The 121,896-nt window shown below is 45.6% G+C and overlaps 3 protein-coding genes across 3 annotated transcripts; all 3 read right to left on the reverse strand.

Annotated features, from left to right (window-relative positions):
• Nucleotides 1–4,923: 4,923 nt before the first annotated feature.
• Nucleotides 4,924–18,562, reverse strand: ADPRS (ADP-ribosylserine hydrolase). Its single transcript, XM_038757825.1, has 6 exons — nt 18,337–18,562; nt 13,578–13,674; nt 10,659–10,866; nt 10,340–10,524; nt 8,571–8,671; nt 4,924–6,028 (listed from the first exon to the last, which is right to left on the reverse strand). Exons 1-6 carry the CDS (start codon nt 18,560–18,562, stop codon nt 5,736–5,738), a joined length of 1,110 nt encoding a protein of 369 aa, XP_038613753.1. The 3' UTR covers nt 4,924–5,735.
• Nucleotides 18,563–24,479: 5,917 nt separating this feature from the next.
• On the reverse strand, nt 24,480–33,876 carry TEKT2 (tektin 2). The gene is made up of 9 exons (XM_038758334.1): nt 33,623–33,876; nt 31,827–31,952; nt 29,875–30,080; nt 29,624–29,767; nt 29,373–29,487; nt 27,852–27,959; nt 27,344–27,487; nt 25,871–25,950; nt 24,480–24,815 (listed from the first exon to the last, which is right to left on the reverse strand). Exons 1-9 carry the CDS (start codon nt 33,770–33,772, stop codon nt 24,602–24,604), a joined length of 1,287 nt encoding a protein of 428 aa, XP_038614262.1. The 5' UTR covers nt 33,773–33,876; the 3' UTR covers nt 24,480–24,601.
• Nucleotides 33,877–47,253: 13,377 nt separating this feature from the next.
• AGO3 (argonaute RISC catalytic component 3) lies at nt 47,254–111,169 on the reverse strand. Its single transcript, XM_038757973.1, has 19 exons — nt 111,003–111,169; nt 89,806–89,977; nt 83,471–83,591; nt 82,791–82,999; nt 81,861–81,997; nt 71,854–71,988; nt 67,495–67,582; nt 67,183–67,330; nt 66,715–66,834; nt 64,346–64,468; nt 61,628–61,761; nt 60,904–61,088; nt 60,225–60,384; nt 58,557–58,647; nt 57,348–57,542; nt 55,347–55,481; nt 54,539–54,640; nt 53,291–53,490; nt 47,254–52,430 (listed from the first exon to the last, which is right to left on the reverse strand). Exons 1-19 carry the CDS (start codon nt 111,019–111,021, stop codon nt 52,322–52,324), a joined length of 2,583 nt encoding a protein of 860 aa, XP_038613901.1. The 5' UTR covers nt 111,022–111,169; the 3' UTR covers nt 47,254–52,321.
• Nucleotides 111,170–121,896: the final 10,727 nt, after the last annotated feature.

The raw sequence follows: 121,896 nt of genomic DNA on the forward strand, positions 1-121,896 counted from the left end.
TGGGGAGGGGAGTTCATTCATTCAATCGCATTTGTTGAGCGCTTACTGTGTGCAGAGCACTGGACTAAGCGCTTGGGAAGTCCAAGTCGGCCACATATAGAGACGGTTCCTACCCAACAGCGGGCTCACAGTCTGGAAGGGGGAGACAGAGAACAAAACAAAACATATTAACACAATTAAATAAATAGAATAAATATGTACAAATAAAATAGAGTAATAAATACGTACAAACATATATACATATAGACAGGTGCTGTGGGGAGGGGAAGGAGGTAAGGGGGGGGATGGGGTGAGGAAGAGGAGGTGCATTCCCTACCTTCCTCCTTTCTAACATCCAAATCCTTCCCGGACGTGCAATCGTCAGGTTGTCCCACATGGGGCTCACAATCTTAATCCCCATTTTAATAATAATAATAATGGCATTTATTAAGCGCTTACTATGTGCAAAGCACCGTTCTAAGCACTGGGGGGGATACAAGGTGATCAGGTTGTCCCACGGGGGGTTCACAGTCTTCACCCCCATTTTACAGATGAGGGAACTGAGGCACAGAGAAGTTAAGTGGCTTGCCCAAGGTCACACAGCAGATAAGTGGCGGAGCCGGGATTCGAACCCTTGACCTTTGACTCCCAAGCCCGGGCTCTTTCCACTGAGCCACGCTGCTGAGGTCACTGAGGCTCAGAGAAGTTAAGTGACTTGTAATAATTAATAATGGTATGTTAAGCACTTACTATGTGCAAAGCACTGTTCTAAGCGCTGGGAGGTTACAAGGTGATCAGGTTGTCCCATGGGGGGCTCACAGTTTTAATCCCCATTTTACAGATGAGGGAACTGAGGCCCAGAGAAGTTAAGTGACTTGGCCAAAGTCACACAGCTGACAGTTGGTGGAGCCAGGATTTGAACCCATGACCTCCGCCTCCAAAGCCCGGGCTCTTTCCACTGGGCCACGCTGCTTCTCCATGTGGCAGAGCTGGGATGTCACCACCCCTCTGAGGGCTGGTGGCTCTGGGTTTGCTCGTCCACTGACCGCTCCGGGGTTTGCGGCCTTGGAGCCGGGTGAAGCTGCCCCTCGGGGTTTACCCCCACACACATGTGCTGTCCTCCTCCTCCTCCTCATTCATTCTTACCTCCTTCCCTTCCCCACAGCACCTGTATATATGTATATATGTTTGTACATATTTATTACTCTATTTATTTATTTATTTATTTATTTTACCTGTACATATCTATTCTATTTATTTTATTTTGTTAGTATGTTTGGTTTTGTTCTCTGTCTCCCCCTTTTAGACTGTGAGCCCACTGTTGGGTAGGGACTGTCTCTAGATGTTGCCAATTTGTACTTCCCGAGCGCTTAGTACAGTGCTCTGCACAGAGTAAGCGCTCAATAAATACGATTGATGATGATGATTCATTCATCCCAGACTGAGCCCTGAGCCTTCCCAGACTGAGCCCCTTCTTTCCTCTCCCCCTCGTCCCCCTCTCCATCCCCCCGTCTTACCTCCTTCCCTTCCCCACAGCACCTGTATATATGTATATATGTTTGTACATATTTCTTACTCTATTTATTTATTTATTTATTTATTTTACTTGTACATTTCTATCCTACTTATTTTATTTTGTTGGTATGTTTGGTTCTGTTCTCTGTCTCCCCCTTTTAGACTGTGAGCCCACTGTTGGGTAGGGACTGTCTCTATGTGATGCCAATTTGTACTTCCCAAGCGCTTAGTACAGTGCTCTGCACATAGTAAGCGCTCAATAAATACGATTGATTGATTGATTGACCAAACAAAACATGTAGACAGGTGTCAAAATCGTCAGAACAAATAGAATTAAAGATATATCATCATCATTATCATCCGCTCTCACCGACTGATACCCCGAGCCTGTCCGTGCTTTGGCCCGGACGACGCCGGGGTGATTGAATTTGGCCTGGGCGGGAAAGCGCTTAGTACAGTGCTCTGCACACTGTAAGTGCTCAATAAATACGATTGATGAAAGAAGGATCCAAACCACACCAGGACGTTTCCTTCCATAAAGAAACAATCCACCTTTTGAGATGCTGGAATGAATTTCACCTCTTGAGTCACATCTGGCCAAGAAGGAACCTCGGGGAGAGAGGAGTCAGTCTCTTTACTTTTCGTGGGGCAGGGGCAGGGCATTTCTTAGGTGGATTCCCCCTCCAAGGGGTCCCCCACCCCCAAATTACCAGGAAAAGTGGCGTGAAAGAGGGACACATGGCAGCCCCCCGCTCCCACAGCCCTCTGGTGGGACGACAGCTTGGTGTGGAGAAATTCTGGAACAAAGACAAAGCGGCAAAGGCTCGCGCCAATCCCACGTCTGGTATTTACTGGATCTCAACTCCGTTTCCTGTTTCCAAAGAGCGGAGCCTGAAGTGAGAATAAGTAGGTCATTTTCAGTTTGCTGTTCTTCGTCGGGGGGGGGCGGTCAGAAGAATGAGGATCAAGAGATGGGAAAGAAACACATATTGATCTGCGTGCCCACATTTCGGATGGAAAAAAGGTCCCGGGGGCTACTGAAAAGCAGAAGGGGCGGACTCCTTGGGGTCTGAACACACGGGACTTTGGGTCAGGGGCACATCAAGGACGAAGGGGAATGGGAGAAGATGTTGGGCTTTTTTTTCATCTCACAACAGGAAATACTCTGCAGCGGGGAAGTCCAAGGCTGTTCTTCCAATCTCGTGTCCCGTCAGCCACACCGAGTAACTGAATTTAGACCATCTAACCTCATCCTGGCTTTCTTGAAAGGCTTCTGATCCTCGTCCCCGATGGGTCCCAGATAAAGCGTGGTCAACTTCTATTCAGGGCTGACTGTCTGGGCCTCTTGCTTGCTCCTCCTTCTCCAGCTTCAGGCTCCCTAGTGCTTCCACCAGCTGGGAGTGAAAGGAGATGAAATTCCCGTCAGACCACCTTGCTATGACGGCGGGTAGCAGCTCCGGCCCAAAGGCCGCAGCGGGATGTTTGGATTGTCAGGGGATTTTGCCTGTCTGGGCCGCTCCGGCTCCATAATCTTCCCTGTGTCCAAACACACGGTGGACATTGTGTTGCGCGTTTCAACTTGTGCTTCAAGCGCCAGCCCAGTGGCACCGAGCTCTCATTCCATGGTTTCCCACAGTCTTGGATTCCCCTCCCAACCCCTGCCCGTGGAATGTTTGGTGACGGAGTTCACACACGCTCCCGGTGACGAGCCGTGCAGGAAGGGAGTCGGTAAACTGATTTATCAGCCGGAGGTTTGTTGGCCTTGGAAGTTTCATTTCCAAAGGCTCTAGTAAGTGACATTTGCCCGCACGGTGGTTCTCGTGCGAACGCCCGTGTGAGGTTTTTGGTTTCGGTTGTCCCTAGCAGGCTGGATCGGATACAGCATGTCGATTTTTAAACTATGAAGGCTGCATGACCGTTTGCATTTTTTTATATTCAAAATCTTACTTATGTTTTCCTTTTAAAATTGTTAGTTTGCCTCTAGTATCTTCATTTCTAACCTATATCGAGCGTTTTAGTTTGGCAAGCGCCTATTACGTGCACTGTGTCAGAGGGAGTTGGATAAAAACGCCCTTGTTTGTGATCAGAAATTGAGCTTCTCGGAATTAAAACCACAGTACTTGATTGTATTGACACATCAATAAAACCTATTTTATACAACAGAACCTGGCTGTCGGAGCTGAACTGAAGCATGAAAACCTAGGGAGGCGGTTTGTGCTAGCGGGAAGAGCCGACGACTGGGTGTCGAGGGGCCTGGGTCCGCCACTGGCTGACGGTGAGACCAGGGGTTAGTCGCATAACCACTCTGGGCCTCAGTTTCCTCACCTTTAAATTCGGGATGTTTTTGGGATCCCTGAGGTGGGGCAGGGAGGAATCCGATCCGATCACCTTGTATCTCCCCTAGCACTCAGCACGTAGTACGTGTTTAATAATGCTGTTATTACATGGCCTCTCTGGGCACTGGAGGGATGGAGAAGAAGCGGCAGCTGCAAGGTCCTTTCCCAACCCCAAAAAGGACCGAGCAAGAAGACGGCTCAATATCTCTTTCCCACCTCACATCTGGGATTTCAACAAAATAGCTCCCTTCCACTGGTAGACCCAATGACACGAAGGAAGAGGGTTCTCAAAGACACTGCCTCTAAGGATACCCATTTGGTGGGTCTTTCTTGAGCCCAAACATCGAGCAAGACAGAAGGCGACCAGGTGGATGAGCGCGTTGAGATCCGATCCCTTTTCAACGGCCTGCTTGACTTTGGTGTCTGGTTTGGGAATAATAATTGTGGTATCTGTTAAGCGCTTACTATGTGCCAAGCACCGCACTGAGTGCTGGGGCAGATTCACGATCCGGTCCCACATGGGGTTCACAGTCTAGTTAGGAGGGAGCAGATATTGAATCCCCACTTTGCAAATATGGGAACTGAGGCAGTGAGAAGTGTAGTGACTTACCCGAGGTCACACAGCAGGTAAGTGGAGGTCCTCTGACCCCCAGGCACATGCTCTTTCCTCTAGGCCACGCTGCTTCTGCCCCACGTCTGGCCCGGGCCCCGGCCGGCCCGGTTTCTGCATTTTCAGGAGTTTTGGAGCGAAAAAGCCCAATGCCCCCTCCTTCCCTCCCCTCCCCTTCAGTTCTGCTCCGGCTCGCCTGCTGCTTACGGTTAAATGGCCCTCTGATCCTCCAGCAAAACCAACAGCTTGTGGGGGGGACTCAGCCCAGCCACCTCAGCCGTGCGTGAGCGGCACGGGCCGGATTCGCCCGAAGCAGGGAAGCCGTCAGAGCCGCGGAGAACGGCCGGCCGGGGAAATCCCCCCACACCGCGTCCGGACCAGAAAGAGACGTACCGGACCCTTCCCCCGCCGGGCCGGGTCTGAACGGCCAAGGTGTCCACGGGAGGAGAAAGAACAAGACAACGGCGCAAGGACAGAGGGGCTCGCAGTCGGCTGTTTATTTCAGGGCTTTGCCACCTGGGTATTATAAGCCGGGTTAAGACGGCCTCCCCCCGGTGCGGGTGTTGATACCCCCCACCATGGTGATGCCACCAGTCCCCCCCGGAGCCCACAGCGGGAGCGGGGCTGGGCGGGGACTTCCTCTGAGCACTGGGGCTGGGGGAATTTCAGAGGGATGGGAAGCGGAGTTCCACTTCATGGGGAGAGTAGATCTCCCGAGACCAAGGGAAGGCCAAATTTCCCACTGTTCTTTTAAGAACCACCCACCCTTCTCCCACCCAACTGTAAAAATAAAGAAAAAAGGAAAAGAGCGGGAGGGCTTTGCTTCTTTAACAGCTCCTTGTGGGCAGAGAATGAATCAGTTGCTTGCGCTGAACTTCCCCAGGGCCACGTACCCAGCGAGTGCTTGATAAATGCTATTACTACTACCGAATCCAACTCTTTGCCCCAATGCAAATGCGTCCCAGCTCCGCTCACCCCCGTTTTCTGGCCGGGGTTTGCTAGGAGTGAGTTCCGGGGTCCCCGCGTTAGCTGAAGGACGCCCCGGCTAGTCCGGGGCGCGGGGGTCGGGGGGGAGGTTAGGTCCGCCACGATCTTCCTCCGGCCTCTCGCACGGGCCGACGGAAAGAGCCGTCCCCCTCTCCCTCCGGCTCGTCTTCCGGTGCGGCCACCCACAGGGAGGGCGGATGGTGGGGCGGGAGAGGAGGGCCGAGAGTTCCCGGCCCGGCTCGGGCCTGCCCCCCTCGAGAGGCGCCGCCGACGGAAGCAGCGGCGCCGGCTGGCGAGCGGGGCCGGCCTCAGGGCGGCCGGCAGAAGAGGCCGTGCAGGCTGCAGGCCAGCACGTCCGTCTCCTGGAAGCCCTCGCAGCTGTGCTGCCAGCTCTCCGTCACCTGCTCCATCCCGTAGTAGGCGCCGGCGATGGCCCCGGCCATGGTGGCGATGGTGTCCGTGTCCCCGCCCAGCGAGATGGAGTAAATGAGCGTCCTCTGCAGGGCGTTGTAGGCGGCGGGGATCTCGGGGTCGGGCTCCATGCAGCGCAGGAAGGAGTAGATGGCCGTGGGGACCGACTCCAGGGCCGCGATGCCGTTCCCTGCCAGAAAACCCCGCCTCAGAGATCCCCGGGGAGCCCCTTCGGGCTGCCCCTTCTCTCCTTCTACAGCCCAGTCCGCACCCTCCGCTCCTCCACCCCTGATCTCCTCACCGTACCTCGCTCTCGCCTGTCCCGCCATCGACCCCCGGGCCTGGAATGCCCTCCCTCTGCCCATCCGCCAAGCTAGCTCTCTTCCTCCCTTCAAGGCCCCGCTGAGAGCTCACCTCCTCCAGGAGGCCTTCCCAGACTGAGCCCCTTCCTTCCTCTCCCCCTCGTCCCCCTCTCCATCCCCCCATCTTACCTCCTTCCCTTCCCCACAGCACCTGTATATATGTATATATGTTTGTACATATTTATTACTCTATTTATTTATTTATTTATTTATTTTACTTGTACATTTCTATCCTACTTATTTTATTTTGTTGGTATGTTTGGTTCTGTTCTCTGTCTCCCCCCTTTTAGACTGTGAGCCCACTGTTGGGTAGGGACTGTCTCTATGTGATGCCAATTTGTACTTCCCAAGCGCTTAGTACAGTGCTCTGCACATAGTAAGCGCTCAATAAATACGATTGATTGATTGATTGATTGATTTTATTTTGTTAATATGTTTGGTTTTGTTCTCTGTCTCCCCCTTTTAGACTGTGAGCCCACTGTTGGGTAGGGACCGTCTCTATATGTTGCCAATTTGTACTTCCCAAGCGCTTAGTACAGTGCTCTGCACATAGTAAGCGCTCAATAAATACGATTGATGATGATGATGATGCCCCCTCCCCCAGGAGCCTCCAGTCGCTCAAACGGAGCGTGCCTACGAACTCTACTGGGTAGTCCTCTCCCAAGCGCTTAGTACGGTGCTCTGCACATGGCAAGCGCTCGGTAAATACCATCGACTGAGGATGACAACATTGAATACGCAGGGGAGCCGACCGACAGGGCCCAACCCACTGCCCTGGAGCCGCCAGGACTGGCTGGCCCGCGTCAAGAGCCAAAGTCTTTTAGACTATGAGCCCACTGTTGGGTAGGGACTGTCTCTATATGTTGCCAACTTGTACTTCCCAAGCGCTTAGTACAGTGCTCTGCACACAGTAAGCACTCAATACGATTGACCCTGGGCTTCAAGGCTGTCCATCCCCTCGCCCCCTCCTACCTCACCTCCCTTCTCTCCTTCTCCAGCCCAGCCCGCACCCTCCGCTCCTCCGCCACTAATCTCCTCCCCGTACCTCGTTCTCGCCTGTCCCGCCATCGACCCCCGGCCCACGTCCTCCCCCAGGCCTGGAATGCCCTCCCTCTGCCCATCCGCCAAGCTCGCTCTCTTCCTCCCTTCAAGGCCCTGCCGAGAGCTCACCTCCTCCAGGAGGCCTTCCCAGACTGAGCCCCTTCCTTCCTCTCCCCCTTGTCCCCCCTCCATTCCCATCTTACCTCCTTCCCTTCCCCACAGCACCTGTATATATGTATATATGTTTGTACATATTTCTTACTCTATTTATTTATTTTACTTGCACATATCTATTCTATTTATTTTATTTTGTTAGTATGTTCGGTTTTGTTCTCTGTCTCCCCCCTTCAGACTGTGAGCTCACTGTTGGGTAGGGACTGTCTTTATATGTTGCCAATTTGTACTTCCCAAGTGCTTAGTACAGTGCTCTGCATATAGTAAGCGCTCAATAAATACGACTGATTGATTGATTGATTGATGATGATGAAAGGCAACTAATTTGTCGTTCATCTGGTCAACTGCTGAAGTCTCAGTCCTTACTTGCCAGGCTGAAATCCCTTAGGAAAGGCGCAGAGCAATAGTGGCTCTGGGGATGCAGCCAGAGGGTAGGGGATCCGCTCCTTTCCTCCATTCTCACACCCAGTGCCCATTCGGCTCCGCTCCAAGCCTCCTGCCCGCCCCGTTCTTCACTGGATCAATCAATCAATCAATCGTATTTATTGAGTGCTTACTATGTGCAGAGCACTGTACTAAGCGCTTGGGAAGTACAAATTGGCAACACATAGAGACAGTCCCTACCCAACAGTGGGCTCACAGTCTAAAAGGGGGAGACAGAGAACAGAACCAAACATACCAACAAAATAAAATAAATAGGATAGAAATGTACAAGATAAATAAATAAATAAATAGAGTAATAAATATGTACAACCATATATACATATATACAGGTGCTGTGGGGAAGGGAAGGAGGTAAGATGGGGGGATGGAGAGGGGGACGAGGGGGAGAGGAAGGAAGGGGCTCAGTCTGGGAAGGCCTCCTGGAGGAGGTGAGCTCTCAGCAGGGCCTTGAAGGGAGGAAGAGAGCTCTAGTCGCTGGGCTTTCTCCTCATCTCCCTCCCTTACTCTTCCTGGACCCACCTTTCCTCCCTCCCTTTCCTCTCTCCACGCCGAGGATGTCAAGGCAAAGATTCGGAGAGGTTTGAGCGAGCCCCCTCCGCGGCTCAAGCCCACCCCGGGGGGCAACGAGGCAGGGACGCAGCCCAAGGAAGGGCATTTCCTCCTCTCCCCGGCCCCCGCCGCCCCGGGGAGCCCGAGAAGAAAGTAGCCTACCCAGCTCGGACACCACGTCCTCCTTGGTCACTGTGTTCTGCTCCAGGAACTCGCTGATTTTCTTCAGCCGGCTCAAATACGGGAACTCCTCCATGCCCAGCCTGCAGTTGGCAAAGGGGAGAGGAGATCAGTGCTAGTTTGGACACCTACCAGAGAAGCAGTGTGACTCAAGAGGAAAGAGTCCGTGCTTGGGAGTCCGAGGACCTGGGTTCTAATCCCAACTATGCCACAAGCCTGCTGTGTGACCCTGGGCATGTCGCTTCACTTCTCTGTGCCTCGGTTACCTCATCTGTCAAGGGGGGATTAAATCCTATTCCCTCCTACTTAGACTGTGAGCCCCTTGTGGGATAGAGACCGTCTCTGTCCGACCCGATTAGCTTGCATCTATCCCAGTTCTTTGATCATCATCAATCGTATTTATTGAGCGCTTACTGCGTGCAGAGCACTGTACTAAGTGCTTGGGAAGTACAAGTTGGCAACATAGAGAGACAGTCCCTACCCAACAGTGGGCTCACAGTCTAAAAGGGGGAGACAGAGAACAAAGCCAAACATACAAACAAAATAAAATAAATAGAATAGATGTGTACAAGTAGATAGTAAGCACTTAACAAGTACCATAATTATTATTATTACCTCCTCAGAGGTTAGAGGTCATGGGGGGAAGGATGGGTGGGATAAGAGGAGAAGGCTGCAGAGCTCACAGAGCTCTCACTTTCAGTCTAAGCCAATCATTCATTCATTCAATCGTATTTATTAAGCGCTTACTGCGTGCAGAGCACTGTACTAAGCGCTTGGGAAGTACAAGCCGGCAACATCATCATCAATCGTATTTATTGAGCGCTTACTGCATGCAGAGCACGTACTAAGCGCTTGGGAAGTACAAGTCGGCAACATCTAGAGACAGTCCCTACCCAACAGCGGGCTCACCGTCTAGACGGGGGAGAAAATCAGAATCTTTCAGTGCCACGGTCAAGTCTGCCAGCTTTTTCTAGATTCATTTTACTTTGATTCTCTTTGATATGTTCTAATTCCCTTCAAGGCCCTGCTGAGAGCTCACCTCCTCCAGGAGGCCTTCCCAGACTGAGCCGCTTCCTTCCTCTCCCCCTCGTCCCTCTCTCCAACCCCCCCATCTTACCTCCTTCCCTTCCCCACAGCACCTGTATATATGTATATATGGTTGTCCATATTGGCCCTGCTGAGAGCTCACCTCCTCCAGGAGGCCTTCCCAGACTGAGCCCCTTCCTTCCTCTCCCCCTCGTCCCTCTCTCCATCCCCCCCATCTTACCTCCTTCCCTTCCCCACAGCACCTGTATATATGGATATATGTTTGTCCATATTTATTACTCTATTTACTTATTTTATTTGTACATATCTATTCTATTTTATTTTGTTAGTATGTTTGGTTTTGTTCTCTGTCTCCCCTTTTTAGACTGTGAGCCCACTGTTGGGTAGGGACTGTCTCTAGATGTTGCCAGTTTGTACTTCCCAAGTGCTTAGTCCAGTGCTCTGCACATAGTAAGCGCTCAATAAATACGATTGATGATGACGATTTCATTCCAGTATATCCATAACACAACAGGGCCCTGAAGGGTGAGGGGAGGAAATGGACTGGGTGGATTTGGGGGATGCAGATCCTCAGGGTGGGGGGGACTCTTCCAGCCCATCGCTATGGGTGCCCAGCTCAGGTGCTGACACTGACGCTGCCAGGCAGCGGGCATCGCATCCTCCCCGCCCCGTCCCTCCTCTTCCCCACCATGGGGGTGACTCACGCCCTGGCGTCTGCCACGGACCGCTCATCGCTCTCCACCTCTTCCATGTGACGGATGAGCTGGCGCAGGAACAGCTCCCGGGGCTGGTCCCCCTGCAGGGCCAGGCTCACGGCCAGGGCCTGCAGGATGGCCCCGTTGTAGCCCAGCGAGGAGGAATGCGTCAGCTGGGCCGACAGCCGGGCAAACTGGGAGGAGACACAAAGGGACCGCGGAGAGGGGGCCAGTCGCCGGGCCACCAGGCCACGGGAAAAGGGAGAAGCGGGCAGGCTAACCGCGCCGGCTCCCCCAGCGCCGGCTACATACGCACACCCTCACCCACCTTCTGGATGTCCTCCGTGTCGGTGTAGGCCAAGGAGATGCCCGCCACCCGCATGGCCCCCCCGTTGCCATAGGAACCCTTCCCGTTGAACTGGGCCCGGGCCGGCTCAAAGACGTCTCTGCATTTGGAGCTCAGAAGCTTCTTGAACACGGTGACCACGGCGGCCCCGTAACCCCGATCCGGATCCTTCTGATATTCCTCGGCAAACCTGGACGGGGCAGGGGGACGGGGGTGTGATACTCTCCCAAGCCCAGCAGTCTCGGGGAGAGAACTTGGGCAAGTCGCTTCGCTTCTCCGCCCCATACCTTCCTCAACTGTAAAATGGGAATTCAACACCCGTTCCCCCTCCTTCTTAGACTGTGAGCCCCATGTGGGCAGGGGCTGGGGCCAACCCAATAATAACAATAATTATGGTACTTGTTAAGCACTTACTATGTGCCAAGCACCGTTCTAAGCGCTGGGGTAGATACAAGTTAATCAATCAATCAATCGTATTTATTGAGCGCTTACTATGTGCAGAGCACTGGACTAAGCGCTTGGGAAGTACAAATTGGCAACACATAGAGACAGTCCCTACCCAACAGTGAGCTCACAGTCTAAAAGGGGGAGACAGAGAACAGAACCAAACATACCAACAAAATAAAATAAATAGGATAGAAATGTACAAGTAAAATAAATAAATAAATAGAGTAATAAATATGTACAACCATATATACAGGTGCTGTGGGGAAGGGAAGGAGGTAATCGGGTTGGACACAGTCCCCGTCCCACATGGGCTCCCGCTCTGATTCCCCATTTTACAGATGAGGTAACTGAGGCCCAGGGAAGTTAAGTGACTTGCCTAAGGTCACAGAGCAGACACGTAGTAGAGCCGGGATTAGAACCCAGGTGATTTGGTTTAACTTGAATCTACCCCGGTGCTTAGAACAGTTCTAGGCACATGGTGAGTGCTTAAAAGTTCCAAAAAAATAAAAATGGAAACAAGGTACACAAGAATGGTCCTGCTAGTCAGGAGGCTACACTCAAGGACCCATGGGGGAAGACAAATGGACTGTGGAAGAGAGTGGAAAAGTCAGGGGGAGGAAGGGGAGGAACGAAGAGGGCTGACTGCTCATTCATTCATTCATTCATTCATTCATTCAATCAATCGTTGAGCGCTTACTATGTGCAGAGCACTGTACTAAGCACTTGGAAAGTACAATGCATCAATAAAGAAACAATCCCTGCCCACAACGAGCTCACAGTGTGTGAGGGGGGGAGACAGACATCAATACAAAAAAACAGGCATCAATGTAAATAAATAAAATGACAGATATACAAATAAGTGCTGTGGGGTGGGGGGGGGGGAGAGCAAAGGGATGATGATGATGATGATGATGGTATTTGTTAAGCGCTTACTATTTGCAAAGCACTGCTCTAAGCGCTGGGGAGGTTACAAGGTGATCAGGTTGTCCCCGGGGGGGCTCACAGTTTTAATCCCCATTTTTACAGGTGAGGTAACTGAGGCACAGAGAAGTTAAGTGACTTGCCCAAAGTCACACAGCTGACAACTGGCGGAGCCGGGATTTGAACCCATGACCTCTGACTCCAAAGCCCGGGCTCTTTCCACTGAGCCACGCTGAGCGAGCCAGGGTGTCACAGAAGGGAGTGGGAGATGAGGGGGAGATGAGGAAAAGTGAAGGACTCCTTGGTGGGCACAGCTGTCGGGGACACTGCCGTCGGGGACACTGCCCTGGCCACAGTGCCACCACTCAGCCTCTAACTCACCGAATAATAATAAAAGCTCTGGGATTTGCTAAGCACTTACTATGTACTAAGAGATACATGGGGTTCACAAAGTAGGAGGGAGAACAAATACTGAATCCCCACTTGAAGTTGAGGAAACAGGCTCAGAGAAGCTAAGTGATTTTCCCAGGGTCACTCAGGATTATATTTATTTATAAATAAATATTTAGATACTATATATGGCATAATACATCATAATGTCTTACTTATGTAATTGCGTGACTTGGTGGAAAGAGCCTGGGCTTTGGAGTCAGAGGTCGTGGGTTCTGATCCCGGCTCCGCCACTTGTCAGCTGGGTGGCCTTGGGCAAGTCATTTAACTTCTCTGTGCCTCAGTTACCTCACCTGTAAAATGGGGTTGAAGACTGTGAGCCCTACATGGGACAACCTGATTACCTCGTATCTACCCCAGCGCTTAGAACAGTGCATGGCACGTAGTAAACGCTTAGCAAATACCAACATTATTATTATATTGTACTCTCCCAAGCGCTTAGTCCAGTGTTTTGCACACAGCACGCGCCCAATAAATACGATGGAATGAAAGTGGAGGAGGCAGGATTAGAACCCAGGTCCTCTGGCTCCCAGGCCTGTGTTTGATAATAATACCAGTACTAATGATGGTATTCATTAAGCGCTTACTACGTGCCAAACACTGTTCTAAGAGCTGGGGTAGATATAATAATAATGATGGCATTTGTTAAGCGCTTACTGTGTGAAGCACTGTTCTAAGCGCTGGGGAGGATACAAGGTGATCAGGTTGTCCCACGGGGGGCTCACAGACTTAATCCCCATTTTACAGATGAAGTAACTGAGGCTCAGAGGAGTGAAGTGACTCACCCAAGGTCTCCCAGCCGACACGTGGGGGAGCTGGGATTAGAACCCACGACCTCTGACCCCCAAGCCCGGGCTCTTTCCACTGAGCCACGCTGCTTCTCTATCATCGGGTTGTCCCCTGTGGGGCTCACAGGCTTCATCCCCATTTTCCATATGAGGGAACTGAGGCCCAGAGAAAGGAAGTGACTCACCCAAAGTCACCCAGCGGGCAAGTGGCAGAGCCAGAATTAGAACCCATGACCTCTGACTCCCAAGCCCGGGCTCTTTCCACTGAGCCCCGCTGGCTCTGTCCCTCTCTCACCTCTTGGCCATGTCCACCTCGTCGAAGGCTTCCTTGGCCAGCAGAGACTGCACCAGCGCCTTGGCCATGGCCGTGTCGTCCGTGTAGTACAGCGCCTCTGGGGTTGGGGCCAGAAAATAATAATAATAATAATAATAATCACAGTGGCATTTATTAAGCGCTTACTATGTGCTTCTTCTCAACACGCTATCTGACCTTGGCTTCACAGACTCCGTCCTCTCCTGGTTCTCCTCTTATCTCTCCGGTCGTTCTTTCTCAGTCTCTTTTGCAGGCTCCTCCTCCCTCTCCCATCCTCTTACTGTGGGGGTTCCCCAAGGTTCAGTGCTTGGTCCCCTTCTGTTCTCGATCTACACGCACTCCCTTGGTGACCTCATTCGCTCCCACGGCTTCAACTATCATCTCTACGCTGATGACACCCAGATCTCCATCTCTGCCCCTGCTCTCTCCCCCTCTCTCCAGGCTCGCATCTCCTCCTGCCTTCAGGACATCTCCATTTGGATGTCTGCCCGCCACCTAAAGCTCAACATGTCGAAGCCTGAACTCCTTGTCTTCCCTCCCAAACCCTGCCCTCTCCCTGACTTTCCCATCACTGTCGACGGCACTACCATCCGTCCCGTCTCACAAGCCCGCAACCTTGGTGTCATCCTCGACTCCGCTCTCTCATTCACCCCTCACATCCAAGCCGTGACCAAAACCTGCCGGTCTCAGCTCCACAACATTGCCAAGATCCGCCCTTTCCTCTCCATCCAAACCGCTACCCTGCTCATTCAAGCTCTCATCCTATCCCGTCTGGACTACTGCATCAGCCTTCTCTCTGATCTCCCATCCTCATGTCTCTCTCCACTTCAATCCATACTTCATGTTGCTGCCCGGATTATCTTTGTCCAGAAATGCTCTGGGCACGTTACTCCCCTCCTCAAAAATCTCCAGTGGCTCCCAATCAATCTGCACATCAGGCAGAAACTCCTCCCCCTGGGCTTCAAGGCTGTCCATCCCCTGGCCCCCTCCTACCTCACCTCCCTTCTCTCCTTCTCCATCCCAGCCCGCACCCTCCGCTCCTCCACCGCTGATCTCCTCACCGTACCTCGCTCTCGCCCGTCCCGCCATCGACCCCCGGCCCACGTCATCCCCCTGGCCTGGAATGCCCTCCCTCTGCCCAACCGCCAAGCTAGCTCTCTTCCTCCCTTCAAGGCCCTGCTGAGAGCTCACCTCCTCCAGGAGGCCTTCCCAGACTGAGCCCCTTCCTTCCTCTCCCCCTCGTCCCCCTCTCCATCTCCCCCATCTTACCTCCTTCCCTTCCCCACAGCACCTGTATATATGTATATGGTTGTACATATTTTTATTTATTTATTTTATTTGTACATATCTATTCTATTTATTTTATTTTGTTAGTATGTTTGGTTTTGTTCTCTGTCTCCCCCTTTTAGACTGTGAGCCCACTGTTGGGTAGGGACTGTCTCTATATGTTGCCAATTTGTACTTCCCAAGCACTTAGTACAGTGCTCTGCACATAGTAAGCGCTCAATAAATACGATTGATGATGATGATGATGATGATGCAAAGCCCTGTTCTAAGCACTGGGGAGGTTACAAGGTGATCAGGTTGTCCCACGGGGGGCTCGCAGTCTTCATCCGGGGTGGATATAACGTAGCGTGGCTCAGTGGAAAGAGCACGGGCTTTGGAGTCAGAGGTCAAGTGTTCAAATCCTGGCTCCACCAAGTATCATCTGTGTGACTTTGGACAACTCACTTAACTTCTCTGGGCCTGTTCCCTCATCTGAAAAATGGGGATGAAGACTGTGAGCCCCCCGTGGGGCAACCTGATCACCTTGTAACCTCCCCAGCGCTTAGAACAGTGCTTTGCACATAGTAAGCGCATAATAGGAGGCCTTCCCAGACTGAGCCCCCTCCTTCCTCTCCCCCGCCTTACCTCCTTCCCCTCCCCACAGCACCTGTCTATATGTATATATGTTTGTACGGATTTATTACTCTATTTATTTATTATATCTGTACATATTTATTCTATTTATTTTATATTGTTAATACGTTTTGTTTTGTCGTCTGTCTCCCCCTTCTAGACTGTGAGCCTGCGGTTGGGTAGGGACTGCCTCTATATGTTGCCAACTTGTACTTCCCAAGCACTCAGTACGGCGCTCTGCACACAGTAAGTGCTCAATACATACGATTGAATGAATAATAAATGCCGTCATTATGTTACAGATGAGGTAACTGAGGTGCAGAGAAGTGACTTGCCCAAAGTCACCCAGCTGACAGTTGGGGGGGGGGGGAATTCGAACCCACGACCTCTGAATCCAAAGCCCGGGCTCTTTCCTGTATATATGTATATATGCTTGTACATATTTATTACTCTATTTATTTATCTTACTTGTACATATCTATTCTATTTACTTTTATTTTGTTAGTATGTTTGGTTTTGTTCTCTGTCTCCCCCTTCTAGACTGTGAGCCCGCTGTTGGGTAGGGACCGTCTCTAGATGTTGCCGACTTGTACTTCCCAAGCGCTTAGTACAGTGCTCTGCACACAGTAAGCGCTCAATAAATACGATTGATTGATTGATTTCCACTGAGCCACGCTGCTTCCCAAAGGCGGGCGGCAGCGTGGGCGGCGCGGAGGAGGCGGCGGCCACGCCCCTCTCGTCTGCGCACGCGCGCTCGGCCCCGATCCCCCTCGTCTGCGCACGCGCGCTCGACCCCTACCCCCCCCCTCGTCTGCGCACGCGCGCTCGGCCCCCCCCCCCCACACACATACCCCCCACCTGCCCCACCTCCCCCACCTCGTCTACGCACGCACGCTCGCCGGAGCGCTCGCCGGCTGCGGCCCGGCCCTCTCGTCTGCGCACGCGCGCTCGCCCCCTAGCCCCTCTCGTCTGCGCACGCTCCCCTCTTCTCCATCTCCAAAATCTCCAGTGGCTCCCAATCAATCTGCGCATCAGGCAGAAACTCCTCCCCCTGGGCTTCCAGGCTGTCCATCCATCCCCTCGCCCCCTCCTCCCTCACCTCCCTTCTCTCCTTCTCCAGCCCACCCTGTACCCTCCGCTCCTCTGCCGCTAATCTCCTCACCGTTAGGCCTCGTTCTCGCCTGTCCCACCGTCGACCCCCGGCCCACGTCATCCCCCGGGCCTGGAATGGCCTCCCTCTGCCCATCCTCCAAGCTAGCTCTCTTCCTCCCTTCAAAGCCCTACTGAGAGCTCACCTCCTCCAGGAGGCCTTCCCAGACTGAGCCCCTTCCTTCCTCTCCCCCTCGTCCCCCTCTCCATCCCCCCCGTCTTACCTCCTTCCCTTCCCCACAGCACCTGTATATATGGTTGTACATATTTATTACTCTATTTTACTTGTATATAACTATTCTATCTATTTTATTTTGGTAGTACGTTTGGTTTTCTTCTCTGCCTCCCCCTTCTAGACTGTGAGCCCGCTGTTGTTGGGTAGGGACCGTCTCTAGATGTTGCCAACTTGTACTTCCCAAGCGCTTAGTACACTGCTCTGCACACAGTAAGCGCTCAATAAATACGATTGATTGATTGATTGAAGCAGCATGGTGTAGCGGGAAAAGCACGGGCCTGGGAGTCAGAAGGTCATGAGTTCTAATCCTAGCTTTGCCACTTGTCTGCTGTGTGACCTTGGGCAAGTCACTTCTCTTCCCCCCCACCTTACCTCCTTCCCCTCCCCACAGCACCTGTATATATGCTTGTACATATTTATTACTCTATTTTACTTGTACATATTCTATTTATTTGGTGTAGATGTTTTGTTGTCTGTCTCCCCCTTCTAGACTGTGAGCCCGCTGTTGGGTAGGGACCGTCTCTATATGTTGCCGACTTGGACTTCCCAAGCGCTTAGTACAGTGCTCTGCACACAGTAGGTGCTCAATAAATACGATTGAATGAATGAATGAATACTTCCTCTCTTCCTCCCTTCAAGGCCCTGCTGAGAGCTCACCTCCTCCAGGCCTTCCCAGACTGAGCCCCCTCCTTCCTCTCCCCCCCGTCCCCCTCTCCATCCCCCCATCTTACCTCCTTCCCTTCCCCACAGCACCTGTATATATGTATATATGTTTGTCCATATTTATTACTCTATTTATTTATTTATTTTACTTGTACATATCTATCCTATTTATTTTATTTTGTTAGTATGTTTGGTTTTGTTCTCTGTCTCCCCCTTTTAGACTGTGAGCCCACTGTTGGGTAGGGACTGTCTCTAGATGTTGCCAATTTGTATAGGCGCTCAATAAATACGACTGAATGAGTGAATGAATGAATAAATACGACTGATTGATTCTCGTCTGCGCACGCGCGCTCCCCCCTCCCTCCCGTCTGCGCACGCGCGCTCGCCCCCCTCCCTCTCGTCCGCGTCCGCGCGCTCGCCGGAGCGCTCGCCGGCGGCAGCCCCGCCCCTCTTGTCTGCGCTCGCCCCCTCTTCTCGCCTGCGCACACGCGCTCCCCCCCCCCCCCCCAGCTCCCTCTCGTCTGCGCACGCGCGCTCGCCGGAGCGCTCGCCGGCGGCAGCCCCGCCCCTCTCGTCTGCGCTCGCCCCCTCTTCTCGTCTGCGCACGCGCGCTCGTCCCCCTCCCTCTCGTCCGCGTACGCGCGCTCGCCGGCGGCAGCCCCGCCCCTCTCGTCTGCGCTCGCCCCCTCTTCTCGTCTGCGCACGCGCGCTCGCCCCCCCCCGCTCCCTCTCGTCTGCGCACGCGCGCTCCCCTTCCACCCCCCCCCCGGTCTGCGCACGCGCGGTCGGCCCTACCTGTCCGCGCGCTCCCGCGCGCGCCGGCCTCGGGCTCCAGGCTGCCCACCTTCCGCAGCAGTGACGTCAGGCTGACGTTGTCCTGCGCCTCGTAGATGGCGCCTATACAGTCCCCGAGCAGGGCCCCGGCCAGGCAGCCCCGGAACCGGGACAGAGAGCGGGCCGGCCCCGCCCCCCCGGCGGCCCCCACCGCGGCGCCCAGCACCGCCGCCGCCGCCGCCGCCATCCTCCGCTCCACAACCGTCCTCAGCGGCCGCTTCCGGGCGAGCCCCGGCCGGCCCCACAGCGCCTCCCGCCGGCTCGGAGGGGAACGGCAGGCCCCGCCCCCTGGCGGCCGGAGCCCCGCCCTGCGCGCGGCCCCCACCTGGCCGGAGAGAAACCCCTGCTTTCAGTCAATCATCAATCAATCAATCAATCGTATTTATTGAGCGCTCACTGCGTGCAGAGCACTGTCCTAAGCGCTTGGGAAGTCCAAGTCGGCAACATCTAGACACAGTCCCTACCCAACAGTGGGCTCACAGTCCAAAAGAGGGAGAGAACAAAACCAAACATACTGACAAAATAAAATGGATATGTACAAGTAAGATAAATAAATACATTAATAAATATGTACAAACATCTATACATATATTCAGGTGCTGTGGGGAATCAATCGTATTTATTGAGCACTTACTATGTGCAGAGCACTGGACTAAGCGCTTGGGAAGTCCAAGTCGGCAACATCTAGAGACGGTCCCTACCCAGCAGCGGGCTCACAGTCTAGAAGGGGGAGACAGAGAACAAAACCAAACAGACTAACAAAATAATATAAATAGAATAGATAGGTACAAGTAAAATAAATAAATAAGTAGAGTAATAAATATGTACAGACATATATACATATATTCAGGTGCCGTGGGGAATCAATCGTATTTATTGAGCGCTTACTGTGTGCAGAGCACTGTACTAAGCGCTTGGGAAGTACAAGTCGGCAACATATAGAGACAGTCTCTACCCAACAGTGGGCTCACAGTCTATAAGAGGGAGACAGAGAACAAAACCAAACATACTAGCTAAATAAAATAAATAGAATACATATGTACAAGTAAAATAAATAAATAAATGGAGTAATAAATATGTACAAGCATATATGCATATATTCAGGTGCCGTGGGGAATCAATCGTATTTATTGAGCGCTTACTGTGTGCAGAGCACTGGACTAAGCGCTTGGGAAGTCCAAGTCGGCAACATCTAGAGACAGTCCCTACCCAACAGTGGGCTCACAGTCTAAAAGGGGGAGACAGGGAACAAAACAAAACGTACTAACAAAATAAAATGAATAGAATAGATATGTACAAGTAAGATAAATAAATAGAGTAATAAATATGTACAAACATCTATACATATATTCAGGTGCTGTGGGGAATCAATCGTATTTATTGAGTGCTTACTGTGTGCAGAGCACTGTACTAAGCGCTTGGGAAGTACAAGTCGGCAACATATAGAGACAATCAATCAATCAATCAATCGTATTTATTGAGCGCTTACTGTGTGCAGAGCACTGTACTAAGCGCTTGGGAAGTACAAGTCGGCAACAGATAGAGACAGTCCCTACCCAACAGTGGGCTCACAGTCTATAAGAGGGAGACAGAGAACAAAACCAAACATACTAGCTAAATAAAATAGAATAGATATTTACAAGTAAAATAAATAAATAAATAAATGGAGTAATAAATATGTACAAACATATATGCATATATTCAGGTGCAGTGGGGAATCAATCGTATTTATTGAGCACTTACTGTGTGCAGAGCACTGTACTAAGCGCTTGGGAAGTCCAAGCTGGCAACATCTAGAGACGGTCCCTACCCAACAGCGGGCTCACAGTCTAGAAGGGGGAGACAGGGAACAAAACCAAACATACTGACAAAATAAAATAAATAGAATAGATATGTACAAGTAAAATAAATAGAGTAATCAATATGCACAAACGTCTATACATATATACAGGTGCTGTGGGGAAGGGAAGGAGGTAAGATGGGGGGGATGGAGAGGGGGACGAGGGGGTGAGGAAGGAAGGGGCTCAGTCTGGGAAGGCCTCCTGGAGGAGGGAGGTGAGCATCCAGCGCGCGGCCCCCACCTGGCGGGAGAGAAACCCGTGCTTTCAATCAATCAATCAATCAATCGTATTTATTGAGCGCTTACTGTGTGCAGAGCACTGGACTAAGCGCTTGGGAAGTCCAAGTCGGCAACATCTAGAGACGGTCCCTACCCAACAGCGGGCTCACAGTCTAGAAGGGGGAGACAGACAACAAAACCAAACATATCACACACAAAGCCCATAAATAAATAATAAATAATGATGGCATTTGTTAAGCGCTTACTATGTGCAGAGCGCTGGGGAGGGGGATACAAGGTGATCAAGTTGTCCCACATGGGGCTCACAGTCTTAATCCCCGTTTTACAGATGAGGGAACTGAGGCTCAGAGAAGTGAAGTGACTTGCCCAAGGTCACACAGCAGACGTGTGGAGGAGCCGGGATTCGAACCCATGACTTCTGACTCCAAAGCCCGTGCTCTTTCCAATGAGCCACACTGCTTCTCAATTTAATATAGTATTAAATATACTTAATATACTTTATCAATCAATGGTATTTATTGAGCGCTTACTGTGTGCAGAGCACACAGTACTATAATATAATAATATAATATATAAAGTATATATAATATACTATACTATACTTATACTATACTACACTTTACTATAATATACTTTAATATAAATATTAAATATAGTATTATAGTACATTTATGTACTATACCTCCTTCCCTTCCCCACAACACCTGTATATATGTATATATGTTTGTACATACTTATTACTCTATTTATTTTACTTGTACATATCTATTCTATTTATTTTATTTTGTTAATATGTTTGGTTTTGTTCTCTGTCTCCCCCTTTTAGACTGTGAGCCCACTGTTGGGTAGGGACTGTCTCTATGTGTTGCCAACTTGTACTTCCCAAGAGCTTAGTCCAGTGCTCTGCACACAGTAAGCGCTCAATAAATACGATTGATTGATTGATTGATTGACTGTCTCTATATGTTGCCAACTTGAACTTCCCAAGCGCTTAGTACAGTGCTCTGCACACAGTATGCGCTCAATAAATACGATTGATTGATATATTACCATCTCATGGTGGGCAGAGAAAGCAACTACCAATTCAGTCATACCGCACTATCCCACACGCTTAGTACATTGCCCTGCACACAGTAAGCATTTAATAAATACCACTGATTTACTGATTTTGAAATTCTCACGGTAGAGGTGTCCCGAGTAGTACTTCTCGGTGAGCATTAAAATTAGGAGAAAAACTGTATATTTCAAGCTTCAACTACCGGATTTCAAAACCGCTCTTGGCAACAACTCTGCCCCCGACCCTCGCCCATTTTCAGCCCACGTCCCACGACCTCACGGTATATTATGGCCAAAACCTAGATGGGCACTAAGGATGACGGAGATTTGAATTCAGACCCCATCTTAAGGATCTAAACGTGAAGTGAGCCCACTGTTGGGTAGGGACCGTCTCTATATGTTGCCAACTTGTACTTCCCAAGCGCTTAGTACAGTGCTCTGCACACAGTAAGCGCTCAATAAATACGATTGATGATGATGATGATAATGTTTTTTAGGTTAGATTGACCCCTTATTCGAGAATTGACCACTCTCATTTCCCATCCAAACGAGCTTGTCCCAGAAGTTCTCCCGTTAGAGCGGCGGAAAAGAGAGCAGATTAAGCCTCGCGTTTTCATCCATTCAGTCATATTTATTGAGCGCTCATTGTCCTAAGCACTTGGGAGAGTGCAGCACAACCATAACCGCACAACTTGACACCCTGTCCACACGTTTTGTTTTGTTGTCTGTCTCCCCCTTCTAGACTGTGAGCCTGCTGTTGGGTAGGGACTGTCTCTAGATGTTGCCAACTTGGACTTCCCAAGCGCCTAGTACAGTGCTCTGCACACAGTAAGCGCTCAGTAAATACGATTGAATGAATGAATGAATGAATGAGAGTACAGTACAACCATAACTGTACAACTTGACACCCGTCCACACATTTTGTTTTGTTGTCTGTCTCCCCCTTCTAAGACTGTGAGCTCGCTGTTGGGTAGCGACCGTCTCTAGATGTTGCCAACTTGTACTTCCCAAGCGCTTAGTACAGTGCTCTGCACACAGTAAGCGCTCAATAAATACGATTGAATGAATGAATGAGAGTACAATACGACCATAACTGTACAACTTGACACCCGTCCACACATTTTGTTTTGTTCTGTCTCCCCCTTCTAGACTGTGAGCCCACTGTTGGGTAGGGACCGTCTCTATCTGTTGCCAACTTGTACTTCCCAAGCGCTTAGTACAGTGCTCTGCGCACAGTAAGCGCTCAATAAATACGATTGAATGAATGAATGAACCACGGCAACGTACATACATAATAATCATGATGACGTTTATTAAGCGCTTATTATGTGCAAAGCACTGTTCTAAGCGCTGGAGAGGTCACAACGTGATCAGGTGTAATTGAGGCAGCATATTGAAGCAGCGTGGCTCAGTGGAAAGAGCACTTCCACTTTTGTATTTATTGAGCGCTTACTGTATGCAGAGCAGTGTACTAAGCGCTTGGGAAAGTACAAATCGGCAACATCTAGAGACGGTCCCTACCCAACAACGGGCTCACAGTCTAGAGGGGGGAGACAGACAAAAAAACAAAACATGTGGACAGGTGTCAAGTCATCAGAATAAATAGAAGTAAAGCTGGATGCACATCCTTAAAATAAATAGAATAGTAAATATGTACAAGGGGATGGGGAGGAGGAGAGGGAAAAAGGGGTATTATTAGAATAATAATAATAGGTCATGGGTTCAAATCCCCCTCCACCAGTCGTCAGCTATGTGACTTTGGGCAAGTCACTTCACTTCTCTGTGCCTCAGTGACCTCATCTGTAAAATGGGGATGAAGACTGTGAGCCCCCCCCGAGACAACCTGATCACCTGGTAACCTCACCAACGCTTAATGGTGCTTTGCACATAGCAAGCGCTCAGGAAATGCCATCATTATTATCAATATTAGGATAATAATGATAAGGATATTAGGAGGCCTTCCCAGACTGAGCCCCCTCTCCATCCCCCCAAGTTTACCTCCTTCCCCTCCCCACAGCACCTGTATATATGTATATATGTTTGTATGTATTTATTACTCTATCTTATTTGTACATATTTATTCTATTTATTTTATTTTGTTAATATGTTTTGTTTTGTTCTCTGTCTCCCCCTTCTAGACTGTGAGCCCGCTGTTGGGTAGGGACTGTATATGTTGCCAACTTGTACTTCCCAAATGCTGAGTCCAGTGCTCTGCACACAGTAAGCGCTGAATAAATACGATTGATTGATTGATTTTGTTTTGTTAGTATGTTTGGTTTTTTTCTCTGTCTCCCCCTTTTAGACTGTGAGCCCACTGTTGGGTAGGGACTGTATATGTTGCCAACTTGTACTTCCCAAGCGCTTAGTCCAGTGCTCTGCACACAGTAAGCGCTCAATAAATACGATTGATTGATTGATTTTATTTTGTTAGTATGTTTGGTTTTGTTCTCTGTCTCCCCCTTTTAGACTGTGAGCCCACTGTTGGGTAGGGACTGTCTCTATATGTTGCCAACTTGTACTTCCCAAGCGCTTAGTCCAGTGCTCTGCACACAGTAAGCGCTCAGTAAATACGATTGATTGATCTGTAAAATGGAGAGTAAGACTAGGAGCCCCACGTGGGACAACCTGATGACCTTGTATCTACCTCAGTGCTTAGTCCAGTGCTCTGCACACAGTAAGCACTTGAGAAATACAATGGCATGTATGCATGCATGTATGCATGTACGTTGCTCTATGTAGCGCTTAGAACAGTGCTTCAGCACTTAGAACATCAATCGTATTTATTGAGCGCTTACTATGTGCAGAGCACTGTACTAAGCGTGCTTTGCACATAGTAAGCCCTTAATAAATGCCATTATTATTATTATTATTACAAGTGGCTTAGTGAAGAGCTCGCTCTCTCCCTCCACCCCCCAACTCTGACTCTGCCCCAACCTTAGGTTTCAGCAAGAGCCGCCAATGCCAAACCTAAGGCAATAGCACCATTTTATTTGATCTGGGGGCCGGACAAATGTGGACTCAGGCCCCCACCACCACCCCCAATTTCTCTGTCTCGGGGACAAGTCCTCCACAGTCCCTCTTTCTTCTAGGTTAAGCCAGCTCCAGCTGGTAGCTCCTAACGGTGGGTAGAGTGCGGTTGGTGGTTCGGTTGAAAGCGTCCATCTCGGGCACGTACTTCTCGGCCGGCACGGTCAGCTTGCGGCGGGTGTCCATGCACTTGTTGTCCAGCTGCAGCGAGTTGGCCTTGCACGTAACGTCGGCCTGCACTCGGGCCAGGTGTTTGTGCAGGGCATCCAGGGCATCCCTGTCGGGCGAGGGCACAGTGGGGGTCGGGGAAACCGGGTTGACCCCCCGTAACTCCAGCACCTCCCCTGACCCTCTCCCATGTGGTCCCCACCCTGATGCACCCTTCTCCCATCATCAATCGTATTTATTGAGCGCTGACTATGTGCAGAGCACTGTACTAAGCGCTTGGGAAGTACAAATTGGCAACATATAGAGACGGTCCCTACCCAACGGTGGGCTCGCAGTCTGAAAGGGAGAGACAGAGAACAAGACCAAACATACTAACAAAATAAATAGGATATGTACAAGGTAAATAGAGTAATAAATATGTATTGGGAAGTACAAATTGGCTACATCTAGAGACAGTCCCTACCCAACAGTGGGCTCACAGTCTGAAAGGGGGAGACAGAGAACAAGACCAAACATACTAACAAAATAAATAGGATATGTACAAGGTAAATAGAGTAATAAATATGTACAAGCATATATAGACTTTTAGACTGTGAGCCCACTGTTGGGTAGGGACTGTCTCTATGTGTTGCCAATGTGTACTTCCCAAGCGCTTAGTACGGTGCTCTGCACAGAGTAAGCGCTCAATAAATACGATTGATTGATATATACAGGTGCTGTGGGGAAGGGAAGGAGGTAAGATGGGGGGGATGGAGAGGGGGACGAGGGGGAGAGGAAGGAAGGGGCTCCCAGTTCTGCCTCTAACTCTACCAGGATACTGAGGGGAGAGAGGGTCAGCTGGTGATGGGGACCAACCAGGGGGAGCCCGTCCAGTTGGGAATCCCAGGAGAGCCTGTCCAGTTGGGAATCCCAGGAGAGCCCGTCCAGTTGGGAATCCCAGGAGAGCCCGTCCAGTTGGGAATCCCAGGAGAGCCCGTCCAGTTGGGAATCCCAGGAGAGCCCGTCCAGTTGGGAATCCCAGGAGAGCCCGTCCAGTTGGGAATCCCAGGAGAGCCCGTCCAGTTGGGAATCCCAGGAGAGCCCCAGGGGACGGGTTGGAGCCGAGGGTCAAAGGCTGGGGTTGTGGCCCAGGGAATCCCTGCCCAGCCCTAGAGTGAAACCCACTTTGACTGTGCCAGCTTCTGCTTCAGCCCAGCGATGGTGCCCTCCAGCTGGTGAACCTCATCAGTCAGGCCGTACTGCACCTAGAGACCGCGGAGACGGGGCAGAGGGAGGGAGGGAGAGAGAGGTGCCAGTTTGGGTAGGAGACGGGGGAAAGGCAGACCCCAAGGCAGAGGGAATCAGAGATAGGCAGACCCCCCTTTGCTCCAGCTTCCTTCATTCAGTTCATTCAATCGTATTTAGTGAGCACTTACGGTGTGCAGAGCACTGGACTAATAATATCAATCAATCAATCATATTTATTGAGCGCTTACTGTGTGCAGAGCACTGTACTAAGCGCTTGGGAAGTCCAAGTTGGCAACATACAGAGGCGGTCCCTACCCAACAGTGGGCTCACAGGCTAGAAGGGGGAGACAGATAATGATGGTATTTGTTAAGTGCTTACTATGTGCAAAGCACCGTTCTAAGCGTTGGGGGGATACAAGGTGATCAGGTTGTCCCACATTCACAGTCTTAATCCCCATTTTGCAGATGAGGGAACTGAGGCGCAGAGAAGTGAAGTGACTTGCCCAAAGTCACCCAGCTGACAGTTGGCGGAGCCAGGATTTGAACGCTTGACCTCTGACTCCAAAGCCCGGGCTCTTTCCACCGAGCCACGCTGCTTCTCTAAGCGCTTGGGAGAGTACACTATCATCATCATCATCATCAATCGTATTTATTGAGCGCTTACTATGTGCAGAGCACTGTACTAAGCGCTTGGGAAGTACAAATTGGCAACATATAGAGACAGTCCCTACCCAACAGTGGGCTCACAGTCTAAAAGGGGGAGACAGAGAACAAAACCAAACATACTAACAAAATTAAATAAATAGATCAATCAATCAAATTTATTGAGCGCTTAGTGTGTGCCGAGCACTGTACTAAGCGCTTGGGAAGTACAAGTTGGCAACATATAGAGACAGTCCCTACCCAACAGTGGGCTCACAGTCTAAAAGGGGGAGACAGAGAACAAAACCAAACATACTAACAAAATAAACTAAATAGAAGAATTTCCCTATCTATTCCCTCCGAGGAACTTCCTCCCGCACCTGCAATTTATTCTAATGTCCGTCCCTCCAGCTAGAGGGCAAGGATGGTGGCTGCCAACTGCACCGTAATAATAATGATGGCATTTATTTATTAAGCGCTTACTATGGGCAAAGCGCTGTTCTAAGCGCTGGGGAGGTTATAAGGTGATAAGGTTGTTCCGGGCAGGGGGGGGCTCACAGACTTAATCCCCATTTTACAGATGAGGTAACTGAGGCGCAGAGAAGTTAAGGGACTTGTCCAAAGTCACACAGCTGACATGAACCCATGACCTCTGACTCCAAAGCGCGTGCTCTTTCCATTGAGCCAAGCTGCGTAGTGTTTAGTTCAGTGCTCTGCACATGGTAAGCGCTCCCTAGATCCCATCGACCGATTCCCAGAGCACGGAACCTGATCCCGGCAGAGATCCACGTTGGGCCGGTAGGTACGCGTCTCCAGCCTTGTGTGTGCCAGCTTCAGGTTGTCCACCTTCCTGCGCAGATCCTCCTCCAGTCTGCGGATGTCTTCCTCCATGCTCGCGATCTCTTCCAGGATCTGGGGGCCGGACACGGTCAGGGCTGGTTGTTGGGGGGAAAGGTGGTCTCCCTAGAGACCCTCCCCGTACCCCAGTTCCACCCTGTCTCCTGCGAAGAATTAGATCAGGGGGCATTTCCCTCAGTCTGAGGACGAGCCGCTTATCGTGCACAACTCTGCATACATTCGCTCTCAAGATGTCCGGCAAAAACCTGACAACCCCTGTCGCATCTCTTCCTTCCCCCAGCTTTCTTTTTCCACCCAGAGAGGCGGCGTCCCTGGGGGGCTGGAGCAGCGACCCAACCTGGAGCATCCCAGAGGATCCTCATGGGGAACCCAGGTGGATGGGGAGGAGGAGCGCGGCGGGTTTCGGGGAACGGCTCACGTTCTTCTCCTGCCATTTGAGTTCGTCGTAGGCTTTCTCCATCTCCCGCATTCTCTTCCGGAAGGCAAATTCAGCCATCACACGCTGGGCCTCCAACTCGTTATTGGTCTGGGTTGGGGAGGGGAGATGGGGGATTGATTCAGGGAGGGGCTGGTTAGGGGACCATGCTTCTAGTCAGTAATGCTTGGGGGACCGGGGGGCGTGAGTTGGGACACATATTCACACATAACATACCCAAACTCACCCAGCTGACAAGTGGCGGAGCCGGGATTTGAACCCATGACCTCTGACTCCAAAGCCCGGGCTCTTTCCACTGAGCCACGCTGCTTCGCTTCTAGATTGTAAGCTCATTGTGGACAGGGAGTGTGTCTGTTTATTGTTGTATTGTCCTCTCCCAAGCGCTTAGTATAGTGCTTTGCACACAGGAAGTGCTCAATAAATATGATTGTCTGACTGACATCCTCCATCTGGCTTGGAATGCCCTTTGCACACAGTAAGTGCTCAATAAATACGATTGTCTGACTGACATCCTCCATCTGGCTTGGAATGCTCTTTGCACACAGTAAGCGCTCAATAAATACAATTGTCTGACTGACATTCTCCATCTGGCTTGGAATGCTCTTTGCACACAGTAAGTGCTCAATAAATACGATTGTCTGACTGACATCCTCCATCTGGCTTGGAATGCCCTTTGCACGCAGTAAGTGCTCAATAAATACGATTGTCTGACTGACATCCTCCATCTGGCTTGGAATGCTCTTTGCACCCAGTAAGTGCTCAATAAATACGATTGTCTGACTGACATCCTCCATCTGGCTTGGAATGCTCTTTGCACCCAGTAAGTGCTCAATAAATACGATTGTCTGACTGACATCCTCCATCTGGCTTGGAATGCTCTTTGCACACAGTAAGTGCCCAATAAATACGACTGTCTGACTGACATCCTCCATCTGGCTTGGAATGCTCTTTGCACACAGTAAGTGCTCAATAAATACGATTGACATCCTCCATCTGGCTTGGAATGCTCTTTGCACACAGTAAGTGCTCAAGAAATACGATTGTCTGACTGACATCCTCCATCTGGCTTGGAATGCTCTTTATTTTAGTAATAATAATAATAATAATGGTATTTATTAAGCGCTTACTATGTGCAAAGCACTTGATGATGTGCGTCTAGCTTTATTTCTACTTGTTCTGACAACTTGACACGTCTCCACACAGTTTGTCGTCTGTCTCCCCTTTCTAGACCGTGAGCCCGTGGTTGGGTAGGGACCGTCTCTAGATGTTGCCGACCTGTACTGCCCAAGTGCTTAGTGCAGTGCTGTGCACACAGTAAGTGCTCAACAAATACGAATGAATGAATGAATGAATGTACCCATTGAATGTGCCAAGGCATAGCCATGTCAGCATGTATGTGCCCAGCTTGGCAGGAGTCTCCAAGGGGCTGCCTCCCTCCCTCTGTCTCTCCTCCCCCAACCCCCCATGACAGGGTCCAGCTTGAGTGGAGCAGGGGACGGTCACCCCAGCGATGGTCAGGGCGATGGCCTCTCGCAGTTCCGCCGACGCTTTTATCTCGGCTTCCGCCCGGTCCTTGTTGTACTGACTGAATTCGTCCCACTGCTGTGGCGTTGTCGATCTGGATCGCGGCAAGAAGGGGAGGGGAGCGTGTGGGTGTACACGCACACATACACAGTCATACGTGTGGCTGCATCCTAGCCACCTCTGGGGAGAACAACTGAGAAGGTCTTTGCCGTCGGAGGGCCGTCCCTTACCCCGTGGGCACCCGGGTGGGGTTGACCTTCAGCGAGATATTGGGGGAGTTGACGTTAAGTGAATGGCAAACACGATCGATCTCTAGGGCCTCCATCTTATTTCGGTGGTCCAAGTTGAGTTGCTGCCGGGCCTCCTGCAGACGGCTGGTTGCGGAGGGAAGACAGGGGACCCCAAGGAGAGATCCAGAGACCGTGAGCAAACTCACGGTCCCCCCAACAACACATACACACCCACACGAGCACGTGCTCACCACAGCTGCTCGAAAGCCTCGTCAATCCTGCCTTGCAAGGTCTGCTTAACCCTGCCGATCAATTCCACCTCCTTGCGCAGCTCGTCCTCCACAGAGTCCTTGACTACATCAATGTCCCTCCGGCTCTCCCGCAGCGTCAGGCACTCGATGGCCACGTCCAGGGGCAGGCCTTTGGCCTGCAGGGCCCCTTCTGCCGCCTCCTTCATCTGTGGGAGAGAAGAGGAGACCGAGAGTGATCAATAGGGATGCCCAAAGTCACTTTCTGAGAAGCAGCACGGCTCTATTTATTCTACTATTCTATTCTATTATTCTATACTATGCTACTATTCCGCTTATTTTATTTTGTTAATATGTTTTGTTTCGTTGTCTGTCTCCCCCTTCTAGACCGTGAGCCTGCTGTTGGGTGGGGACCGTCTCTATATGTTGCCAACTTGGACTTCCCAAGCGCTTAGTACAGTGCTCTGCACACAGTAAGCACTCAATAAATACGACTGAATGAATGGATGAATGAATAGTGGATAGCGCACGGGCCCGAGAGTCAGAAGGACCTGGATTCTAATCCCGGCTCCGCCTCTTGGCTGCTGTGGGCCAGTCACTTCGTTTCTCTGTGCCTCAGTTGCCTCATCTGTAAAATGGGGATTAAGATTGTGAGCCCCATGTGGGGACACGGACTACGTCCAACCTGATTAGCTTGTATCTACCCCAACACTTAATACAGTTCCTAGCACAAAGTAAGCACTTAAATACCAAAAAGACCAAAAATACGAAAGCTTTCTTCCATTGCCCTGTCCTCATTCCCAGCTCCAGAGCTTTCTAAGAAGAGGAAGTTGGAGAAAAGTCAGTTCATCACTGGCCCTCTGCATCCAGGTCCACTCAATCAATTAATCGTATTTATTGAGCGCTTACTGTGTGCAGAGCACTGTACTAAGCGCTTGGGAAGCAAAGTTGGCAACACACAGAGACGGTCCCTACCCAACAGTGGGCTCACAGTCTAGAAGGGGGAGACAGAGAATAAAACAAAACATATTAACAGAATAAAATAAATAGAATAGATATGTACAAGTAAAATAAATAAATAAAATAAATATAGGGCCTTGGGTAGCAAGAGAAGCTTCATAGCCTCCCTCCCCCGTCAACTTTGAGTGCAGTGCACTGTTCTGAGCGCCCAGGAAATAGAACAGATGCACAAGACAGTATTCTGCTCACAAGGAACTCACCCTCTATGGAGGACATAAACCCAGATGTATTCATAAACGGTGGAAACATAATAAAATTGAGTGTTGGATAGAATATGCAAATACACACAAGTACTGAGGATGGGCTGAGACGGCTGAAGGACTGGGAAGATTCATTCACTCATTCAATCGTATTTACTGAGCACTTACTGTGTGCAGAGCACTGTACTAAGCACTTGGGAAGTACAAGCGCTTGAGAAGCAGCGTGGCTCAGTGGCAAGAGCACGGGCTTGGGAGTGAGAGGTCATGGGTTTTAATCCCGGCTCCACCACTTGTCTGCTGTTTGACCTTGGGCAAGTCACTTAACTTCTCTGTGCCTCAGTTCCCTCAGCTGTAAAATGGGAATTAAGACTGTGAGCCCCACGTGGGACAACCTGATTACCTAGTATCTACCCCAGTGCTTGGCACGTAGTAAGCACTTAACAAATACCACTATTATTATTATTATTACAAGTCGGCAACATATAGAGACGGTCCCTACCCAACAACGGGCTCACAGTCTAGAAGGGGGAGACAGACAACAGAACAAAACATTTAGACAGGGGTCAAGACCATCAGAATAAGTAGAATTACAGCTATGTGCACATCATTAACAAAATGGAATTGTAAATATGTACAAGTAAAATAAATAGAGTAATAAATCTGTACGGAGTACTGAGTATTTGTCAGGGTAGACACATACACACACACTCCCCACACATCCCCCAAGGCTTATACCTTGCTCAGAGCATCAATCTCAGCATCAATCTCCGCCAAGCACTTGTCCAGAGCCTCTTTCCACCGTTTGACGCCGTCGATCCGCTCCTCCAGGCGGGTCCGGTTGTCATGTTCATCCCATTTGGTCTGGACCAGGCAGAGCCACCCAATTGAGAGCATTAATCATCATCATCATCAATGGCATTTCCCGAGCCCTTATTGTGTGCGGCGTACTATATTAAGCGCTTGGGAGAGGATGACATAGGAGAGTTGGGAGATGCATTCCCGGCCCCCAGCGAGTTTACAGTCTAGCGGGGGGAGACAGACATTACTGTAAGGAAATAACTTCTAATATCTATAATTTATAGGTAAATGCTGTGGGGTTGGAAGTGGGGTGACTCTCCCCCGCCGGGTTGGGGCTGGAGAGGGTTCCAAGCCCGTTCTGCCACCCACTTATGCGGCTTGCCAGGCAAGCTCTGTCTGGGGGTGTCACTCTCTCTGCTGGGGGCTGAGGAAGGGAGCTGGTTTGTCTGGGTTACGACTTTACTGAGAAATGCGGCTGCAGACCCACCTTTTTCTAGAATGGAAACATGGCACAAAACCATCCATACAGATCCCACAACTACGCCACCCTCCCTCCCCCCACCCCCCACCAAATTCAGACCTCCATTCACTTTCTTCCCTCCCACAGATTCATCCCCTCGCGCATCCTTCCCGTTTTGCCCCCGGCCCCATCACCCCCGTACGGCCTAGTGGTTATTTGGACATATTTATTCTATTTATTTTATTTTGTTAATATGTTCTGTTTTGTTGTCTTCTAGACTGTGAGCCTGCTGTTGGGTAGGGACCGTCTCTATACGTTGCCAACTTGTACTTCCCAAGCGCTTAGTCCAGTGCTCTGCACACAGTAAGCGCTCAATAAATACGAATGAATGAATGAATGAATGAAAGAGCCTGGGCCTGGAGTCAGAAGGACCTGGGTTCTAGGCCTTCAAGGCCCTTCAAGGTCCTAGATGAAGGGAAGGTTCTTCCCTTCAAGGCCCTACTGAGAGCTCACCTCCTCCAGGAGGCCTTCCCAGACTGAGCCCCCTCCTTCCTCTCCCCCTCAACCCCCTCTCCGTCCCCTCATCTTACCTCCTTCCCTTCCCCACAGCACCTGCATATATGTATATATGTTTGTACATATTTATTACTCTATTTATTTATTTTACTTGTACATATCTATTCTATTTATTTTATTTTGTCAGTATGTTTGGTTTTGTTCTCTATATCCCCCTTTTAGACTGTGAGCCCACCGTTGGGTAGGGACTGCCTCTATATGTTGCCAACTTGTACTTCCCAAGCGCTTAGTCCAGTGCTCTGCACACAGTAAGCGCTCAATAAATACGATTGACTGATTGACTGATTCTAATCCCGGCTCCGTCACTTGTCTGCTATGTGACCGTGGGCAAGTCCCTTCACTTTTCTGTGCCTCAGCTACCTCATCTATAAAATGGGGATTAAGGCTGTGAGCCCCATGTGGACTGTGTGTCGCTTGATTAGCTTGTATGCTGCCCAGTGCTTTGTACAGCTCCTGGCACACAGCAAGCACTTAAATACCATTAAAAAATAGATGTGAAGAAGTACACATTCACATCATCAATCGTATTTATTGAGCGCTTACTGTGTGCAGAGCACTGGACTAAGCGCTTGGGAAGTACAAGTTGGCAACATATAGAGACGGTCCCTACCCAACGGTGGGTTCACATGCACACCTACTTTTCTGGCCAGCTTTCAGCCAGCACCTTCTGCCTTCTCCCCACCTTCTCCTTCCTCACCTGGTTGTTGGCCTCATTTCGGAGAGTCCGGGCTTCCTGGCGGATCTGATAGGCGGCATCCCGCTGGCGCTCCGCGTTGCTGGACAGCAGGATGTTGCTCGTCTGCCAGTCGGGGACGGTGAAGCGCGGCCCCGGCTTGACACTCAACATGGTCACGGCAGCAGCGGATGGAGGGTCGCACGGCTCCCCTTTCAGCAGCTCGAGTCCCACCGTCGGCTCCACCGGTGGAGGCCGGGCTCGTCGAACCGAGGCGAGGCCCTGGGGGAGAAGAACAGAGGCCAAGGGCATCGAGTCGGGAGGGGAGAACGCCCAGGGATCGGGCAGGGGAGGGATCTCTGTGCACTTGGATATTGAACATGCTGGCAATATGATGCGCGATATGAAAATCTACACCAATCACCCTTGATTGGCCCTACTGAGAGCTCACCTCCTCCAGGAGGCCTTCCCAGACTGAGCCCCTTCCTTCCTCTTCCCCTCGTCCTCCTCTCCATCCCCCCCATCTTACCTCCTTCCCTTCCCCACAGCACCTGTATATCATCATCATCATCAATCGTATTTATTGAGCGCTTACTATGTGCAGAGCACTGTACTAAGCGCTTGGGAAGTACAAATTGGCATATGCATAGTACAGTGTTCTGCACATAGTAAGCGCTCAATAAATACGATTGATGATGATGATGATGTATATATGTTTGTACATATTTATTACTCTATTTTACTTGTACGTATCTATTCTATTTATTTTGTTAGTATGTTTGGTTTTGTTCTCTGTCTCCCCTTTTTAGACTGTGAGCCCACTGTTGGGTAGGGACTGTCTCTATATGTTGCCAATTTGTACTTCCCAAGCGCTTAGTACAGTGCTCTGCACACGGTAAGCGCTCAATAAATACGATTGATTGATTGATTGAAGGCCACTCAGACGCTTGGAATATCAGGGCTGCAGCTGACGGCCGAGATGAGCCCCTTCCTTCCTCTCCCCCTCGTCCCCCTCTCCATCCCCCCCATTTTACTTCCTTCCCTTCCCCACAGCACCTGTATATGTATATATGTTTGTACGTATTTATTACTCTATTTATTTATTTATTTTACTTGCACATATCTATCCTATTTATTTTATTTTGTTAGTATGTTTGGTTTTGTTCTCTGTCTCCCCCTTTTAGACTGTGAGCCCACTGTTGGGTAGGGACTGTCTCTAGATGTTGCCAATTTGTACTTCCCAAGTGCTTAGTACAGTGCTCTGCACATAGTAAGCGCTCAATAAATACGATTGATGATGATGATGCAGGACCAAAAGACGGATCCTTTAGAGAAGCAGCATGGATAGCAGATGGAGCACGGGCCTGGGGAGGTCAGGTCTAATCCCACTCTGCCACTTGTCTGCTGCTGCGTGACCTTGGACAAGTCACTTCATTTCTCTGGCCTCAGTTACCTCATCTGTAAAATGGGGATTGAGACTGTAAGCCCCACGTGGAACAAGGACTGTGCCCAACTCGATTTGCTTTTTTTTAAAATGGTATTTAAGTGTTTACTATGTGCAAAGCACTGTTCTAAGAGCTTGTACCCATGCCAGTGCTTTAGCACAGTACCTGGCACATAGTGCTTAACAAGTACTATTATAACTATTAATAATAATAATAATAATAATGATGGCATTTATTAAGCACTTACTATGTGCAAAGCACTGTTCTAAGCACTGGGGAGGTTACAAGGTGATCAGGTTGTCCCACGGGGGGCTCACAGTCTTAATCCCCATTTTACAGATGAGGTAGCTGAGGCACAGAGAAGTTAAGTGACTTGCCCAAAGTCACACAACTGACAATTGGCAGAGCGGGGATTTGATCCCATGACCTCTGACTCCAAAGCCCGGGCTCTTTCCACTGAGCCATGATTAGCACCTCAGCAAATAGCAGTCAGCGCTTAACAAATACTATTATAACCATTAGCACCTCAGCAAGGAGCTTGCTGCCGACTCCTCAAAGGAACCCTAACCCAGGATCAAAAGGACATTGCCCAGAGTCAGAGGTCATGGGTTCGAATCCCAGCTCTGCCACTTGTCAGCTGTGTGATTTTGGGCAAGTCGCAACTTCTCTGTGCGTCAGTTACCCCATCTGTAAAATGGGGATGAGGACTGTGAGCCCCACGTGGGACAACCTGTTAACCTTGGCGCATAGTAAGCGCTTAACAAATACCATCATGATGAGAAAGATGTAGGGAACAGGAGGAAAGGGTAGGTGAGGAGGTGTTAAGACTTTTAGACTGTGAGCCCACTGTTGGGTAGGGACTGTCTCTATATGTTGCCAGCTTGTACTTCCCAAGCGCTTAGTACAGTGCTCTGCACACAGTAAGCGCTCAATAAATATGATTGATTGAAAATGGGGGTACGGGGTTACCCAAACAGAAATCCCTTGAAAACTTGAGCTGCCCTCTCCCTTCCCCGGCCTTTTTACCCCAAGACCCGTTTTCTCTGTCCCCCTTACCTCCTCCCCCTGGTTCTCACCTGGGCCTTCACTTTCAGCTTCAAGGCGGTTGCTAAGCACGCCCCGACGGTTGCTAAGCACGCCCCGGCGGTTGCTAGGCAACCGGTCTTTCGCAAAAAGCCGATGGGAAGCCGACCCGCTTGTTTGGATTCGGGGAGGCCTGCTCGGTAACGGGGGTAACCCGAGAAAGGCCACGATCGCGGGAGGAGGGGGGTCTGCAGCTGGAGGATCAGGCCCGCGCCTGCAAAGCGGATAAAACACAATCATGTCTGTTTTGGAAGACGGCAAAGGACGCCCAGCATCATGGCACTTATGTACATATCTGTAATTTTACACATATTAATGTCTGTCTCGTTGTGGGCAGGGAGTCTTCCCAGCGCTTAGTACGGTGCTGTGCATACAGTAAGCACTCACTAAATGCTACTGACTCAAGAGCTAGCACCGAGAGTCCAGAAAGTGTCGAGGCGGAGAAAAGGAGGGGAAGTATCATCATCATCATCATCATCATCAATCATATTTATTGAGCGCTTACTGTGTGCAGAGCACTGGACTAAGCGCTTGGGAAATACAAGTTGGTAACATATAGAGACAGTCCCTACCCAGCAGTGGGCTGGTCACCACCGATGGTATTGACCGGGCACTTGGTTGTGTGCAGAGAACTGTACTAAGCGCTGGGGAGAGAACGATAACGAGAGTCGGTAGACACGTTCCCTGCCTTCAACGAGCTTTAAGCACATAGAAAAAAGGACCAAGTGGGAATGGGCTGAGTTCCTTAAGGACATACAAAAGGAAATGAGTGGAACCACCGCAGGAGGCTTTTACATCAGGTAGAAGGAAAACCTTCCCATGAGTTTTTCACTTTCACTTCCCATGAGTTTTTCAGGTTTTCCACTCTGTTAACAGTTGCAAATTCTGATGACTTGACACCTGTCCGCATGTTTTGTTTTGTTGTCTGTCTCCCCCTTCTAGACCGTGAGCCCGTTGTCGGGTAGGGACCGTCTCTATATGTTGCCGACTTGGACTTCCCAAGCGCTTAGTACAGTGCTCTGCACACAGTGAGTGCTCAATAAATATGATTGAATGAATGAATGAATGAGTCTGGACTTGTCACAGGTGTGGGACTCTCCTTCTACAGCTGCCCTGTGAAATATTAAGAGCCGTTTTTCTTGGGCAGCTCCATCTGATCCTCGGGAGGTTTCTATTTTTTTCTTCCTTTTGAGGTTTCTGGGCCTATTTTCGAGTCCTGCACAATCCAAATCCATCTCCATGTTTTCAGAATTTTTTTCAAATTCCTCTATCTCTAGAATTTTTTTTATCACAGCCCCATTAGGCCACAGGCTCTCACTTCTCTTGCTCACCCTCCCACCCCTCCGCCCCCGGAAACAAACGCACCCAGGACGCACACCTAAGGGTGAAACGATTTAGTTACAACAACCCATTGAAGATTGGAGCAAAGCTTTTTTTTTTTTTTATTGCAGTTATTAGTGAAAGTTACACTTCAAACTGAAGCAAAGCGACACTAAAACCAACAAAATTTTTAAAAAGGGTAAAAACAAATACAACATAGAATCCTTCCAGTATCCAGAATGGCAGAAAAGAGGAGTGGATCTGCCCCAGGAAACATTGGTGACAGTTTTGGCTCAGAAAGAGTTACATGACAAATTCTCAACAGAAAGTATTTTAAGTGACTAGTCTGAACAACAAAATCAACCTCCCCAGACACTCTACTTTTAATCTCAACCACAGGTCCTTTGTGACATTTACATACACCACCATCATCCACCTGAAAGACACAACCTTTACCAGATTCTAATGACCCTGAACACATATGCATTTCCGAATCGACTTTTTTTTGCTCATCTTCCAGAGATTAAACCGGCACTCACGCATGACCCGAAATCCACACCTGAAGGGTCAAGACTCACGCATCCAGGGATCATTTCCATTGACTGCCAAGCGGTCGGCCTGTGCTGTGAACCCAGCGACGATTTAGGTACAACTTCATTTTGGATCCAATTACCTGGCAACATACTATCTTTCCCTTGACATCTTGGAAATATTTCTGGAGAGTTCCCATTTCCTCCAGCAGAGATTTGGCAGTCCTCTTGGAGATCGCCTCCTATCCTGCGGCACAACGTCGGCTGCGATCCCTCTTCAACCCGTCACCTTTATTTTGGAGCCATTCAACCAGGCAAACGTGAAAAAAAGAGGCTTCAAAAAAAATCACAAAAGTATCTAAACAGTGATGCTGATAACATCCCCAACTGGAGGCTCTTCATTCAAAGCAAACAGAAATCCGGCGACTAGACAAAAGAAGATGAGGACAAACGAGGAAGAAAGCTTCCAACCCATCATTTGCCTGAGCTGAAAGCTTAAAACTTGGTTACTGGTAGAAAATTTTGGCAAGAACAGTTTGCTGAAAAGGACGATGGAGAAAGAGACTACTCTGCTTCTGTTTAGTATTTCAGTTTTAAAACATACTGGTATCAACCCCCAAAAATAGTAGTTCACATCCGCAATACAAATAGGCACACACGGTCAAGATGGTTAAAAAGTAAAAGTTAAAAGGCTTCTGTTTTTATTGATTCACTTGCCATCTACCTGCAATACATTTGTGCGGTGACCCCCTCTCACAGCTGCAGATATGCTCTGCTCTGGAGAAGGTGCCATTTCCACCTTCGTGGTCAGGACACATTGTTACTCTCGAAAAGCAGCAGTTACGAAAAGAGGGGAGACCAGGTAGCAATGCTATTGGGGGGGAAGAGGGAGAAGGGGAGAGAGACAGACAGACGACAGAAGGGAGAGAAATATAAATGTTCTCCGGAGAAAGCTTTTGTCCACTGGAGTGGCCGGTTTAAAATTTTATTCCAAAAGGAATTCCAAAAAGCACTGAGGAAAGGAACAGCACGTTATCTTTATATAGATTTGTTTTATACACATAGTGTTATACATGTAGTATATTTCTATATACACACATCCACACATCACTGCTTCCAGAAGCCCATGAGCCAATTCAGTGTCCTCTAGTAGTAGCAACCAATGCACTAGAGTCCATGGGAACAACCTTCGGTCTCGACACATTAATACTCTGATTGGCCCATAACTGAAGAGAGACATTAAAGCTACATATGATAATGAAAGTCTTGAAAAGAATACCTGATTTACTGTAAATAGACAGTGCTCTTATCTATACAAATCGTGCAGGTTTTGTTTACAATGAAGCGCAGCCTCCTTCCCTCTTCCCCGTTGGCTGTTGATCTCCCACACTGTGAGCACCAATGCCAGCCACATTGGCACTCCGCATTGGGAAGCCCCTAAAGCTCGCACCAATGGGGGGTGGGTGGTGTGTGTGTGTGTGTGTGTATCTATTTAAATTAAAAAAGTACCCAAATAACTCTATACCCTGTGTACCCTAAATTCCACTTTTTTAAAACCTCTTCTGTGGTTAGAAATTTACCACCCGCCACATTGCTGTAGGCCACTGTGGTCACTTCTAGAGACGAGACCCTCCCAGATGTAAGGACTCCACATATGGAATCTAGCCAGACCCGGGGAGTCCTCAGGATTTCACGTACGACTACGGGAGAATGAAATGGCACGACTACAGCAGCAAACACCTCTACAAGTAAATGAACGATCCTTTGAATCTTCCCAGCAAAGCCAGGCTCGGCTCAGCTTCGCTTGACGAAATAAGTACACTTTCCTCTTTAAAGCAAAGGGAAAACTTGGGTTCCCCCCCCCTCCCCCGGAAGGAAGTAAAATCTTTACTGAAAAGGGAGGTTAAGCATTTCTGGGGATCCAGAACAGCCTCAGGGTGGCAACTTGCAGCCAAAAAAATATAAAATAAAATCAAGTTACCTGAAGTCTCTAAAAGGCTGTTGATTTCTGAGTATCAAATGGCTTCCATAGCATTATTCAAACTCAAATGTACAACTTCATTTGCCCATAGCACCACTAAAATGAGGTTGTTTCAACTGCGGCTGTTTTGCTGTGGATGATTAAAAAAGAAGAGTTCAGCCTCGGGCACAGGACCTCTGGAAGGGTGGGGAAAAGGACGTGTTTCCAAGCGAATGCTACCTCGCTATGGTCTAAGCTGCCTCTCCAACTGGCGCAGGGAACTCATCTAGTTCTAGATCTGACTCCTTCACCCAGAAGCCAAATGGACCACATATCACTTACTCTCATTTATTCATTCATTCAATCAATCATATTTATTGAGCGCTTACTGTGTGCAGAGCACTGTACCAAGTGCTTGGGATGTACGAGTCGGCAACATATAGAGACGGTCCCTACCCAACAACGGGCTCAAATCAGAATATTAACTTGGATTTCTAGAGCACCTCACACACGGTATTTTATTTTCTCTAACAACATCCCCGTGAGGTAGGTACAGGCAGGTATCATTGTCTCCATTTTACACAGGGGGGGAAACAGGCACAGCGAGGTCGCGCAAGGAGTTAGGGACAGAGCGGGAACTAACAGCCAATCACTGAGCGCTTACTGGGTGCAAAGCGCTGTACTAAACACTTGGGAAGGGTACAACAGAATTGGTAGACACATTCCCTGCCCGCAAGGAGCCTACAGTCTGGCTTCTTACAACTCAAACCCAGATCCTTGACTCCTAGTCTGCGGCACTTTACACTCGATTACCCTGTCTCTCCAGAGGCACAAAGCGATCACATTTTCTTTAGTCAGTCAATCAATGGCATTTATTGAGGGCTTACTGTGTGCAGAGCACTGTACTAAGTGCTTGGGAGAATTCAACAGTTGTATTCTCTGTTATCCTGCATTTGACCCAGACCCCTAGCCCTTAACAGCCTCTTGCCCTGGGGGCACCATCTGTCGCAAAATATAAAGATACACCGCGCTTTGAAAAAAATCCTAGAAAAAACAGATGTTGAACAGAAGGCTGTATAAGAGAAAGCAGAGAACACATTTTCACATGATCTACGAGGAAAGACCATTATGAGTGATAATTGGCTGTTGGGAATTCAGTGAGTAGGAAACTGTTGTAGAATCAAAGTCCACGGCCTTTCTTAAAGCTTGAACTGGCGTCAGAAGTGGCAAAAGAGGTGGTGATTTTAATTCACGCTAAAGAACTGGGATCTGCTTCATAGGAGGTGAACCTTCACCTTCAAGAAAAAACACCTAGGAGTAATTTTCCCTATAACTGCTTTACCACAACTCACCAGACATTAGACATCAGTAAAATCTTCCTTCCACCACCATCATGATTACCCTGAAGCTAGCAAAAATGTCTTGCAGAGAACTCTTTCAAGCCAAAATTCTCACTTCACCAGATCATGCATTCATTGCTCCCCCCATCCTCATTCTAATGGTTCCCATCATGGCCTAGTCCTCATCCTATCCACCCATCATTGTTTTAGAAAAGAGGGAGAGGGAAAAAGGGAATGGGGGAATGCTGGATCTAGCTTCTGAGTAGTAACTGCACAAACCATAGAGTGGCGTGGAAGTATTAGTGCCCTGGCAAGCAATCAGAATACAGTGAACTGAAAGAAGAGCTGAAAGTGCTTACCATTCAATCATCAGTTTAAGAAAATAACACTCGGTTAGTTTAAAATCCTCCATAACCACCTACCCACCCCCAAAGCAAAATTCTACATAAACGCCTGACCTGCTATTCAGCTAATTCTGGTTTGGAAAGGAAGAGAGAAGTCAGTGGCATGGGGGGGCAAGGGAGAGCAGGGGAAGGCGAAATGGACCAACTGCAAAAATAGCTCAATTCTTATTCCTCATAAACAGCTAAAGAAATCCTGGGCTAAGAAGTTGGCTTTTATTATTATTACTACTACATTTTTCCACGGAAATATCCCCTGTGATTTGTGGGAATTCATTGAGTGGATCATGAGGGCAGAGGCTCTCTTAGGGTTTTCGGGTCCTGATTAGAGGATCAGAAAAAAGGCACATGCAAGTTAGAGGATTTTTCCTACACATTAGGGGATTTCCCCCCATAACAACGGCTCCCGGAATGCTTGTGAAACTTAGAAACGGTTGCCGTTATAACCACCTTTGGAATTCCCTGAGCTTTCGAGCCAGTTGGTCTGCAAACTGAACTTTTTGCAACTAACTCCCTCTAACACAATAATCTTCTTGACCGGATCAACGTCTATTGCCAGCTCATTTTTTTTCAGCTTCATAAAGATCGCCAGACAAAACTTGAGGGGTTTTCTACACCACTGTCCAACAACCACAACAGTTCTGTTCAAAGGTTACCACCCTATCGGACGGGAATAGCTTGGATTAGTGTTTTCTGTTGGAGGGAAGGTGGAGGGAAAGAACAGGGGTAGAGAAGAATGTGATCGCACGGAAGAACTGACTCTATACTCTCCGACTCAACCTGTCAGCAGCTGCCACGATTTCCCCTCCACGTTCAGCAAAGGGAGACCACAGAGGCGCATGTAAACTGGGGAATTGAGGGCAGCGACATTGAAGAGGTAAAATTTAAGTTTCACAGGGGCTAGGCACCCAACTTTAAAATCACCTCTAGATCAGTTCCCCGGAATGAAACAGTTCCACTGGATCACCTCTGCTATCGCATTACAAAAGCACCGTCAGCAAAGACTGGCAGGTAGAGCCTGCTTTGATCATAGCCGTCAATATTAAACAATAAATGCAAGCACGCAAATCTGAGGCCACCCTTCTCCCATTTCATTACCTTCCCACACCCCTTACGACCGCAACCCCCTCCACTCTGGTGCTTGGCAAGGCACAACTTTAAAAAAAAACAAAAACAAAAAACATTTCAAAATATTGTCAGAATATCTGAAGGGATTAGAGCCCTGGGGTGCAACAGGGGCTCTGTCTGTCTGAACTGAGTAGCATGGCCTAGTGGAAAGAGCACAGGCCCAGGAGTCAGAGGACTCGGGTTCTAATCCTGGCTCCGCCACGTACCTGCTGTGTGACCTTGGGCAAGTCATTTTGCCTCTCTGTGCCTCAGTTCTCTCATCTGCTAAATGGGGATTCAATATCTGTTCTTCCTCCTATTTAGCCTGTGAGCCACACGTGGGACTTGATTACCTTGTATCTACCCCAGCACTTAGGAGAGTGCTTGGCACATAGTAAGTGCTTTAACAAATACCGTAATTACCTTATATTCATCCTAGAGCTGAGCACCGTGCCTAAAACATATTAGTAATCACTTTACAAATTCCACTACTAGCAAGGACATTTGTCTTTCTAATGACCATGAGGTGGTAAATGCACTTTTCAGACAGACAATGACAGCAAGAAGATTCAACCGCATTCGTCTATGGCACAAAAACCTAAAATTTCAACCAACTTATGGATGAGTAGAAACCCTCTTTTCATTTCTTGCAACAAAATAACACACCACCAAATTTCCATTTCTTCCTTCTTTTAACATGTCTTCTGACAGCTCCTTACTCTGACGAACTGTCGTTTCAGCCATCTGTTCCCTACTTTAATGACAGACTCCTGATCTCCATCGGCCATTTAATCACTGCATTCTTGTACAAACTCCTGCTGGAAGAGAGATTAAGTGCTAGAGAAGGTGCGCTAAGAGCAGGGTAACGAATTAGGACGGTAAAATCAACTCAGCCAAAGTGCCAATTTCTTCCTTTTGGCTAAGACAGACCATGGGACGGTTTTCACCTGCAGCAGTGAATCCCAAACTAGAAGCTCAGGAATTGCCCTGTGCATTCAATTCAAAATAATGGAGAGAGGCCCTTGTACAGTTCTGTACTAAAATGCAAACACCCTCCTGGCAAAATGCCCTGGAGGAGGCCTCACAGAAGTGGTGATGGCCACATGGACAGAAGGAAGGATATTGGAGTAGACCGGTATTTTAAGCACAATTCAATCTAAGCAATAACAAAATATGAAAAGACAGAACACCAACATTGTATCTGTTATCTGTTACTAGGCTTTGTGTGTGTTTATGAGGAACAAAAACTGGTGAAACAGTACAAGAATACGAATCCCTACAATTTCTGAATTCAACCCCATAGCTGGGCAAGCTGTGGAGTTGGGGGAAGAAGGGGTGGTGAGAAACGAGACTCCACTCCTAAGTCAATAACCAATATGGAAACTGGAATTTGGTCATAATCTGGATCTATCATTTGTTCTCTCTCCAACCTATGTTCCAAGGAGAGGTAGAAATTAGGTGCCTAAAGAAGTGACAAAATCTTATCAACGAACTAAATGCCCAATTTGATGATTCTACGTTAACTGAATTTGAATGAAAAAAGTGCTGATGATTTTTACCCACTACACTATCAGAAGCCTGTAGACCCCACTGTGGGGCACACAACTTACTTTTTGAAGGGAAAGTCTGAAAAGTTCTAGCGGAGGAGCCAGGAAACACCTTCATAAATGTGTCACATCTTTTATGCCTAGTACTGTAACTACACTATTAAAATCAATTCTAAAGACAGAATAAGGTGTTGGCAGATGTCAACATTAAATCTAAATTCTAGGTTCTGGGGTTACCATTGAGTTGCCGTTTTTCTCCTGCCACCTTATTCTTTGTTTTCTGGATTCTTCTACCACAGTTAGACTAATGTAATAGAGAAGAGAAAGTAAGGGGAAAAAAACCTGCAAAATAATAAAATATACAAAAAGCTACAGCCAAGCTAAATACAAAACCTGCACACAGATTACTAATAAATATATTAACAAAATTAAAAAAAATTTGTTAAAAAACAACTGGCATTAACACCATCATAAAAATGAAAAAGTTTAAAGTGTGGTGTGTATTTTTGTAGATATAGGAAGCATATCCACGATGCAATCAAAGCCAAACTTTTGCAATTATTATTATTGTTATGCAGCATAAGAGGTTATTGAGGTGCACGGTTTACTAGTCAAATCTACCCTGGAGGAATGCTCACCAAAGCCAAGGAGGGCAAACATGGCTTCTTCCCACAATCAAAAAATAAAATAAAATAAACACCACCAAAAAAACCATACCGTAAGCATTGCTTTCCTGCTTTAGGTTTTCTGGATAAAGGTCAAGTTAAATTCATGGTATTCCATCTCTCCCCCATCAGATCCCTCCTCCGAATCAGACTTTGCAAGCTCTTTTCCGTGAAGGGTCAACTGGCTCATTACACACCTTTAAATATACAGACACCACTTATCATCAATCGTATTTATTGAGCGCTTACTATGTGCAGAGCACTTATCTGTCATTGTTTCCCCCAACTGCGGAAAGGAAACAGAAAGGTGGCTCTTCACCTACTTCTAGGTTTCTGCCAGGGCCTGGGAGGTGTCTGGCCCATGTCCCAAATTATTTGGAGCTAGAGATGTCAAAGTCTGTTTCACCTGTTCCCTATACCTGAATCAACATTTGGGGGAGTTTGCCGTCAGAAGGACAAACTTGCCTCCCTGCCTAAGCAGCCTTCCTTGAAAAGAGTTTTCCTTAACAGCTAAGGCTAGACAACTGTGTCCGAACCAGAAAGGGCCCAGCTGTGCTCGAAAGGACAAGAGGTAGAGACTGTGACGCACAATTCCTGGCTGGTCATTTTTCCCTTCAGTTCTTGCCCCTGCTCTCCAATAAGTCACAATCCTGCCCAAACATTCAGCTGTTTAACCGCTGTAAGCCTTAACTACGGGTACTCGCTGGCCCAGACACAACATAAAACTGCAAGGAGTTACTTCTGCCAAACCCCTGAGCTGGATGACCGCAAGCCTACAAACTGAACTGTGTGATCGTTCCCCAAAATATCCCCTAACTAGAAAATAAACAACCCCTCCCACCCCGCCTCCCACTACCAAACTTTTCTCGGTCCTGATTCGGGGAAACTCCTGTTTAACAGGACCTAAGTGACACTGTCAGACTCTTAGTATGGTCATACAATTTCTCCTTCGAATTTTCAGCTGCGTACTCTGAAAATAAAATTCTACAGCACCATCTTCTGAAAAGGCACTTTCTGAGGGCAGTCTTGCTTTAAGGGGGGGGCGGTGGGAAGATCTAGCTTTTACAATCCCTACAAATTCTAACGTTGGAACTACACGGACTAGCAGAATTAGGATTTGGTTATTACACACAGTACTTTCGCAAAGGATGGGGCACATAGCTAGAAAAGAAATGTGTCTGTGAGCCAAGGTTTACAACTGATGCATCCAAAAACCATTCCTCTGGGAATTTCTCTTGCTCTCCTCACTCCACAAGCTTTGCCCTCCTGCCACAATACCATTTTTTGACCCGAACATTTCCAGGGTAAGAATTCTTGAGACTTTCCTAACTAGTGCCCCCCGTGCCACCCACTCCCCCACCCCCCCAAAATCATCTTAAGGTCCTACCCAGCCCAGGTAAAGTTACTAAGATTCCCTTGCAGAAATCACTTAAAAACAAGCCTTAACTATGTCAGTTATATAAAAAGATATTTAAGCAAGTGAATTTGCTGATGAGTGAAGGTTTGAACTACAGATCCGCTCCATGTCTGAGAATAGCAGAAGCAACTTCAATTCCGAGTACCATTTTTTGAGGTGGAAGGCAAGGGAGGAGAAATGTCTTCCTTTGCCTCTGTCAACTCTGTCAGTCGGGGGAGGCTGCAAACACTCCACAGTGGCAGTGACGGACGAAATCTGCCACTGGCCCCAAGAGACAACCAGACAATAATTTACAAGTTTAAAGAAGGAATCACTTCTTCTTGAATTCTGTGGTTTGTTTCTTGACATCTGCAGGGTTATCCATAGTGCTCTGCTTATGTCCCAACGTCAAAAGACGTACGCACTTTATGGCACGTCCTAGCCATAGAACTCAAAAAGGATTTCTATCCAAGGGAAGACTTCTATCTATTGCCGACGTTCAGAAATTCTACGAATCTCGGAACTCCAAGGAAACAACAGAACAGTTTAGAGAGGGGCATCGTTCACAACGGATAGTTGACGTCTACATATTCCTATTTCACAAAAGCATGCTGCGCTAAAGGAACAAAAAGCAGCATGGCCTGCTGGAAAGAGCACAGGCCTGGGAATCAGAAGGACCTGGGGTTCTAATCCTGGCTCTGCTACCTGTCTGCTGTGTGACCTTGAACAGGTCACGTCACTTCTCTGGGCCTCAGTTACCTCATCTGTAAAATGGAGATTAAGACTGTGAGTCCCATGTGGGACATGGACTGTATCCAACCTGATAACCTTGTATTTACCCCAGCGCTTAGAACAGTGCTTGGCACATAGTAAACGCTTAACAAATACCATAAATGTTATTATTTTAAAAAACACAACAACAAAAATGAAAGAAACATAGGGTCAGTGACATCCTGAAGCAGCTTGACTGACAACTCACAGGGACCCATTTTAAAATGGAATGGTTCGGCAGGAACTCGCTGCTCTCCCGCCAAAGTAGCCCAGAGCAAAGAAGTAGAAAAAGGAGTTGCTGAAGCAAATGTTTAAGACCGGTCTAGAATCCTGAGTAACAACGCAACCGTGCAGAGCTGTCAGTTTAGCTGGTGGGCAAAATGTTATTCCCAGGTTTAACACAAAACTCCTACCAACACTCTCATTCCCCGTCTCTCTCAGATTGGACCGGCTAGCCTTGCCTCAAGTGAGAACACCAACATAAAAATCCATCGCCTTTGGATCCCATTTGCTCTTAAAGGGAATCCCTGCCTTCTCTGTTTCTAGGAATAATGTTCTCCACACCGGCTCCTTTGGATTTTTATGACTAGGCCCGCCATCCCTTCTCCTTTCCTCTTTCAAGAAAAGCCGCACTCTTCCGAACCCCTCTGATTAACTTTAACTAGCCAGCGCTTAGGACAGTGCTTGACACACAATAAGCACTTAAATACCACAATAATAATAATAATGATAATGATAATAAGAATAAGAATAACCACCTCTGATTCCCGTCGGGACATTCAGATCCATAGCGTGGACCAGACAGTTCTGTGTGTCAGCAGACCAGGGACTCGTACAGAATAGTCACAAAAATGGGAGACAACAGATAGAAAAGAGGTTTTTAGTTTAGAAAAATGGGAGAGCTTCTCTGAAGGTAGGGGGACGACCCCGTTCTAGAAAGTGACGATGAGCCGATCAGGTAAAACTCTCCACACTGGCTGGCATGCCTCCCTGACTACATCCAAGATAACTCCCAGAAAGGGAAAGAGATGCCCTGTATTGCCTTAAAGAAAATTCTCACAAAGGTACATTTAAAAATCTCAAGCGACTTCTCTTTAAAGGAGAGCCAGTATAAAAATAAAAAGAACCCATGTAGTCTTGTGAAAACATACTGCAAACTCCCACTGCTGATGAGGTACCTTTTTTCCCAATTGGCCAACAGCAAAAATGCATGTCTTCACGGGTCTTTAAATCAAAGGAAGAATCTCTGAATAGTTAATATCAGCTAAAACGGCAGCACCCTTTGTTACGTTTGCTATTTCATCCCACTAGTTTTCATTTAAAAAAAAAAATAAAGAAAAAAGAAGAGATACCATTTCCAACACTAAGCCATGATTCCTGCTCATCTCCTCATTCCCTAGTGCATCAACTGTCCATCTCTGTTTAAATAAATATAGCAGCTACAGTATTATAAATGTGTTGCCTTTAATGCCAGTAACTTGATACTGTAATACAAATGTGTGTATCGGCACTTTTGACGTATTTGCTAAACCAAGTATATATATTCACTCCCGACTCCCCTTCCCCTGAAAACCAATTACACTTTGGAGCTGACATTTTAAAAATTGCTTTTCCAGTGGAAAAGTGCATTAAAAAATATTTTTGATGAAAGCAGCAAATTTAGAAGCATTTTAAAAAAATAGTAATCAAGTGTGGGCCAGGGAAGTGTGGAGGGTCTAAGGGATAACATTGAAAAGCACTTTTTTTTTTTTTTTTAACTCAATGATGAGGAACGCCTCCCGCAAGGGGCTGCAGTAAATGAACAAGGTTTCCAAACAAGACTTGCTACCTGGCCTAGCAATTTAAAACACTAAGCTTCATCTTCACCAAGTTTCCAACAGTCGTTACCTGTTTGGAAAGCGGAATGACAACTACTATGCTAGACAGCATGGTCCCGACTCTCCCCACCTCTTGACCCTGGGGCCGAAACCGCATCCGATCTGATCATCTTCTATCTACCCCAACGCTTAGCACAGTGCTTGATAGATTACCTTGTCGTTCTTATTACTGAACATATGGATTCGGGAGTCTCCTTGAGTGAGGGGTTTCGAGCCGGCACCGGCATGAAGGGCGAGAGCACCTGGTAAGGGAATTATTCAGAAGGCAAAGGTCGTGTAGGGAAAAAAGAAATCCCCAATCCCCGACTTCCAGAATAGAAATGTGCTTCCAACAGATTGAGCACGGAAGGCCCTAATGCCAGCAGCTCTTTTCTGAGAGATTGAGGGCAAAGAAGATGAAATGAAGAGCTCCTCTCATGCCAACCCCTTCACCCAGGAACCTAGAGGTCATGGGGGAGCAACTATCACCGATACGTAGGAAAGCGAGTCGGGAACGGAAGGAGCCCTTCCCACTTGGCCATTTCAACCGTCTGCTTTCCTTACTCGCCCTCTCCGTGCTGCCTGCTATCCTGACTAAAAATCCAGTGCAGTTTCAAATCCTACGAAGAGAAAATAAAAACCAATTTATCTGCCATATATATTTTTCTGGGAAAACGGGAGAAAAATATATAGGTATATAATGTCTATACACCACCTGTTCCGTGAAGCGCTTTGACACAGTGTTGTGAAGAGCACTACATATATTTCTTACAATATACAAATGCACAAATACAGTACTTTCTTGGTTCTCCGGCAGAAAAGAGGGCCAAAGGATTTCACACCTGTTGGAGCAAAACGGGCTCAGATTTTAAGCTCAAAATACAGTAAATTGGCAAATATAGTGGATTTCGCGGAAATGAGAAGAGAGACAAAACGGCTAAACCCATTGGTTTTCATGAGGAGAACGGGTGGGATTCATAAGGACTGGGATAACAGCAATGCCCATGATCAACAATCTGCAGCAGACTTTGAACCAGTGCAAATAAAACCGTCAAAAATGCAGTTTTCATGAGTTACAAAGTGCAAAGCTCCCCTGACTCCCTGTTATTACTGAATAAATGCTCCGCTCTGACAGCCCTAAAGTACTCTGTTCATTTTAAAGTGGAATGAATGTACTAAGGTTCATTACTTTTCTTTTCATTTTCACATTTCAGTGATTTAACTTGTTTAATATCCCAGCCCTCACTTCCTATGCGTTCTGTAAAGTGAAATGAAGGGTTTAAGTTACCGACACCTTAATTTTAAAAGGAAAGTGGCACAATAAATAAGCAAAATACGCTTTGGAAACAAACGATCGACTCGCTGAGACGCTGTCACCATTCCTTTCGGCTAAATGAAAACGGGCACGTGGAAACCCAATTCCGCCCCAAGAGCTTCCCATCTTCAAACAAGTTCAGCGTCTCCTAAACCAGAAGTGCTCACGGTCCTTTGTTAGCCTGAAGCATTGCCTCATTTCTAATCTTAAAGCTCAAAGCAGGGCAGCTCAGACAACTCCATTACCATTCGCTGCCACCTTGATTTAAAAGAGGAGCATCCTCTAGACCCCTTGTGGATTACAAAACTTTCCTTTTGAAATTAAGGCTTTTTTTTTTTTTTTTTTGACTTGGTCTCTTAAAACCATAGAGGTGCCCGTTCTCCCATTGCCAGTGGGACAGGTGCTGCTTCGGTTCAGCTAAACGGACACAGCTCTCCTTTAGAACGGCTTATTGCACTAAAAGATAGCAAAAACAAGTTGTCAGTCCTTAAAATAAACATCGGTTACCTCTCTAAAAACAAAAAGATGTTGCCAATATGGTCTGTAATTATTAAATTAAAGCATTATTATTACTCTAATAAATATAAAAGAAAAGGAAGCTAAACTTCAAAACAGACATATATATTTGTATATACACACACACATATATATAAAAATATATATGAAAATCACATTAAGGTGAGCGGCAGCAAGTAAACTAGCAAAAAAAAAAAAAAAAAACCCAAAAAAAACAAAAGAACCCAAACCCAAAAACCTCCCCACTTTGGAGAGCTCAACTCTAGAGTTCTGATTGTTTTAAATATTTGCTCGGAAAATGCTTCCAAAGATTTTCATGTGAAACTCACACACAGAAAAAATGTGTTCTTACGCGAAGCTCCCCAGTACACACCATTTGTCAGACAGAAACCGTTTCAAATTCTGACAAGGTAAAACAGCAGCTTTAGTAAATTTACTAATGAGAAAGGACGGTTTCAACTGCTACTGCTTATATGCCTACTTTGCATCACTGGCAACTGTAAATTTATATATACATATACAGATATATGTATACAGATATACACACTCACAGAATCATATATGGAAATAGATATAAAAATCACTTTTATCCCCCCTAAAAGAGCAATTTCTAGAGTTGAGGGCTCCAAGCTGTGTAGAAAGATACTAAAACAGTGGTGGCTAACCCAATGGAGTAGGGAGTGCAAAAAATATGTAGTTAGCCATGCTGCACATTCAAATGCACGGGATATGTGAACATTTGAATATCACTGATAGCGTCTGGAAGTGAAAGAGGCGACAACGGGAAGAGGAAAACAAGTGAGGGAAATTAAGACAGAAGAGAGAAGGGGCAAGCCAGCGGGAGAGTGAGCAAAATAAAGAGATAATTCTCTAATGGAGTGGGTTATAAAAATATATATACACAGACAGGTATATATCCATTATCTCTTTAGATACAGATATATACACAGGTACATAAAGTATGCATGTGTATATTTAGGAATACATACATGCACATTTTATACAACAGGTACACTCATCCGCGCACTTTTTTGCACACTTTTACCAACAATCGTTGATTGTTCCTATAGGTGTTGTGTGTTGTTTTTTTTTTAAACCATCTTTAAATTTACTTTTTTTTTTTTTTGCAAAGATAGTTGTGCTGCCAAGCAACTTGAGGTAAAGGCATTAAAAGGGTTCAACTACAAGAAATAAAAATAATCAAATAAAATGACTGCGATACTTCCTACAGGAGACCGCACAAAAAAGCAGTTGGCTGGTTTCATATTGCATAATAGTGCTGTGTTCCTCGATGAAGTAAACAATCTTCCTCGTATCAATTTAGGATAAGCCCCTGGCCTCCGCACAGTGTTGGATTCTGCATGGCTGGAGGCATGCCCCCTAAACTGACCCCACTGGAAACATACGTTGTATGTGGATTTGTTTTTCAGTTCTTCCTTAAGTGTATTCAGGCTTGTTTTTTTGTTTTTTTTTAAGCGAAGTACATCGTGCGTAAGGTGTCTTGGTGAATCTGTACGGCCTTGGCAAGAGCTTGTGGGTCTCGCCCATTACTCTGTCCTGAAACGTGACTTCCTTCAGCACTGAATGGAAAGAAAAAAAAAATTAAAATATGAATGCCTCCCAGAAACTGTCTTGCCAGAGATGATCGCGTTCAACATGGTAACCCTCTTCCTGGTTAGATCTGCTACGGTAGTTCGATTCCCGTATATTTTTTCCAGGAACAGTTAAGTACCCCACATTCATATGGTACAAATACCAATTATTTGTATTCCAACCCACAAGATATCAACTGTCTGTCCAAATTAAGTATTTAATTGCCCATACATTTCGAAGGGCAATAGGGCAGGCAAACAGAGACAGCTGAACTTTTCTGATAAAAGAAGTGGGAACCTCTCCAATCAACTTATTCTGGGCCGTCACAGAACTGTAGAACACCTCAAGCTTACAAAATGAACACTCCATCACATAGTGGTTATAGATTTTTACAGATAGGAGTTTCCAATCTGCTTTCTTGAAACCATTTTATTTATATTTTACAAGTCCCCAGCCTTCAATGGCATTTGCATTCTCTCCTGCCCAGACAGCAGGCCACGAATCAAATCCATGGAATTTAGTGAGTGCCTACAGAGTAGTGAGAGGAGCATACAAAAGGGTTGGTAGACATGATCCCTGCCCACAGGGAGCTTACAGTTCAGAGGGACGGACATTAAAATGTCTGTTCTGTTAAGGATTGGGAAAATGAGAAAGAATAATGATACGTTCACCAGGGCTGTGGGTGGGATGAATGTCAAGTGCTTAAGGGGTACAGCTCCATATGCCCGGGAGGTGCAGCGGGGAAGGAGAGGAAGGGAAACGAGGGTTTATTGGGGGAAGGCCTCTTGGAGGAATAACAGCGCGGCTGGATCTTACCAAAAGCCGCTTGTTCTGTCATTTCTTTTACCTGTCATGCTCTTTGTCCACAAGATGGTACCTTGCTCTGAATGCTACGAGGTGAGCATAATACGCTGGTGCGGGTATAGAAACAGATCGTGTGCAGCGCACATATGTGTGGCAGAGCTGGTAGGTCAGCAGCTGAAGTTCGTCAGCTGTAAAGCAGTTATCATCCCACAGAACGTGATAGTGCGAGGGTCGGCTGGTACCCTAGGAGGAAGGGGACAGCGATTCCTTTGGTTTCTTGTCTTCTGGATTAACCTCTCCGATGTACGTGTGAACTGCAGCAAAAACCTCCTGCCTGCCTTGTTTGACAGCAAATTCACAGCCACTTTGACCATTCCAACTAACTCCTAGATGGCTTGGGAACAGAAATTTAACCACACATTCCACGGAATGAATAAGAAAACCATCTTCAGACTGTTTAAAAGAATATGGCACAGTAGGCTGAAGAAAAAACAGACTGCTGTTTTTTGTTTGTCTTTCCTTTTTAAGGTATTTATTAAGCACTTACTATGCGCCAGGCACTATATTAAGCGCTGGGGTAGATGCAAGGTTGTCAGTTTGGACACAGGCCCTGTCCTGAATGGGATTCACTGTCTTAATCCCCATTTTACAGATAAGGGAATTGAGGCACAGAGAAGTGAAGTGATTTGCCAAGTCACACAGCAGACAAGTGCGGAGATGGGATTAGAAACCAAGTCCTTCTGTCTCCCAGGCCTGTGCTCTATCCACTAGACTGCTTCTTTAAGTAGGTGTCATCACACCTCTTGTAAAAGCAAGCTCTCTAATAATCTCAGCCATCAAGGTTTCACACTTAGAGACTGAAAAGGGTAATTACAAGTCTGTATCCAAACGCTTTTGTACTAATGCCAAAAGACAGTTTAAACCCCAAATTTCCATCAGGTGCTTTTCAGACCCCCAAATGAGGTTTTGTATATCTTTTTCCCAGAATTAAGACAGGAAAGCACGCTCTGCATACACACCTCTATGTGGCTGCCTTTTTGAGAGGTGTAAATAACTTGTTACTTGGAATAATAGCACATCCTTAAGAAGAATGTTTATTTAGTGAGTGTTAAGCATTTTAACCGCCTGGACACTACCAATACAGAATGGGAGAGAGAATTCCTGGGCCCTTATTTTACTGTAGTTTTTTTGGTTCATCTCAGTCTGTGGGTGAGTGACGGCAGAGATTTTTGTTGATAAAATTCTGTCACACAAAATCAACACTGTATCCATTCGGAAATGGAAAACTCACCTGTATTCCAGCATGGCTACAGAGGTAAAAATCAAACTCGTACGGGTGAGTAATGTCTGTATCTACTGTGGTTCCAGCTGGGATATTGCCGCTCCTTCCCACCTAATTTTTTTGGGGTTGTGGTGGAAACAAACGAAATGTCAAACTCGGATGACACGATTGATAAATTACAAGTCAAATGCACTTGTCTGACTGCCTTCTGAAGCCAATCAAAATGCCATTACCCCCTGGACTACATACCCCCACATGGAGAATGACCTAAGAGACGTCCCTGCCTTTGAAGAAAAGCACTGTTTGGGAAACGGTCTGAATATACTGCCTTTTCCTCCAAGAGCCTGAACAGGTTTTAAAAAATAGTCAGATTCTAAAACTGTCGATCTATTCTTATTTCATCCTCTTGAAAAGCCAAAATAAAATTGGAGTTGTAACATTTTTCTGGGAATGTTGAACTTGGGAAAATTAAAAACTGCTCCTTATTTTCTTGTCCCAAAAGTGTCTTTGGCTAGCTTGGTCACCATTCAGCCTGTCATTTAATAGGCCTCTGCCAATGAGGAGAGGAGCAGCTGCTTGAATAGGAGTCCAACTGTTACAGGTGTGTGTGTGTAGGTGGGGACTAGGGATGGGATGGGAGGGGGAAGAGGAGAGGGAGGGGAGAAGGTGACTCTCAGTGGATCAATCATCGCTCCCAAACCAATGACTGGGGTCCCACCGATCCCTCCCTGCATCCCCCACCCATTATTTGGGGAGCAATGAGTGGAGTTTTGGCAGGAGAGCCTCATTTACAGTATTGCAGTGGACTGAAGATTACCCTTTCGGTTCGGTCGGCACAAAAGAGTCGAGTGTGATGTCGTTTCTGCACCACTATATAAGTTATTCCGGGTTGGTAGTCTTTCTCCAAACTGATGCAGGCCTCTCGAATTGCCAGCAGTTCATAATACAATACCTACAGTCAAATGAAATGGGCAGAGCACAGAATTCAATTTTTGGGGTTGCTTTTTGGTTTTTATAGCATTCATAAAATCCATTACATTCATTAAAATCCAAGCTACTCAGGTTGGATTCAGTCCATGTCCCATCCGGGGCTCACGGTAGTCATCCCCAGTTTACAGATGAGGTAACTTAGGTATACAGAAGTTAACTGACTGGCCCAAGGTCACACAGCAGACAGTGGAGTTACCAGGATCAGAATCCAGGTCCTCCTGACTCCCAGCCTGTGCTCTATCTGCTAGGCCACACTGCTGAGCCCACTGGGTAGGGACTGTCTCTCTTTGTTGCCAAATTGTACTTTCCAAGCGCTTAGTACAGTGCTCGGCACAAAGCAAGCACTCAATAAATACGACTGAATGAATGAATGAGTGAATGAACGGTTCTCAGTATGTTCTCTGAACATACTCCCTGGCATGTTAAGAGTTCCTCATCTTCCCAATCCACTTTACATTCCTCTACCCTCTCGCTTCCCCCCCCCCCCCCCCAAATCTATTTCTACTGTTTCACTTTAATTACACTTGCCACTCTCATTCAATCAGTGGCATTTATTGACAGCACCGAAGTGCTTGGAAGAATACAAAAAAGTTGATAGACACGTTCTCTGTCCACAAGGCATTTACAGTTTAGTGGGGGAGACAGACAGTAAAATAAATTACGGATCTGTACACAAGGGCTGTGAGGCTACGGTTGGGGTGAATGTTGAGAGCTTAAAGGGTGAAGATTCAAGTGCATAGCGGATGGAGAAGGGAGAGGGAGTAAAGGAAATGTGGGCTTAGTCAGGGAAGGCTTCTTGGAGCAGATGTGATTTTAATAAGGCCTTGAAAGTGGGGAGAGTGGTGGTCTGTAATATATGAAGGGAGAGGGAGTTCAGTCATATTTATTGAGTGCTTACAATGTACAGAGCACTGTACTTGGGAGAGTACAATATAAAAGCTGGTAGACATGTTCCCTGCCCACAAGGAGCTTACAGTCTAGAGCAGGAAGGAGGCAGACATTAAAATAAATTATAGATACATATATAAATACTGTGGGGCTGAGAGTGGGAAGAATAAAGGGTGCATGTGCAAGGATGATGCAAAAGGGAGAGAGAGTGTAGAGGAAATGAAGGCTTAGTTGGAGAAGGTCTCTTGGAGGGATGTGATTTTAATATGGCTTTGAGGGTGAGAAGAGTGATTGTCTGTTCGATATGAAGGGAGAGGGATTTTCAGGCCAGAGGCAGGGCATGGGCTGAGAGACAGACTAGACTGAGGTACAATATGTAGGTTGGCATTGGAGGGGTGATGTGGACAGGCTGGGCTGCGGTATGAAATCAACACGGCAGGGCAGAAGCAGGAGAGCTGACTGAGTGCTGGTCACATCAATCCATACCTCAACATCCGGTCAGGTGGGGCTCATGAGGCACTACAGACCTCTAACTAGTTGAGACACCCAGTTTTAAAACCCATCAGTCCAACTGGATCCTTTCCACAAAAGGGAAATGAACCAAATTACCAGGGAATTGGATTCGCCAAGCACTCTTCTGGATTCAGCCCGTGAGAAGCGACACAGGATAGTGGATAGAACATGGGCTTTACAGTCAGTCGTGGGTTCTAATCCTGGCTCCACCACTTGTCGGCTGTGTGACCTTGGGCAAGCCACTTCACTTCTCTGTGGCTCAGTTACCTCGTGTAAAATGGGGATTGAGACTGTAATTTCCACTGAGACGGTGTCCAACCTGATTTGCTTGAACCCACCCCGGGGCTTAATAGAGTGTCTGGCACATAGTAAGTGCTTAACAAATACCACAGTTATTGTTATTATTACTACATCACAAGCCACTGACCTGCCGGAACTGCCCTTCGGAAACGCCATCCCGATAGAAGATGATCCGTGTGGGTTTGAACCTTGTCGACTTATAGAACTGGATGAGGAGTTCGCGAACCATGGAGGCCAGATCCTGGATGATCTCCTGCCGGGGTCTCTGGACCCTTACTGTGGCACAGTATCTGCTTGGGTGGGCATCCATACTACCTACAACCTAGAGGGAGGATATTAAAGAGAAACTGGTGAGAAGCACTTCCAAACTCTGACAAATGAACCCTGTACCATGACAGATACCAGTTTTTCTGTTAGAAGCAAAATCAAATCAATTCCACTGGACTGGAAAAGCAATGGACTAACTACAGGAAGAGAATCCAATTGGTTGTATATTAGCTGGACTTTGTTTCTCTACAAGCCTCCATGGAGGAATCAAATTTTTATTCTTAATGGTGTTAGCATCTCCTGGCCTTTCTTGTCCACCAGTTTATAATTAAAAGAGGTCCTTCAGATCCACCATTTTAGAATTAAAAAATAAATGAAAAAAAAACCACCTCACAACATTCTCCTCTTTCTACTTTGTTGGGTTTGGTCCAGCTAAAATGACCTCAGATGGACTTCTTCCATCATTCCTCACTTTCACTTTGGGAATTTTTTTTTTTTTATTCCCTTTCACACTCATCTTCTAACAACCTCCCCTAAACAGGACTTCCTAAAATGTGGTAGAAGAGGGCAATAGTTCTCCAAAGAGTCATCAAGAGTTCAAAATAGACTCATGCTTTCCCAAATTAGGGTGATAAACCCAGAAGCAATAGTTGCCATTTACCTTTTCCTCGCTGTCAAGTTGTTTGGAGAATGGGTACGACAGATCAGATCTAACAGACATAACTTCGGAAACGTAAATCACCAGAGTGCACTATAACATTTTAATTGTTTTTCAAAAAAGAAATATCACTTACCAGCATAAATGACAATTCACGTCGTGTCTGCTAATGAAAATGCTTTTAGAAGCATCAAGCAGAAAGCTCAAATGTCATCCCCCAGCCAGACTTTTAAATGTGTCTAAGATTTATCTGGCAATTAAAACTATAGGGCAGAACTCAGATGACCAGAATGTATGGTTGAGACTAATATGAAAGAAAAACAAGTCTTGCACGGTTTCTGAAATGTATCACCTCTGCCTGTAAATTTTGAAACTTTGATCTTCCTAAAATGATGGAGGGGGGAAACTTACAGCAGCAATAGAAGGCTTCTTTCCATCCCCAGCGGGTGGATGAGTGACATCTGCTCCCAAAAAGATCACTGGTTGCTGGAACACAGACGGTCTTTAAAAAAAAAAAAAGAAAGAAAAAAAAGTACAAAACTGACATGTTTCGACAACCTTCTTCATGCCTGAACCAATGGTGGGCTCGTGCTGTTCCCAAAACTCATACAGAAGCCCAGTCCTCAATCGACCTGCAGTTGTTGGGAGGGCCTGCTCAAAGAAGTTGACAGTCAAATGTCTTTCAGGACTGACTGATCTACCGATTTGAGTTGCTCAAAACTATATGTGACTATGCCACATTCAATTACTGAAGGCAGAAAAAACACCACTCCACCAGACACATTAACAGTGAATTTTGAAAATCAATCCAGGCTGCCTAATATCTAGATTTTTGACCTGATTCTTAGGGAGGCAGTATAGCCTTATGGAAAAAGCACCAGTTTGGGGAGTCGGGGGTATATAATTGCATGTTCCAGCTTGCCACCGGACACAAGTGAGACCGTGGGTAAGACACTAAACTCTGCTGGGCCTCAGCTCCCTCATCTGTAGAACAGATTATCAGCCCCATGTGGGACAGGGATGGTGTCCAATCTCATAACTGTGTATCTGTCCAAGTACTTAGCACATGGGAAGAATTTAATGCAATAATTACCATCGCTCTAAATTTCACTGGCTCCCTCCCCATCCTCTCAAAATTAAGAAAAAATTATCTCTTCAAAAATCAAATGGACAGGACATCTGAGCCCGATGTGGAACAGGCACTATGTCCAACCTGACCAACTTGTACCTATCCCAGTGTTTAGAACGGTGCTTGGCACATAAGAGCTTAACAAATACTATAATTAGATAAAACTGGCTAGCGTTTCCCTAGGGTGTTTTTTGCATGAGGGGAAGGTTCCACGATCATTTAACACGATGGAAAAAAAAAAAACCTTCCCAATAGAGAAATTATCTTCAGCATTTGTATAGGGCTCTGAAATACACCTGTCTGGACCAGAAGCAGGAAGCGAGAGATCTTTTCTAAATACCCGAGCAGAGGAAAAAAATTTCTAGGTGTTATCCTCCAAAATGTCTCTCATACTACTAGATATTTGAAACCAATGTCTGAGTAGGAACACCAGATCAGGGGAATGGTGTGCCAGGGAGGATTGGAGGGAATCAAGCCAGAAAATTTGGGGCTCCGGAGGCATTAAGTTCATCCCCTACGGGCTTTCCTGCACTACCCCGTTCAGCAAGAACCTGGAACCACCACCACCAAATGCCTCAGAGGGGAAGGGGTGCTCCTGGCCTGACGTGGCCCCGCGGTATTGTCGTGCCCTGCCTATGATCCCTTTGTCTCCCGAGCCCTCTGGGTATCTGTCCCCAGTCCCACACGTGTCCATGCAACTTGTTTTCCCCCAGTTCTTTCCCACGGGACCTTCCCAACCCTTGGAAGGTCCACCCCAACTTTGCGCCCGCCCTCAAAATGAAAAATTAGCACTCCTGAATGAGTTACTACTGTTGCTTTTGGAGCCAAAGAGGCGAGATAAACCTACTGTCTGTCAATGTCTGGCACCTGATGTGGCAATACGCTCCAGCCGGAGGGATGACAAGAGAGAAACAAAAATGACAGGCTTTTTCACGCTGTGGGTGCCTTACCTTTGATGAGGTACAAGGATATTATTGATTCCTCCTAATTTAACATTAATCTTTAGGCACAGGTTTGAGAGGGTTTGAGGAGACGTCTTGATTACGTTCTTCACTTGAACACATTGAGTCGCCATCCCCAACAGTGTGTCGCCTACACGTTTCACCTCCGCTGGGGAGCAAATGCAAAACACTTTTACTTTGGGAAAAACTTTCGGCTCAAAAACTCATGCTGCGATTAGGTTAGACCGTAAGCTCGTTGTGGGCAGGGAATGTCATACTGGACTTTCCCAAGTGCTTAGTTCAGTGTTTTGCACATAGTAAGTGTTCAATAAATATGATTGCTAGTCAGTGCTATCCAGGCAGCGGACGTTTTTGTCTTCTGTTCCTAATTACCCTGATGGGATGGCGGTCCTGCTCCAATATTACCTGTTACAATTTCAAATTCATTCAGTCATTCAATCGTATTTATTAAGTGCTTACTGGGTGCACTCAAGCACTGTACTAAGCGCTTGGGAGAGTACAATATAACAACAGACATTACCGCCCACAAGCCGCTCATAGTTTAAAGCTATGGACTGTGGACCACTCAAGCTATTACCCCGCCTCTTCAGCAACATTTTAGTGGAACCCGAAAGGTCAAGCATAGAAAGCCTTAGCAAAACTTTTACTTCTGATATAAGCCTCTCACCGTAGACAGGGGTTTTCCCCGGAAGGATGACGATGATGAGCTGGAGGCCCGAATAGGTGTTCTTTAGGTGACGGAACATGGGCTCCACGCTGTCGGCACCCTGGGCGTATTTGCAGAAGCACGGCTGGCCCTGGATGGGCATTCCCGCGTCCTTGGAGATCTTGCGCAGCTGGTCCGTGAAACCCCTAGGAGGAGACCCCGACAAGAACACTTCTCTGGGCCTCAGTTCCCTCATCTGCAAAATGGGGTTTCTATACCTGTTCTCTCTCCTCCTTAGGCTGTGAGCCCCATGTGGGACAGGGACCTGTTCGATGTGTACCTACGCCAGCGCTTGCAACAGTGCTGACACATTGAAAGTGCTTCACATGTGTCACAAAACAACAAAAACACACACTAACAAACAAAGAAACAAAACCAGAGACTGTCTCCAGCCCTGATATCCTGAAAGGGGGGCGAGGTGAAGGGAGAGGGAAGTAAAATATCATCTGCTCTGGGAGTAATAACTGTGGTGCTTGTTGAGTGCTTATTATGTGCCAGGCACTGTACTAAGCGTTGGGGTAGATATAAGCTAAACAGGTTGGACACAGTCCATTTCCCACATGGGGCTCATCCATTATACAGATGAGGGAACAGGCTCAGAGAAGTTAAATGACTTCCCCAAAGTCACACAGCTCCAAAGCCAACTAGAGAAGAGGCCCAAAACCTACACTAGAACATGCCTTACTTCAGTATTTCTTCTCGACACTGCCTCTGGGTCGCGAAACACGCAATGGCCCACATCTTGATTTCCACACCAGTATGGAATTGCTTTCCTCGCATGTCCCATACTCCATGGCTTGGGGTGGCGACTGTTCGATTCTACAGAAAAAGAGAAAACAGGCTGATTTGGACGGAGCAAAGATAACCTCCCTCCTCCGCCCTACTCCTCCACCTCCAACCCAAAATCATACAGTGAGCCTCTGCTAAACCGCTCATGAGCATATCTGGATATACCATTGAAATGGGGAAGGGAGAGGGAGAAAGATGTTCCCTGAAAAAGCAGGCGCTTCTGGAGTCCCACGCTGGAATCTTACCCTGTCTGCGCCCCCTGAGAGGATAAAGTTGGCCCAAAACCTCTGAGCTTCGTACTGAAGTGGACTACCTGGAAGTAAACCATACTAAGGCCTTAGCAGTCTTTAAGGGGCTCACGTCACTTCTCTCAGGCCCCCGTCTGTGCCTAAACTAGCCACTACACCCCAGCCCTCTCAAGCCAATCATCAATCGTATTTATTGAGCGCTTACTGTGTGCAGAGCACAGTCAAGTGTAGTACAAGTTGGCAACATATAGAGACAGTCCCTACCCAACAGTGGGCTCACAGTCCTACTCAACATGCCTCATTTTCACCTCGCTCACTGCCAAACCCTTGCTCATGCTGTCCCCTCTGCCTGAAACTCTTTCCACTGCTCTTCCAAGCAAGGCCCTTCTGAAATTACATCTCCTCTATGCCCCCTTTCCTGATGAATCACTCATCTCCCTACCTGCTTTATCCACCCCAACCGCTAGCAGCCTGGGTCGGGAGAGGTGGGGGGAAGAACATGGTTCCTGCTCATCTCCCTTGAGATGCAAACTCCTTGTAATAACAATAAGAATAAAAAGAATAAGAATATTAAAAACCAATTGTGATATCTGTTAAGCGCTTGCTATGTTCCAGGCACTGTTCTGAGCACTGGGATTGATACAAGATAATCGGGTTAGACAAAGCCTGTCCCACACGGGGCTCACAGTGTTAATCCCCGTTTTACCGATGAGGGAATGAGGCCCAGAAGTAAAACGAGTTGCCCGAGGTCTCACGGTAGACAAGTGGTGGAGCTGGGATTAGAACCCAGGCCCTTTTAACTCCCAGGCCTGTGCTCTATCCACTAGGCCACGCTGCTCCTTGTGGACTTGGAACAGGTCTACCAACTTCATTGTGTTGTACTCTCCCAAAAGCTTAGTACGGTGTTTGTTCTGTGCCCAGTAAGCGCTCAATGACTGAGCTGGGGGAAAGCCATCTGCGTGGATTCTAAGCTGGCAGTGCTCCAGGAGCAATGCAGCTGGCCTGACTCCCACTCCACTCGACACGCCCCTCCCCAATACGCTGCCACAGCCCCTCCGGTTGCCAGGCAGCAGCAGCGGTTAGAGGCTCAGTGTGATGCTTAAAGGACTCCCCACCTCCAAAACGGACTCTGGGCCCAAGAGCTGCTCCCTCATTCCTCACACTTCATTCTTCCCACCTGCCTCTGGGGCAGTGCCATGGAGGGAGCGAGGCAGTGAGGTTGAGTCAGGCGAGAGGTGGGGGTTGTGGGGAGAGGAGCCAAATGTATCGGCCTGCTGACTGATCTCCTTCCCTGCAATCCCTACTTCATTCTGTTGCCTGGATCATTTTTCTAAAACGTCGTCTCCCCCTTTACTCAGGAGCCTCCATTGGCTGCCCGTTCTCTGAATCATGTAGAAATTTCTCACCATTGGCTTTTAGGTACTCAGTCAGCTCTTTCCCCACGACAACCCAGCCCTCTCAAGTCAGTCTAACTCACTGTGCCTCATTTTCATCTCTCTTACCGCCGACCCTTTTGAAGTCACATTTCCTAAGGAGCCCTTCCCTCTCTAATCACTCATCTCTCTACCTGTTTTATCCACCCTTCCACATCACCTAAGAACTTTGATAATCACATCTTCCACAACCCCGTCACTGTACCTATGTATACACCTTGATACTCTATTGCCTTCCTTGCCTCGCCCATTAGATTGTTCGTTCCTTGAAGGCAGCAAATGTGTCTCCTACTACACTCTCCAAAGTATCTAGGGCTGTGCTCTGCACAGAGTAAGCATTCAAATACCATAGATTGAGTGACCATTTCAAATGCACTAAACTGGGATGTCCTGTCCTGTTAAATTCTACAACACCTTGGGTCAAGGATGGGCATTTCTGTTTAAAAGCAATATTTCTTCTTTCTGACTGAAGGTAGAAAGACAGATCTTTAAACTCCTTTTAAAGAGATTCTAATAATCATCATTTATACCACTTCAATAAGCTAAATCTAAATATTTCCTCACAAACAAGACGAAGCCAGTCCCCCTCCTTACCTATCTACCCTCTTCCCTTGTTACCCCTCTAACTTGCACTCTTGGCTTCTCCCAAGCTATTCTAACTATACTTCATTCCTGACTCTCCCAATGCCTACCTTTCCCACTGGGTGGAATTCACTCCCTCCCCAACATCTGCCAAACCGCACCCATTCCAATCTTCAAAGGTCCCTCAAAAAGCCACCTCCTCCAATTACACCCCACCTTACTTGGACAATTCAATCCAGCCGGCATCCTCAGCTTCTCTGTGGGTCCTCAAATCCCGCTGAAGATGGAGACCCCCACCCCCAGCCAATAAGTATCTGCATATAGACTATCAGACAAAAGAGGATTTCTTACCCGCCCTCCATACTGCAGCATGGGAGCTGGAAGTACACGCCCTGTCACATGAGCCATTTCATCCCGAACCTTAAACTGAAACTCTTGAACAAAGGGGTCCGCATCGTAATTTGCACTTCTTACCTAAAAACATAGGAAAGAACATCTGGTTATTAAAAAAATTAAAATGCCCATTTAGTCTTTTGGCTCCCCCCCTCGAGAGTCAACTTTATTGGCTTTCACTACGATCACAACACTTTCACTGTATCTTGCTTAAAAAAAAATAGAACTGCACAGCCTAACAATTTGCATTATTGATGCTTAACAACTGTAGGCTTTCGCTACAATCACAACGTGTTCATTGCATATTGCTTTAAAAATAATATAACTACACAGTCCACTGACAATTTACTTGCATTACTGAGGCTTAACAATTGTAAATAGATGCCGTGATGACAACTGCTGCTAACTGTATCTAACTTCCAAGAATTCCCCGAAATTCTGACTTTCCCCACTACCTCCCCTTATTTCCCAACTTCTCTCTAAATTATTTTGGCAACTTGTCAGATGAAATGCACTAGACCATTCCCTGTTTCTTATAATGGCACACCATGTTACATTTTCTCTTCCTGCGATGGGTGAAAGGGTCAGGTACGGATTAAACATTCTGTTTCTATGCTGAAAGTATTTCCTGGCCAATCACGGAATTTTAGTACAAGTTCAAACAACAGAGCACTCACTACAATCCAATTCTATCCAGCAGCGAGAACTAATGGATACAGCACTGATCTGGAAGCCAGAAGGACCTGGATTCTAATCCTGGCTCCACTACTTTTCTGTGTGACCTTGGGCAAAGTCACCTATCTGTGCCCCAGTTACCTCATCTGTAAAATGGGGGCTTAGACTGTGAGCCCCATGTGGGACATGGACTGTGTCCAACCTGATTATCCTGTATTTTACCCTTCAGTGCCTGGCACATAGTAAACGCTTACCAAATACCACAGTTATTCCCTCTAAACTGTCAGTTTGTCATAGGCAGGGAACGTGTCTACTAATTCTGTTGTACTGTACTCTCCCAAGCACTTAGTACAGTGCTTTGCACATAGTAAGTGCTCAGATACAATTACTATTTCAAAAAGATAGACCAAAATAAACCTGGACCCCTTGGAGCCTGTGGTTCACTTTATTATCTTTAGACCTGTAAAGCTTGTTACGGCCAGGGAATGTGTCTACCATCTCTGTTACACTGTACTTTGCTAAGCGTTCAGTACAGTGCTTTACACACAGTAAGCGCACAATAAATATGACTGACTGATAATAATACTAATAATGATGGTATTTGTTAAGCGCTTACTATGTGCAAAGCACTGTTCTAAGCGCTGGGGGGATACAAAGTGATCAGGTTGTCCCACGTGGGGCTCACAGTCTTAATCCCCATTTTACAGATGAGGGAACTGAGGCCCAGAGAAGTTAAGTGACTTGCCCAAAGTCACACAGCTGACAATTGGCGGAGCCGGGATTTGAACCCATGACCTCTGACTCCAAAGCCCGGGCTCTTTCTATGCTTTTCCAAATAAGTTCCTTACAGGCCCCGCAGTGGAGGGCCAACCATATTGTGAAAATCCCACTGTTTGGACAGTGACGATGATGGTATCTGTTAAGTCCTTACTATGTGTCAACCTGTACTTCCCAAGCGCTTAGTACAGTGCTCTGCACACAGTAAGCGCTCAATAAATACGATCGAATGAATGTGTCAAGCACCATTCTAAGCACTACGATAGATACGAGCTAATCAAACTGGGCACAGTCCTGTCCCTCATGGGGCTCACAGTCTACGAAGGAGGGAGGACAGGGACTGAATCCCTATTTTAGAGATGAGGAAACTGAAGCACGGAGAAGTGAAGTGTCTTGCCCAAGGTCATACAGTGGGCAATTGGCAGGGCTGGAATTAGAACTCAGGACCTCTGATTCCCATGCCCCGTGCTCTCTCCACTAGGCCAAGCTGCTTCTCATTTTGGAGCCTTATGTCAGTATCCAAATAAAATGCCAAATTGTAGGATCTGTGGAGGGAGGGGGTCTTAAAGCCCTCTCCCCCCATGAAGCAGGAACCCAGTGAACTTGAGGAAAAAGGACTCCATCGGACTTGAACACTTTTCAGAACCATTAAAATAGTTTCAAAGGTATTCAGCAGTGTATTTAATGCTTTTCACATCTTTAAGGCACTTCAGAAGCAGAGCCATTTTAATATTTTGAAGAGTGTTTTCTTCTGCCAGACAAGACAGAAGGGAAAGAGATCACAACAGTTGTGAAGTGAAAAGGGGGAGGGACACTCTTCAGGGTAGCACCCTCCTTTGGTAGCTCAGATATGTTTTTATTCAAAAAAGACTAACCAATCTGCTAATTTCCTCTTGTCTATCTGGGGCGGATCTTGCTGTTGCCTTGATCATGGTGGATGTCTGATTGTCTGTTAGCTTCTTGATACATCGCTGCCCTGCCACAATATTACACACCTACAAGCAGAGAAAAAGAAATCACATTAAATATCACGTTAAACTATTCTTTAAAGATGGGTTACACACAGTCACTGGAACAATACGGTCGGCTCCTATAAAACCTCTAACCCAGAACCGATTTTATTCTAGTTTCAGAATGACTATCCCGTAAGAATTTGTGCATTTTTCAATAGACCATTTGATTTAAATTTTATCTTGCCTTTTATTAAGTCTTTACAAAGAAGTTTTCCAAGAAATGCATAAAACATTGCAACTGGGATTCAATTTGCTACTTATAGAATGAAAAGGCCTCAAACAGAGCTAAAAAAACACAAAAGGAAATACTGAGCAGCTTGAATTCATTACTTCTAGAGGCAGGTAGGTGTGTTTCTGCTCCTGTCCCACTTGTAGACAGGGAAGATGAGGATATTTCAGCTGGAGGTTGTACTTCTCTCTGAAATACTGTGCTACTGTTCTCTCTACAGTCTGGCCATTTTCTAACTGTAAAGGGAAGCTGGAAAAAAAAAAAAGAGGATTTTTATAAATAAAAATAGCCCTAAAAGTATGATCAACTACCATTACACTGTGATCCAGTAAAGTACCCAACCCATTAATGAATTTAGAGTTTCCGCAGGCTGTTTCGTTATCTCGGCTCTTACAAATACCAACTTTTCTTACGTTTGATGACTGGCGGGTCTTCTTGTTACATTACAAACACGATATTTCCGTCTCATTGTTCCACAATGAGTCACTTCAACCTTCAGACCTGTACCCAACAAGAAAAACTGAGGTCACAGAGTTGACATGTAAACTGGGGGATGCAATTTAATGAACAAAACTAAAGAGAGGCTGACTATTAAAGAGCTAAAACCAGCCACTTCTGAACACTTGGTGGAAAAAGGAATAGAAAATGGACAATGCAGTGTGAGAAAAGAATTTTCCTTGAACATATTTCCAACAAAAGTTGCATTTATCAAGATCTCCGAGGGCTCTAGCCATTGTGAATAGACAGTGCAGACATCAGAAATGTAGTAAGTGTGAAGGATGCCTTTAATAGGACAAGGGAAGAGGACAAAGACTGTCATTACAAAATGAGGGACAGAGGAAAACTCAAGTTCAGATGTATGGATGCAGAGGAAAAAGGGGTAAGAATGAAGTGGATAATAATAATAATAATAATAATAATGGCGTTTATTAAGAACTCATTATGTGCAAAGCACTGTCCTAAGCGCTGGGGAGGTTACAAGGTGACCTTGCTGGTTCAATCTCTCATCTTATCCTGACTGGATTACTGCATCAGCCTCCTCTCTGATCTCCCATCCTCCTGTCTCTCCCCACTTCAGTCTATACTTCACGCTGCTGCCCGGCTCATCTTTGTGCAGAAACGCTCTGGACATGTTACTCCCCTCCTCAAAAATCTCCAGTGGCTGCCTGTCAACGTACGAATCAAGCAAAAACTCCTCACTCTCGGCTTCAAGGCTGTCCATCACCTTGCCTCCTCCTACCTCACCTCCCTTCTCTCCTTCTCCAGCCCAGCCCGCACCTTCCACTCCTCTGGCGCTAACCTCCTCACTGTGCCTCTTTCTCGCCTGTCCCGCTGTCGACCCCCGGCCTATGTCCTCCCACTGGCCCGGAATGCCCGCCCCCGCACATCCGCCAAGCTAGCTCTCTCTTCCTCCCTTCAAAGCCCTACTGAAAGCTCACCTCCTCCAAGAGGCCTTCCCAGACTGAGCCCCCTTTTTCCTCTCCTCTTCCCCATCCCTCCACCCTACCTCCTTCCCCTCCCCACAGCACCTGTATATATGTTTGTACACATTTATTGCTCTATTTATTTTACTTGTACATATTTACTATTCTATTTATTTTATTAATGATGTGTATATAGCTATAATTCTATTTATTCTGATGGTATTGACACCTGTCTATTTGTCATGTTTTGTTGTTTGTCTCCCCCTTCTAGATTGTGAGCCCATTGTTGGGTAGGGACCATCTCTATATGTTGCCAACTTGTACTTCCCAAGCACTTAGTACAGTGCTCTGCACATACTAAGTGCTCAATAAATACAACTGAATGAATGAATGAATCAGGTTGTCCCACGGGGGGCTCACAGTCTTAATCCCCATTTTACAGATGAGGGAACTGAGGCCCAGAGAAGTTAAGTGACTTGCCCAAAGTCACACAGCTGACAACTGGCGGAGCCGGGATTTGAACCCATGACCTCCGACTCCAAAGCCCGGGCTCTTTCCACTGAGCCACTCAGGGGTATGTACACATTACTGTCCATTGACATTTTTACCACTGCATTTTTTTTTACCTGGATTCCTAATTGGACATGCTTGTGAACTGACAACTCATAATAATACTACTAATAATAATAATGATGGTATTTGCTAAGTGCTTACTTTGTGCCAGACACTGTTCTAAGTGCCGGGGTGGATACAAGCAAATCAGGTTGGATACCGTCCCTGACCCATGTGGGGCTCACAGTCTTAATTTCCGGGGTATCTGTAAAGATAAGGTAACTGAGGCACAGAGAAGAGAAGTGAAATGACTTGCCCAAGGTCACCCAGCAGACAAGTGGCAGAGCCAGTATGAGAACCCATGTCTTTCCGATTCCTGGGCCCGCGATCCACCCATTACACCTTGCTATTTCTCTACTGACCGGTTCTGCCTGTAGAATTACCTACCCTCTTGGTTCTAAGGGAAGAGTGCAGCTCTAATAGCACAAATCAAGTGACTCAGTGGAAAGCACCCGGTTCTTTCTACTTCCAACACGATGTTGGGAACCCAATCTGAACCCACAACTTCCCCCACGAAAAATATCGAGCGCTATTGGCTCTGTTGCCTATGGATAATCACACACAGCTCCAAAGCAAAACACTACAACCTGTGTTCCTGCCCCACACTCCCTTGGCATCGTCTCAGGAGCCGTGCCAAACTGACTCATCTTGGAGGATGAAGTGCTCTGTATGTCAAGAGAAAGGTGACCACCCAGGGGATAATGCCAGCCACTCTATAACCTCCCGTGAGTTTCAGCTCAGAGTGTAATGCGTTCCTCAGGGCAGGAACGTAAAGGGAGAAGAGAAAATTAGTCTTAGGAGGATGAGGTGATAAGAACCTCACTAGACTGTAAGCTGGTTGTGGGTAGGGAACATGCCTACCAGTTCTGTTATATTATACTCTCCCAGGCACTTAGTACAGTGCTCTGCACACAGGAAGAGCTCAGTATATGCAACTGACTGATTAGCAAGAAACACCACTTCTGGTCAGATTTTAAGAGAGGACTGACTGCCTAAGGAAAAAGTACAACTGAGAAATTTTAAGAGGGACTGCTCTGTACTCACTGAATAAAATACCATTATTATTTGTTAATGACTTGAACAATCCTCCATTAATAATGCAGAAAGACCACTCTAACAAGTCTCAAGTTTTAACAAGAGCACTAAAAGCACCCATTTGATTTTCGCCCCACTCAAACCCCACAACATTTATGCACCGATTTTTAAATCATATGTCATACATTACTTATTCATATTAATGTCTGTCTCCCCCTCTACACTGTAAGTTTGATTTGGGCAGGGAGCATGTCTGCTACTTCTGTTGTACTGTACTCTCCCAAGCTCCTAGTACAGTGCTCTGCACGTAGTAAACGCTCAGTAAGTACGATTGATTGATTAAAAAGATTCTAGATGTCTGGCTTAATGGGTAGCAAAGTGAAGCATCACAATGTCTAATAATAATCTAAAAGAACAGAATTGTGGGGAAAAAACTTCAAAAGACTACCAGGAAAACCAGATCTTGGGATTCTTTTATATGTATATATGTATGGCATGCCATATGTCGATATATTACAACCAGTCATCAGGACCTTGGGCATAGCATGCAGACATATTAATCATGCCTCGCTTAGTTTGAAATTATATATTTTTTATATTAATGTCTGTTCCCCCCGCCACCAGACTAAGCTCATTGTGAGCAGGGAACATGTCTACCAATTCTGTTGTACTGTACTCTCCCAAGTGCTTAGTACAGTGCTCTGCACACAGTAAGCACTCAATAAATACCACTAATTGATTTAAGGAGCACACAATGCAAGGGAAGACACATCAAAAAACGTATTAGCTCTTCAAAAGAACCATGGGAAGCAATGTGACCTAGTGGAAAGACCAGAGGCCTGGGAGTCTGAGGATATGGGCTCTAATTCCAGCTCTTCCATATGCCGGCTGTGTGAATTTTGGCAAATCACTTAAATTTCTCTGTGCCTCAGCTTCATGAGTTTCAGCCACCAGGTAAACCAGGTGTCCTCAAAATTAGACTTGAACAGACCAATGGTCAAACCCTCCTCTAATGTTGTTAGTTTACAACATTAATTGAAGGGTAAGTGAAGCGGTTAGCTCTGGCTGACTGGCCAGATGCCTTCAAGTGAAAAAAAATTGTACACAGAGGGTTGAGATGATTTGGGTCTATTTAAAAAAACAACCCCAAAACCCACAAGTAAACAAGAAAAGAAAAACACTCCAGCAGGCCTGTACCCCAAAAGCAGTACAGATAGACCAACTTCCTAAACCTCTTAGCCAGTCAGCAAGGAAAAGGCTGGTACAAGTAATATTTTGCATGATTTATCATCATCATCAATCGTATTTATTGAGCGCTTACTGTGTGCAGAGCACTGTACTAAGCGCTTGGGAAGTACAAGTTGGCAACATATAGAGACAGTCCCTACCCAACAGTGGGCTCACAGTCTAAAAGGGGGAGAGGTCCTCACCATTTTGTAGTAGCACAGAGGGATTTCATTTTTCAGTCTTTTGTTTTCTTGAGGCAACATGAAACAAAGCCCCATCCAGCCAAGATGCTGTAGTAATGGAACTTTTTCAGGAAAATCTGTTGTCACAGGTACTTTTACCAGCAATGCATGTTACGTGAAAATCCAGAACACCGAAAAGCAGGATCTCCACAAAAGTTTGAATCAGAATTCTTTCATTACAGTCCACTATTCGCAAACTGTTCCACATTAAACAAGTATCCCAACAACTCACCCTTTATCTCTTTGGTGAATTTTACCCGATGAGAATCAGTCAGAGGTCTTGGTTGTTCATCAATATTATGAATGTCAAGAACTTCACACATGAACTGAATTACAGGTTGTGCTTTGTAGAAGGCAGTGGCAGAAACTAAGAAAAGAAATAACAAATCTGAGATATGAGCACTTCTCGAAGGATCCAGAGAGATCTTCCTTGCCCCGAAAACCAACGCACTTACGTAGTGTTTGCATCGAGTTCCAATACATTATTGCCTTTGGACAAAAAATAGCCATCGATATTATTCCACATCAAAACTACCAACCACTCTCAGTCAATCAATGATCTTTAATGAGTGCTTACTTTGTGCAAATCACTGTACTAAGCACGTGGGAGAGTTCAATACAACAGAATTGGTAGACACATTACCTGCCCCCAAGGAGCTTATAGACTAGAGCTCAGGATAGATGGTCAAATAAAGAAATTACTGATGTGTACCTAAGTGCCATGGGCCTGCTTTTGGGGTGAATATCAAATGCTTAAAGGGTACAGATCCAAGTGCATAGATGACACAGAAGGGAGGAGTTGAGAGAGAGTGCTTAATTGCGGAAAGCCTCCAGGAGATGTGATTTTAAGAGGACTCTGAACGGGGGAGAGTGGTAGACTGACGTATAGGGATGGGGAGAGAGTTCCAAGCCAGAGGGAGGAGGTGAGAAGGTGGTCACTGGTGAGACATCGAGATCAAGGCATGGTGAACAATCGAATAATAATAATTAAGGCTGTGCTGTAGGAGGAAACCGGTGAGGTAAGGTAGGAGGGGGTGAGCTGATAAAATGCTTTGAAGCCAAAGGTAAGGAGTTTCTGTCTGATGCGGAGGTGGATGGGCAACCACTGGGGGTTCTTGAGGAGTGGGAAGTTATAGGCTGAACTGTTTTTTTTAGAAAAGTGATCCTGGCAGAGGAGTGAAGTATGGGCTGGGGAAGGGAGAGACAGGAGACAAGAAAGTCAGCAAGAAGGCTGATGCAGAAGTCAAGGCAGGATAAGTGCCTGGTTCAGCATAGTAGCAGTTGGGATGGTGACGAAAGGGTGCCTTGTAATGATGCTGTAAAAGTTGAACAGTCAGGATTTGATGCCAGATGGAAAATGTGGTTGAATGAGAGATGAGTCAAGGATAATGCCGAGTTTATGGGCTTGTCAGACAGGGAGGTTAGTGATATTGTCTACAGTGATGGGAAAAACAGGGGGACAAAAAGGGTTTGGGTGGGAAGATGAGGAGTTCTGTTCTGGACATACTTAGTTTGAGATGTCAGTGAGACATCCAGTTAGAGATGTTCTGAAAGCAGAAGGACATGTGACACGGTAGAGGAGAGAGGTCAGGGATGGAGAGGTAAATTTGGAATCATCTGGGCAAAGATAGTAGTTGAAGCTATGGAGCAAATGAGCTCTCCCAGGGTCTGGGTGTAGATGGTGAATAGAAGGGGACCCAGAACTGAGCCTTGAGGGGCCTCTGCAGTCAGAGGGTGGGAGGCAGAGAAGCCTACAAGAGAAACTGAGAATGAGACAGGAGGAAAACCAAAAGAGGACACTGTCAGTCTCGCCAAAACTGAATAATGTTTCCAGGAGAAGAAGGGTGGTCCATGGTGTCAAAGGCAGCTGAGTGGTCTAGGAAGATTAGGGTGGAGCAGAGGCCATCAGATTTGGCAAGAAGGAGGTCAGGTAGGGAGACTGGTGCCCAGCGGGCTTGTCATCATACCTCTGTGGCTATTGTCCAGGTAGTAAAAAGAGTGACTAGTTTGATACATGAGCTTACAAAATATTATACTTACCACTAAAACAGGCAGTGTCCCATCAAAATGCATAAAGTGTGTTTATATCTATAGAGAGTGTTTTGCAAGTAGGTCCAGAAATACGATGAGCGTAAGGTACAAATTTTTAATTTCATTAATTTCTTATATTTTTGTAGGTTTCGGTTTCTAAGGTCTTTGAAAATCAGGAAATCACAGCCCTATCATCGTATTGACTACAACAGAGGCCAATAAGATTCTGCCAGTGAAGTGGCAATTAAAACACAGGCTTAAGTTATATTAACATCTTCTACAAACTTCTTCCCATGTCTTGTGTAGAAAGGTCAAACAGGTTCCTTATCCTGTTTTCATTAGATCACGGACCACAGATCATGTCAACTTTTTTCAACTAAAGCCCTCAGTCCTGTGGATTGGAGTGGGTGCTGTTGATGGTTTAAGAAGGCAGGCAACACTTAAAACATGCACCAAAAACTCTCCTAAATGAAAAGTACAATAGGGAGGAACCACTTGGATGGACAGGAAAAATCCTGTCTCTGTCTTTATTCAGCAGAGATGTTGGAAATGATCTGGAGTGAGGCTGCATTTACTCCATGGTCTGATTTGGTGGCTAATGGCTAACCACTTTGAGAACCCTCACACTTCAAGACTGAAGAAGTTTTCAATTACAAAACTTTCAACTCCTGGTTAACTTTATTACAATAGTTTGGAGCAATTGAATAAATCCAGATTACAAAGTGACTTCCCCCACAAACAGGTTGGCTAAAACTACTGCAGTGAGCACTTTTTACAACTGATCCCTAGTGCCGAAATGAAATAATCGATCCATCCAGAGAAACCAAGTCTCTTGTAAAAGTCGTTCCCTGATGATCTGAATTAGTAAGGAACCAGCACATCTCCTCCAAGAGGCCTTCCCCCATTAAGTCCTCGTTTCCTCTCCTCCCACTCCCTTTTGAGTCACCCTTGCATTTGAATTTACACACTTTATTCACTCCTTCCTCAGACCCATAGCACATATCCACAGCTTATTCATTTATACGAATGTCTGTATTCCCCTCTAGATTGTAAGCTCATTGTGGGAAAGGAACATATCTACCATCACTGTTATACTGTACTCTCCCAAGCACTTAGTACAATGCTCTGCACACAGTAAGTGCTTAATAAATACCACTGACTGAGTGACTGAGCAGCACTGACTGGGAATGAGGACAATTGGGTTCTTATCCTGACTCTGTCACCTGCCTGCTTAGTGATCTTGGGCAAATCATTTAATTTCTGTGGCTCAGTTTCATCATCTGTAAAAATGAGGATAAGATACTTGTTCTCCCTCCTCCAAAGACTATGAGCTCCATGTAGGACAGGAACTCTGTCCGACCTACATATTGTATCTACTCCAGACTGCAAAGCTCGTTGTGGACAAGGAATGTGTCTGTTTATTCTTATATTGTACTTTCCCAAGTTTTTAGTATAGTGCTCTGCACATAATAAATGCTCAATAAATACAATTGAGTGACTACAATGCTGGAACATAGTAAGCACTGAACAAATACCATAATTATGATCATACTAGTAATCCAAGTTGTCCTAACAGAACCACACTAAAAAACTAAGTTAGCCGTTAAGCCTGGTGGAAATTTATTGTTGGTTTTTTTTCCTTCTTTCGTATTTAGAGTATCTGCAAGATGCTAGTGAGACTCAAACGGGAGAAGTCTTCTCACTAGGCTACATGTAACTTCAGGAGAATTAGCCAAGCCCTGTGTTGGGGAAATTTCACATTTCTCATCCAGATCTTCCTGGCTCTTAAAATTCTGCTCTATGTTCCCCAAGGATTTGGTACAGTGGCTTGTAAACAGTAAGAACTCAAAAACCTTTCTGATCTTAATTTTCAAATTTAAGGGAGCTGCCAAAAATTAAAATCGTTTCTGAATGCATACTGTAGTAGCACCACTTTCAGATAAACTTTCTAGTTTCTTCACCAGGAATGCCAATACTGTCCTTCCATCTCTAACTGGGCTTTTTAAAAGTTGTTGTAAACTACAACAGTACTCACTTGCAGGACATTAATAAATGCCCTCCGTGTTTATAGAGCTTTCAGATGGCTCTACATACCAAAAGTTAAATGGAGCCTTCTCCTAAATTAGAATAAACATTACCAAATTGTAGCTAACTGAACTATATAGTAAGGCTACCAAAATGCCTTGGACACACACGGTTAACACCTTTAAGGAGTTTCCTGGCTTTAAGGGGCGTGAGCAAAAAAAAAAATCTTAAAAAAAAGCACAACAAAAACAAAACATTCTTCGATCATGCGTCATCCCATCAGCCCGACCAATTCCAAATGACGCATGCTGTAGCCAACGCCTTCGGAAGAAATCGATTTTTGAATGAACACAAATAGCTGACACCCCCAACAGTTGGCAATCTGAGGTTTCGGTCTCCTTGGTAACCAAATTTATGAAACAGATGAAACTAGATATTTGATAGCCTACCTAGTGTGAGGTAAATGATCAAAACCAAACTAATACTGTGATCTCCATTTTAGCTTTTCGAATCTGGTTTGAAATTTTTCGGCACCTTAAAGTCATTTCAATTCAGGAAACTGAATTTAGTATTGGCTTCATGTCTTTCAGGGTCTCCACTTAAGCGGAAGAATTCTCATCCTATGGATAAATTAACATTTTTTAGTTTTCATGAAAAAGCCAGAAGAGTAGGGGAAGCAACCTTCTCTAATGAATACTGGAATTCTCCAAAGCCAATGATAAAATATTTCTGCAGGAAGAAAAAGAATCCAGGGTTCTACTAATATTCCTGCCTACAGCCCACACCAATTTTATATCCTGCTTAGAACATTAAAGCCACTATTCAGGGTATTAATTGATGGCCTCAAAAAGGATTAAAAAAAGAGAGACTAAGGCAGATTAACTGGGCAAAAACAAAACAGGAGTAGAAAAATAACTCAGTCTCAGACTCTCCTGGAGTGCCGGAATAAAAGAACATTTAGACATACCTGAACTCTCATCTCCATAATAATTACCCAACTTAATTATGCACTGTGCACAGTTTGTTTTAAATAAAATAGCTTGATTCAGCTATTTAACAAACTAGCTTAATGATGAGGAAAAAAGGCTACTTAAGAAACTCTCATTACCACAAAACTGACAGGTAGTAATGGGTCTCTGCAATATTTCCCACTTTTAAATGAGGCAATCTCTCCTTCAGACGATTTGGGTTAAAACTGCAAAACTTTTCTGAGCTCAAGAAAGTTAAACAATGAAGACTTGAGAGCATGTGCCACGGATACCTGAACCAATAAAGGTATTACTCATCAGCAAGTGTGCTTTCCAACTAAAAGATCTTTGGATGCCAGAGGGTTATGCATTATAAATTAAACATTTTTTTCTAAAAAGATGCAATTTAACAAGAACTGCCTCTCCCCATTCCCACCAGAATGCTATATATTTTCACTGAACTAACTTCTCAAAACAGTACTGCCCTATTTCCCTCAGATTTGGTTCATTTTGCTTCACTGAGTCTAAAGGACTCCTCACTTCCTAAACTCCAAGAAGCACAAGTTGAATCAAATGTTCTAATCCCAGCTCTGCCACTTGTCTGCTGTGTGTCCTTGGGCAAGTCACTTAACTTCTCTGGGGCTCAGATACCTCATCTGTAAAATGGGGAGACTGTGAGCTCCATGTGGGACATAGACGGGGTCCAACCTGATTAGCTTGTATCTACCCCCGCGCTTAGTACAGTGCCTCGTACATAGTAAGCAATTAACAGATACCATTAAAAATCTTAACCCCTAAAAAACTAAGTACTGTACTGCTAAGTGCTCTTCTAATTTCTGAATGAGTAACTAAAGGAATCTTACCCAACATGGACACAGGCAAGACAGGGGGAAAAAGAAGGCTTTAATAAATAGTTTATAACAAGAGACAGTGCTTATAAACCTATTAATGAGTCAAAACTAAAAGCAAAGCCGGAAAAGGAATATGAATGGAATGTGCATTGTTAATGCAATTACAATGCTTCCATTATTCTGCTACCAACTTCTGAAATTTTGGAACACCAAGAGTCACATACGCTGGCTTCCAAGGTAGCAGCGTGGGCTTTAAAAAGAATTACATCATTAGGTTTACCTTGTGACTAGATAACCTATCATCTTAGATTTAAGAAATTCATTTAATTCCTTGATTATTTCCTTTAAATCTGCTTGCAAATACAAATACAGAATTAACTTTAGTGCGTCCCCAAAATCGAGTTGGTGGGGACAGTAAGATTGGGATAAAAAAGAATGATCAAGAGCAGTTAAAACAGATCGTTTCCTTCTTTGATCTACCGCTTCCAGGAACTGTCTAAGGAAAATACAGCAGATTTAGAAATTTAATATCCTCAACAGTTCATTGTAATACAAGTGCTTAATGGTGAAGAGGTACATTCACAATACTGGCAGTCCTCCTCAATTTATGACTTGGAGTTACAATGGACACTTCCAAGTATTTTAAATGAACACTGTTTCAAATTTCTGACGTTGGGAGAGATCTTACAACATTTGCCTCCACTATGGCACTCATGCCAATTACAGGAGACAAAGTGGATCCACCCCCGCCCCCCAGGTAACTCGGTAACCTCACCTCCTGTTTCCATCTGACCACCAGACACCAGTTCCCATCCCTCTTTAAAATTTTCCCCTTTTGCCCCATCCCTCCCATTTTGCATCCCCCATTATCACTCCCGGGGACAATTACAGCTGCAGGAGCCAAGGAGAGATAGGGGAGGGCAGCCCCAGACCTTTCTGAGGTGTCACCCAGTCCCTCGTGGTCTGACCCTGAAGCAAGTTTAAAAAAAACAAATTAATGTCACACCAGGATGGGGAGACGGGGTGACGGACAATGTGGAAAGAGGATCAGGATGGGACAATTGAAGGCACACCTCCTCCAAGAAGCCCAGACTAAGCCTCCATTTCCTCTTCCCCCATTCTCTTCTGCATTGCCATGATTTGCTCCCTTTATTCACCCCTCCCTCAGCCCCACTGCACTTACATATCCACAATTTCTTTAATGTCCATCTCCCCTTCTAGACTGTAAGCTCACTGTGGACGTGGAACATGTCTATTAACTCTGTTACACTGTACTCTCCCAAGAGCTTAATACAGTGCTCTGCACACATTAAGCACTCAGTAAATACAATTGATTGTTGGTTGAATGGTCACGTGAGTGTCAGGTTTAAAATCTGTTTCTGTTAGGTAGGGGAAATGTGCAGGCACCAATCCCCCATTTATAACAGTACTCTTATAAGAAAGTTGTTTCCAAGTTTCAGTGTCCCAACTTAACCCAGTTTTCAGAAATCAAGTGTGGCATAACTGTGATGATTCCCTTAACTGTCAATTCCTATTAATTTCATTAAGGAGAAGTATGCCTACACAATATTCTATAGAAAATGAAAATGAGCAGGTAAACAGTTTTTCTTGCAAATCTTCTAGTAAATCTTCAGTCCTGAGAGCAAAGGGTAGAGAACCAGTGTGGCCTAGTGGAAAGAGTACAGTCCTGGGAGTCAGAAAGACCTGGGTTCTAATCCCAGCTCCGCCACTTGTCTGCCATGTGACCTTGGGCAAGTCCCTTCCCTTCTGCGCCCCAGTTACCTCATCTGTAAAATGGGAATTAATACTGTGAGTCCCATGTGGGACATGGACTGTGCCCCACCTGATCAGCTTGTATTTTCCCCAGCGCTTAGTACGGTGTCTAGCACATAGTAAGCACCTAACAAATACCACTTAAAAGATTTAATTAGCCATCAGTAATATTTTAACTAGGACAGTGTAAATGGCAATTGTCATCCTTTTATCTCAAACTACGTCCAACTGGGCTTCTATCATAAATTAGGCAGTATATATTTCCTGAATCCTTTTCCTTCTTCCTCCTATCTTTTTTACGTGTCTCCCACTGTAGAACATTGGCTCCCTGAGGACAGGGGTCATGTTTACTAAATCTACCTTACTCTTCCAAGCACTTTGCTGAGTGCTCTGCACACAGTAGACACTCGATACTGTTGACTGATCGTTCTGGTTTGATTACATGTCACAATGGGCTGGGTTTAGTTGGGTTCTACTACACAGAGGGAATCAATATAGCCTTGAGAAAAGAAAACCTACTGAAAAAAAAAGTGCTCATCAAGGTTGTCTCTGCATTCAGCTGAGTTTCAATCTGTATTGGAAACATCTTGCGCTCTGCTGGTTGCAAGCCAACTTGGAAAATCTCACAGTTGTAAATCTGAACTTGCCATCAAATTAAGCAACCTGCCAAACTAATGGTTGTTACAGTCAAAAAGGGAAAAGCTCTTAACATCTGTTTGCAAATAAAGCATTAACTTTAGCTCTCCCCTAAAATTGGGTTGGTGGGTACAACAAGCTTGGAATAAAGGAGAATCTTCTGCTTAGTTACAATTAGATTTCTCATTTCAGCACACCCTCCTGTTGGTCAGTGCCAAACACTGTCTCTTTTTTCGCCTGCTGGTAAATACTGGAATGGAATTTGAACTCCACCCCCTTTAAGTGTCCAAGACAAAAACTGCTTATTTGCTCTCTGAAGAGAGATTCATTTCACACGTGGAGGGCCATGAAACCGGAGCAGAGCTGCAGCATGAAGGAAGCCATTGGTCTTCCCTCTGCGTTCCTGGCACAACTGAATGAAATCGAGGATGCAAACTGTTCCCTGGTGATGCTGCGGTCCTGCCATTTTTTCCCTGCTTCTAACATTGGACTTGAAGGATTTGTCTCTTCAGCTCCGGGAGAAAAGTCCGAAGCGGGAGGTGATGCCGTGACTGGAGCCCCTGGGGGTGTGGGGGGTGGATGGGGAGAGCTGTAGCTCTCTCTAGGACCCTTGCTGTGCTCCCCTGAAGACACCCTTTCGCAGGAACGTGTCCTAGAAGCAACTGGGAATAGACATAGGAACCAGTCCATTGGGAGCTTCTGTATTACTGGGGGTGGAAGTGAGCAGGGTGGAGAGCCCAGCCATCAAGGAGGGCTACCATCAAACAGTTCCTCCCAGCCCCTGTAGCAGGCTGTCAGAGCCAACGTACTGAGCTGGTTGGACTCCTGGTCTGAGCCATTAAAGTCCACTTCTTAAACCTTTCACATCTTGAACCACCTCATCTTCCCACCTCTAATTTCTACTAAACAAATCCAACCTAATTACGGTATCTGGTAAGCGCTTACTATGTGTCTGGCACCGTACTAAGTGCCGGGGTGGATACAAGCAGATTGGGTTGGACATGGTTCCTGTCCCTCATGGGGCTCACTGTCTCAATCTCCATTTTACAGATGAGGTGACTGAGGCCCAGAGAAGTGAAGTGACTTGTCTAAGGTTACACAGCAGAAAAGTGGCGGAGCTGGGATTAGAACCCATGACCTTCTCACTCCCAGGCCCAGGCTCTATCCACCACACCATGCTGCGTCACCCAAAGGTAGATTCTTTACTGTCAAAATGTATCCGGTATTATTTTAAACCCAAACACCATCACTTCCTAAAAACTGAACATTTTCACGGATGGTATTAGTTCTACGACACAGCGTGTTTTAAAAACAATAAGGGTACGTCAGATGAATAAGCTTAGCCACGCACAGCGACGTCTAACCATCTTGATGAGTTATTTCCACATACAAGAAAAGAAAAAAAAAAGAGGCATGCGTCGTTTTAAGCATTAAAAGCTAATATGAAAACAATCTCTGAATGACTGGCTGGCTGGACAGAGTGAAAGCAAAACACTACACCTCAGGAGGCAAGTTTAAAGATGGCTAAAAACAGAAGCACTTCTGGTTGAAAACAGCACCATATTAAGCATCATCAGCAGGCGTAAGATCTGTGGTCACCGTGACCATTCAGGTTACTGCTGCTTTAATAAAAAAAAAATGCATTTCACAATGAAATGTCAGTTTCTTCAAGTTAAAAGGACAGAAATGAGTCATACGGGAAATACTGCTCAGATGATAAAGCCTGTGTTTGATGTTTCCCTTCACAAGCTTTCTTAGTTGCAGGGTTTAGGCCTCAGGCGGGGCACTCGTTCAGTCCCGGTGGTGCTTTGCTGAAAATATTTCAAAATGATTTTTTTTAGGGCTTCTCTGGCTTGAGGCAGCAGCTAATTCAACCCTAGTAAAATGGGTATATATTAGATCTTCAACACCTCTATTGCCCAAGAATAGTATTCTCCATGAAACCAGTTTCTTACCATCAATATTAAGCATCATTTTCCACATGGCAGGCCGAACAGACTGATGGAATCCAAACCATACCTCTCTGCCTCCTCCCAGAGGGTGATCATATCCTTCTGGAGCGGAGAAAAAGGAGCGACCCACAGGAGTATATCTAGAAGACAAAAAACAGGCCATCTGCGTTCACCGCTACCTTTCTCACATGAGATTTTAGATAATCTGCAAAACACTGAGGTTTTAATTGTATTGTATCAAATTAAATCATAAGGATGCTGCAACGTGTTTTTTTCCCCCCCTCCTAACTTTGACACCATTTGACAGTCAATTCACCTGGAGCTAATTTATCATCATCCTTTATGACGTTTGGCAATTTTGGAAAAGTCACCAGGTGAAATTTGAATGCTTTATTTTGCTTACATTTGAAAAGCTCATTGATTCCACACCTTAAAGAAACAGAGCCAGCTGCACTATGTGAGCGATTGGTGGAATGCTTTGACACAAGAAAGGATTTACCGTGAGTTGATGGTGCACTGCTACATGAGCGAACTAGTCCTTCAAGTAAGGCCAAACAGAAGCATGACTAAATAGAAGCACTTGAGCTCAAAATATCACTAATTAAGCTATTGTCTGAGCCAAGCAAATGGGGCTTATAAAACAAAGGCAGTTCGTCTAAAGATGGAAAATAATAGTTTGATCTAAAACGACTAAAAGGACAGATGGATATTTTACCATGAAGATGCCTATTTAAGAAAAACCTCAAAAAATACAAACCGATTCTTTGAAACAGCTGAATCCCATCATTTTACTGCTTTGTCATGGATGATCTAGCATGCTCAGAGGAGGCAAACTAAGGCCAGAGGTCTACAGGTTAATGGGGTGAACTGAAAATTGGAAAAACCGCTCAGAAGGAATGCCTCGTACAAAGCAAAACCACGAGAAGGACCTACTTCATGGAGGGAAGATGTCGTAGCACCACATCAACGGCATGAACAGGGTTCGTGCTGATTGGCTTGTCTAGTTCCAGAGGCTCGGGCAAGGTCCTTCCTGTCAAAACTTCATGGAGCAGGTGCCAACTCACTCGAGACACAAATTTTATTGACACCTTGAAGGGGCGATCTTTTCCACCTTCTCCTGGCAATGTTACGTCTAAATCCACCTGCGGAACACAGGAGAAGAGCCGGCCAGAAAATGTTCAGCATAATGAAGTATGCTGGGCTCCATACACCACAGCAAAAAAAAAAATATATATATAGTTCGATTAATTCAGCAGATTTAAATGAAAGGTCTTTTATTCTTTAGTCCACTTAAATAGTCAGAACAAAAGTGATGCATTCAAGAAGTCTATCTTGCAGTTTACGACTCATAGACCGAGACTACCATAGCAAAAAGTATATATACATAGTTCGATTAATTCAGCAGATTTAAATGAAAGGTCTTTTATTCTTTAGTCCATTTAAATAGTCAGTACAAAAGTGATGCATTCAAGAAGTCTATCTTGCGGTTTACGACTCACAGACCGGGACTACTCTGACGGTTCTGCCTACCTTGTTGAGACATCGGACTTTAAAATTTTTCTCCCGGAGACGCAATCGTATTAAAACCATTTCAGCGAATATGCACATCTTACCCCAGTAGTTGCTACAGGGAGTGGATTAGCTGTATAAAGGCTTCTTTTCCCATCATAAACTGGTCTGCGGTCCCCGAATATTGTTACTTTAAAATGCTGAACCATTGAATCCACCACCTCCCTGAAGATCGGAGAAAAAAAAAGGAAATAAAACGTGCACTTCTACATAAGGTGGAAAAACAAGCAATTATTTGAAAGTGACCTCTTCACATACAGTCATCCTATTTTTGGCCGAATCAATTTTTGGTAAAGGTTAATTAAGGCCCATCTGAAATTCTGACATGGGCCAATACAGATTCACATAACTGGGATGATATCAAGTTTGGAAGTGCAGGGGGTTTTGCCAGGATACCAGATAACTGCCTCATGAAAAATTCACAGATCATCCAGTTTTAAGTACTTCAACCAATGTTATTGAAAAAGAAGATCTTACACATTTGTTAGATAAGCAAAGGGCGTTATTTTTAATATTACATGGTAGCCAAACATGTTTTATACCATATTTAGACAAAACACCCAAGGAAAGAGGGACTAGTTATACAACATCCTGTGGAATTTCAACATTCAACCGGTATTTCAATTCACAGAAGCCTCATCCAAGTCAGTATGCTAGCTGTGTTTCACTGAAGAGTGTTCCCCAGGATAATGGATTTGTTCCATTTCCTTTCATTTTTAATCCTTTACAATTAACGGTGCGGAAAAGAAGCGTGGCCTAGTGGAAAGAGCAAGGGGGCCTGGGAGTTAGAGAACGTGGGTTCAAATCCCAGCTCCGCCACTTGTCTGCTGTGTGACCCTGGGCAAGTTGCTTCACTTCCCTGGGCCTGTTTCCTCATCCGTAAAACGGGGATTCATTACCTATTCCCCCTCCTTAGATCGTGAACCCCATGTGGGTCAGGGACTGTGTCTGATCTGAAGACCCTTGTATCTATCCCAGAGCACAATACAGTGTTTGGCACACAGCAAGCACGTAAAGAATACCATAATTATTCTTATTTTTAATTCTTATTAACAACAGTATGGCATCTGGACTTAATAAGTTTAAAGTTTTTCTACGAGCCAAGTTGGAACTTACCCAAATTAAAAGTCTGAAAAAACGGTTATTCGAATTTGTTGCTCCAAAAGGAACTTTGGAGGAGGGCAGATTACAAGGGGGGGTCTCGGTCAGGCTGTAGCCCTAGAGAAAGGGTTTAACGAACCACAGCACTCCATACGCTAGTGGTGCGGTGCAGACTACTCTTAGATCTGCTTACTGGGTTCTGGAAAAGCTACGAGTCAGCGAGTTCACTGGCGACTCCTCTCCCCAATTTCCTAAAAATCATCCACTCGCAGACAACTACGTCCAAAAGGTATTTTGGCTAGTGTCGAGGAAGAACAGGAAAGCGTGGTTGACAGACATGCAGTTGTGACAGCCTACTGAACCACCCTGCCGGGTTGATGCACAACGCAGTGTGGGAGGGTGTTTGGGGATGCAACCTTTCCATCCTAGCAAAAACAATTAAGACAACCCGGGAATGGCTAAAACCGACCTCTACAAAAGAAAAATCACCAGAGGATTTGCCCTGCTTACTCATGTAGCTGGAGCTAACATTTTTACCAAACTCATCTCTTCAGAAGCTTTCAGAAAGGAGCAGGAAAAAACAGCAGCAGTGAAGCCTAATCAATATTTTCCCAACTACAAAATACTACTTCTTTTGTTACAATACCAAGAAAAAAGCTACAATCCCCTTTTCTCATTCACAAAAACAGGTTTCCAAAGGCCCTGAATTGGAACTGGGGAGCCCATTTTTTTTTAGTTCATAGTAAATACGCCACAACAATGAAAATCCATAAAATAATTTAATTTCTGAAGTGGTACCTGGAAAACCTTTTTTGGGTGGGAAAATAAGAGTAAAAAGTATGAAATTCCCTCAAATGTCTGAGATGTTTCCATTTACTGATTCAATCCTTCTAGGAAAAAGAGAAAGAGAAATTCTTACAAGTGAACTAGATTCTGTTTCCCCTTCCCCGCCCAACTTCTTCAGTTGCAAATCCTTATGAAGGATGCATGCCCCCTCGCTTATTCATAAAATTAAGCCTACCTGCTTAAGTTGCGACTTCCTCGCCCAGTTTAGGAATTAAAGGGCTAGAGGCTATCTTCTCACTCCTGTCTTAATCACTAATGCATTTCATAATCTTGTCCTCTATCTGATTTGTGTTCTGGGTGCTCAGACTGAAAAGTAGCCAAATAAAGAGTTAAACTTGGCCATGGGAAGGAAGGAAGGAAAGAAGGGGGAGGGGAGGGGAAGGAAAGGGAGGGCAGAGGAAGGAAAGGGAGGGGAGGGGAGGGAAGCTCAACCGGGAAAAACGGTAGGAAGAGAAGGAAGCACCTTCCTACCAAGCACTCCTTCCGCTACAGTAGGGCTACCACCAATAAACTCTTCACCCTCCACTTTGACGTTCAAAAGAATCCCATGAAAATCCAAAAAAGTCCAAACCCACACCAACACTCTTGACGCTCAGTTAAGGCTGTTCTCCTGACCCTGGAAGGATCGGGCAAGCCCAGACCATCGGCAGGCTTCCCTCCACGTCACCCCCGGCCCGGAGCACATCGCTGCCAGATACGATGCTTCGAGGTGGGAGAGACCTCGCTGCCATCCTCAGATGCCTCCAAACCAGTCCATATTCAATCCATATTTTTAATGTTTTTGTAGGTGTCAGGAGCGTAAAACTGGCAAAAACCTTCAAGTGTCTGAGGAATGCGACACATTATGAAACCCCTAAAATACCACCCAAGTGGATCTGATCTATGAAAGGGGAAGCTCTGTGGAAGGCTCGCTATTTCCTCTGGAAATAAATAATAAATTTATAATAAATAATATAATATAAATAATAATAAATTCTGCACGGGTTACGTACTGGCCCGGTTTGCCTCACTCCATTTCGACTTTCTCAAGCCACAGGAAGATGGCAGCCGAGCTGCCCACGGTGCCCGAGCGAACAATCACACACGTGCAGAAGTTTCAGGGCCCTCACTGGGAACACCACTTCCAACATCCAACGAGGAAACCACGTACGGAAGCCTAACTGCCTTTGCCGGCCCGCTCCCTTCTCTGCGGACCGAGCTCTGACCCAGCTTCGAGGAGGTGGCGAAGGGAAAAGAAGATGGAAAAGTAATTTCAGGTAAGAGTTTAGCCTGGCCATAAATGCACATCCTGCTATCGCCGCCAAAGGGAGACACTAGGAAAAACGGTGTAAAAGCGATTCTTCTTGAAAAACGCTCTAGTCTGATGTTACTCTAGAGACGTTTCAAACCGTGTGCACCATTCAGACACCATCTGTAAGCTTTCCCACCTTCTAAGTGAGATAATTAACTAGAAATACAGTTTATTAGCTGGGGCATTTCGTTTGATGTGGTTTCCCCAAGAGAGCTGTACACTCACAGCTGCAACTGAAAGTACAGCTTCTCACAGGCTGGGTTTTCTTGAGTTCTCCCTCCACCGAACCCCAAACAAAAGCATTCCTTCTCCGCACTGGAGCAACTAGCCAACCGCGGCACTCCGCCATGAACATCCCTGTAATGATCTGAGCGGAAAGGGGTTCACATCGAGGCCGTGCCAGCAGTCTAAATCTAATTAGTGTCTCCGTTACACCCCCCACCCCTCACCGTTTTGAGACAATTAGCATTTTTCCCTTGAAAACTAAAAGGAAAAATAACCACTACCTAGTCCCTTCAAAATTTGCATCAGCCTAATCGCCATGGCACCTAGACACTATCATTTAGTCCATCCCTTGCAGACGGAGGAATGCTCACATCACTTCCAGATGAGTAGTTGTGGAACAGAACGGTTCAATGGCTTGCCCGTGGCCACACAGATCAATGGCAGGGCCCCAGATGGGAGCCTTTGGATTCCGAGAGATTACACGGTCTCTCTAAAATTAGAATAACGCCTAGCCCAGAAAGAACTCAGGATCGCAAAAAGCAGGAAGGGAAGCAAGTGATCTATTTACACATACCCCAAGTTCTCCTATAGCGAAAGGGTTGCAGTTTTGCAATTCCCCACCTTCAAGTATGCACAGCCACCCTTTCTTCTCCTCTGCTACGCTTCCTACGTTTTCTTCTCTTACCACGTTAGACACCCTACACTTTCTTCTCCTATCATGGTGCCGTCTCTACCCAGGCTTGTGTTATTGGAAAACCACTCCTCCATTCCCTAACAGTTTTCTAGCCACAACGGGTAGTGAAGACGCAGGTTATCCATCCATCCGTCAATCAATCAAAGGTATTTATTGACAGCTTATGTGCAGAGCACTGTACTGTGTGCTTGGGGGAGTACAACAGAATTAGCTAACGCGTTCCCTGCACCTAGCGAGCTTACAGTCTAGAGGGGGAGGCAGATGTTACTAAGAATAAATAATTTATAACATATAGTTTACAGATACTAAGTGCCGTGTGGTTGGAGGTGGGGCGAATAGCAACTATCCCAAGGTCTCTGGTCCAAGTGCACAGACAACACAGAGGGGACAATGAGCCAGGGAAAAGAGGGATTAATCATGGAAGGCCTCTTGAGGAGATGAGAGGTAAGCTTATTAAGACAATCGTATTTGGAAAAATCTACAGGGTTTGAGTTTGCGCTAGATTTCACATTTTTCTTGCAAGACATCCTACTTTAGAACTGATAATATGCATATGACTGATCCTAGGGTAATCAAAGGGAAGGCACTCACTCCAAATGACCTCCTCCCCACTGGGTGATTTGGGGTTTTTGTGTTTTTTTTGTTCCTTTAACTGGGAGGCGGGTGAGACCGAAAGAAGCAAACAAGTCTGAAAAGTGAATCTGGGGGAGATGATGAATCAGAGGATGATTCATAAGCACTTGGCACATTTAGAACCAATCAGATTCCTTCTGACTAAAGTGGAAACTTATTAGGTGTGCTAACTCATTCAACTAGTAAAATAATGCAATAGTGACAAATACCGGTGCTTGCTGCAGACACAGGATAAACCTCACATATGCTAAATTTTTAGTAGTCTACAACATTAGTCACTTGAAGTGAATCATCAGTTAACCGTACTATTTCCTAAAAGTATTAAAATAAACCTTCCTACTAACAACCACCACCAAAAAGGGGAGGGAGGAGACTGATTTTTCCCCCCACTATTTGACTACTTTGGACGAGTTAAAACTTAACCATACCATGGCTGTCAGGCTTTTTACTCATGGCAGTTGAGTTAATACTGGAATGGTAATTACGGATTAATTGGAACGCCGTCCCCTGGTTTTATAAATTTGTTTTAAAATAAGAAGAGCTGTGGCAGTACAGGAAATTATCTTCTCACTGAACCACAAACTTCAGAAATTAAGCAGCTCACCAATAATTGAACTGACCCAATCAGGCAGTAACATTGTGAAAGACAAAAACAAAAACAGCTCCTTGAGGGAGGGGAGTAAAGAGACTATTTACAAAGAAGAAGAAGAAAAAAAAAAGAAACAGGAATAATTTAAATTTAGCTGGAAATCCCCAGATTTCAATTGATCGGAGTCATCTGAAATTTAAAAATAGCATTTATTATGCTGCAGATGAAGTTGGTTGACATTGCAGCTTAAAGTTCCAATCTGAGAAGGCTCCACAGCTCTGATTGTGAATGCCTAAAACTTTTTCAAACCTAATGATAAATCACTGGACAACTGAGAATCTAGATGGATCCGTTGCTCCTTCTAGGCAGTAACACATTAAGACAAGGCAACAAATGAGAAGGCTGTCAAAACTGCAAGATGAAAATTGGACTTTAACAATGCATTAACATATTCTAACTCTTCCAGGACCTGTGCCATAAAGACTACATCCCCGGCAATAGGAGGGAACAAACTAGAAGCCGATGGTAGAAAGGAAGGAAAAGGAACAAAATAAAAGAGAAGCAGCATGGCCTAGGTGGAAAGAGCTTTGGCCTGGGAGTTAGAGAACCTGGGTTCTACGCCCAGCTTTGCCCAACTGCTTGCTATGTGACCTTGGGCAAGTCACCTTGCTTCTCTGTGCCTCAGTTTAAGCCTATTTACTGATAGCTTACTATGTGCAAAGTACTGTGCTAAGCACTTGGGAGAGTACAACATAATAAACAGACACATTCCCTGCGCACAGTGAGCTTACAGTCCAGAAGGGGAGACAGATATTAATATAAATAAATAAATGACTGCTATGTATATACTCTCTTCCACATGTCATCTCCCTAGGAGAGTTGACAATTTGCAGTCACCTTTCGCCCATCTTCACCTGTTTTGAAATCACAGGTAAGCACACGCAGCAGGTGAATCCCAGCACCCTGACGGGCAAAGGGCCCGGTTCCCCTGGTTTCTTACCTGTTCACCCTCCGAGGACACTTATCTGGTTTAATATCCACCTCATAGAGGTAGACGTCAATCTTTGGGATTTCAACTTGGAAGCAATTGGCCAGCAGTTTAATGGGTTTGCCCATGGTGCCATAGCCAGGACGTCTTGGCACCATGAGCAGGGGCTGTGCCCCAACGGGTCCTGTAAATAAAGAGAGAATATAGGATTACGACCTATATCGAGTTTGCCAACTTATCACTGTCGATGAGCACAATACGCGTGCAAGGATCTACGAGCTGATGCCTCAGGAACAGAAATAAAGGGAGAGTTCTATCCAGACGCAGACTAGATTAGGGTGAGGGTAAAATTAGGCAAAAACCACCCCCCCGCAAAACAACAAGAGAACACTTAAGTAACTTAATGAGGAAAGAGGTGAAGGTAGGGGGAAAGGGAACAGAAGGGGATAAAGATGAAGCAGCATTGTCTTCCAAAATAGATTGGGGGAGGGCAGGAAAAAAACACTGCAATGATATGGCCAACGATTTTGAAATTGGTGAAACGTCACCCTCAGTGGGGAAATGTATTCAACAAATGAGAGGGAAACTAAGCTTTCAAAGTTCCCAAAAGGGGGGAACTGGTTGGTTCATTCAATTAATTGGCATCCATCCAAAAGACAGCCTCCGTCCTCCCACCCAGCACCGCAGGGGACCCTCTATCTCCTGAAAGAGCACAGGGCGGGCAGAAGCTGAGACCCACACAGGTCAGAGCCTCCTTCCCTTCATAGTTCCAGGGTCAGCAGGGCTGGGGGGGTGGGGGGGAGCCCTACCACTCTCCTCCCTCCTAACTCCACAAAAGCGCAGAGCTGACAGAAGCCGCCGTCACCTAGTGTAGGACGTTGGGAAGGCTGTGCCAATTTCTAACCAAAGATGGTCTGAAGCAGGGAAGGCACCTGAAAACAGTCTCCTCTTAGTGTGCTTACCTACCTTTCATTCATTCATTCAATCGTATTTACTGAGCGCTTACTGTGTGCACAGCACTGTACTAAGCGCTTGGGAAGTACAAGTTGGCAACATATAGTGACGGTCCCTACCCAACAGCGGGCTCACAGTCTAGAAGGGGGAGACAGACAACAAAACATATCAACAAAGTAAAATAGAATATGTACACAAAATAGAGTAATAAATACCTACGAACATATATACATATATACAGGTGCTGTGGGGAGGAGAAGGAGGTAAGGCAGGGGGGAGGGGGAGGAAGGGGAGGAGGGGGAGAGAACCTGGTTTTGGTTGCGGAATTTCTACTTGTTTTCATTGTTATACTACGTTCGGCTCTCCTATAACAAGGGGGTTACATTCTTGATGAACTCCACGTTCGGGAAAACTTGTGTTAGAGTATATGCGCCTTAACTGATTCTGCAGACTCGCAAACAACTATTTCTTCTGACATCACAGTGCATTCTATCCAGATAGATGCAAGTTGTTGGAAGGACATTCCCTTACTCCCCAACAGCCTGCTACCCAAAACACATAATGAGAAGACCTGCTGTGAAAGAGCCTAGTGAATATTTTTTTTATTGGTTTATTAAACTGCTCTCCCCCTATAAACTGGGAGGCTCCTTGTGAACAGAGGATTTTGCCTCAAATGATTTTCATGAAATCATCACAAAGCTGAGCACCTGGCTTGATATATTATAAGTGTTTAATAAATGTTAGCAACAATAATAATGACTTCTGATTATGACTCCAGGTTAGGCTATACTTGAGCTAGGGACAGCACTGCCCCATTTCCAATTTTTTTTAGGTATTTGTAAAGCACTTAAGATATGCCAGACACCATTCTAAATGCTGGGGTACAGCTGGGTCCCTGTCCCACATAGGGCTCACAGTCTTAGTCCCCATTTTACAGTTGAGGTAAATGAGGCACAGAAGTGAAATGACTCGCCCAAGGTCACACAGCAGACACAGGGTGAATCCAGGTCTTCCAACTCCCAGGCCCATTCTCTTCCCTCTAGACCATGTTGCCTGGGACCCCATGAGAAAAAAATCTTTGTGGAGCAATTAAGGATAGCTATACTCTTTCCAAGGGGACACAAGTTACACCAAATACTCCACAGAAAGTCTCCTAAACCAAAACAAAATAAAACCTTACAGTTGCTTGAAATAAGCTAATACAGAAACTCCAAAATATGTGTCTTTCTCCATATAACTGGAAGGGGGCCCTACTGGCGATCAAAGAGTTAATCATGGAGATGGCGTTCGTCTTAATTTTCCAACTGAGAAAGAACAGAGTGCATGGGCTGTTTTCCTTGTTCTTATTCAGACAAGCTGGTAAACAGTACAAGTGTTGTTGTTAGCCATAAGAGTTGTTGAACATTCTCTGCAATGTTCCCAATAATCGTGCAGGCTTAAGATTCTATGGAGTTGGAAATCAAACCGTCAGAAGGACAATAGAACACCTGCATATGTTCTCTCTCTCACGCTCCAAGCAGATGCCTTGCATTTTTTTTAACCCTCTTCTTTAAAAATTCAAATATTGATCTCCTTGGCACTCCATTCCCCCTCTATTTTGATTTTCATTTGGTGCGTCCATGTGTTATGTTAAACTGCACTTAATAGCATCCTACAGTATCAGATGAAAGTCTGCCATTAGCAGCTTGCCATCTACAAACCCAGGGAAATTATCTAGGTAAATAATTTACCATGATTGATTTGGGAGGACTTGCTCTTTAAACCAAATAAGTTAATCATTCAGCCCTACAAGTTATTAAAGAAATATGCTGACTAGAAGCTATGCGAGCAAAGTTGCTTAATGAAAAGAAATTTGAACATGCTGCCCCATCCTACAAAGTCGAATCAGTATTAACTGAAAGTTGTAAAACAAAAAGTGAACCAGCAGAGCTGAGAGAGAGAAAGCTTTCTTGCATCCCATGGGAGTAGCCAACAATTATTTTTAAGAAATCATTAAAACCCAAAACTAGCTGAAGGGCGTTGTCAATTGACAGGGGATCCAGGGAGTCACAGGGTTGGCAGCTCTTAAGTGAATAGTGACAAGAGCAGTTGTGGGGGTGGGGTGGGGGGAGGAATTAGAGACTGCCAAAGAGAGCTTTGGGGTGGGGAAAAAATCTTGGCACAGGGAAATTTCCCCCGGCCCTACCAAACCAGGAAGAAACAAATATCCCCACAGCCAGGTTAGTCCCAAGCCTGCCTTCCTATATTCCTCTCTGTATCTTCCTCAGACAAACTCTGCCTAATCCTACTGGTTTCTATGATTGATCAATCATATTTATTGAGCGCTTATTATGTGCAGAGCGCTTGGGAGAGCACAATATAACAATATAATGGAGTTTATAGATGCTATAGTGGATTGGGGAGAGGCAAGGGGAAAGGGTGTCAATGGAGTGGGGGTAAGAGGGAGAAACTCCCAAAACATGTGCTGGATTTTCTGATAAAGCACGGGCGTTTCATCAAAATAAAAACAACTCAATAGTTTAATCCCTTGGAAAAAATGTAGACTTTTAGAGTGTTGGTATGTAAAAAGGGCTAAACAAACTAAAGAGGGTTCTTTTTAGGCTCGAAAAAGGATGTTACGAGAGGCAACGGTGACATAAATATACTGAATAATACAGTAGATGAGTTCTTTTAGATGAACAATGAAAATGGCAAAAGAAAGGTAGCTGAGAGATAAAAAGAGACTAGAAGTTGCACTTTTTGGAATAAGGATTAAGAGGGGGGAAAAAGATGAACTTTCACTGTATTAAATAGCAGAATAAACTTCGGGACTGATTGAAAGAAATCTGTACACTAAGATGTTAAACCGGTGATTTCTTCTTGCTTAAATAATCATGCTTTGAGAAGCCAAGTTAGTGATTATTGCAAGGCTTGGCTACTGGGCTTACTTACTGCCTACTGGCAAGGCTTTGTTCTTCGTCCTCTGGCTGGACACATGGAACAAGTTTGCCTCTGAAATCACTCATGGGTCACTGCCTCGCTAGAAGCTCTCTGACATTCAATGATTGGGAACTTTTAGATTCTCCAAATTTATGAAGGCGTCGTAAGTACTTTGCAAGTTATACCAGCAAGGGTGAACCTGAGTACTCTGTGGGTAAACTGATGGATTTCATGCTACTGTTTAAAATAAATGTAATACATTTTAGCCAACTGACAGTAGCTACCTCCAGAGTAAAATCTAATGGTTGAAAACCCATTATCAACTGTTGAAATTGATCTGGGGATCCGGAAATTTTCTTTTTTTTTTTAAACGACATTTAAGTGCTTACCTCATGCCAGGCACTGGACTAGTGAGAATGGACACAGTCCGTGTCCCACATGGGGCTCGCAGTATTTATCCCCATTTTATAGATGGCATAATCGAAGCACAGAAGTGAACTGATTTGCTAAAGGTCATGAAGTAAACAAGTGGCAGAGCTAGGATGAGAACCCAGGTCCTTCTAACTTCCAGACCGGTGCTCTAACCACTACGCTACGCAGCTTCTGCTTTTGTTGAAGCCACATCACGTTTGCTTTTGTTGAAGTTTGCTTTTAGAGCAGTAATTTCTTATAATTAAAGCCACTGAAAATGAGTTTTGTCTTTCCCAAAATTAAAGTGATGAAAGGCATCTTCAGAAATTACCTAGGTTGATTCTCTTTCTCCAGGAAGACTTCTATTTAAACTTTTACAGATGGAAGGGCATGGGGCACATTTAAAGATTCCTCAGGACAGAGATTCTGAAACCTCCCAAAAAGCTGACATTCTTCTTTGGACTTAATTTAGATTCCTCCTTCTGCAGCTTTTGCCCATTTCTGAGAAGGTAAGCTCATTGTGCACAGGGAATGTGTCTCCCAACTTTGTTACACTGTACCCCCTCAAAGGCTTATTATGTTGCCCTGCATAAAGTAAGCACTCAATAAATATGATTTCCTCATGGAGTGTCAAATCCATGGGTTAGCAATTTTTTTAAAAAAGGTCGTGAGGCAAATGTGGCTTTGTGATGCCACTATCCTTTACAGAGTTACAGTAGTACTGAGGTTCTACTCACTATTCAAATAGGGAAATGATCAACTTATCGTTGGTAACCACAAGACTGCCATACTGAAAAAGACCATAGGCTTTGTAAAAGGATTAACCAAATTTTCTGAAAGAAAAGCCAGTAAATGGGATAGATCAGGCTCTGCACACAGTAAGCGCTCAGTAAATATGATACTGTTTGACTGACTGATCAACAACACAACACACATATCTTGGGGCATCATGCTGGCCTCTAACTTGGGCGGAAAGGTGAACCCCCGGAGCTGCAAAAGCAGCAGATTCCAAGCCCAACCCTTCTGGCTTCTGCCAACCCACTCTAGTCCACTGTAGGCCTCTGTTCAGGTGGCCAAGGAGAAGACAGATTTGGAGGGAGTGGTCACTTGAATGGCTTATGAGCACAAATGGCAGCAGAAGTGGACTGTAAGCTTGTTGTGGGCAGGGAATATGTCTGCTATTTTGTTATAATAACAATAATGGTATTTGTTAAGTGCCTACTCTGTGCCATGCATTGTACTAAGTGTTAGGGTATTGGGTTGGACACAGTCCCTGTTTCATGTGGGGCTCACAGTCTGAATCCCCCATTTTACAGATGAGATAACTGAAGCACAGAGAAGTGAAGTGACTTACCCAAGATCACATGGCAGGCAAGTGGCGGAACAGGGATTAGAACCAAGAGCTGAGTACATTGTTCTGCACGCAGTAAGCACTCAATAAATACAACTGACTGAGTGACTGAGAAGAAGCATAGTGCTGTTGATTGAGTATGGGCCAGGGAGATGGAAGGGCCTTGGTTCTAATTCCAGCTCTGCCACTTTGCTGTGTGATCTTTGGCAAGTCACTTTGCTTCTCTGGGCCTCAGTTACCCTATCTGTAAAATAGGGAGTAAGACTGTGAGCCCCATGTGGGACATGGATTGTGTCCGACTTGATTAAATTGTATCTACTGCAGAAATTCTGAAAATACTAACCTGTTATGGGCAAACACAGTCATACAATCTAATCACACAGACAGACAGTCATACAAACAGAAACTCCTCACTACTGGCTTTAAAGCACTCAATCGCCATGCCCCCTCCGACCTCACCTCACTACTCTCTTATTACAACCCAGCCTGCACACTTCACTCCTCTAATGCTAAACTTCTCGCTCTACCTCGTTCTCATCTATCTCACTGCCAATCTCTCATCTATGTCCTGCCTTTGGCTTGGAACATCCTCCCTCCTGACAGAAAATTACTCTCCCCCCACTTCAAAGCCTTATTGAAGGCACAGCTCCTCCAAGAGGCCCTCCCTAAGACCTGCTTTCCTCTTCTCCTACTCCCTTCTGCATCGCCCAGACTTGCTCCCTTTATTCATCCCCCCTTCCAGCCCCAAAGAACACTTATGCACATATCTGTAATTCATTTACACTAACATCTGTCTCCCTGTCTAGACCGTAAGCTCGTTATGAGCAGGGAATGTGTCTGTTTATTGTTATACTGTACTCTCCAAAGTGCTTAGTACAGTGCTCTGCATCCAATAAGTGCTCAATAAATATGATTTGACCGAATGATTGGCAGACTAATCAAAGCATATGCTCGAGCAATGGATACATACATATCCATATAATCACACACACACTTAGCAAACCCTAAATAACTAGGAATACTACTAGCATGCACTGATGCAGTATGGTTTATCAAACCAACTGGCTGTCAAAAGCCACCCTTATATATTCACACACCAAGTAGACACTACACTACTAGGAATACTACCAAGATTCACTGATGCACTATGAATTTCTACTGGATACTCCATTCATGGAACTTGCCCTGAAATCTCATACCAAACTGATGGAAGACAGGCTAGCTTTTTAAAAGGGCCACATTTACCATTCTATCATAATAATCATCATTATTATTATTATTATGGTGTTTGTTAAGCGCTTACTATGTGCTGGGGTAGGTACAAGTTAAACAGATTGGATATAGTCACTGACCCACATGGGGCTCATGGACTAAGTGGGAGGGAGAGACAGACAATGAATCTCTTTCATGACCTCTTTCCATTAGGTCATTTTTCTTTCCATTGAAAGAACGTGAAGTTAAAAGTCACAGTGGGAGGAGTTGGATGCCCATTCTACAATGCTGTCTCCAAAATGTTCTACCAAGAGTGAGATCTTGATTCTCTGAAACACAGGGAACATGATTTGTTATACCGTAACCCTCCCAAGTGCTTAGAACAGTACTTTGCACATAGTTAAGTGCTCAATAAATACAACAATGAGTGAATGATTTGACCCAGTTAGCAATAGGTACAGCTTAATGATTCCGAAGTTGTTGAAATTAGATGCCCTACCATCAAGGTCTCCTTTCAGATTTACCCCTCACAAATCTCAAACTATAACGCCTCACTCCTTCGACATCTCCCACTTTAAAAACCAAACCATTTGAGTACGTCGCACAAAAAAAACCCGTCCCTATAAAACCGCATGCCCAACTCTGCCAAATCCTTCATTAAACTGATATTCCAGACTTTTGACTTCCTTGATGGTAACCCTTTTAACTGAAAAAGCACTTAAAAGGTGGAGAGTAAGGTTTCGCAAAGAGGCTGCTCTCCGCCTCCCAGCTCAAGTTTAATAGCGGTTCCCTTTAGAAAGTCCCTAACACTGACATAGATAGCAGAAAGCCACAAAAACCCCACCAATACAAAAAAGTTGTTAAGGTAGCCTGACACCACAATATTACATTAGGTTCCTTCCCTACAGTTAAAAACCACACACTAAGCTTTCTCGTGTCTGTTTTGTTTATGAGCCAAGAAAAAAGGGTCTATTGAGTATCCTAGACAACTGAATTAGAAGTAGGCATGACCGAAGTGCTACCCATACAAGTCAGAGACATTACAGCAGCCATTTCTATTACATCCACAATTTGGAAAAGACTAAATTAACTTTTGGATAAACCTTGCTAATTTTTACCTTTCCAATGGCAAAATGGTGTCGATTCCTACTGCCTCTCCCCCAACAATACCACCCGCTCCCCAAATAATTATGTGACTGCAAATTAAAGAGATGTAATCAGGTCCTAGTAAACTGTAAATTACCCTACATTGTTTTTTAATCTGTCTTTCAAGTAGAACCTTACATCCTCTATCCCAATACAGATTTTAATAAACTATAAGAAAAGTCTTTTTTTTTAATCAAGTAAAATACTGTATTACTCAGCTAGAGTTTAACACCTCAGGGGAAATTTTTTCTAGTAGATATTCTACTCTAAAATGGGGCTTTTTCCATGTACAAGAACTCTCCTAAGGAAAAAATATCCCCTTTCACAGGGCCCCAGGCCTCTGCTTGGACTCTGAGGCCCAGCTTGTGCAACTCAAAGGGAATCCTATCATTCTCTCCAGAAAATTCGAGCTAATTCTACCTTAATGAAGGCACAGAAATAATAACAGAGCAACATCTAAAAGTTCTGAACTTTCTTCTTTCTAATTCCTTCCCAACATCTGTAATTCCTTATCTTTGAAAGTCCTGTTTAAATGGACAATTTATCCTTTTTTTCCAGGTTTTCCTCTTGAGTTTTATCTGCCCCATCCCCAAAACCACGGCACTGATGTATATATCTTTTAATAATATGTTATAAATTATTTATGTAAACATCTGTTTCCCCTCTCTATACCATAAGCTCATTATGGGCAGGGAACGTGACTGCTAACTGTTGTACTCCCCAAAGAGCTTAGCACAGTGCTCTGCATGTAGTATGCAGTCAATAAATACCATCGATTGATTATAAAGAGGTTACATAACTGCAGTCATTTGATAAAAGAATGAAATCCTAAATAATTTTCTATAATCTTTTTCACTTCAAATGCTATCACTAGGAATTTTCCCCTTGTGTTGGTTGATCATGTAGTGGAGCCTTTCAAAGTTGAGAATAACCAGTTGGGCTTGATTAGAGTTCCCCAGAATAATTTCAGTAGTTTCTCTCAAATAGAAAAGTCATTCCCTAAGTTTCTCTGATTAAGTCTACACATCCTAAAATGTGGAAATAGCTGAACACATTAAACAGTAACAAAACAGCTCTAGACTGCTAGCTCATTATGAGTGGGGGAACGTGCCTAATTCTGTTGTAGTCTCCCGAGTGCTTAGGACGGTGTTCTGCACATTGGAAGCTCTCAATAAACAGGATTCATTGATAAGAAAATCTTGATGGTAAAGAGGCGCTGGACATATCCGGCTAGGAGAGGGAAAGGGATGATGTCGCCTGAGATGCAGAGGGATGAAAGCTAGAGGTAAATGGAACTGGGGACCTTGGTGAAAGTACGCAAAGCGCTGAAGACTAACAATGATGCCAAGAAGAAAGTGGGAGAGGAGGTGGGAAACGGGGTGGAATGGGTCAGGGGGAGGGGTACAAGGGCCCTGTCAGACGTGACTAATGTCAGGAGAATTAGAGGCCAGTGTTCATGGCTGGCTAGAGGGAGAGCCTGATCACAGGACCAGAGCGTGAGACAAGGAGAAAGAAATGGATGCCAGCAAGTGGTCCCAGGTCAGGCAGTGACAGGGACAAACACCAAAATAACCTGAAAATAATTTACAGGCATCAGTTAATAAGTCTTAAATGGACTGCAAATAGAACACATTTTGGCTTCCTCCAGCAAGCAAAAGTACTTCTGTAGTAAGCATGGGCAGGGAATGTGCCTGTTAATTGTTACAGTGTATTCTCCCAAGTGCTTAGTATAGTGCTCTGCACACCGTAAGCCTCAATAAATAGGATTGACTGATTGACTTTGCAAGCGCCATCTTTTAGCTTATCTTTTTGTTTGTTTGAGGCCTTATCTCAATAGCTCTGCCTCCCACTTTTGAGTTGCTGATTGCCCACTGGATTACCTGTTGGTGAATCTCACCTGCTCCAAAAAGAGTTTTCCTTATTAATTCCTACCATCCACCCCTAGCCTTTATGTATTTATATCCATCCTTGGGGCATACATATATATAGAAATTCTATTGTTTGTTTATTCATTCTGGTATTTCATCCAGGCATATTATTGTAATCAATTTAATTTTATTTACTAGAAAGGTTGTTACTGTTCAGTAGTTTCCTGTTGCTGGAGTAGATTAATATTTGATTTTTTTCCTTAGGGAAGTTGGCTTTAATGTACAGTCAAATCCTGGATTGAAATTACATACCACCTTAAAGTCAAATCTAACTGGTTTGAAGACTGAAAGTTTCCTCAAGAGAGTTATGTGTGAACAGTTTCCAAAACAGCATGTTAATATTTTTGATTCTGCTATAATTCACAAGTCACAATAACTACCTAAACCCATAAATCTCCTAAAAAGGAACTCTAAATTGATTTCATTTTTGCAAAGGAATTTGCGTTTTTACTTCTTTTGATCTGAATCTTTTATTTCCATTATCCATCTCTAAGTCTGGCTGAATTCCTCCTTCCCATACACTCAAACTATACTTAGTTTTCCCTAAGTTTGGCCTCAAATACCTTTGGCTTATTTTCCTCATTAAAGAAATGCTCACATCTAAAAACATAAACAATGCCCGCAAAGAGAAAAAAACAAGGGGGGGGGGCGGGGCTGTAGTTTCATAGTTTCTCAAAGATAAAACAAATTTTGGTCAAGGAGATTTATAAAACTATAAATTATATTCCCAAAGAGCCCAACATGATGTCTTTAAAATACACATTTTGTTACTGGCTTAAACAGTTATCCCGGTAACTTGGGATCTTGGATTAGATTTTCTTTTTTTATTCCTATTTTAAGAAGACTCATATTGATATGATTTTGGTACGGACAAGTTCATGAAAACTGGATTTGTTTTACATGCGAAGTGAACTTTAAAAATAAAAAGTAAACCTACCTTACAGGACCATCACATGAACCACCAGAAACCAAATCAGTAAAAAACTAAGTATTAGCATCAGTTTAGAAACACAGTATCTTTATATTTAATTACTATTGTGATGATATATCCATTCTCTTTTCAAAATGGTAAAATTCCTTTCAGCCTCCTCCTATCTTGCCAAACAGTACTTCCTGCTCTCAGCTTTAGGTAGTCCTAAAGAAGTTCTTGACTGAGGGGTTGATTTTCCCCTCGCTCTTTTGGAGCTAAAGACAGAACAGTGCTTCACACATAGTAAGCGCTTAACAAATGCCATCACCATTATCATTACGTTGGGCAAAATTTGGAGGCCTCTCCAAAGGAACCAGGCTGGGAATTTTCAATAAACCAAAAAACAAGCGTTTTATGCTCTTCTCTGAATCCACAAAGCCAATAAAAGAACAGCTCTAATATTAGACATAGCATCACTGAAATGTACTTAGCACTTTTTATAAAGAGGTTTGGGTTTTCCATATTCCTCATTAAACAAGGATTTAAGCCTAACATTTCCTGAACTTTTATCCAAAGTGACCATAATTCTTCAAAGATTAACTGCACATGTTTGAACTGTAATAAAGAGGTGGGGAGTTACAGGGTTTTTGTTTTTGCTTGGCCCACAACTGATGCTCGATATGGTTGATCCTGATTCTCGAATTCTCCGTTTTAGTCCCAACCTTGTACAAAGTACAAGATTATTATGCACAGAAATACCTTCCTGCTTTAAGATCACCAATAAATCCATGGAATGCAATATTCCAGTTAGCAACATATATGGAATACCTTGATCCAACTCTCCGCCTACCTGCCTTTGCAAATGCTCTCCTGCCTTTCGCCCCCCCATGATATATGTTACACGCTTTCTATATGCCAGGCGTACTACGCGCTGGGATTAGATACAAGTTTTTGAGGTTGCATACAGTCCCTTTCCCATATGGGACTCACAGTCTTATTCTCTTTTACAGACGAGGTAACTGAGGCACAGAGAAGTTAAGTGACTTGCCTAAGGTCACACAGCAGAAAAGTGGCGGAGCCAGGATTCAAACCCAGGTCTTTCTTCTCCCAGGTCCCGTGCTCTATCCACTAGGCCATGCTGCTGTCCCCCCACTCGACAGCTTCAACCCCACCTGATGCAAAAATCACTCCAAAAGGCTAACTACTACTTGCCTGTCTGTTGAAACACAAAGTTACTGCTTAGCTTGGCTGCAATTACGTATGGAGAGATGAGAGTCTCATTAGAAATTCCCCCGTCAGCGGCAGCAATAAATATCATATCCAAAGTCTTCACATGGACTAAGAAGTCTGTGAATGTCATATTTCAAGAAAAAAACGTCTTTCACTGAAATCAAGTTTCCAGAATCTGGCAGCACTCAACAGTCAATACTAACTTGGGCATCTCAGGAAGCCCTTATTGTTGGTACGTTTCTTCCAATATAAAAGGTTTCAAAACTCTTCTAGACTGTGAGCCCGCTGTTGGGTAGGGACCATCTCTAGATGTTGCCAACTTGTAATTCCCAAGCGCTTAGTACAGTGCTCTGCACACAGTAAGCGCTCAATAAATATGACTGAATGAATAAATGAAAGGGTTTCAAAACTAAACAATTTAATATCGGCGAGCAAGTTCCCAAGATCGTCGGCATCACTCAGCAGCTTTCTTCATAGCAGAATCAGCTGACTCGAACACTGTATGCAAGTGCGTACCATTATTAAAAGCCCTATACTTTGTCTTAAGATTATCTCCTTGAATTTTGTTTGGGAGGAAAGTTCACTCTAACAATATGGCTTTAGTTATATGATTAAAGAGAACCAAACAGAATGTCACATTAATTCCAAAAGCTCATTTTTCAATATCCCAGTGAACATCTGCCTCAACATCTTTTCCTCAACTACATCATTATGTTACCATACCCTATACTTGCAAGGCACTTTCAGACAATGAGAGACTTTTTTTTAAGAATCAACCCTGGTTATGTTGAGTTACTGGACTACAGTCCAATGGTTTATCAGTTGCAGCATGGATGGACTTTTTACTTTAAGACACAAACATAGAGATGCTACATGTGAATACTGTCGAATGAAGCAGTTCAGAGTAGGGCAACAGAGGTGCTACACTCATTTATCTATCTCTGTGCCTCAGTTCCCTCATCTGTAAAATGGAGATGAAGACTGCGAGCCCCACTTAGGACAACCTGATTACCTTGTATCTACTCCAGTGCTTGGCACATAGTGAGCGCTTAACAAATACCATAACTAGAGAAGCAGCTTCGATTAGTGGAAAGAGTCCGGGCTTGGGAGTCAGAAGTTGTGGGTTCTAATCCCGGATCCACCACCTGTCTGCTTTGTGACCTTGGGCAGGCCACTTTCCTTCTCTGGGCCTCACTTACCTCATCTGTCAAATGGAGATAAAGACTGTGAGCCCCACTTGGGACAAGCCGATTACCTTGTATCTACCCCAGTGCTTAGAACACTGTTTGGCACACAGTAAGCGCTTAACAAATACTGTCATTATTATTATTATCATTATTGTTTATATACCTCAGAAATGCATCTACTTATGCAATATTATCCCTGATAAATGGAATGAATCATCTCAGTCACTGACAGAAACCGAGAAGTAAGATTTGAAACAAATCACGCCTGATCGCGTCTCTTACTCCCCTACGGAAACCCAAGAACCAAAATTGGACAAGGCCCACCGGAAACCATCAGTGAACCTCAACTATGCTGAGCCACTGATTCTGCGGAGAGCAACCGAAGCCCCGCCAACGTGACACTTCCAGCCACATAAGCCCACTTTGTCAGGGCACACAACAACTCAATGTCAACTGAGGGAGGAGGAGGGGAGAAACATACAGCCTTGTCTAAGGAACTACTATAGCTTCCATTGAGAGGCATCGAAGGCAAACTACCTCCCAAGTCTGAAGTGCCCTCTAGTAGCTAAACTACAGTCTTGTATTTTGAACTTGACAACCAGCCCCCCACAGTCCCCAGGGAATGGGGGTGCAGTCCATCTGCAGCAGGGTGGGACGGAGATGACTTGTAATAATAATAATAATGGCATTTATTAAGCGCTTACGATGTGCAAAAGCACTGTTCTAAGCGCTGGGGAGGTAACAAGGTGATCAGGTTGTCCCACGGGGGGCTCACAGTCCTAATCCCCATTTTACAGATAACTGAGGTACAGAGAAGTGACTTGCCCAAAGTCACAGGGCTGACAATTGGCGGAGCCGGAATTTGAACCCATGACCTCTGTACTTCCCAAGAGCTTAGTACAGTGCTCTGCAGGCGGTAAGTGCTCAAAAAATACGATTGAAGGAATGAATGGAGATGGAGGGAGAAGGATGGAGAGAGGAGAGGAAGTGGGCGGGGCGGGGGGGAGCTAGTACTGCCAGGAAGGGAAGAGGGTGGCGCCCACCACACAGGGGCTGTGCCAAGGGGGGAAGATGACACACACACAGGAGGCCCCCGTGGGGATGCCCAGACAGGGAAGGGGAGGGGGCAAAACCAGGGGTTCCCCCGAAGCCCCAGTTGTGAAGGCTAACTGCCAAGCTAGCTCTACTTCCTCCCTTCAAAGCCCTACTGAGAGCTTACCTCCTCCTGGAGGCCTTCCCAGACTAAGCCCCCTCCTTCCTCTCCCCCTCCCCATCCCCCCGACCTTACCTCCTTCCCCTCCCCACAGCACCTGTATATATGTCTGTCCATATTTATTACTCTATTTATTTTACTTGTACATATTTAATACTCTATTTTATTTTGTTAATATCATCATCATCATCATCATCAATCGTATTTATTGAGCGCTTACTATGTGCAGAGCACTGTACTAAGCGCTTGGGAAGTACAAATTGGCAACATATAGAGACAGTCCCTACCCAACAGCGGGCTCACAGTCTAGAAGGGGGAGACAGACAACAAAACTAAACATATTAACAAAATAAAACAAATAGAATAACTATGTACAAATAAGATAGAGTAATAGATACGTACAAACATATATACAGGCGCTGTGGGGAGGGGAAGGAGGTAAGGTGTAGGGGATGGGGAGGCTCAGTCTGGGAAGGCCTCCTGGAGGAGGTGAGCTCTAGATAGGGCTTTGAAGGGAGGAAGAGAGCTAGCTTGGCAGAGGGAGGGCATTCCAGGCCAGGGACAGGGTGACAGGGACAGGCCTTCCCAGGCTGAGTCCCTTCCCCTTCCTCCCCCTCCCCATCCCCCCCCCCCCGCCTTACCTCCTTCCCCTCCCCATAGCACCTGTATATATGTTTGGAAGTATTTATTACTCTATTCATTTTATGTGTACATATTTATTCTATTTATTTTATTTTGTTAATATGTTTTGTTTTGTTGTCTGTCTCCCCCTTCTATTTATTTTATTTTGTTAATATGTTTTGTTTTGTTGTCTGTCTCCCCCTTCTATTTATTTTATTTTGTTAATATGTTTTGTTTTGTTGTCTGTCTCCCCCTTCTAGACTGTGAGCCCGCTGTTGGGTTGCCAACTTGTACTCCCCAAGCGCTTAGTCCAGTGCTCTGCACAAACAGAGACGGTCCCTACCCAACAGCAGGTTTACAGTCTAGAAGTCTCCTCTCCCCCTCCACTCCTTCCCCTCCCCACAGCACCTGCATATATGTATAGGTTTGTACATATTTACTACTCCATTTTTTTATTTGACTTGTACATATCTCCTAGACTGTGAGCCCACTGTCGGGGAGGGACCGTCTCTAGATGTTACCAACTTGGACTTCCCAAACGCTTAGTCCAGTGCTCTGCACACAGTAAGCACTCAAATACGATTGAATGAATAATAATAATAATAATGGCATTTATTAAGCCCTTACTATGTGCAAAGCACTGTTCTCTATGTCTCTATATGTTGCCAACTTGTACTTCCCAAGCACTTAGTACAGTGCTCTGCACACAGTAAGCGCTCAATAAATACGATAAATAAGCGCTGGGGAGGTTACAAGGTGATCAGGTTGTCCCACGGAGGGGCTCACAGTCTTCATCTCCATTTTACAGATGAGACAGCTGAGGCCCAGGGAAGCGAAGTGACTTGCCTGAAGTCACACAGCTGACAATTGGCGGCGGGGCCGGGATTTGAACCCATGACCTCTGACTCCAAAGCCCGGGCTCTTGCCACTGAGACAGCTGAGGCCCAGGGAAGCGAAGCGACTCGCCCGAAGTCACCCAGCTGACAATTGGCGGGGCCGGGATTTGAACCCATGACCTCTGACTCCAAAGCCCGGGCTCTTGCCACTGAGATAGCTGAGGCCCAGGAAAGCGAAGAGACTCGCCCAAAGTCACCCAGCTGACAACTGGAGGGGCCGGGATTTGAACCCATGACCTCTGACTCCAAAGCCCGGGCTCTTGCCACTGAGCCACGCTGCACACAGCGAGCGCTCAATAAATAGGACTGAATGAAAGCCCACTGGTGGGTAGGGACTGTCTCTCTATGTTGCCTCTCTATGTATATATGTTTGTACATATTTATTACTCTATTTATTTATTCTACTTGTACCTATTTATTCTATTTATTTTATTTTGTTAGTATGTTTGGTTTTGTTCTCTGTCTCCCCCTTTTAGACTGTTAGCCCACTGTTGGGTAGTGACTGTCTCTAGATGTTGCCGACTTGGACTTCCCAAGCGCTGAGTACAGTGCTCTGCACACAGTAAGCGCTCAATAAATACTATTGGATGAATGAGTGAATAGAAGGGGGAGACAGACAACAAAACGAAACGTGTAGACAGGTGTCAAAATCGTCAGAACAAAACTTGTATTTATTACTCTATTTATTTTACTTGTACATATTTATTCTATTTATATTATTTTGTTAATATGTTTTGTTGTCTGTCTCCCCCTTCTAGACTGTGAGCGCACTGTTGGGTAGGGACTGTCTCTAGATGTTGCCAACTTGGACTTCCCAAGCTCTGAGTCCAGTGCTCTGCACACAGTAAGCACTCAATAAATACTATTGGATGAGTGAGTGAATAGAAGGGGGAGACAGACAACAAAACAAAACGTGTAGACAGGTGTCAAAATCGTCAGAACAAAACTTGTACTTATTACTCTATTTTATTTGTACATATTTATTCTATTTATATTATTTTGTTAATATGTTTGGTTTTGTTGTCTGTCTCCCCCTTCTAGACTGCGAGCCCGCTGGTGGGTAGGGACTGTTTCTATATGTTGCCGACTTGGACTTCCCAAGCGCTTAGTACAGTGCTCTGCACACAGTAAGCGCTCAATAAATACTATTGGATGAATGAGTGAATAGAAGGGGGAGACAGACAACAAAACAAAACAGGTGTCAAAATCGTCAGAACAAAACTTGTATTTATCACTCTATTTATTTTATTTGTACATATTTATTCTATTTATATTATTTTGTTAATATGTTTGGTTTTGTCATCTGTCTCCCCCTTCTAGACTGCGAGCCCACTGTGGGGTAGGGACTGTCTCTAGATGTTGCCAACTTGGACTTCCCAAGCGCTTAGTGCAGTGCTCCGCACTTAGTAAGCGCTCAATAAATATGATTGATGATGCTGATGTTGCCAACTTGCACTTCCCAATAGTAAGCGCTCAATAAATACGATTGATGATGATGATGTTGCCAACTTGCACTTCCCAAGCGCTTAGTCCGGTGCTCTGCACACAGTAAGCGCTCAATAAATACAATTGGATGAATGAGTGAATAGAAGGGGGAGACAGACAACAAAACGAAACGTGTAGACAGGTGTCAAAATCGTCAGAACAAAACTTGTATTTATTACTCTTTTTTATTTGTACATATTTATTCTATTTATATTATTTTGTTAATACGTTTGGTTTTGTTGTCTGTCTCCCCCTTCTAGACTGTGAGCCCGCTGTTGGGTAGGGACTGTCTCTAGATGTTGCCAACTTGGACTTCCCAAGCGCTTAGTACAGTGCTCCGCACATAGTAAGCGTTCAATAAATACTATTGGATGAATGAGTGAATAGAAGGGGGAGACAGACAACAAAACAAAACAGGTGTCAAAATCGTCAGAACAAAACTTGTATTTATTACTCTATTTTATTTGCACATATTTATTCTATTTATATTATTTTGTTAATATGTTTTGTTGTCTGTCTCCCCCTTCTAGACTGTGAGCCCGCTGTTGGGAGGGACTGTCTCTAGATGTTGCCGACTTGGACTTCCCAAGCGCTTAGTACAGTGCTCCGCACATAGTAAGCGCTCAATCAATATGATTGATGATGATGATGTTGCCAACTTGCACTTCCCAATAGTAAGTGCTCAATAAATACGATTGATGATGATGATGTTGCCAACTTGCACTTCCCAAGCGCTTAGTACAGTGCTTTGCACACAGTAAGCGCTCAATAAATACTATTGGATGAATGAGTGAATAGAAGGGGGAGACAGACAACAAAACAAAACAGGTGTCAAAATCATCAGAACAAAACTTCTATTTATTACTCTATTTTATTTGTACATATTTATTCTATTTATATTATTTTGTTAATACGTTTGGTTTTGTTGTCTGTCTCCCCCTTCTAGACTGTGAGCCCGCTGTTGGGTAGGGACTGTCTCTAGATGTTGCCGACTTGTACTTCCCAAGCGCTTAGTACAGTGCTCCGCACATAGTAAGCTCTCAATAAATACTATTGGATGAATGAGTGAATAGAAGGGGGAGACAGACAACAAAACAAAACAGGTGTCAAAATCGTCAGAACAAAACTTCTATTTATTACACTATTTTATTTATACATATTTATTCTATTTATATTATTTTGTTAATATGTTTGGTTTTGTCGTCTGTCTCCCCCTTCTAGACTGTGAGCCTGCTGTTGGGTAGGGACTGTCTCTAGATGTTGCCGACTTGGACTTCCCAAGCGCTTAGTACAGTGCTCCGCACATAGTAAGAGCTCAATCAATACGATTGATAATGTTGCCAACTTGCACTTCCCAATAGTAAGCGCTCAATAAATACGATTGATGATGATGATGTTGCCAACTTGGACTTCCCAAGCGCTTAGTACGGTGCTCAGCACACAGTAAGCGCTCAATAAATACTATTGGATGAATGAGTGAATAGAAGGGGGAGACGGACAACAAAACAAAATGTGTAGACAGGTGTCAAAATCGTCAGAACAAAACTTCTATTTATCACTATTTTATTTGTACATATTTATTCTATTTATATTATTTTGTTAATATGTTTGGCTTTGTTGTCTGTCTCCCCCTTTTAGACTGTGAGCCCGCTGTTGGGTAGGGACTGTCTCTATATGTTGCCAACTTGTACTTCCCAAGCGCTTAGTACAGTGCTCTGCACGCAGTAAGCGCTCAATACATACTATTGGATGAATGAGTGAATAGAGGGGGGAGACAGACAACAAAACAAAACAGGTGTCAAAATCGTCAGAACAAAACTTCTATTTATTACTCTATTTTATTTGCACATATTTATTCTATTTATATTATTTTGTTAATATGTTTGGTTTTGTTGTCTGTCTCCCCCTTTTAGACTGCGAGCCCACTGTGGGGTAGGGACTGTCTCTAGATGTTGCCGACTTGTACTTCCCAAGCACTTAGTACAGTGCTCCGCACATAGTAAGCGCTCAATCAATACGATTGATGATGATGATGTTGCCAACTTGCACTTCCCAATAGTAAGCGCTCAATAAATACGATTGATGATGATGATGATGTTGCCAACTTGGACTTCCCAAGCGCTTAGTACGGTGCTCAGCACACAGTAAGCGCTCAATAAATACTATTGGATGAATGAGTGAATAGAAGGGGGAGACGGACAACAAAACAAAATGTGTAGACAGGTGTCAAAATCGTCAGAACAAAACTTCTATGTATTACTCTATTTTATTTGTACATATTTATTCTATTTACATTATTTTGTTAATATGTTTGGTTCTGTTCTCTGCCTCCCCCTTCTAGACTGTGAGCCCGCTGTTGGGTAGGGACCGCCTCTATATGTTGCCGACTTGGACTTCCCAAGCGCTTAGTACAGTGCTCCGCACATAGTAAGAGCTCAATCAATACGATTGATGATGTTGCCAACTTGCACTTCCCAATAGTAAGCGCTCAATAAATACGATTGATGATGATGATGATGTTGCCAACTTGGACTTCCCAAGCGCTTAGTACGGTGCTCAGCACACAGTAAGCGCTCAATAAATACTATTGGATGAATGAGTGAATAGAAGGGGGAGACGGACAACAAAACAAAATGTGTAGACAGGTGTCAAAATCGTCAGAACAAAACTTCTATGTATTACTCTATTTTATTTGTACATATTTATTCTATTTACATTATTTTGTTAATATGTTTGGTTCTGTTCTCTGTCTCCCCCTTCTAGACTGTGAGCCCGCTGTTGGGTAGGGACCGCCTCTATATGTTGCCGACTTGGACTTCCCAAGCGCTTAGTACAGTGCTCCGCACATAATAAGAGCTCAATCAATACGATTGATGATGTTGCCAACTTGCACTTCCCAATAGTAAGCGCTCAATAAATACGATTGATGATGATGATGTTGCCAACTTGGACTTCCCAAGCGCTTAGTACGGTGCTCAGCACACAGTAAGCGCTCAATACATACTACTGGATGAATGAGTGAATAGAAGGGGGAGACAGACAACAAAACAGGTGTCAAAATCGTCAGAACAAAACTTCTATTTATCACTATTTTATTTGTACATATTTATTCTATTTACATTATTCTGTTAGTATGTTTGGTTTTGTTGTCTGTCTCCCCCTTTTAGACTGTGAGCCCACTGTGGGGTAGGGACTGTCTCTATGTGTTGCCGACTTGGACTTCCCAAGCGCTTAGTCCAGTGCTCCGCACATAGTAAGCTCTCAATAAATACTATTGGATGAATGAGTGAATAGAAGGGGGAGACAGACAACAAAACAAAACAGGTGTCAAAATCGTCAGAACAAAACTTCTATTTATTACTCTATTTTATTTATACCTATTTATTCTATTTATATTATTTTGTTAATACGTTTGGTTTTGTTGTCTGTCTCCCCCTTTTAGACTGTGAGCCCACTGTGGGGTAGGGACTGTCTCTATGTGTTGCCGACTTGGACTTCCCAAGCGCTTAGTCCAGTGCTCCGCACATAGTAAGCGCTCAATCAATACGATTGATGATGATGATGATGTTGCCAACTTGCACTTCCCAATAGTAAGCGCTCAATCAATACGATTGATGATGATGATGATGTTGCCAACTTGGACTTCCCAAGCGCTTAGTACGGTGCTCAGCACACAGTAAGCGCTCGATAAATACGATGGATGATGAATGAGGGGGGAGGGGGTGAGGGGGGGGGCTGTCACCCACCTGCGGGGCCGATTTCCATTCATGGAGCTGGGGGAGGCTGGTCGGAGACAGCCCGGGGCCCGCTGAGGCGGCTGAGGCGGCGGGGGGTCCGCTCGGGGTGGGCTCCTCCGGGGCTGCCCTCGCCACGCTTCCACTCTTCTCCTCGGCCTCCTTCTCCTCGTCGTCGGCGGCGGGAGCGACAGAGCGTCCGGGCTGAGGCGGGCGGCTTGAGGCGAAGGCGGCGCAGCAGCGAGGGCCCGATGCGTCCTGTCGGGCGTCCGCCGGCCCTCTGACTGCCCCCGCCCCCGCTCCCGCCGACTTCCCCGCCGGCGCCCCCGGAAGTCGTGTCGTCACTTCCGCTGCCCCGCCCACTCGCGGCCCCGCCCGGGGAGGGAGGAGAGAGCGGGGCGCATGCGCGCGCGCCGCCGGCGGAACTGGGAGGGTAAGGGGGCGTGGCCTCCTGTGTGGTGGGGGCGTGGCCTCCTGGGCGCTGGGGGCGTGGCCTCCTGTGCGCTGGGGGCGTGGCCTCCTGTGCGCTGGGGGCGTGGCCTGTGAGCTTTCACTCACTCATTCATTCAATCAATCAATCGTATTTATTGAGCGCTTACTATCAATCAATCAATCAATCGTATTTATTGAGCGCTTACTATGGGCAGAGCACTGGACTAAGCGCTTGGGAAGTACAAACTGGCAACACATAGAGACGGTCCCTACCCAACAGTGGGCTCACAGTCTAAAAATTTATTCAATCGCATTTATTGAGCGCTTACTGTGTGCGGAGCACTGGACTAATCAATCAGTCAATCAATCAATCGTATTTCTTGAGCGCTTACTGGGTGCAGAGCACTGGACTAACCAATCAATCAATCGTATTTATAGAGCGCTTACTGTGTGCAGAGCACCGTACTAAATCAATCAATCAATCAATCGTATTTATTGGGCGCTTACTGTGTGCGGAGCACTGGACTAATCAATCAGTCAATCAATCAATCGTATTTATTGAGCGCTTACTGTGTGCAGAGCACTGGATCAATCGTATTTATAGAGCACTTACTGTGTGCAGAGCACTGGACTAATCAATCAATCAATCGTATTTATTGGGCGCTTACTGTGTGCAGAGCACTGGACTAATCAATCAGTCAATCAATCAATCGTATTTATTGAGCGCTTACTGTGTGCAGAGCACTGGACTGATCAATCAATCAATCGTATTTATAGAGCGCTTACTGTGTGCATAGAACTGGACTAATCAGTCAATCAATCAATCGTATTTATAGAGCGCTTACTGTGTGCAGAGCACTGGACTAATCAATCAGTCAATCAATCAATCGTATTTATTGAGCGCTTACTGTGTGCAGAGCACTGGACTAATCAATCAATCAATCGTATTTATAGAGCGCTTACTGTGTGCAGAGCACTGGACTAACCAATCAATCAATTGTATTTATAGAGCACTTACTGTGTGCGGAGCACTGTACTAATCAATCAATCAATCAATCGTATTTATAGAGCGCTTACTGTGTGCAGAGCACTGGACTAATCGTCAATCAATCAATCGTATTTATTGGGCACTTACTGTGTGCAGAGCACTGGACTAATCAATCAATCAATCGTATTTATAGAGCGCTTACGGTGTGCAGAGCACTGGACTAAGCGCTTGGGAAGTACAAGCTGGCAACATCTAGAGACGGTCCCTACCCAACAGTGGGCTCACAGTCTAGAAGGGGGAGACGGAGAACAGAACCAAACATACTAACAAAATAAAATAAATAGAATAGATAGGTACAAGTAAAATAAATAAATAAATAAATAGAGTAATAAATTTGTACAGACATCTATACATGTATACAGGTGCTGTGGGGAAGGGAAGGAGGTAAGGTGAGGGGGATGGAGAGGGGGATTTATTGAGCGCTTACTGTGTGCAGAGCACTGTACTGAGCGCTTGGGAAGTAATAAATCAATCAATCGTATTTATTGAGCGCTTACTGTGCGCAGAGCACTGTACTAAGCGCTTGGGAAGTCCAAGTTGGCAACATCTAGAGACGGTCCCTACCCAACAGTGGGCTCACAGTCTAAAAGGGGGAGACGGAGAACAGAACCAAACATACTAACAAAATAAAATAAATAGAATAGATAGGTACAAGTAAAATAAAAAAATAAATAGAGTAATAAATATGTACAAACATCTATACATATATACAGGTGCTGTGGGGAAGGGAAGGAGGTAATCAATCAATCAATCGTATTTATTGAGCGTTTACTGTGTGCAGAGCACTGTGCTAAGCGCTTGGGAAGTACAAGCTGGCAACATATAGAGACGGTCCCTACCCAACAGTGGGCTCACAGTCTAGAAGGGGGAGACAGAGAACAAAACCAAACACATTAACAAAATAAAATGAATAGAATAGATAGGTACAAGTAAAATATAAAAATAAATAGAGTAATAAATGTGTACAAACGTATATACATATATACAGGTGCTGTGGGGAAGGGAAGGAGGTAATCAATCAATCAATCGTATTTATTGAGCGTTTACTGTGTGCAGAGCACTGTGCTAAGCGCTTGGGAAGTACAAGCTGGCAAAATATAGAGACAGTCCCTACCCAGCAGTGGGCTCACAGTCTAGAAGGGGGAGACGGAGAACAGAACCAAACATACTAACAAAATAAAATAAATAGAATAGATAGGTACAAGTAAAATAAAAAAAATTAATAGAGTAATGAATATGTACAAACGTATATACATATATACAGGTGCCGTGGGGAAGGGAAGGAGGTAAGATGGGGAAAGATTCATTCATTCATTCATTCATTCAATTGTATTTATTATAATAATAATAATGATGGCATTTGTTAAGCACTTACTATGTGCAAAGCACTGTTCTAAGCGCTGGGGAGGATACAAGGTGATCAGTTTGTCCCACGGGGGGCTCACAGTCTTCATCCCCATTTTCCAGATGAGGGAACCGAAGCCCAGAGAAGTGAAGTGACTTGCCCAAAGTCACCCAGCTGACAAGTGGCAGGGCCGGGATTTGAACCCACGACCTCTGACTGTTCTAAGCGCTGGGGAGGTTACAAGGTGATCAGGTTGTTCCGTGGGGGGTTCCCAGTCTTAATCCCCATTTTCCAGATGAGGGAACTGAGGTCCAGAGAAGTGAAGTGCCTTGCCCAAAGTCACCCAGCTGACAATTGTCAGAGGCTGGATTTGAACCCATGACCTCTGACTCCAAAGCCCGGGCTCTTTCCACTGGGCCACGCTGCCTCCGGGACGGTGGGGTCGTGGCCTCCTGGGTGATGGGGCGAGTCCGGGCAGACAGGGGCATGGCCTCCGGGATGACAGTGACCAGTCCAAAGGCGGAGGAGGCGGGTCTCCTTTCCTTCCCGCCCCCTTCTCAGGTGATGATGATGATGGTATTTGATGATGATGATGATGATGATGATGATGATGATGGCATTTATTAAGAGCTTACTATGTGCAAAGCACCGTTCTAAGCGCTGGGGAGGTTACAAGATGATCAGGTTGTCCCACGGCGGGTTTACAGTCTTCATCCCCATTTTACAGATGAGGTCACTGAGGCCCAGAGAAGTGAAGTGACCTGCCCAAAGTCACACAGCTGACAATTGGCGGAGCCGGGGTTTGAACCCACGACCTCTGACTCCAAAGCCAGTGCTCTTCCCACTGAGCCATGCTGGTATTTGGATTGGGAGTCAGAAGGCCCTGGGTTCTAATCCCAGCTCCACCACTTGTCTGCTGTGTGACCCTGGGTAAGTCACTTCACTTTTCTGTGCCTCGGTTACCTCATCTGTAAAATGGGGATCGAGACTGTGAGCTCCGTGTGGGACAGGGACTGTGTCCAACCCGATTTGCCTATATTCTCCCCGGCACTTAGTATAGTGCCTGGCACAGAGCAACCATTTAACAAATACCATAATTATTATTAAGTTATGATTATCCAGCACTTAGAACAGCGCTTTGCACATTGTAAGCGCTTAACAAATGCCACCATTAGTATTATTATTATCTCTAGACTGTGAGCTTATTGTGGACAGGGACTGTCACCGTTTATTTTTGTATTGTTCTGTCCCAAGCGTAGTACAGTGCACTGCACACAGTAAGTGCTTAATAAATATGATTGAGTGAATGAATATTATGATTATCTACCCCAGCGTTTAGCACAGTGCCTAGCACTTAGTAAGCGCTTAAATATCATAAAAAATCATATTTATTGAGTGCTTACTGTGTGCATAGCAGCGTGGCTCAGTGGAAAAAGCCCGGGCTTTGGAGTCAGAGGTCATGGGTTCAAATCCCGGCTCCGCCAATGGCCAGCTGTGTGACTGTGGGCTGGTCACTTCTCTGGGCCTCAGTGACCTCATCTGTAAAATGGGGGTTAAGACTGTGCGCCCCACGTGGCACCGCCTGATCACCTTGTCACCCCCCCGGCGCTTAGAACAGTGCTTTGCACATAGTAAGCGCTTAATAAATGCCATTATTATTATTATTACTAAGCAATTGGGAGAGTACAGTACAACAGAGTTGGTAGACACAGCACCTCCATTTATCTGCCCCGTTCCCCGGTACCCCCAGAGCACAGTGGTGGGTGTGGCACAGAGATCCAGACAGTATTTAGGAGGCATTCAGGAGTCAGGATGCCCACCTACCCACCCGCCCCCGCCATGCCCCTTCTCTTTGAGCCTCTATTAATCCCCTTGTAACGTCGGACAGAGGCCAGCTCTTCTCTATTCCCATTTCCCCTCCCCTGGAAAGTGAGAGGCCGAGGGACCTCTCCTTCCCCACGCTTTGAGATCTTCAGAGAACTGGTCCGGGGCAGGTAGCACTCCCTCCCGCCCCCAACCCCACACTAATCCCCGGCACCTCATCCTTCCCCGGACTGTCTCTGGAGGGGCAGGGTGACAGCCCTCCCCAATCCAACCCATCTTCCCACCGACAGGCCGGGATGAGAGGGCAGGGAGACTGGGGCCAGCACTTGCCCCAGGAGAGCAGCCAGCAGACAGTTTTTAGGCCCAGCTTGGGCACGGCAATTGGGAAGATCCCCTGCCATCCGCCGCCCGTCCAGGCCAGGCTTCCAGGGAACACCCAGACGCTCCTCAACGAGGCATTCATTCCTCAGGCTCACCACAGAAAACATGCCTGAAGGGCCACAAAGCTTCCTCTCCCCGCCCCCAGTCCCCAGGCAGGCAGCTGGCCCCAGCCTGTTCCCTAAACCCTTCTCCCCCCACCCACCCACCCCATTCTCTCCTCTCCCTGATTCCAACTATAATCATTTGTCCCCTTCCCGCTGCCAGCATCGGACTTTCCCCCCTCCCCGCGCCAACCTCCCCGTCCGCGCCACCCGCCAGGAGCCCCTCCGCCAGGCCTGGCACCAAGCTCCCTCACAACCTCTCCCACTGATGCGGGGCTGCCAAATTAACTGGGAATTTTATTTTTTTTCTGTTGTTGTTTTTTTTTTTTTAAGGGAGCAGAAGGAACTTCTGAGAATTGCTTCAAAAACTGTTCTTGGAATGAAGGAGGATGAAGTTTTTTTAAAAAAAGAAAACAGCTGAAAAACCCACCCTGTCCTCATTGCTGCGGAGGGACTGACACGGGAAAACTGCCCATGCTGAGCGAATAAATGGCTGGGGGGATTTAAGAAGAAAATCTCGTCCCCTTGCCAAAGCCGGGCCTCTCACACCAAGCCAGTCAAGTCGTGGCAGAAGAAGCATCTGATTTGGATCACACCACAGGCAGACGAGTTCCGCTCCAGACTGTCTTTATTCATCAATCCCCCTCCATAGTACCAACTCCAGGATCTGCCCTCCAGCTCTCACTGACTTTTTATTCTCTCGCTTTATAGCCGTCTCTCCCTCCTCTCCTCCCCACCACTGGCCTCCGCTACACACATTCCGGCTCTGCCTTGGGCTCACAGAGAGAGCAGTGAGCAGGGCCAGCCACCCTCCCAGAGTCTCTTTGGCTGCGTTTATAACACAGCCCCTGAAACAGCTCCGGCCAAACGGGGAATCCTGATGATTTTCGTAGGACCTGGAATAAAGGTTATGGAGTTGAAGGGCTAAGTTCTCAGCTGCCGCGTTGTGGGAAGAAAAGAAGTTAAGGTTTTTCAGCCCCTAGATGACTTTCCCAGATTTAAATCATCCCAGTGGAAGGTAAAGATGGAAATGGTGTGAAGCAGTGTAGCCTAATAGAAAGAGCGGGGGCTTGGGAGTCAGAGGACCTGGGTTCAGATTCTGCTCCACCACTTGTCTGCTGTGTGACCCGCTGTGATTCACTTCACTTCGCTGGACCTCAGTTACCTCATCTCTCAAACGGGGATTAAGACTGGGAGTTTTATGTGGAAAAGGACTGCGTCCAACCTGAGGATCGTGTACCGACTCCGGTAGTTAGTACAGTGCCTGGGACAGAGTAAGCCCTTAACAAATGCCATAAAAGAAAGATGTCTCCAAGCTGATAGAGTTAGGAGGGTCTTTTCTTCCACTGCCTGGTCTGAGGTATGGTTTGGGCAGCTTGGATGCAGCCACTTGGACGACAGGTTGGCTCCTGGTAGGTTGGGTAGGGACTGTCTCTATATGTTGCCAACTTGTACTTCCCAAGCGCTTAGTACAGTGCTCTGCACACAGTAAGCGCTCAATAAATATGATTGATGATGATGATGATGACGAAGCAGTACCATGCTGCCAGTCTTGCGGATGTCTGTCCCCATTTCTGACGACACTCGCTGCCTCGGGGAAAATAGAACTAGAACGGGAGAAGCGGGTGAAGAAGGCTTCTAATGCCTGTAATCTTTCCTCTTATCTGCAATATACTTTTCATAGCTAGCTCCTCGAAGGCAGGAATCACGCCTATTAATTCTTTGGTACCTTCCCAAGCACCTAGTACAAGACTCGGTATATTCTGTGAAAGCGATGGAGGGAAGATAGCCAGCTCTTGCCAACACAAGTAGGTAAGTAGGTGCTACCATCAACTACGCAAAAACCAATATATCCCTTTCTCTTCTCTCTTTCACAGTTCTACATTTTTTCTAAGTGCTGGGGTAGAAAACAAGCTAATCAGGTTGGACAGTGTGCATGTCCCGCATGAATTATGCCTATTAATTCTTTGGTACCTTCCCAAGCACCTAGTACAAGACTCGGTATATTCTGTGAAAGCGATGGAGGGAAGATAGCCAGCTCTTGCCAACACACGTAGGTAGGTAGGTGCTACCATCAACTACGCAAAAACCAATATATCCCTTTTTCTTCTCTCTTTCACAGTTCTACATTTTTTCTAAGTGCTGGAGTAGAAAACAAGCTAATCAAGTTGGACAGTGTGCATGTCCCGCATGAATTATGCCTATTAATTCTTTGGTACCTTCCCAAGCACCTAGTACAAGACTCGGTATATTCTGTGAAAGCGATGGAGGGAAGATAGCCAGCTCTTGCCAACACAAATAGGTAGGTAGGTGCTACCATCAACTATGCAAAAACCACTATATCCCCTTCTCTTCTCTCTTTCACAGTTCTACATTTTTTTCTAAGTGCTGGGGTAGAAAACAAGCTAATCAGGTTGGACAGTGTGCATGTCCCGCATGGGGTTCACAGTTTTAATCCCCATTTTACAGACGAGGTCACTGAGGCCCAGAGAAGTGAAGTGATGTGCCCAAGGTCACACAGCAGACAAGTGGTGGAGCCGGCATTGGAACTCAGATCCTACTGACTCCCAGCCCCATCCTCTATCCATTAAGTCTCGTTGCTTCATTCAGAGACTGGGAGCCAGAAAACCTGGATCCTAGTCCCAGCTCTGTCATTTGCACTGGGCAAGTCACTTAACTTCTCTGTACCTCAGTTTCCTCATCTGTAGAATGGGGATAAGATACCTGCCCTCCGTCCATCTTAGACTGTGAGCCCTGTGTGGGACAGGGACTCTAAATGATCAAATTATTGAGTGTCTATCCCACTGCTTGGCACATAGAAAGTGCTGAATAAATATTAACATCTCTAGCTAGTCTCATCTAGAGGACCAGCTCCCCTGAGGAGGGCAATCAGATGGCGTATGATGATCTTGTATCTACCCCAGTGCTTAGTACAGTGCTTGGAACATGGTAAGCACTTAAATACAATAATAATACTAGTCTCCTAGAAGTAACACTAGACTGGAAGCCCTGCATGCTAAACATGGGGAAGCAGCGTGGCTCAGCGGAAAGAACCCAGGCTCTGGAGTCAGAGGTTGTGGGTTCAAATCCCAGCTCCGCCGCTTGTCAGCTGTGTGACTTTGGGCAAGTCACTTCACTTCTCTGGGCCTCAGTTCCTTCATCTGTTAAATGGGGATGAAGACTGTGAGCCCCCCGTGGGACAAACTGATCACCTTGTAGCCTCCCCAGCACTTAGAACAGTGCTTTGCATATAGTAAGTGCTTAACAAATACCAAAATTATTATTATTATTAAACATGCCAAACCTCTGAACTTGATTTCCCTTTCTCCCGACTACATGGACATTTATTGAGAATAGCTGGAGTGAATCGATCAGTCAGTCAATCAGTGATTTTTATTGAGTGCTTACTGCATACAGAGTATTGTACTAAGTGCTTGGAAGAGCACAATGAAAACCAAGGTGAAGCTCCACATTTCTCTGAAGAAAGACCCTGGATACATTTGGAGAATTTATATTCTACCTAGACAGCCTGCCAACCACCTGCATACAGCATTTCCTACTTGCTTCAGCTTTTCTCTTGTCGGTCCAGGAAACTGTTTCCCAAATCCCAGCCAAGTGTGAATGCCACTTCGTATTCTGATGAACAAAGAAAGAGCAGGTGCTTGGGAGTCAGAAGACCTGGGTTCAGATTCTTATCACCTTGTAGCTTCCCCAAGTGCTTAGAACAGTGCTTTGCACATAGTAAGCGCTTAACAAATACCATTATTATCATTATTATTTCTCCTTTGGTCTTAATAATCCACGAAACCCCAAAGGGCAGGAGCCACTCTCCCCACTTCAGGAGAAAAAAGAAAACAATTAAGGCCCAGAGAAGTGAACTGGTCCAGGGGGCAGCCAGCAGTAATCAATCAACCGAAGGTCTTTATTGAGAGCATACTGGGCACAGAGCACTGTAATGATGGCATTTATTAAGTGCTTACTATGTGCAAAGCACTGTTCTAAGCGCTGGGGAGGTTACAAGCTGATGAGGTTGTCCCACGGGGGGTTCATCACCACTGTCATTAATATTGAAAAATACAGGAGCATGCTTCCAGCCATGAGTAGTTTACAGAATTTTTCAGTTAAAATTTTTTTTATTACTACATTTTTTGCCACAGAAGAAGGTGCTAAAGCAGTCTAGTCCCAAATATTCTAGACTGTGAGCCCACTGTTGGGTAGGGACTGTCTCTATATGTTGCCAACTCGTACTTCCCAAGCGCTTAGTACACTGCTCTGCACACAGTAAGCGCTCAATAAATATGATTGATTGATTGATTGATTGTTCTAGCCTACTCTGTTTAGAGTTGTCTCTTCTGGTCCCCTGGTAATTTGCAATTCATTCAGTCTTTCATGCCTGCCCATCTCTCTCTCCTCCCCTTGGTTGCTGAGGGACTGGATCTCCTTTTACAAAGGCGTACAACTTCCCATACGGGCTGTAGGAGGGGAAACCCTTTCATTCATTAATCAATAGTATTTATTAAGCGTCTACTGTACGTAGAGTACTCTCTAAGTACTTTGGGAGAGTAAAATAGGTAATAATAAAAATGATAACAATAATAGTACTTGTTAAATGCCTACCAGGTGCCAAGAACTGCACTAAGTGCTGGGATAAATACAAGATAATTGGGTTGGACCCAGTCCCTGTTCGACACGGGGCTCACAGTCTTAATACCCATTTTACAGATGAGGTGGCTGAGGCGCAGACCAGTAAAGTGACTTGCCCAAGGTCATACAGCAGACAAGTGGCAGACCTGGGATTAGAACCCAGGTCCTTCTTACTCCCAGGCCCACGCTCTATCCACTAGGCCACGCTGCTTCTTTTAGACTGTGAGCCCACTGTTGGGTAGGGACTGTCTCTGTATGTTGCCAATTTGTACTTCCCAAGCGCTTAGTACAGTGCTCTGCACATAGTAAGCGCTCAATAAATACGATTGATGATGATGATGATGATGGGAGTCAGGAGACCTATATTCAAGTCTCAGCTATATCACTGGCCTGCTGTGTGACCCTGGTCAAGTCACTTAACCTCTCTGGGACTCACTTTCCTCCTCTGCAAAACAATGGCTGTGAGTCCCTACTAGGACAGGAACTGTTTCTGATCTCACAACCTTGTAACAACCCAGTGCTCAGCACACAGTAAGCACATTGTAAAAGTTGGAAATATTTTCTTTGAGGAGGAAGTGGTCAATTAGCAGAGTATGTATGATGCTGTGTACAAAAGTGCACTGAGAAGCAATAAGTGCAAAAAGTGCTGAGATGATAGTAGGGAGGATGTGATCTCACAAAAAGGAAAAAGTGCTCAATAAATACCACTGATTGATTGATTGATTAGGCAAGCTTTCTGGAGGGGCAGGAATTTCAGAACGGTTTTGAATCCGGTGAATTTGAAGGGGTAGGCAGGAATTCCTTAAAAGCAGGAATCATGTCCACTAATATACTGAACTCCCCCCAGCGCTTAGTACAGCACTCTGCACACAGTAGGTGTCCGAGTCATTCAATCTAATTTATTGAGCGCTTACTGTGTGTAAAGCACTGTTCTACGCCATTTGGGAGATGTCAATACAACAATAAACAGACACGTTCCCTACCTACAATGAGCTTACAGTCTATAAATGCTACTGACTGACTGCGAGTCAAGATAGAGGCAGAGCAAGGTTAGCTTGGGTGGAATGGAGAGTATGAGCTGGGGTATAGTAGGAGATGAGAGTAGAGAGGTAAATAGGTGAGCGGTGATGG

The sequence above is a fragment of the Tachyglossus aculeatus genome, chromosome 16 (genome assembly GCF_015852505.1).
Source record: "Tachyglossus aculeatus isolate mTacAcu1 chromosome 16, mTacAcu1.pri, whole genome shotgun sequence".
In the NCBI taxonomy this organism is placed as follows: domain Eukaryota; kingdom Metazoa; phylum Chordata; class Mammalia; order Monotremata; family Tachyglossidae; genus Tachyglossus; species Tachyglossus aculeatus.

Bases quoted from the DNA above. Each gene is read 5' to 3' on its own strand.
- AGO3 (XM_038757973.1), bottom strand. The intron at 58,648-60,224 runs GTAAGGCACCCA...TTTTTTTTAAAG, and splicing joins ATCCTTGTACCTCATCAAAG to ACCGTCTGTGTTCCAGCAAC. The intron at 53,491-54,538 runs GTGAGTTTTCCA...CCTTCCTCCTAG, and splicing joins GTAGCCATGCTGGAATACAG to GGTACCAGCCGACCCTCGCA.
- ADPRS (XM_038757825.1), bottom strand. From the start codon at position 18,562: ATGGCGGCGGCGGCGGCGGCGGTGCTGGGCGCCGCGGTGGGGGCCGCC. The intron at 10,867-13,577 runs GTGAGAGAGGGA...TGCCCCGTCCAG, and splicing joins GAGGTGGACATGGCCAAGAG to GTTTGCCGAGGAATATCAGA. The intron at 8,672-10,339 runs GTGAGTCACCCC...TGCCAACTGCAG, and splicing joins TCCGTGGCAGACGCCAGGGC to GCTGGGCATGGAGGAGTTCC.
- TEKT2 (XM_038758334.1), bottom strand. From the start codon at position 33,772: ATGTTGAGTGTCAAGCCGGGGCCGCGCTTCACCGTCCCCGACTGGCAG. The intron at 25,951-27,343 runs GTTCCGTGCTCT...CGCGGTCTCTAG, and splicing joins TGGATCTCTGCCGGGATCAG to GTGCAGTACGGCCTGACTGA. The intron at 24,816-25,870 runs GTGGGTTTCACT...CTCGCCCGACAG, and splicing joins CAGAAGCTGGCACAGTCAAA to GGATGCCCTGGATGCCCTGC.